General features: G+C 38.7%; 2 protein-coding genes across 4 annotated transcripts; one reads left to right on the forward strand and one right to left on the reverse strand.

The window, feature by feature from the left end:
• Positions 1-3156: 3156 nt before the first annotated feature.
• On the reverse strand, positions 3157-8577 carry RPL10A (ribosomal protein L10a). 2 transcript variants are annotated; one of them, XM_026677902.2, is made up of 6 exons: positions 8447-8577; positions 7761-7832; positions 6060-6140; positions 5498-5646; positions 3889-4061; positions 3157-3379 (listed from the first exon to the last, which is right to left on the reverse strand). In XM_026677902.2, exons 1-6 carry the CDS (start codon positions 8449-8451, stop codon positions 3209-3211), a joined length of 651 nt encoding a protein of 216 aa, XP_026533687.1. In that variant the 5' UTR covers positions 8452-8577; the 3' UTR covers positions 3157-3208. The 2 variants fall into 2 exon arrangements, with proteins under 2 accessions (XP_026533687.1, XP_026533909.1); XM_026678124.2 differs by having other exon boundaries at positions 7761-7835; positions 8447-8562.
• Positions 8578-21807: 13230 nt separating this feature from the next.
• Positions 21808-98104, forward strand: CACNA1S (calcium voltage-gated channel subunit alpha1 S). Of its 2 annotated transcripts, XM_026678123.2 has the most exons (45): positions 21808-22214; positions 32248-32353; positions 36811-36950; positions 38256-38389; positions 41059-41211; positions 41495-41700; positions 42171-42274; positions 42989-43137; positions 43657-43738; positions 44267-44427; positions 45496-45721; positions 47834-48041; positions 49361-49481; positions 49889-50003; positions 50168-50261; positions 53097-53166; positions 53436-53568; positions 55699-55828; positions 57109-57168; positions 58494-58600; positions 60506-60593; positions 60863-60970; positions 62195-62247; positions 63410-63556; positions 64271-64472; positions 66356-66514; positions 67320-67430; positions 67809-67892; positions 71081-71137; positions 74039-74089; positions 75924-76064; positions 76236-76301; positions 77504-77595; positions 78684-78843; positions 82415-82542; positions 84406-84502; positions 84910-85012; positions 86466-86567; positions 86760-86884; positions 88386-88514; positions 91270-91478; positions 92635-92699; positions 93502-93605; positions 94445-94564; positions 97499-98104. In XM_026678123.2, the coding sequence occupies exons 1-45, from the start codon at positions 22051-22053 to the stop codon at positions 97658-97660; spliced, it is 5526 nt and encodes a 1841-aa protein (XP_026533908.1). In that variant the 5' UTR covers positions 21808-22050; the 3' UTR covers positions 97661-98104. The 2 variants fall into 2 exon arrangements, with proteins under 2 accessions (XP_026533908.1, XP_087816064.1); XM_087959938.1 differs by lacking the exon at positions 71081-71137.
• Positions 98105-103349: the final 5245 nt, after the last annotated feature.

Genomic DNA, 103349 nt, shown 5'->3' on the forward strand with positions numbered 1-103349 from the left:
TGCCAGGATCAAGCTTTACTCTTAATGACTTTGTCAACCTGTGCATGTAATTTTCTTACTGTCTTTTGTCAGTATCCCTCCCCCTCATTTGGAGTTATTTCTTCAGCTCCCCAATCTAGCCTACATTGGTGAGCTTCCTGATGGTTTCTCATCCAACTTCTAACCTAATTTGAACTTGTTTCTTCACTATCAGCCGAAATCAGCTAGATGTTGCCACCTGCTGTCACTAAATTAGATCCTGCAAATAAAAGTGTGGCTCTTTACAATTAGTAGAATACTACATCAGGCCCAAAACAAGTAAAAGTAGTACTTATATTTTGTTAATTTCTCGGTACATTCTGTGCCCTAGCAGTATGATTTGCAATTTTACAAGGTCCTCGAGTTAAAAATGACACACCTGAACTCTGAAGACTTATGTTTCCCTCATAAAGTTTTCTTTGTATTTATGATTCAGTGCTTTTTGGAATGTTTCTTTTCTCATGATTCTATCTATAAATGCCAGTTCCATTTATAAAAAAGATTTTAAGAGATGTTTTCAATGTAACAACTATAAACACTGTAGAGACCCATTCTGTTGTAATTCAAATCTCAAGATATATGGAGAAAGTCAAGTTTTGACTGTTATAATTAGTAGGCCCTACATTGTAAAAACAAGCAATCCAGACAATCTGGGTTGGGTTCTCAAGTACCAATACATCCACAATCATAATATGGATATGAGACTTGTGAGGTGTTTTAAGAAATTTGGAATCAGAGTTTTACTAAAGTTGATCCCCCAAATTACTTATATCTAGGGGTTTCACTGAAAACATACCATTTCCTTCTTAGGACATTCAAGTCCTTGCAAAAGCCAGAATATTCCAAACAAATTTGAAATGGCTCAAGTACAACTAGCTCAGAAGACCCAGATATGTTTTGCTTTGAATGCAACAGAGCTGTTTCTTATCAGAATGCCTTGTACTCCCCAACTTCACCCACATAAAGGGCAGGATTCTTTTCCTCCTAACAAGGAGACAGTCAACTTCTTTCAATAAGATATGATAAATTAAAGCCTGGTGCATTTCAGTAGCCCTGCAATACAATCTCTGCATATAGGAAACTGTCACGTATAATATAGTAAACAATATACTCATTTTTTCATATATTCACCCATTGCATATTTTTTATGTGCAAAGCTTCGAAATCAAAGAATGGTCTAATATGGCAAACTGATGCCGATGTGTTGAAATTTTATTCCTTCTAATATAAATATCAAGATAAAGTTTATCTTCTTTTCCAGCAAACTGTCTCCTGGAGTAGGCAGAGCCAAAAAACTGCGACAGTAAAAGCAAACTGGTGCTGAAATATCATCTCAAGCTATAGTTGAAAAAATAGTAATGGTAATAATTTAGTAAATCAGCATATGCTTCATATGTAAAACTACCTCTGGAGATAAAAAAAAACTATTTCAGACCCGATTCAATTTGTGCTCACACCTCATAAAAGCTTTCCATCAGCTGTGAATTGTTTTGTGCATCATGCCAAACAAAAGGTAGTCAACTTGAAGACCAGGACTGTATGAACCTCCCAAATCCCTTTCTGTGGTTCTTACTGTCAGTTTCTATTACTTTGGAATGAGAAGTGGTGAAATATGAATAAGCATGAACTCTTCCTCCATTCAATGTATACTTCTACCTACTTTCCCACCTGTTCATTTGTCCCTTCCAAAATTGTTAAGTATTGATTATGACAGGCATGATATTCCGCTCTGGAAAAAAAATTGGGGCCGGACAAGAGACCCCCTGCCGCGCGCCCGGGGAGCGCCCGCTGCTTTCCCTCGCCGGGGCCGGGCGGCGGCGTGTTGCACGGAGGCTGGTCTGTGGCTGGCCCAGCTCCCTTTTCCTGCCGCTCAGCGGCCTCCGCTCGCACCGCCCGGGCTCCGCTCAGGTATCCGGCTGGGGCTATCAGGAGTTGCTACCGCCGGCGCAGCTCCAGTCCCGCGTTGCCTCGGGAAGGGAAAGGCAAAACCAGGAGCCGCTGCTGCCGTTGCAAAGCGCCGCCGCGGCTCTTCCTTTTTGCCTTTCCCTTCCTGAGGCAATGCGGGACTGGAGCCACGCCAGCAACTCCTGACTCGGGGCCTCCAACAGAGGGGAGGGGAAGGAGGAGAAGGGGTGGGGGGGAAAGGAGGGGGCGATTCCCCAAAAAATCGGAATTCTGATTTTAATCGGAAGAATATCATGCCTGTTATGGCCATCAAAAGATGGCCTATCTATCCCCTACAAACAAGACTGCTACAATAAAACTTCCTATTCTGGCACTTCAGGTTTGGGGAAATTGCTCACTGTCACATTGCGCCGGTTTTGGGTTTATGCAACTCATGTTGTCACTTATTTGTACCCCACATTTTTTACAAATAATCCAAAACGGTGAATATATCCAACACATCATTTTTCTCCCATTTTCTCCACAACCCTGTGAGGCATGTTGGACTGAGAGTGAATCTCTGATAACAAAATATTAAATAAGTCAGATATTTTTGACCATATTGTTCCAATAAAGGAGTTATACTTGTTCTAATCCAGTATGTTTTTTCTGCTCACAGCCAACACAATTTTTCACGATTTCTAGTTTGGACATGTGAAGGAACACATTCTTACACTTAGGGGAAAGCAAAATACCAGTAGTTCTTGATTTACGACCACAATCGAGTCCAAAATTCCCATTGCTAAACAAAATAGTTGAGTTTTACCCCATTTATGACCTTTTTTTTTTGCCAGTTAAGTTAATATCTGCAGTTAAGTTAGCAAGTTAAATGAATTAGGCTTCCCCATTGACTTTGTTCAAGTCGCCAGGCACCTGAATTTTGATCACGTGACCACAGGGGTGGTACAATGGCCTTATTTGTGAAAAACAGCACTTAAAACCATTTGTCTAGTGACCAAAGTTAAAAATGGCACTTTTTCAGTGTGTTTTAATTCTGAATAGTCACTAGACAAATGGTTTTAAGTCAAGGACTTGCATGCTTTCATAAATACTGAATACCAGTTCACGATATGCCAGGGTTTTTTGAAGTCTAATTTATCATTTGGAGCATGAACATTTCTCACGATTAAAAGGAGTTTTCAGTGATTCTGTGTAATATAATTTTATAAAAATCAAAACTCACACACTAGTAAATTAGCTCAAAAGAACTGTATTGTTAGTTGAAATATATGTATCTATATTGCCATCAGTAGAGGCGCTGGGGTTTCCCCATGGTGCTCTTGATGTACAAGGCTCGCACATTTTGCCAATTTTTCTTCAGCAGAGATACAAGGAAGTTGACTGCCAAATGAATGTTGTAGACCAACTCATCCTCAGTCATCTTCACATGACCAACTGCCACAGCAAGACACAGCACCTAGAAGAACACAAGATGCAAATTTGTTACAATTGAATAGGAATAAATGATTTTGTTCTAAAAAAATCAATCTCAAGTTGGTATGGCCAGGATGTTCAATTTTCCATAAAACTGGATAGATGCAAATAACTGAAGCCTTTAGAAAAACAACTGCAGTGTTTTGGGGATTCTTGTAACTATTTGTAACGAAGAATACAGTATTGTTCTTCTAATACAAAATATGGTGCCATTGTGCAAATTAGAAGGGATAAATCAATTTTAGGTGCTTTTCCATTCTTCCTACACTTCACTGATATTGAAGAGAAAACCTAACTCAATAGATGTATTTTTTTAATTCATTAAATTTATATGGTGTCATCTCACTCTGCAAAGTGACTCTCTAGATTTCAAAATATTATTTCCTTCTTCAGCGAGACAATTTTCTGTGGGCCTGCTTTAGAGAATAGTAGAAATTATTTTTTCCCCAATAAAAATACATACTGCAAAATGTAAGGAATTTTTAAAAATACCTTTTTCATTTGAAACTTGATTGTGGATTTCACTTCATCTACTTTGCCCACCATGTTCTCATTGTGAGTGAGAAGAGAAGGGAACTTGCCAGCCTTATTCAGTCCTGGCCCCAGGATTCGAGGAATTTGCTTAATCAAGGATTCAGAAGCCAGGAAAGCATCGTATTTCTTGGCTGTATAAAATAAAAATACACAATACTGAAAACATTCAAGACTCATCTCAAGTATCTGCAAACATGTTAACAATATGGAATGCAACAATCTAGACTCCTCCGAGTGCTTTTGTGTGTATGGTCTTAAATTATACACTTCTTTCAAAAATAAAAACAAAAAATGTATTCTGCATGCCCAGCAACATTTCAGATGTGCTTCTCTCAGGCACAAAGAGAAATTCAATATGCTCTCAGAATCACCAGATTTTGTTTAGTTGGGGGCCAAATAAACACTTCAGCGTTTGCTTACTTCAGGTATATTCTTACATGATCTAGAACAGTGGTTCTTACACTATTTGACCCATGTACTCCTCTTCCTGTGCTTGGTAATATCATTACCCCCCTCCCCCCACTCAGGGACCCTGTTGTTTTAATTCAGTAATAGTTCCAAGCTGGCTCCTTGACTGAGCACAACTAAACAATTACAAATTACCCTCAGGATATACCAAATACTCCCTTAGGAGTAGCTGTCCTCAGTTTGTACAGAACCTTGACTATCAGACATAACAGGAGCCTGTCATAGTAGATATTCCACAATAACTGCTGCAGAAACAGGCATGTAAACAGTTCCAAACCCATCAACATATAGGACAAAATAAATTTAAGATTAGCGGATACAAGCTGCACTATGCTAGAAGGCGTAAGTTTATACTAAGGGGTGCTTTTACATTTCAGAATAGTACATATGGATGTTGTTCATGTACCAATTCAAACCGTATTCCAATAAAATATTTTAAAAGCCAATTAATATTTATTGGGTTCATATCCCACAGCAATCAAGCATCTCTTAATGGCTTAAAATGAACAATTTAAACGTTTGTATGGCCTACCAATGTAAATGCAAACAAATAAAACAAATTAATAAAAATGTCTTAATAGATTAGGTTGTCCAAATCAGAAAAATATTCTCTAATATAATTTGGTTTTAAATAGCTTCCTTAAGGCAGTATCAAACTATTTACTGAGGCAACTAAAATAAGGACCAGGTGCTAGACTGCTGGAAATAGTTAACACATATTTGCTGAAGAACTCCTTACAGCATAACGTAATTGGAAAGCAATTAACAGCACAATTATTAGGGTACAAAGTTCTTTTGAGATCAGGGCTGCAACAAACCACAATGTTAATATGCTTCCTCTTTTGCTACATTACCATGAAATGGAGACCTCTGACTCCATCCCTTTTCAGTCCAAAGAACTCAAATTATGCCTCTGCTTTACATTCTTTATTTGGAGTTGTTGGAGGGGGATGGCTGGGAATGAATATACCATATTGCTTTTCACTATTAGCCACAAGAATGTTAAACCAAAGTGAATCTAACATGGTACAGAAAAGAAAGAGATAATTCAACTTTATCAGACGTTAAAATCTTGGATATTCTTTTTAATTTTGCTCACCTAATTTCTTCACTAGCTTTTTGTTCTTATTCAGTTTTTTAAGGGCCTCTATATCCATGTGTGGGATGTCAACGGCTTTTGCTTCATCACAATGCTGCTGATCCCCCAGGACACAGACAGAGAACTTAGGTCTCGGAGCCGACTTGAGCCTAACAGAGCAAAGAGATCATCACAATAGCCACCTCCTATCAACAAGTTATACAAAATGGCAAAAAAAAAAAAAAAAAAAATTTCAAAACTGGTGCTGACAAATCTTACCGGACAGCCAGTACTTCTCTGTGCACCAAGATCTACCTCTGGCTTCTTAAAAATGATCGGCAGGATCAGCATAAGAGCCTCACCATACCTCCCCTGATGTTTTAAGACCCAGGGTAGGGGTCCGTCCAGCCACACCCGCTGCATACAGTGAGGTGAACTGAACTACCCTGGCAATTCAGCATTGCACCCAGCTACCACAGATTTTACAAGCCAACAGGCTGTCTGAATGTAAACCAAATTCAAAGACTTCTAACAGGGAGAGGGTGCAAGCAGAAGGCTGGGTGGTACAAGAAGAATGCCAAACCTGACAGTGCCAGAAAAACGCTTGTCCTTTTGAGGGTCATAGTTTTTCAGACTGATCTGCAACTCCACAGTCTCCAAGAACCTAGGTAAAGAAAACAGAATACATATTTGAGTAAAAAAACTGAGGACAATTGAATACAGTAGGAGAAAGCAATCAGATGGCCTTCAGTAGTTTTGGAATTATAGCCTCTACTCAGATTACATGCTTATGGCTGTATTTAATTGGACTTTAAAACATCTAGAGGCCCCTGAATACATGAAATGACAATTTCATTTAAGATGAATTTTACTTTCTAAAGGAAAGCATTTGGCACAAATATATCAGTACTGAGTAAATTATCCCTTCTATGAATTTTCCTATATGCCCAACATCCGTGAGATGGGTAGAACTGACAGAGAATGACTGGGCCAGTCACCCAGCTGGTTTTTTCATGCCTAAAATGGGACTAGAACTCAGTCTCTTGATTTCTAGCTTGATGCCTTAACCACTAGACTAAATTTGCAAATAATTACTCGAAACAACCCGTTTTCATCATGCAAGCTTATAAAAACTTGGATAGTATTAGAATCAACTGCTAAAAACTAAAAAAAACCCCACAGCTTTCTGTTCAGTGTAGGCACTATTTTGTTCTCGTATAGAATATTTGTAATGTTTACAATAATTTACAGCTGCAATTGATATTAATACTATCCAAGAGATATAATTGAACTACTGCTTTATACTGTTACACAGAACTTTCCAATATGAGCTGACAATAAGCTTCTTGGAGAACTGCCCAAGGAGCTGCTGATACAGTTCTACAGAGGAATTATTGAGTCTATCATCTGCACCTCTATAACTGTCTGGTTTGGTTCTGCAACCCAACAGGACAGACACAGACTTCAGAGGATAATTAGGACTGCAGAAAAAACAATTACTACCCATTTGCCTTCAATCGAGGACCTGTATACTACACAAGTCAAAAAGAGGGCTGTGAAAATATTTACAGACCCCACATCCCAGACATAAACTGTTTCAACTCCTTCCCTCAAAATGACGCAATAGAGCACTGCACACCAGAACTAGGCACAACAGTTTTTTCCCAAAAGCCATCACTCTGCTAAACAAATAATTCCCTCAACACTGTTCAACTATTTACAAAGTGTACAATACTATTACTGTTAATCTTCTCATCACTCCTTATCACCCATCCCCTCCCACTTGTGATTGTAGGACTGTAATTTTGTTGCTTGTATCCTTACGATTTATATTGACTGTTTCCTAGTATGACTTGATTCTTGATTGTACCCTATCATTAAGTGTTGTACGTTATGATTCTTGATTCTTAACGAATGTACCTTTTCTTTATGTATACTGAGAGTATTTACACCAAGACAAATTCCTTGTGTATCCAATCACACTTGGCCAATAAAGTATTCTATTCTATCTATTCTAAGTAAGATCTATTGTTTTTCCAAAAGATTCAGGATTTCACAGTGGCCATGCTGATTCCAGCTCCTGCTAATGTGTCTTCCTTCAGACAGTCGCGCAAACACTCCAATCCATGATCAGATACAGCTCCTTTTTCCTTCCAACTGCAGAGAAATTCTGTCAAATGCTAATCTCAGTTATGCATGAAGGATGTGCTCACTGCAGCTATAGCAAACTGGTGCTTGGTTCACTCAAATTAACTTTATTCGATAGGTCTTCTAAAGTTCTTACTTGCGGGGCTTTGTCTGACTCCCCTGAAGGACTTCCTTCACAGCTTCATACAGCGTGTCACGGGAGACTTTGCTGCTATGGAAAAACGTATGTCAAGTTAAACCCATAGAGACTTTCAGATTCGTGTCAATGTGTTTCTGGAGACCAAAGAAAAGCAACCCCACCCACCCAACATGCTATTTGGACAGGAGCTTTCCCTTGATATGGCTTTTGACATTCACTCATATTGAGAGTAAGTGAATGGAAACAAATTATACTGTTATGTATCAAGGGCTAGTAGCAACTACTGTGCAATTGGCTATCGAGAAGAACAATGTCACCCAAGGGAAGCTTATGCAACTTTAATACAGAATCTACTCGGATCCGACTCCATTGCAAAGAAGGGACCCCTTAAAAACTGCTCTTTGACTAATGAATTAATCGCATACCGAAGCAGCCCGCTTCGTTGGATCGGCAGATACGGCCTTGGATCTGAGAATCAGGGCATGCGAATATGGCCCTCAAGACCGACGGTTAAGACCGGGCGTCTAGAAGAACGACGGCGCCCTTCCGTGTCAGGCTCCTTGCCCCAGGCCTGTTCCACTGGCTCACCATCCCCGACCCCTAGTCAACGCCACTCGACTGGATCCCGAGAGCAAGGATGGCGGCGGATTCTGTTTAAGGCCCCAGAACAGATGCACACGTACCTCATCTTGACGCCTCGCTTCAGCGGGAAAAGGACCAGGCTTTCACTTCCGCCGGTATTACAGCGCCTAGTCTCGCGAGATGAGAGATCAGGCAAGCCACGAGAATAAGCCGCTTCAGGTTTGGGGCGGGGTTTCTTTGAATAGAGGCCGTCAGGAGGCGGCGCTTATGGAGTGACGTGTCCCCCTCCCACATGGATACACGATTGAAAGGAGGTTCGTAGTTAAATAGGATCGCGAGCGAATTCGGAGCTTAAGGTGCTGTGTGGAGCTGGGATCTCCAACCTTGGCGACTAAAGCTGGCTGAGGAATTCTGGGAGTTGAAGTCCACAAGTCTTAAAGTTGCCAAGGTTGGAGACCCCTGGTGTGGGCTGTGGAGGATAGTTTTGGGTCGTTGCAATCGGAGCATGGCGAAGGGTCTCAGTGAATTAAGACATTGTTCTTTCCTAAATGACCTTAATTGGAGAGTTTGAGTTATCCCTTGAATGGATTCTGGAATAGGTCCCAGAGTTCAGCCCCCAGAACAGCAGCTCATCACATCCATCCATCCATCCATCCATGGATAAACGAGTTTCTGGAGACTGCAGCAATTCTGCAACAATTGCTTGTGACTCCCGAGTTTAAGATGACATAAACCACCTTCGACCTGCATCTTTTCAGATTGTATCATTGGTGAAATGGAAGACATTTAATCCACTTGTTTTTGGTTTACAGGTACTCCTTGACTTACAACAGTTCATTTAGGGACTGTTACAACAGCACTGAAAAAAGTGTCTTACGACCATTTTTCACAGTTATGACTTTTATAAAATCACCATGATCATGCTTGGCAACTGGTTCATACTTACGACTTGCGGTATCCCAGGATCAGGTGATCACCTTTTCTGATCTTTTGACAAGCAAAGTCAACTGGGAAGCCAGATTCACTTAAAATTGCGTTACTAATTTATTAATGGCAGTGATGTACTTAACAACTGTGGCAAGAAAGGTCAGAAAAGGGGCAAAATTCACTTAACAAATGTCTCACTTAACATAATTTTCCAGCTCAATTGTCATAAGTCAAGGTTTTAAGCTTCTAGTTCTATCTAGGTTTCTACTGCAATTACAATTGCTTGATTCTCTGTCAGGTGCCTTCTATTACCTCAATATCTACTTCTCAATGGTGTCTCAGTGTAGAATAATTGTGGTTCTGGGTGTGATGCTATTATTATTCTTGCCAGTTGCCAGCCCTCTTCTGTTTTCAGGAACATTACATCTTATGCCTAAAATACTGCCAGTGATTTTGCTGACTGATCATAATCCTTATTTTGCTTGACCCACAGCAACTGCAATCCCATAACACAATCCTGAGAGAAACTTGGGCTATAAAACTAGGTAGAGAACAATTTTATACCTGGAGTTTATTCCAGGCCAGTCACAGGTGTGGAATTCTGAAATTCCAATGAAACTAAAATGAAATTCTTAATCTGCTGCAGTGACTACTTAAAGCAGGGTGTCCAACCTTGGCAACTTTAAGACTTGTGGACTTCAACTCCCAGAATTCCTCAGTCAGCTTTGCTGGCTGAGGAACTCTGGGAGTTGAAGTCCACAAGTCTTAAAGTTGCCAAGGTTGGACACCGTGACTAGTTAAAGTATTGATTTAATAGTTTGAATTTTTGCTCTGCCATTCCATTTGATTGGCGATAATCTGGACTACAGTGTATTAATTTTAATTCCAAGCTCTTCCAAATTGTACATTTTCTTTACTGGCCAATGAGACATTTAACCATCTATTGCAGAATACTGTATCTAGGAAATAGAAATTTTCATTTTAAAATAAAAGATAAAGTTGATTAAATGAGGAAATTCTGGATACTTTGAACTATAATCTTCTAGAACTTGTCAGAAGAATAATTTGGTGTCCCAATTTGAGCTGGAGTTCAGAAGAACTAATTGGAATGAAATCCAGACATGCTGTGAGGAAAGGACATTTATTTATTCCTAAAAGCAAAAAGGTTTGCTTGTGTGGGTAGCAGCAGAGAAAATGAGGTACAAAAGATTGCTTTATGGTGGGGGGGGGACTAGTCCTTGCTGTGGGTTTGAGGGGTGTGGGCGTATATACATCTTGGTTCTAGTGTGTGACTGTCAAAAGGTCAACCTTAATTTTCTTTCCTTGTGTTTGTCAGCTTGCCTTCTTGTGTGGATGGGTGTCTGGGCAGCTGATTTGTGGGTTTGGGGAAGAGTGAAGGAACGGTTCTTTTGCTGGTTAATTAACCATTGCCCAGGTAATTGGTTTTACTATTTTTTCATTGACAGCAATCTTAGCAGGGGATCTTTGTTAAAATGTACCTATTTGATTTAAACATAGTTTCTAATCCTGATCAATTATTTGGGTCAATGGGGGAAAGAATCTTCTATCATTATTAGTACTTATTAAAATTCTTCCCACAAAGTAAATACCAAAGACTATCAAATCAAAAATATTAGCAGATATTTTATAATTTGGAATTTCACATGACATCGATGTCTCATTTTAATTGTTTAGCCTCTGTTCCTGACAATTCTTCCTTACTCTGTTAAATGTTTAAGATAACAGAATAACAGAGTCTGATTTCTTCAAATCCAAAGCAGGAAACCCTATACCATTTCAGACATAGTTGCCCAATCTCTTAAAAACCTCCTGGGACAGAGCTCCCTCAACTTCTGAAGACAAGCTGTTCCACTGGCTAATTGTTCTCACTGTCAGAAAGTTTCTCCTTATGCCAGATTGCTTCTTTCCTTGATTGGTTTCCATCCATTGTCCTGCTTTTAGGTGCTCTGGAGAATAAGTTGACCCCCTCGTCTTTGTGGCAGCCCCTTAGAAATTGGAATATTGTACTGCTATCCTGTCACTCCTACTCCTTATTTTCATTAAACCACACATCCCACATTCCTACAACCTAAGCATTCCTAAAACGCTTAGATGTCCTGGCAAAACCTGTGTGTAAGTAAATACATCATCTCTTATGTCCTTTTACTTTCTGAATACCTGGAAGCAACTTGCAAAGATAACTATGCATTTCTGTCCACATATTATTAGCGATAATGACTTTATCTTCTGTCATCAAGGAACCTTCCTGTATGTTTTTCACTGGCAGTATCAGCAAAGGGCAGGACTTACATTGAGGCCATCCTAAATGTACAATTCTAACAACAACCTGGCAACTCAGCATCTTGTTTTGTCTGATATCTCAACTGAAGCAGCATATCTACTTCAACGTTAAATACAGAATTAGCTAAATAAATCACATTTTAATCTAAGACAATACCATTTACCTCCTCAATATTTGGTAGTTCTACTTTAGATAATGTATCTGCAATAAACACTTGCTTTCTAGAAATATCCTGAAGGCTTCTGCAACATCCTTCTGCAACGAAGTAGGTGTGGCCATTGCATTTTTTGTTCACTCCAGGAATTCAGAAAACTTTTGCCTCAAGTGGTTTGAACCTGTTTGTACTCTTATACTTCATAATTGTACTGATGAAAATTTTTCCCAGCAAAAAGCATTGAGCTTTTTTTTTTCCCTACATGGGCATAATTCTATTCTACCTTTCTAGGAAGTTGCCCGATAAATGAAAAACTTATCCATTCAACCCTTCAGCTGGGGACCCTTTTGGCTTCTGTTCAATCTCCCCTTGTTTTCCTAGCTCTACAGTACTGCAAAGATTCCCTTCTCTTCCTTTACGTTGCAACTAGGAAAATAGCTAATTTGTTCCTATGGAGTTGAATGATGTTCTTTCTTGTTACAACTTTGTAACTACAGAGAACCAAAGAACAGCCTCAGTTCATTTGGTTGTTAAAGCAGCAGAGTAGGGGTTACCGAGGAAGGAACAGTCCCTCAAAGAAAAAGGCAGATCTGTGCAGGAGCCAGATGGTGAGACTTGTCTTCATGAATGGAAAGGACAAGAATTGAGAATGACCAGTCAAGACTATAACCTTACATTTGAAATAGGTTAAGCTGTACATCTTTAGCTACTATACTAAGAATATTGAATTGGCTAATGACAGCATCAGGAATGAATTCCTACGATTGCCTAGTAACCCAATCATATAGTTATGAGGGTGCTGGATGGAACTTCTAGTCTGACACTAGCTTGAATTTTGGGAGCTGACCAAATACATCCTGAGGGCACTATATGGTGTCTGTAATCTAGACCACCACCCAAGTTTTAGGCTGAATGATGAGGGAGAAATCATGGATAGTCCTGAGTGAAGTTTCTCCCTTCCTGCAACCAAGTCTCTGTGATTCATGCCTGATCATATTCATATTCAACCTGGTAAGTCATTCTAACCATTCTGACTTAGGTTAGGATCTGTACTGAAAAGAAACCTACTCCTAACATCATGTTCCTTAAAATCTGAAATCTGCCTTGAAAGGAAAAAAGAGTCTCTTTTTTAACCCTATTCTTAAGATAATTGAGAGTTTCTTTTAAATTTGTCTTGAAGATGTTTTTCAGCTTATTTTGTTGCTCAGAGCGGTGGAAAGTGATATTGCTCTTTTCTATTATACATCTTTCCACCGCTCTGAAACTTTTGTCACTCTTAATTGGGAAAAACCTCACAAGATGATTTCCTTATATTGTTTGTTATCTTCGTTACTAGAGATGTTATTGTACAGGATATCCTCACACAATAGCTTGCCCTCTAACTGAGCAAACTAAATAAATGTGACGTAGTTTTCATGAATGAAGACTGACTCCAAAGCGCATGTGTACACACATTCCCACACATACACAGCAACTACAGTATGGCATGCCATCTATGAGAGTTTCTGCAGAATTAAAACTTTCCCTCAGGGTGCCAAAGCAATCAAATGCCTGCTACTGAGACATCAGTTGGAAGGAGGGGAGGAATGGTAACTCAAAATGTAAATCAAAATCTGTGGAGACATCTACTGGAACACCCAAACATAGCAATGATGAGAATAAAAATGTAGAAGGGAGATGTGTAAAGAACATGTGTAAAGGTATTCCAATCAATGCTTTGTTTAAACAGGGAATGAATTTGAAAAATGTACAGGTAGACTTACAACCATTCTTTTATGATCAGTTGAAGTTACAACAGCACTGAAAAAAGTGACTTATAATCGGCTTTCTCACAACTATAGTAGCATCCCCATGCTCATGTAATTAAAATTTGGGTGCTTGGCAACTGGTATGTATGATGGTTGCAATGTCTCAGACTCATGGGATCACCATTTATAATCTTTCCAGGCTTTTGACAAACAAAGTCAATAAGGGAAGCCAGATTTATTTAACAAGTGCAGTGATTCACTTAACAACTGTGGCAAAAAAAAATCATAAAGGGGGGCAAAACTAACTTGAAGAACACAAAAGTTATGTTATCTTATTTCTTTTTGTATTATTTAACATTATTCAATAATATTATTGGTAGAAGGAGGTGGAAGAGCTCAGTTATAAAGGCAAAGCCGGGGCTGCAGGCTGGCTATGGAACAGATCAGAAATTATTCGTGGGTAAGTTTCCCTTTAAGCTAAAGTGGAAAAAGAAAGCCAAGCAATTTCCAAATGATGTTGAGCATATCCCTACACTTCAAGGACAACTCCAGGAAGTGCTGTGAGTCCTGAATTTCACTGATAGAAAGCCAGAGTAACTTTAGATTTTAAATTAAAGAAGTTGTCAGTGATAAATGTGAAATGAGTCTGCCAAAGATCAAGAAAAAGAAGAAAGCAAATTGGATGTCAGAACAAACCATGGAGATTGCCAAGAAAAGAAGTCAAAACCACAAAAGACAATGATCTCAAGGAAGGAACTTAACCAAGAATTTAAGAGAGCTGTTAAAAGAGACAAGAAGCAGGGTTACAACAACTATAATAAAGTCACTGAAGATAAAAACAGACATGTAAAAAATTCTCTAAACTCAGAAGATGGTTCCAACCTCAAATTGGTATACTGAAAGATGCCAATGGGATGATGGCAAGTGATTCAAAAAGATCAAAGATGGGAAATTCTGTACAGTAACAATGTCAACATCCAAACCACCTTGAATAGAACATACTCCTAATTTACAATAAATTCTAATACTGAAAGATGAAAGTAAATCAACATTCTGATGGTTGCCGTTGGAAAAACTACAAGAATTCACCACTGTACAAGAGAATTCAGAGAATACAGCAAACTAGAGAGAGAATCAGTAAAGGGTCTAATAAAGCTATCTAAAATAGTATAGAAAACCACAAATATGTCATTGAACAAATCAATCCAGAGTGCTAACTTGAGGCACAAATGACCAGGCTCTAATTGTCATACCTTAAATATATGCAAAGATGTAACTTTCTTGAGAGGTCCATAAAGTTAGAAATGGTGAAAAGAAAGAGAAGAGAATGCTAGGAAAATTGTTTGACTCTATTACAAGGTGCATCACTGGAAGCCCTAAAGAACCAGATCACTCTGAAAAAACTCTTTATATGGTTAATAAGAGTTTACACTGATCTGATGGCACATAATCAGAGACAGATTCTGAACAGAGATTCACTGCAATCTCATTTTGTTACTTGTAGTTCGTAAGATGACATCTTGGTCTGAACAGATGCTCCAGATTATAGTCCATATTCTTCTGATTGATTGTGAGATCTGTTCATTAATGAAAACCACAGACCAATCCATCTTGATAATCTCCCTTAGGGCTAAATGTAGTGGGTGTGCATGCATGGGAAAAATGGGGAAGGCCTCTTTATAAATAACAGAGACCTTGCAAGTAAATTTATCACTGTAGAAGTGTTTGGGTTGAGTTCGCACAGGCTATACCCATGGGGATTGAATGACTAAGAGCATTTACCAGGCAAGGGAATTGAGGAAATACTCTGCAAGGTTACCCCACTCTCACATTTGCTCCTGATTTTAGAGATTCTAGAGAAAATGAACACTGTTTTGCACAACATTCAGGTCAAGGACAGAATTTTTACCCTTTTAGAACAGCTTTGGATTCCCCTCTTGCTACTCGGTGATAGACTAGAACAGCTGTAAGTTCCTCCACTCAGCATCTCATGCATCTGGCTGCCAATCAAAATGCCCATGGTTGTTCCACTCTTAGGACTGTCGGTCTGAGGCTACTGGCACTTTTGCAGTGAAACTGCCACACGATCCATTCATTGGTGATGAAATGACCACACTGTGGTGTGCCCTAGACTAGAGCATAATGTGTTATGTAGTACAGTGTAATTCAATGTGGGAAAGAGTAGTTTTTCTTGGTTCTCTTCCTAGGTCTTCTTTTGACAGAGGAAGCAAACATGATATATCCTCATAGATTTGGCAAGAAAGAGGGGGCAAAAAGTCAGAGGAAGGGAACTCAAAATCATGTGAAATATCTGAAGCAGTACAGCTCAGAAGCAAATTCAATTGTAAGCATGTCTCGAGTCAAATAATTTGTAAGCATATAGTGCATGAACATTTCATTTATTTTAGCCTGTGACTGTGAAATGGAAAGCAACAGCAGATCTAGTGAATTTAGACTCTAGACTTAATGTTCTTATGTTTCATGCTCATTTCATGCAGTCTCAGCACCCAGTTAATAGGACCCCAAGTTCTGATTAGTCCCCCAAAATAAGTAAGTCTGAGAATTTATTTTCAGAGGAGGGGGGCAGTTTCAAGAGGTGAAACATGTACGTTAAGTCTTTCTGAGTCTTAAAGTGCTTGTGACGTTCAAAAAAACCTGGAACACCCAGAGGTGGTATTCAGCAGGTTCTGACCAGTTCTGGAGAACCGGTAGTGGAAATTTTGAATAGTTCAGAGAACTCTGACTGGCCCCGCCCCCATCTATTCTCCGCCTCCCGAGTCCCAGCTGATCAGCTGGGTCTTCTTTTGTTGCCCTGCACAGGGGAACAGAGCTGGAAAGCAGGTTAGTGGGGTGGGGAAGGAATGGGATTTTGCAGTAAGATTCTCCCAGGAGTGGGGAGGGAATGGGGATTTTACAGTATCGGTATCCTTCCCCTGGAGTGGGGTGGGAATGAAGATTTTGCAGTATCCTTCTCCTGCCACGCCCACCAAGCCACGCCCACCGAACCGGTAGTAAAAAAAAAATTGAATCCCACCTCTGGGAACACCCTACTCTCCAAATTGTGATGTCTTTCTTTAAAAAATGAAATAATTCTTGTGGGGCAAAATTATCCCTCAAGGCTCCAGATTTACCTTTTGATCCAATCATTTCCACCCCATTCATGACCCAAAACTAAAAGAACAGCCAGATCCATCAATGTTGAACCTACCTATTTCAATTGGACCTTTGAAACCCCTCAAAGACCCCTTTTAGATAATTCGGTTATTTCAGCTACCTTAACTAGCCTTATTATGCTTGTGGCTCTTCTCTTTATTAGAACCCTGAACACAAAAGTGTCCATGGAGTATGGTTAAAAAAAATCAAGATGGCAACCACAAGGCACACAAAAAATAGATAGCACTTTGGTCACACTGTTGTAGATGCCATCTTGATTTCATACCCCCTTCCAGATACTCTTGTTTTGACACTTGACACAAACAGTTGCTGAAAAACCCCTCTCCGTTTCCTCAGATTATATCTTTGTTACAAGCTCACTAACCAGCCTTTGACAAGCTATCAGTATCTCAGCCCTTTTCCTTGTAATATAGTCATAAAAATATTGACCTATTTTAAAGCATTATTCTCAGGATGAATTAATTCTTGCAAAGTGTATTGAACACTGCGAGAGCTATATATAATCATTTCTATCACTGATGTGATCATCAGCATCAACACATCAGCATGTGTTAAATTTCATTAGAGAGTAAGAAACTGGTTTATATTTGTATCAAATGTGAATCTTCCCAATAAAGTAGTAGAAGGGAGTTGATACAGGACCAATAATTTACAACAAACAAGCCATCTTATTAATCACATACAATCACATACATTGCCCATTTGTCATTTGACATTATGTGACTAAATGAATCAAAGAACAGCCTCTATTGAAAAGTATTTGAGATATTTGAAATGAGAGTGAATGTGTCTTTCTAGACTACACCATCCAGGAGTATTGTAATCCCATCACAGAAGACATTACTTTGGGCAAAGCTCAATTATAACAAACATTGGGTGATTAATCTATTTAGAACATGAGAGTCCAATTTAGATATCAGTAGCAAGTGAGGAACATATCATGTATCCATTCAGACAGACACACAATAAAGGTTTATAATTTATGTTGGGAAAAATTAGAAATTGGCATGGAGCCCCCAATAAATAATTTCCTCCAGACTTCGGAAGGCCACGCTTCTGGGCTGGAATATTATCTGCTTCCTTCTTTTTACTCTTCTTAGCACCAAAAAGCAAAGACACTCATCCTAACACTAGTCTCTTTGTTCCTTTTCATATTGATGTTTCAGTAAAGTTTATGGGAAATAAGAACCACATGATGTATGTCATATGCCATTAAACTACTTCAAAATTTTGCAGTAGAAGTTTCATCCCAGATTACATCAAGTAATTTATTAAATAGCAACCATATCTCATGTTCCTGGGAACCAGAAAAGGATGGGCTTTATCTTGAAAGTATGCATTGCCTAAGTTCGCATTAATGCATAAAATTTGCTTACTTGCTTGCTTGTATATAAAATATATTTCTAAGGCTGCCAGGTTCAGAATTATTCTGGACAGTTTACAAAAAAAGGGGGGGAGGGGCCAACATGCCTCACAATATCAGAAAAAAAATAAAATGATAGCAACCCAGAGAGAACAATAAAAACCCTCTTCCCATACAACATTCAGCCTAAAGGAATCTGACAACCACCCTACCCCAAAGCCTGGGGAAAGGGTCTGGTTTTCAGGACTTGTTTAAGGACATCTAGGATACAAGCAGTTCAGATTTTGGGGGGGATGCTGTTCCAAAGATGAGGTGATGCAACAGAGAAGGAACATTTCCTGGATCCCATTAAATGATACTGATTATTCAATAAGATCCAGATCATGCCTATTTTTTCGGATGGACAGAAATCACAGAGACAGATGATCCCTCTTATAACCAAGCCCTAGGCAATGTTGCACTCGATAGGTGATAACTAACACCATGAATTGTACCGGGAAGCTATTGGTAACCAGTGCAGCTTATGAAGCAGAAATGTTTCATGGGCATAGGAAATCTGCACATAACTGCTCACACTGTAGCATTCTGGACCAGCTGTATCATTGGGCAGGACTGGGATGGGAATAGTGGCTCACCTTGATCTCTCGGTGGTTTTGAGTGTCATCAATCACTGTATCCTTCTGGACCAGCTTAGAGAATTGAGAATGGGAGCCAAGGTGTTAGAATGATATTCTTCCTTTCTTCAGAATCTGTTTCAGTTGGTGTTAATAGCAGAGAAGTCTAACTTTAGACTCTTGCTCTGCAGTGTGGCTCAGGGCTCTACTTTCTTCCTGCTCTTGTTTGGAATCTACATGAAGCCCTGGATGTGATCATGGGATGAGGCACCATGACTATATTGAAGATATTCAACTGTACAACTCTGCCCCACGACACCAAAATGAAATGCTATAACATTTCTTTCTCAGCTGGGAAGATCTAGTTAGGGAAAAATGGGCTTCAGCTCAACCTTGGCAGGACCAAACAGATGTGGATTTTGAAGTCTCCCAGATCTGAAGACTTTCCATCTTTAACTCTGAAGACTCCCTAGACAGAATTGCTGTTAAGTTTGGGAGTCCTCTTAGGCACATAGCTCCTGTTTAAGAAACAAGTGGCGGTCATGACTAGGAAGTCCTTTGCATACATAAATTCATCTTTGGATTTAATTATGCTCATCTCTGGATTGGGAGACCTCCTCGCAGTCACTCACATGTTAGTCAACTCCCTTTTAGACTACTGCGATGCACTGTACATGGAACTCCCCTTGAAGAACATGTGGAAGCTTCAAGTGTCCAGAGTGGGACAATATAGACAATTTTGAGTATGTCATGATACATTTAGATAATACAAGAGCCCTGGTAGTGCAGTGGTTAGAATGCAGTGTTGCAGGCTAACTCTGCCTACAGCCTGGAGTTGATCTTGATGGGCTCAAGGTTGATCCATCCTTCTATGGTCAATAAAATGAGGACCTGGATTGTTGGGGGCAATATGCTGAAACCACCCAGAGAGTGGTATAAAGCACTGAGGAGCAATATATAAGTCTAAGTGGGATTGCTATTGCTATAGCACTACACCACGAACTGCATGACTCTTGGTCATGTGATCAAAATTCAGATGCTTAGGAACTGGTTCGTATTTATGATGGTTGTAGTGTTCCGGGGGTCATACGATCACCTTTTGCAACTTGAGCAAAGTCAATGGGGAAGCCACAGTGGTGTATTAACCATTAAGCAGACTAAGCACATGCTTAGAGCACCAGGCCCAAAGGGGGCACCACAAAGTTGAGAATATGGCTTCGTTTGTACAGTATGTACAAGGGAGGGGGGGGGCACCAAGATTTGTCAGTGCTTAGGGCACCAGTGAGCCTTAATCCGCCACTGGGAAGCCAGATGCATTTAACAACCTTGTTGTTAATTTAACAACTGCAGTGATTCATTTAACCACCGTGGCAAGAAAGATTGTAAGCTACTCATTCCGTGCGGCAAAACTCATTAACATCTGTCTCACTTAGCAACAGAAATTTTAGGGTCAATTGCGGTCATAAATCAAGGACTATCTGTAGAGAGGAATTCCCTCTTTATTATCAGTATCAACCTTAGAAAACCAAGAGTATATCCCTGTTCAACTAATTGAATTGTGGAATTAGTTCCTTAATAAAAAGAAGTCGTCTTGGCTTAATAAAAAGAAGTCGTCTTGGCTAAAAAGTCCTGTTTCACTCTAAACTCTCCATAACTGGCTGCCACCAAAGGAATTGCAATGCAAGACAATATCAGTAAAAGTGCATCTTGGCCAAAACAAAGAACTGAAACATAAACAAAGTAATCAATCTGGTAAAAGAAATTAAAAAGACAAAAACCTATGCCCTTCTTCTCATCACCACAAAGGGATAACTAGAAATCATGCATATGATAAAGAATAACAGATCAGAATAACGAAGTTGGAAGGGACCTTGGAGGTCTTCTAGTCCAGCCCCTGCTCAAGCAGGAAGCCCTATACCATTTCAGACAAATGATTGTCAAATCTCCTCTTAAAAACCACCAGTGTTGGAGCATTTACAACTTCTGGAGGCAAGTTGTTCCACTGATTAATTGTTCTAACTGTTAGGAAATTTCTCTTTAGTTCTAGGTTGCTTCTTCTCTCCTTGATTAGTTTCCATCTATTGCTTTTTGTCCTGCTTTTGGGAGAATGGGTTGACCCCCTCTTCTTTGCTGCCCCTGAGATATTGGAACACTACTATCATATCACCGCTGGTCCTTCTCTTCATTAAACTAGACATACCCAATTCCTGCCACTGTTCTTCATATGTTTTAGCCTCCAGTCCCCTAATCAACTTTATTGCTCTTTATTGCTCTTCTCTGCACTCTCAACATCTTCTGTTATATTATAGCAACCAAAACTGAATGCAATATTCCAAGTGTGGTCTTACTAAGGCATTATAGAACAAAACCCACAGTGAGGGAAAAGAACAATTAGGATTGCCCCCTGGTCAAATAGAATCACAATAGAATGCTCATATTCATACCTAACCTACACACAAACATGATCACATACACAAACAGAAAAAAAAACAATGTTCAGAGCATGTTCAAAGCACTCCATTTCTCATAGCTACCTCAAGAAGTGAACTTCTTTACTCCTGAAAATAAACAGATCACTTCCTTTTCACTAGCAGCATGCCTTGTGTCTTATTTGCAATACTATGGCTTGGAAAAGGGACCCAGGAAATTCTTTTAACAAAATGAATAGTACACAGAGAAAAATCATGATCTGTTCTCCATTGTCCGAGAGTAAAGGACACAGAACAATGATTTTAATTTACAAAAACCTAAATTGGAACGGAGTGTTAAGGAAACTGCCTAAAAGTAAGAGCAATTCAACAGTGGAATTAATTATCCAAAGTGGTAGGTGTCTATGATTCTCAGTCATCCAGGTCATGGTTGTCCCAAAGATGCTTTTTCAAGAGGCAAGTGGACTTTTTGGTTGTATTCATTATATATTGTATTCATTATGAATCTGCTTGGCTCACTATGGGCATGGCTTTTTAGGCAGAGGCCTAATTTCAGGGTATTTGTTTTGCATGTTTTTAAAAATAAAAGATGGTGGGAAGGGCCACATTTATGAATTAATATGAATTAAAGCCATTTGACTTTAAGACTGATGGGAGAAGCCCACCTCCTTTCCTCTGACCTGGATTGGTAGCTCAAAAAATGCCAATGCACCGAGTATGAGGAAAGAACAGCTGCTGAGGCCCTTTTGCTGTCTCAGGAAATATGACAGGCCTGGGAGCCAGGGTGTTGGCTAATTATAAACTCACGCTTGGTGTACTTGTGTCTGGGGGAGGGCAACTGCCAGCCCCACAGCCCTACACTACACTGAGAAGATTGGGTCAACTGAAGCAAGAGATTCAGAGGGGGCTGGGGAAGGGGGCCTAGTTGTGGGGCAAAGAAGAGGCAGAAGGAACAAGGGAAGTCTGGTTCAAGGAGACAAGAAGGAGAGTTATTATGGAGCCCATATCTGCCCAAGAGGATAGCCTGAAGAAGAAGCAGCAGAAGGAAAAGGCTAAGAAAACTGATCTGGAACTTCCCCCCAGGCCACTCCGCTCTCTGCTGTGCCTCACCCTCCAGAACCCAGTGCGGAAGGCTTGCATTGCCATTGTGGAATGGAAGTATCCTTTGGGGGGGAAATGTGGGGGTAGCTTCTGGAATGATTTGTGCTTGGCCTGGGGTGTAAACAACTGAAATGTGAAAGAAGCAAGGCAAAGAGGAAAGTCTGAGAGATATTGCTTAACGATGCAACTCTTTTGTGACCATGATTTATAGTGCAAATTCTGCTTATGTTCTCTAGAAATGCAGGGATGGAGTCAGATTAGGTATTGGTCTTTGTCTCTTTGTAAGACAGGCACCAACAAACAGGGAAGAAGTCAAGCATTTATGCTGACCCTGCCTTCAAATGATGCGTAACTCAGGAATTACTATAATAACATGTATTTACGGATATTGTAATTTCTCTAAAGCGGCCATAAATGCCGATTTTGAAATAGAAGACCTGAATGCAGTCGAGGTGGTTAATTTGTCTGGCTCCTCCGCTGAATTACGCTGAGTTCAGAAATAGCTCCCTGTCCCTCCTCAACTGATTTTATAACTGAGAGGATATAATAGCTGGGGTCAGATAATCTAAAGCAGGAAGGTTCTTTACAAAAACACCAACATTTCCCCCCCTCTAAGGCTGCAGGATAGTATTGTTCTGATTCAAAATCTAATTGATCATTATATAATGTCTTTTTAAAAATTTCTGCTCAATTTGATTCATTTGTTTCGTCACATGAGTTATTTTCTCCTAGTGTTTGTTGAATGGAGAAAGCATTCTGTGATACGGTTTCTTATTCTCTCTTACTCTTTGACTATAACCTGGATAAGATTGATTTGTACAGACATATGATATGAAATGTGTCTAGACTAAAGTTAGAAGAATATGGGCAGAGGTGTATATATGGGCAGTGGTTTGGATGAGGTGATCTTCCTAAAATCCTATTGAACATCATAGTTGTAATCTGAATGTAAAAACAGATTATCAATCAGAAAAATAGTCATACTCTCATGAGTCACAGAATATAGTGTATATCCAGTAATCTATTTCAAAGAAACAAATGAAATAGGGAAAATATTAATAAAGGTAATCCTCAACTTACAATAGTTTATTTAGTGATTGTTCAAAGTTACAACAGTTTTGAAAAAGTGACTTATGAACATTTTTCAAATTTATTACCATTGCAGCATCCCCATTGTCATCTGATCAAAATTCTGATACATGGCAGAAATTTATGACAATTGCAATGTTCCAGGATCATAGAATAGAATAGAATACTTTATTGGCCAAGTGTGATTGGACACACAAGGAATTTGTCTTGGTGTAAATACTCTCAGTATACATAAAGAAAAGATACATTCGTTAAGAATCAAGAATCATAATGTACAACACTTAATGATAGTCATAGGGTACAATCAACAATCAGATCAGATCTTCCGGTTTGAAGGGCTTCGGCGGCAGACAGGAATCCGCGATTGTGCGCGGTTTCTGCCTGGGCTCGCCGCTGGAGAGCCCCGAGCCGGATGGCTTCGGGGCTAAGCCACCCCGTAGAGGTGGTGAAGAAGGGGGAGACTGCCAGCAGGGTCGAGGAGAGCCGCATCTCTCCTCCTCAGCTGGTCAAACTCCCTTTCCCGAAGGCGGTAGGAGCGGCGGTCAGAAATGGCCGCCTCAAAGAAGAACTCAACCGGAAAAGAACGTGCAGGAGGAAGATAAGAAGTGAACGTTTTGGCTGACCGGGCGAAGTTGGAAAAGCAATAACTAAGATACCCTGGAATTTAAATTTTACAAGAAATAATATTGCTCCCAAAGAAGAGTTGGAAGCAGCGAAAGAAAGTGAAAAGGGAAAGGCTTGACTTTTTCCCCCTTCTCTCTCCTTCCTTATATTGACAATTAAAAATAAGAAATTGGGAAAATCCGCTTTGGCATCAATAGGCAATTAAGCTGAAAACATTACTAAATGCCAAAGGGACAATAAAGATTTCTGGATATTAAAAACTTTTTCTTCTATAAGCAGGAAGGGAGAGAAAAAGAATAAGGGCAGGATCTGGAAGAGGGAGGAGACTGCCTGGATTTTAAAAGAATCTAAAGTAAAATTTCAATAAGACTTCTAAAAGATACATTTTAACTGAAACTTGCAACTAAATAGTAACCCCAGGAAGAGAAAGTGGGGGGAAAAAGAAAGAGCAAAAAGGAACACCTTGTGTGTATTTGGATTACTTGGTGACTTTTGGAGTTTTGGCTATTATATTTGAATGACTAAAATCAATCGGGTGGTTGTTTAAAAATTTCTACAATGGCATTACTTTTGGATGAATTGAAAATGGAACTTAAAAAGTACAAAGAAGATGCACAAGAAGGGAAGGGTTCCTTTGGCTTTGTTTTTCAATTTATAGAAATGGAGATTTGGAACTATGAGAAACAACAAGAAAAGACTGCAAAACAAGAAGACTGGGACAAAGAAGAAGCCATCTTTAATGAACAAGTAACTCTATGTGGGGAAGAAAAAGGAAAGGGGGGAAAGAGGATGGAAAATTTAAGACCCAAAAAAACAACCAAAGAAAAGAAAAATAATTCGGAAAATAAGTATAATACTGGAAAGCAACAGAAAAGGGGAATACAGAAGAGGGAAATAGAGGTAGAGAGACAAAGGGGTAAAAAGGGGAGAGAGAAGAAGAGAGAGAAGAAGGAAAGGAAGAGAAGTTACAAAGGTCCGGAGCAAGATATAAAGAAACAGGACCTATTTAGAGATAATGGGTGAAAATTTAACTGAAAGGGGGATTCTGTAAAGGTACATGAGATTGTGTTGTTATATTTGAAATAGAAATAATTTTAGAAAATTGGAAACAACATAGGATTAGAATGAGGGATAGAATGGTTAGTGTAACTTAGTGAAATGTTGGTGAATAAAGTAAATGAAATAAAATAAATGAGAAAATTGAATTAGGAAGGAATGGGAACATTTTAACTAGTCAATGTTTTATAAAACATAAGTGAAGAGGGGGGGAATTGATTATGGAAAGTTTATAATTGTTCCCATAGAAGTATGATATTTAATTGAAAAGTAATGTGAAAAATGTTAAGAATGTAATGAATATTAATATTAATGATAGAATTGAACTGGAATGGAATGTTGTTTTAATTATATACATTTATAATTTTTTCTTTTCTTTTTTCTTTTTTTTAAGAATACTGTGTGTAGTTTAAGCATGTACCAAGCAGAATCCGAATGGAAGTTATGTATTATATTGAGTGTTATAACTTTAGGGGAAAGATATAAAGGCTCCAAACATCTGATTACTCCAATCAGTAATTACAGGAGAAATTTTGTTTAATGAGAAAAGATAATAGACAATTGAAACAGGACAGAAAAAATATATAAATATAATGATTTGAATTGAGATGAAATAAATACAATAAAATTGAGGAAATTAAAAGAGGGGAGAAGCCATGTAGAAAATGTAAAATTGTAATAAGATATGGAATAGAATATAAAAATGAGCATGAACCTGAATTTGTGTCTGTACGAAGAAATGTAACCCGGGATTATGCTGCTTTCAAAAAAGATGTTTTAATTGTATTTCTTTTCTTTTTGTGAAAACTCAAATAAAATTTACAAAAAACAACAACAATCAAATCATACTAGGAAACAGTCAATATAAATCGTAAGGATACAAACGACAAAATTACAGTCCTACAATCACAAGTGGGAGAGGATGAGTGATAAGGAGTGATGAGAAGATTAACAGTAATAGTAGTGTACACTTTGTAAATAGTTGAACAGGGTTGAGGGAATTATTTGTTTAGCAGAGTGATGGCTTTCGGGGAAAAACTGTTCTTGTGTCTAGTTGTTCTGGTGTGCAGTGCTCTATAGCGTTGTTTTGAGGGAAGAAGTTGAAACAGTTTATGTCCAGGATGTGAGGGGTCTGTAAATATTTTCACAGCCCTCTTTTTGACTCGTGCAGTATACAGGTCCTCGATTGAAGGCAGATGGGTAGTAATGATTTTTTCTGCAGTCCTAATTATCCTCTGAAGTCTGTGTCTGTCCTGTTGGGTTGCAGAACCAAACCAGACAGTTATAGAGGTGCATGTTATCCTCTTTTGCAACCTGACAAGTAAAGTCAATAGGAAAGTCAGATTGACTTAACAACCATGTTACTTTTTAATAAGTGCAGTGATTCACTTAACAACTGTGGAAAGAAAGGTCGTAAAATGGGGCAAAACTCACTTAACAAATGTCTCACTTAGCAACAGAAATGTTGGGCTCAATTGTGGTGATAAGTCAAGAACTACCTGTATTAGTTAATGGATAGACGAAAGAAAATGAATTGTTATCTTTTCTCTGTTTATATTTGGATAAAAACATGTGGCAAAACAAGCAGACTTTAAATTGTCTTGAACACTGAAGCAACTAATTCTAAGTGATGCCATGTTTCAGGCATGTGGTGTGGTGGGAAAGTGGAGAATTGTTCAGTTCTTCTCTCAAAAAATATATATAAAACTTGGCCCAGCTATGGATAATCAACAGCAAAAATTTCATCACCAGGAAAACTGCTGCAAATGAGTCTGTAGGAAAGAGATATTAGCAAATTATTGGCAAATTAGCTGCAGGTATTAGAATGCAACTGGGAATGTGAAGTAGAGAGCCAGTTTGGTGAAGTGGTTAAGGCACCAGTCTGAAAAGCAGGAGATTGTGAGTTATAGTACCACTTCAGGCATGAAACCAGCTGAGTGACTTTGGGTCAGACAGTCTCTTTCAACCCAATCACTTCATAGGGTTGCTGCCATGGGGAATATAGAAGGAGAAAGGAGTATTAGGTGTGATAATAACTCCTTTGAGTTATTTATCAAAATAATAACAGCAGGAAATAAATAAACTAGGTTATTCTTTGTTCTTATTACACATTCCTTCTTTCCTTCCTGATTTCCACCCTAGTTCCCAAATCCCTTGAATCAAGTGCAACACTCCCCCCAAAAAAAGATCTTACCCCTGTCTTTCTTGTAGCATCATAATGGCCTCTTTTGGCCCTGCCCCCTCAAATGTTGCCCACCCTTGACTTAGTGTAATGTGCGAACCCACCATATTTCAAATAGTGACTCTGCTAATGGCTAGAGAGTGACAACAAATTGATGCCGTGATAAACATTGATAACAACATTGAGGCCAGTTTGAATATGCCAGCACTCATTGATGCTAATGCTGGTCACAATGATATTCTTTCTTATTTGTAAAATAGCAGGGATAGGAATACATAAGGAAAAAATGAAATCAGAATCATGTATACATAAGTCATTTTTTGCAGTACTGTTGTTACTTTGAATGGTCACTAAAGTTGTAAGTTGAGGACAACCTGTAATATCGATCAACTGATCCTGCTGCATATCTTGATTTGAAGACTGGGCAGAAATTTCGGGACTGAACCAAAGAAAGCAGCAGTACTAATGCAAGATCTTTGACATAATTCAACAGCCCAATAAATACTCTTTTTGCCTGTAGCATTATATTTATGTGGAAATATAAAAGATTAAGCAAACATTATCTGGGGAATTCTAAATGGAAGGCAGTGATGTTTGTCTTTAGGATCAACCAGAAGAGCAGATGCAAATACTATAAAACTTGGAAAGGCAAGACAATTGCCTGATAAATGCCTTGTGTGGAGCACTGTCTCAAAGTAGTTGTGCATTTCACATACCCACCAGCTGTATGTCTCCATTTCTCTGTTTATCACAGCTACTTGGTGCTTTCACTGTACATGATTTTACTAATTGCTCTAACACATCTCTTCTCCTAATTTAGCCATATGGATATAAGTGCCTAGTCTTCATTCTTCATGCAAGCAAGCAATTTGCACTGAACATAGAATCTAATCTTAGAGCTCATGTGCTGGGTACAATGTTGCCTCTTTTAAAGGGAGGTACACCCCGATTCCTTTGGTTTTGGTCACTGGCGGTATGAATTTTTGGAGAGGAACTCCAATTTATAAACTGAGTATTTTTAATTGAAAATATACAGTATATTACATATAGCATGGATATAATGCTATAGTGTATAATTTTAGTGTTCCCATTTCATAAGGTTTCTTCTTAAAAACTGTTTATTTCTTATTTAATTGAACAATTGTTTCTTCCCCTGGCTAACGCAAATACTATTTCTCACCTTTGTATTTTCAATTTCTTTTTGACTTCCCTTGTTTCTCTAAGGTCCAGTTTATGGTATTGAACTTGGTAAGAATAAATCAGAAAATCTGAGACCAGAACAATAATTTATGTTCTACATGTTGATCTATCCATCCATTTCTGGCAACGTCCTTCGAAAGCTTATTCCCTTCTTTTTCCTTTCTTGTTTTTTTTTCGTCAAACAATTCCTTTCCTTGCGTTTGTGTTTTATTTAATCAGCATTTTCAGCATTCGCCAGGACATAAATTATTTTCTTATTCTTGAAAGGTCAGTTGCTTATTCTTTCTCAAGCTCTTTTGTTATTAAAGCATCATGTTTCTTATTGGGGAAAATACAATATTTCATATTACTTAAAGTAAAAGTTCCTTGAATTGAGCTCCCGGTGCCTACATGAACCCATCCGTGTAATTTCATGAAAACTCTACAACAATGATTTCCTATCGTAGTCTTGCAAGATTTCTAGCCAATGCCAATGGGCCTGAGATTTCCTGGTGGTCTCCCTTAATTCATATATATGTATGTCTATATGCCTATGTATGCACACCCACAAACAGAAATATACGTATCTGTAGTGTGTCCACAGGTAGTCCTCAACTTACAGCAGTCCATTTAGTGACCATTCAACGTTACAATGGCACTGAAAAAAAGTGACTTATGATCGTTTTTCACAGTTACGACCTTTGCATCATCCCCATAATCATGTAATCAAAATTCAGATGTTTGGCACCTGATTCATATTTATGGCCATTGCTGTCCCACTTAGCAACATAAATTTTGGGCTCCATTGTGATCATAAGTAGAGGACTACTGTATACATCAATGTCTACACACATCCAAGTTATTTTGTTTTGTTATTTTTCAATTATAGAAAAAAGGAGAGTTTAACTTTTAAATAATAGCCACCTAGAGTTTTGAAGACAAATTAGTTGGTCATAGTTTCTGTTTCCGAGTGATTTTTGACATATATCTTGGATATTAGTTGCCCACATGGCAACACTATAAGCTGCTATATCTTAATTTCTCAGAATATCTCTTTTCTTTCTTCATAGGTACAAAAAGCTAAATGACATTGAAAGCTGCCTAGAATTAAATAGTGAAATCTTTTCTTGTATATCAAAAAGCAACTATGTAGAGTCATTTTCAATGGAAAAGTTGTGAGGGGAAAAATGCTTATTTACTATGACATTCCATGTTTTTAACATCATTTTTATCTAGTCGCAATCTGATGCTTAACTATGAATCTATCAGTCATAACGTTGCTGGCTGAGATTCTTTAGGGTCATAGTCAGTACATTTGTGGAAAGCAACCACCACATATTATAAATGTGACAACAGCTACTGTATTAAGCAAATTTAGGCTCACATTTGAGAACGCACTGAAGTTCCATCAGTCACCATTTATTTATTTATTTATTTATTTATTTATTTATTTATTTATTTATTTATTTATTTATTTGATTTGATTTGCCAATTGTTTACAAGATAATAAGTATAAGTGTATACATAGTTGTGAATACATGAAATGGGTACATATAAGAAAAATAAAAGAAGAATAAGAGAAACAATAGGACAGGGACGGTAGGCACGTTGGTGTGCTTATGCACGCCCCCTACAGACCTCTTAGGAAAGGGGTGAGGTCAATAGTAGACAGTCTAAGGTTAAAGTTTTTGGGGTTTGGGGAAGAAACTACAGAGTCGGGTAGAGTATTCCAGACATTGACCACTCTATTGCTGAAGTCGTATTTCCTGCAATCAAGTTTGGTGCGGTTAACTTTGAGTTTGTATCTATTGTGTGCTCTTGTGTTGTTATGGTTGAAGCTGAAGTATTCATTGACAGGTAGGACATTGCAATGGATGATTTTATATACCATGCTTAAATCAGACCGAAGACGGCGTAATTCAAGGTTTTCTAGTTCTAGAATTTCAAGTCTGGTGGCATAAGGTATTCTACAACGAGTAGAGGAGTGGAGAACTCTTCTTGTGAAATATTTCTGGACTTTCTTAATTGTGCTAATATCAGATACGTAATGTGGGTTCCAGACTGATGAACTGTATTCGAGTATTGGTCTAGCAAATGTTTTGTATGCTCTGGTTAGTAGTGTGATATTACCAGAGAAAAAGCTACGTAGGATTAGGTTAACAACTCTTAATGCCTTTTTGGCTATGTAGTTGTAGTGGGCTCTAGCACTTAGATCATTAGAGGTGAGTATTCCAAGGTCCTTTACAGAGCTTGGGTCATCAACAAGATCTTGACTATTCAGCTTGTATTTTATTTTCTGATTTTTTTTGCCAATATGTAAGACAGAGCATTTATTTGTTGAGATTTGAAGTTGCCATTTGTTTGACCATTCTGATACATAGTCAAGATCTTTTTGTAGGGTAGCAGTATTGTCTGTGGTATTGAACAGCTTTACATCATCAGCGAAAAGAACGCAATTCATTTATGGTTGGATTCATCTCACTATTTACCTTGTGTACTTACGTTATTATATACCCAGTCTGTGCACCATGTTGAGTCTCTGGGGTAGGAATGAGTTTTTAACCTCTTTGATGTGGATAGAAAGCACATTTATCAGCCCTAAAGCCAAAAGTTATCTCATGACAAACAGAAAAGGGGACAGTGAAATGTGTGTGATAGTAAGAGAGAATTAGAAGAAGCCTTTTGCATCAAGTTACATGATATGCATCTCAAAGACCCTCACATGCCTGCAGCTAATAAACTATGTCACAGTTAGAAAATGTTTTTTCATAGATTAGAGATGCTTTTCCTCCAGCCAGGAAAGTAACCTTTCAGAGGGTTGCCAGATAGTGTGTTGGGTTCCAGTGTAGCCAAGGATCATCACACTTCTGAGTGTTAACTAGGGCACTTTTTCCAGAGTATCATTTTCACAATAAATTATGTATAATTTCATTTAAAGATAGTTTAAAACAAAAGCCAATTAAGTGCCTTAGCTCTTAATTGGATAATCCCTTGCAAAGCTAAGCAGGGTAAAACAGGATTATAATTTGGATGGGGGAACCACTAAAAATCTCCCAGCTGCAGATCAGACTGGGAAGTTCCCAAAACATCCTGAGAGAAATCAATGGCAACTGACTTATGTATGGTTGCCAAGGAAACTATATGGTTGTGTCCATGAAGTCACCAGCAGTTGAGTTCAGTTCAAGCTAATCTTAATTTTTTTTACCTAAATATGGAAAAAGAGAAGAGTTTTACACAATAGCATTCATTAGAGAATATTGCTATACAGCTAGTCCTCAACTTATGACAACAATTGAGCCCACTGTTGCTAAGTGAGACACATTAAGTGAGTTTTGCTCCATTTTACAACTTTTCTCACCTCATTTGTTAAGTGAAGCCCTGCAATTCTTAAATTATTCACATGGTTGTTATGTGAATCTGGCTTCCCCATTGACTTTGCTTGTCAGAAGGTCGCAAAAGGAGATCACATGACTGCAAGACATTGCAACCGTCATAAATGTGAGTCAGTTGCCAAGCCTCTGAATGTAAATCACAAGACCATGGGAATGCTGCAGTGGTCATAAGTGTGAAAAACGGTCAGAAGTCACTTTTTTCAGGGCCATTGTATCTTTGAACGGTCACCAAATGAAGTGTTGTAAGTCGAGGACTACCTGTACTTACTGTCTTCTGTATGTGTCTTTTTGCTCAGTCTAAAAATTCTCATTAATGTTTGTTATGAACCAATATATAATATAACATGCATTCCAGAGTAGACTTTTGTACCTATTTTTTCATACAAAAATTTGAAGTACAGTTCCCAGAATCCTCTTCAAGAATGGCTGACTTAAGTGGTAAGCACTAGGGTTTGAAAAGACAGACTAACATATCATTATTGTTTCTATTATTTATTGTTATTCCTATTATTGGTCTTTGCCACAAACTATACAATCTAACCCAATATTCCTTAACAAGCATTTTCAGGCCCTTTGAAACCATCATCCTATTAACAATCTTTGCCAACTGTATTGCACTGGCTATCTATCTGCCCATGCCTGAAGATGATACCAACAAAGTAAATTCCAGACTCGTAAGTCACTCTCAATTTCTTTTATTCACTTTCAAGGTATTCACCTATGCAGAGCATGCTAGCTGAGGAATTTTGGGAGTTGAAGTCCACACATCTCAAAGTTGCTAAGGCAGAAAAACTCTGCTTAAAGTGTGCTGGAGAACAGACCACTGTATTTCTTTGGAGCAGGGCAAAATAGAATGGTATTTTCTTTTCGCTGGCAGAGGGGGAAACAGGTTTAAACATTGATGTTTGAACCGTGTATCTGTAAAAATGAAAGAAGGCTTGGGGACTTTCTAAAGAAATTTTGTGTTTATTTTTTAATGTTTCATAATAACTAGGGATATTGGCTTCAGAGGTTGTATGAGTTTGTGTATTTGTGTGCAAATTTGTGACATAAAGGGCGTGAATGTTTTATTTTTCTCTCTCCTTTTTTTTTTTTAAACTTCAGATAGGAGTAAATCATCAAGGTACAGAAGACTTGTCCAAAGATCCAGGGGACTTTATTCTTTTATAGCTTTGGTGGTGGGGGAGCATTGGTGGTTTTACTATCTAAAGTAGTGTTCATTGTCCCTTGATTCCATCCTTCCTTTGTTCACTAGCAATTGGGAGCAGGTGTGCAGATGCTTTATATCAGGGGTCCCCAAAGGTTGGGGATCACTGCTTTATATAACTGCTTGCATACTTTTTTTTAAATTGGAAAAAAGGCTAATGTTTTTCATTTGGAAATGTGTTGTGTGTGTGGGTTTTTTCTGCTTATCTTCTCAGCTTTCCTATTTAATATAGAAACAACATTTTTCCTAGGTATAAACAGAGAGGGGGCATTTACCTGTAAATGTAGATTGAAAAAGAAAAACCTTGTTGAATTCTACCAGGTGGAGAGATTTAATTTGGAGGATTTAATGAAAGGAAGTCTTGCATTTGGCTTCTCATGCTGAATGTGCTTTTTGTTAAGTTGAGTCTTAAGATATGCCTTTTGTTAAAATTAAGTAGTTGGGTCTACTCTTCTATGCCATACAAAATACTGTTTTTGTATGGAAGGATGATGCCTTCATATATTTTAGGTGGACTCCTGCTCATATGGCAACTGTGATTTCGAGGCAGGAAAAAGTTGCACACAGCATGTCTCGAGATTACCTCCAAAAGCTTCTTCCTTGGAGCATCCCTCCATACACTAATCTGTGCAACAGGACTGTCAAACTCCATTTCATTGAGGACCACATCAGGGTTGTGTTGACCTTGGTGGGCATGGCCAGGGTGGGTGTGGCCAGCTCAATGTCACTTGTGTCAGGGGGCACCTGTGGTGGCCCGAGCACTCTGCCAGAGAAAAACAGGCACCCAAGCTCCATTTTCAGCTGTGACGACCTCCTGCAACCCTCTGCCAGCGAAAACGGAGCTCAGGAGGACGGCACACAACCCTCCTGAGCTCCATTTTCACTGGCAGAGGCAGCGGGGGCTGGTCCTTCACTGTTTTCAGGGCAGCCCCGTGGGCCAGATCTAAGCAGCCCGTGGGATAAATCTGGATCGCGGGCCTTGAATTTGACACCCCTGCTGTACAAGGTCTGTCCACAGGGCCGGCTATTTTAGGTTTTGCTTCAGATATCAGCATATATATTGCAAAAGAACTCTGGAAGACTTGTATTATAATATTATTATAATAAAGCAGCCAAAATATTTGGAATGGGTATAAGAAAGGATGCAATGAAAAAACAGTAGGGTAGAAAGTATGTAAGGATCCAAATTCAGGCTGTTATATTGACACATTGAAATGGAAAGGTAATGGAAGATTATTGCAATAAAACATTAGACATGAACAATTGATGATATTCCATCATCACCTTCACCTCAAAGAATAAAGGAAAGAAAGTAAACATAGTGACATAAATCATACTAAACCAGAACTGTAACTCGGTACCATAATTGCCTGGTTTGTGGTCTATTAATCCATTGCTTATAACTTAGCAGTATGAGGACCTAGCACTTTTTAGGAAGAAAAGATGGCACCCTCTTGATTTTTTTAGAAACATTGGAATAGGAAAGAGATGAGCAGAGTGTGCACCACTGACCAGCAATGCTATGCAAGCTATTTAAAGGCACAGGGGGCCTATTTAAGATCTGCCCACTGACTCAGCTGAGAAAGCCAAACTAGGCTCCATGGAGTTATTGGAAATGCTGACTCAGAGGGTCTAGCAGCTAACTAGAAAAAAACTAGCTAGCTGTTAAAACAAACTAGAAAAAAAGCCCTCATTGGAAGAGGAAATAACAAGGGGTGGTGGGGGAACCACAGTCCCCATCCTTAACTCTCCCTAATTATTGCCAGATTGTGTCTACCTTCTTCTTTGCTAATATTCCGGTAACAGTCACTCAGGAGATAATTAGATATGACAAGCATCTTCTCTGCCCTTCTGTTAATTCAAACTGTTGAGTAGTCAAAACTATTGTATGATCGACTGTTTTAGCAGATATTTTCCCCCAAGGAATTAATTTACTAACCTTTTTATTTGTTTGTAGTTATTGTCAAATTTATACAGCCACCCAAAACAAATTACTTCAGACAGAGTACAGCACAGCTAGGAAACTGTTAGTTAGTGAATGCCAAACAACAACTACTATTTTTATTATTATCATTAAAAAACATTGCCAGCTATAAAAATGAAACTAAACAGATGTATTATTGGGCAAAGGACTGTTAATAATAACAGAGCCATGTCAATAATTCACCAGTCCCCTGAAGTCCTCAGGGCTAATGGCACAACCAGGTCTTGAGGGACTTCACAATGTCAACAGTAATGAAACCAACCTCACTTCAAGAGGGGAACATATTCCATAACTGTTGCAACAGCAGAAAAGGCCAGCTGCCTCAGGCCCATGAAATGTAGTTCTCTAGCTGACAGAACCCATGTCCTTTCATCTGGATCTAGTGAGACAGGTAGATGTGATCGGGGAAGGGCAATCCTTCACATAACTCTGTCACCTACATTCTGCTCAACTGTGTCAGCTTCAATTTCAAGCTAAAACTTGCCTAATTCTGAAAATGTCCCTGAATATCCTAAGTGTGTGGGTGGGTGTAGATTGATTGAGAATTGCAGCTGTAAGAAGCTGAAAGAGTCATCTGCATCACTCTTCAGGGTTGAAAATGGACTTGGTTTCAGGTTAGCCAGCTACTCTTTCCCTGGGTAATATCTTTCATATCACAACTTCTTCCATTTCCATCAGAAATCCACACTGACTCAATACTTTAAAAAAAAGAGCGCAGAGAAGAGCAACAAACATGACAAGAAATCTGGATACTAAATTATATGAAGAACAGCTAAAGGAACTAGGTATGCTTAGGTTAAGGAAGAGAAGATTGAGAGCAGACATGATAGCAGTCTTCCAAAACTTGAAGGGCTGCCACAGGGAAGAGGGCAACAGTTTATTCTCTATATCACCTGAGGGCAGGACAAGAAGCAGTGGATGGAAGTTCGTCGTACAAGAAATTACAAGCTTTCACAGCAGAACTTTAATACATTTTATGTAGATACGAAATAAAGCACAGGTGCTCTGGGTAACATTTGGGGTTGGTTTAGATTCTTATGAGGGAGACAGAAAATAATGTGTAAACTGGCCCAGACAAAGAACTTGGACATTTGGAATATTGTGTCCAGTTCTAGAGACCCCATTTAGAAAAGCTAGACTGAGATTGAGCAAGTCCAGAAATGGGCAACAGAAATGGTGCAAGATTTGAGGGATAAAACCTATCTGGAGAAATTGGAAGAATTTAATATGAACAGCATGGAGAACAGAAAGGAAAGGGTGACATGATTGAATCCTTTAAATATACTAATGGTGTGAGTAAGATTTTAGAAGGCAGTATTCTCAATATTAAGCAAAAATCAAGAACGTGGGGGCATAACCTCAAACCAACAGGAGAGGAGTTCAAAAGTAATGTTAGAATGTATTACTTCACAGAAAGAGTAGTGGAAGCTTGGAATCAACTTTCAGCGAAGGTAATGGGTCATTCATCAGTAACTGAGTTTAAACATGGTTGGGATAAACACATATCCATCAACTGACAAAGACTAGGAAATAAAATAAACAAAATAAAAATTAAAAATGATAAATAATAATTACAACGATATCTGTCATACCATCTAACATCATCTTGATGGGCAAATAAAATGCCAAATCCAGTCTGAATATCTGGCTGACTTGTGATGAACCTAAATAAATAAATAAAGACAAACAAACAAACAAAAACCCTCAAAAGGCAGACTCCATGGACCACTAGGTCTTTTTCTACTGTCAGTTTTCTGTTTCTATTTGTAAGGCCTCACAAGCTTATGTCTTTTAAAGGTCAAAACAACAACTGACGGTTACTTGTAGAGAAATAAAGTTTTTTTTTTCAAGCAGCACAGTATGCAAGCAACCTAAATGAAACTATAATGTATATTACTAATATTGTACATCTTTCCCCTCTTTTTTTCTGTATCTTGCAGGAGAAACTAGAATATTTCTTCCTGATAGTATTTGCCATAGAGGCAATGCTAAAGATAATTGCCTATGGGTTTCTATTCCATGCAGATGCTTACCTCCGAAATGGCTGGAATGTGCTGGATTTTACGATAGTCTTTTTGGGGTAAACAAAGTCATTTTATTCCAGTCTCTCTGGGATGGAGGGAAAAACCAAGTAAAGTAAAATTATTTGAATGGAGTTCATTTTTGAAAACTTGCATAGTACACCGTAAGTTATTAACGAACAATTTAATTGTTATATACCTCTACTGAACTATATTCCAGTATTATTTCATTTTTTTGTTCTCTGTGGTTAGATTCTTTAGTATTTGCTTCTTTATAGCTTATTATTGTCAACCAGATCCAGTTTGGTGAGTGTTAGAAACTGGGAGACTGAGAATTCTGGTTCCACTTTAGACACAGAGATGACGTTGAGTCAGTCACTTCCTTTCAGCTCTAGAATAGCCTCCTTCTGATATCTTTGCCAAGGGACTTTTCTAGGCAGTTGCCAGGGGTCAACATTGACTTGAAGGCATGCCCACACCCATTCTTTTATGTACAATTTATGTTTTATATATATATAAAAGATCATCATAAAGATTGACCTGCCTATCTATAAATGCATACATAAAAACAGGAATAGCAAGTTGCTTATTCTCCCATTTTAGTGGATAGCATTGCTTATTCTCCCATTTTAGTGGATAGAATCTGAGTAAAGGAGCAATCTAGCCCCAAGTGAATTATGTAGTAGAAATGTATAGCCTTTTTGGGTCAGCTGTATCCTATGGGAACTTAATTTTTTCCTCACACAATGATTCCAAATCTGGGGATTCCGGCTGTCACTGGAGAACAGCCATCCTCCCCATCCATTAATGATGGGAGCTGCAGTACAAAATCATCCCCAAAACAACATTTTCTCTGACTCAAAGCAAAAAATAACTTTTATCTAGTATATACATCCTGTATTCAGTCTCTTTATTAGTACACTACAAAGATGGATATAGGTGGTCATTTTCTGCACGAGTCATTTAGCTTACCCCAGGACACAAACAATAAAAAGCTGACTCTGCTACTTTTTTTTCTTATAAAGCCAGTATCAAATGGAAAACATATTAAAGTACCCACAGAGGAACAGAGAGCAAACTATATATTTTTGCTATGCAGCTTTCTACTGTGTAAATGAAAACCATTTCTGCCATTTCATCAAAATGACCTTTGGTTGAACAAGATTTGCTAACCCATGTAACATGATGTAGTATAATCTTATTAAGCAGCTACAGTTTTTCAAAGGAAAAGATAAAAGCAAAATTCTACTGCTTCTACTGGAGGAAAATCATTCATAGAGCCCAGATTTTAATGTTTTAGCTTCCTCTAGTGACTTCTACACTATTCCCACCATGTACTTTTTCACTCTCCATTTCTTCTGAAGGGTCTTCACAGTGATCTTGGAGAAAATCAGTCTGATGGATAGTGCGCTTCTTAGCGGGCAAGGTGGTTTTGACGTCAAAGCTCTGAGGGCATTTCGAGTCCTGCGGCCGTTACGTCTGGTGTCAGGGATACCAAGTGAGTAAAATGTTTTTGGTATTTTTATTTATTTATTTATTTATTTATGTATTTATTTATCAAGAGATTATAAGATAACAGGTATAAGTATAAACATAGTTATGAATACATGAAATGGATATTTATAATAAAAATAAAAAGAAACAATAGAACAGGGATGGTAGGCACATTGGTGCGCTTATGCACACCCCCTACAGACCTCTTAGGAAAGGGGTGAGATCAATAGTAGACAGTCTAAGGTTAAAGTTTTTGGGGTTTGGGGAAGAAACCACAGAGTCAGGTAGAGTATTCCAGACATTGACCACTCTGTTGCTGAAGTCGTATTTCCTGCAATCAAGTTTGGTGCGGTTTACCTTGAGTTTGTATCTATTGTGTGCTCTTGTATTGTTATGGTTGAAGCTGAAGTATTCATTGACAGGTAGAATATTGCAGTGTATGATTTTAGATCGGACCGAAGGTGGCGTAGTTCTAGGTTTTCTAAGTCTAGAATTTCAAGTCTGGTGGCATAAGGTATTCTGCAACAAGTAGAGGAGTGGAGAACTCTTCTTGTGAAATATTTCTGGACTTTCTCAACTGTGTTAATATCAGATACATAATGTGGGTTCCAGACTGATGAGCTGTATTCAAGTTTTGGTCTAGCAAATGTTTTGTATGTTCTAGTTAGTAGTGTGATATTACCAGAGAAAACGCTACATAGGATTAGGTTTACAACTCTTAATGCCTTTTTGGCTATGTACAGTAGTTACAGTGGGCTCTAGCAATTAGATCATTACAGGTGAGTACTCCAAGGTCCTTGACAGAGTTTGGATCATCAACAAGGTCTTGACTATTCAGCTTGTATTTTATTTTCTGATATATTTTTTTTGCCAGTATGTAAGACAGAGCATTTATTTGTTGAGATTTGAAGTTGCCATTTGTTTGACCATTCTGATACATAGTTGAGGTCTTTTTGAAGGGTAGCAGTATTGTCTGTGGTGTTGAATAGCTTTACATCATCAGTGAAGAGAACGCAGTTGCTCTTAATATGATCACAGAGGTCATTTATGTAGAGTATGAGGAGAGTTTGTCCTAGAACACTGCCCTAGGGAACACCACTGTTGACAGGTACAGAATTTGATAGGACGCTCCCAATTTTGACCATTTGTTGTCTGTTTGAAAGGAATGCTTCTATCCAGTTATGCAGGTGTCCAGAGATACCATAAGATTTTAGTTTTAGGAGTAGTTTGTCGTGTACCACTGAATCAAAGGCTTTACAGAAGTCTATGTAGATTGTGTCTATTGCTTTGCCCTGATCAAGTTGTGTTATTTGATAAACAGGTGGCTGTAGGAAGCCAAAACTGTGGTGAAATGATACAATTCCTGTGAGTCATTTCACCCATAGGTCAAACTGAGAAATAATATATTAATATATATAAATATGTTGTCACTTGAACTTATTTCTGGAAATTAGGAGGCAAACAGATGTAGCCCAAAGGAGATAATGTTAAAACTGTGTCATTTTCTTATTGTATTCATGTACTTCTAAATTCTACAAAAGTCCAGTCTTGCAGCCTAAACTAAGAATTAGCCCTGTTGACAATTTCTTGTGAAACTGAAATATTGATTGATTGATTGAATTTATTTGCCATCCATCTCTGGGAAGCTGTGTTCAATAGTTTTAAGAGTTGGCAAGCAGAGGAAGAAACCAATAAGCAAGTGGCATCTTATTCATCACATAAGCTTGCATAATGGTGGCCTGGACGGGACAATATTACCTTACACTAAAATTTAAACATATTAAATTATGGACAACATACTGACTTTAAGATATTCTATTTCAATTTGTTTCAATGAGTGTGAAAGATGGGAGCTCTATTCAGGGGTGGGATTCAAATTTTTAACAACTGGTTCTGTGGGCGTGGCTTAGGTGGTGGGCGTGGCTTAGGTGGTGGGCATGGCTTGGTGGTCATTTGACTGGGTGGACGTGGCTTGGTGGTCATGTTATTGGCTGGGAGTTGCCAACTCAATATCACTCACATCAAGGCACATATCTCCTCGCCTGGCCTCTCGTGACTGTGGGGATGCTGCAACAGTCGTAAGTGTGAAAAATGGTCATAAGTCACTTTTTTCAGCCCCATTGTAACTTTGAATGGTGACTTCACACAAGCAAAGTACCAGCAAAGGAGGGGAAAAAAACTCCAGAGAAGTTCCAGAGACAGGAAATCTAGTCCTGCCAAGAATGTAATAAGGGTTAACGGAGAGGCAGTTTCTGTAAGCAACACCAGAATGTTTCCTTCCTGCCTTCCTTACAGGATTAGGCCAGTAATTTCTTCTAACAACCGGTTCTCCAAACTGCTTAGAATGTTAACAACTGGTTCTAGCGAATAGGTCCGAACTGGTAGAATCCCACCCCTGGCTCTACTCCAGAAACATATAGGGAATCAAAACTGAAATCTTATGGTATAGAAATGAAAATGGTTTAACATGCTTTCTGAAGAAAACAGGTTCAGGTCTCATAGCAATATATCTGTTCTATCTGTTGCTATGATATTTAGTATATCATCTTGTATTAGTTACTACAGAGCATATTACAGGGCATAAAAATCAGTGGGGTCATATAACAATATTTGATCATAACTGAAAATTCAGAAGATATACTGAACAACCTGTTCTCTTCCTTTCTGTTTTAGGTCTGCAAGTAGTACTGAACTCCATTATCAAGGCCATGTTGCCACTGTTCCATATTGCTGTACTTGTCGTCTTCATGCTTATTATCTATGCCATAGTGGGCCAGGAGCTCTTCAAGGGCAAAATGCACAAGACCTGCTATTACAATGGGACGGGTATGGAATGTGCTGCTTAATGTAATCTTAATAAATTAAATATAAGAAATATGTGGATTGACTCCTTTGATTCTGGTGTCTCTGCATGAAGATAAGTATGAAATCACTACCTCTGAAACTGAGTTTCAGAGACTAAACACATATTGAGATGTACGGATACACAGAGGAAGGAGCCATTCTGCATAGAGTCTCATATTTGGCTCTCAAATCAAACGTTTATTGTCAATGCACAACATGTGTACAATGAAATTGAAAATCACAAAATCTCTGTTTTCTTCCTCAGATATCTTGGCCACTGTGGAACATGAAAAGCCAGCTCCATGTTCTACCTCAGGCCATGGACGCTCCTGCACTATTCCTGGATCTGAATGCAGGGGCCCATGGGCAGGGCCCAACCATGGCATCACTCACTTCGATAACTTTGGGTTTTCTATGCTGACTGTCTACCAATGTATCTCCATGGAGGGGTGGACTGAAGTCCTTTACTGGGTAGGCTCAGCATGAATAATATTTGTCCAGGCCAGATCGATCATGTTACAGATCACAGAATATGAAGCTGTGGGATAAGGTTATCGGATAACCCTGTACTTTGCATTTAGATTTTGAGAAGTAAATGACCCCTCTCACCCAAAGTTGCATATGACTTGAGCTACTTTCAAACCCTAGCTACAATTATTCCTGGCAGTAAAAAAATCCAGTAATAAAAAATGATGCCACAATTCGGTTTACCAAGGTTCTGGGGTTGCCTTCCTCTAATGCATGCCCTATAATATTGTGGTAAAAGTAAGAGGAAGAAGGAATTATTTATAAAATAATAAAGGCAGAATTTTTTTTAAAAAACCTCACTTTTGTTTGATTTGTCTCCCCATACTTTTCTTGGAAAGATAGTGGAGATTTTTCAAAGGTGGGAATAATGATGATTTTAGTAAAACAGAATTTGCTATTCTGTTTTGTTTTAGGTGAATGATGCCATTGGGAATGCATGGCCATGGATCTACTTTGTCAGCCTCATCTTACTTGGGTCCTTTTTCATACTTAACCTGATCTTGGGTGTGCTCAGTGGGTAAGCAATTTTCAGAAGCAATCTTTTCTGACACATTTCTCACAAGCTGCTTTTTTTCTTAATGATTTTTGACCAGAAATAGATGAATGCCGCTGTTTCTACATATCTCAGCAAATTCATTCTCAGGAAAAAAAAATTAAATTCTACTTGTAAGATGGTAAAATTACCCCAATGTCCTTTCAATCTAAGCCAATAGATGGGGCAGGAGGCCTTGTGCTTGAATGAATGGCCCCAAAAGACACTTACAAGTAGAATTTAAATTTTTTCATATATTCAAAGTTAGCCTCATGACAGGGATGGATGTTTTATTAAGTTCCCATTTTTGTGTGATTTTTTTTAAAAAATTATTGTCTCAAAGAATATAAACGGTTAAGATCTCTCTAACTTTCTGAAGAGACTTGTCTCCGTTTACTTCTTTATTTGTAACCTACAATTACTGACATGAAAATCAGACTGAATAGTTCAAATGAAAGGAAAGCTCTTGGAATGAAAATGTAGGCCCAAAGGTTATCTGTCTCCACATTAATTATTATTAGGATGGGCAAACTAAAAATTCTGATTTGATTGTGGGATATTTTCCACACAAGTAAAAGGTAGAGCATTTTCATTATGTGTTTTGAATGTAAAATGCAATGACTTTCCTAAGGGTGTCCCTTGCTCATGGGCTTAACTGCTATGCTATGCAATGCTAGTGCTCAACTGACTTTATTCCAGGGAGTTCACCAAAGAGCGTGAGAAAGCTAAATCAAGAGGTACCTTTCAGAAACTGAGGGAGAAGCAGCAATTAGAAGAGGATATGAAAGGTTATATGGACTGGATCATTCATGCAGAAGTCATGGACAGTGACCGGACACGCGGTGAAGGTACAGGATTGCCCAGTCAAATGAAATAAATACCTTTCCAGTTAGTATATATTTTATGGACCAGAGCATTCTGCAATGAAGCTTCTAACTACTGGAGCTTCCAGAACAAGCTGCTTGGTTGAAGCGCCTAACTAGGCAACATAACCATTCTGTGACGCAGCAAGAATGGTGATGTTTGAAAAAGATATGAGAATGAATTACAAAACCATGGCTTAAGTTATAGTGTTTCAAAATATCCATGGTTGTCTTTTAGGTAAACTATTGCTGTTGTTATGAGACTGATGATTTTTATGATGATAGATTAGATAGATAGATGATAGATGATAGATAGATAGATAGATAGATAGATAGATAGATAGATATTATAAAAATAATTAATATATATATTAAACAGAGTTGTTGAACTGCGCAATATTCGTTAACATACATTTCTAGTTCTGTAAATAAACTTTGTGGTAACCTAAACAATAGCTCCATTAATTAATTTGCAGGTGTCTTACCTGTGTTTAAATTTCATAGGAATGAGGTCATCAGATGAAGGTGGGTCAGAGACAGACAGCCTATATGAGATTGAAGGCATGAATAAATGGATTCTCTTCTTGTAAGTAGAGGCATTAAAATCTAAGTAAACTTATGTTCCATACTTCCGTATTACACATAAATCAAATCTCTTTAAGTTAATCTCTGGAAAACCATTACGTGTGGAAAATTTGCATATTTTTGATGAAGAAGCAAACGATACAGTTCATAATCCAATATACCTGTGGGTGACAGCATTGTAGGGAAGTATGGTTTAAATATTTTCTACTAATAATGGGGGCAAGTACCATAGTACATATTTGAAACTTGATGCTATAGCACATCTGCTAAAAACACTGATTTTCTTGACAATGTTTCTCAACCTTGGCAAATTTAAGTCATGTGGACTTCAATTCCCAGAATTCCCTAGCCAGCATAGGCTGGCTGAGAAATTCTGGAAGTTGAAATCCACATGTCTTAAAGTTGCCAAGGTTGAGAAACACTGCAAAGATCTGGGATTCAGATGTTTTTGCTTTACGGGGCTCCATTGTAGAGACTGGTTTGGGGAAATAGATCTAACTCCCTTATCCTCATTTTAAATCTCTTCTAGTCGGCACTGGCGACGATGGAACCGTCTTTTTCGCAGAAAATGCCGTGAAATCGTTAAGTCAAAATTTTTCTATTGGGCAGTGATCTTGATTGTGGGTTTGAACACTATCTCCATAGCTACCGAGCATCATAATCAACCTGATTGGCTGACCCATGCCCAAGGTGAGCTGGGCATTTAGTTTCTCAGTACTTTTCAGATTTTATTTTATTTATTTATTTTATTTAATTGATTTGTCAATTGCTTACAAGATAATAGGTATAAGTGTAAACATGAGTAAGAAATAGGAAATAGGTACGAATAAATGGGGACATTAGGACAGGAACGGTAGGCACGATTGTGTACTTATGCACGCCCCTTACAGACCTCTTAGGAATAGGGTGAGGTCAATAGTGGATAGTTTAAGGTTAAAGGAGTGGGGGTTAGAGGATGTAACAACAGAGTCAGGTAGTGCATTCAAGGCATTGACCACTCTGTTGCTGAAGTTGTACTTTCTGCAATCAAGTTTGGAGCGGTTAATATTGAGTTTGTATCTGTTGTGTGCTCTTGTATTGTTACGATTGAAGCTGAAGTAGTCACTGACTGGTAGGACATTTAGCAGATAATTTTGTGTACTTTGCCTAAGTCCGATCATAGGTGACATAGTTCAAGGTTGTCCAAGCCCAAAATTTCAAGACTAGTGATATAGGGTATTCTGTTGCTAGCAGAGGAGTGTAGTACTCTTCTCGTGAAATACTTCTGGACTCGCTCAGTTATATTAATGTCTGATTAAAAGTGGGGAAGTGTGACATTGTCTGTTCAAGCTTTAACTTCTCATGAAATTCTATTGGTTTTTTTTTCAATGTACTGGCCTCATATGTATTAGCAACCATATTCTCATAGCACTTTTGATTTATTTGCTGTCCCATCACCAGCAATACATTTAGTTTTATCTTAAAATAAACCTTCTCATCTCTACTCCATCCTCTTGTGCTTTTGACCAAAAAAATGTTAACATGTGCCTTCCCATGATGGGATTACTCTTCAGTGGACTCTCATCCCCAAAGAAGAATTGGTGGGTGGATCTGCAGAGTGCGGTGAAAAACCAGTCAAAATGACAACATGGAGACCATCAGTCACATCATCATGAGTGCCATTGCGACTTTGTTTTGGCTCTGTGAACCTGAGCATTTGAGGAACACCTGATGGCCAGAACATACCCTGTCCATTTAGTGAAGCTTTTCTGCTTACAGATGTGGCTAACCGAGTACTTCTGGCCCTCTTTGCGGTGGAGATGATTCTGAAGATGTATGCCCTGGGCATCCGCCAGTACTTCATGTCTCTCTTCAACCGCTTTGATTGCCTTGTGGTGTGCACTGGAATCTTGGAGCTCATCCTGGTAGAGATCACTTCCATGACCCCCCTGGGCATCTCTGTCTTGCGATGCATTCGACTGCTGAGACTCTTGAAGATAACTAAGTGAGTTTCCTCTCTGGGAGAAACAGAGCACTATTGAAAAGCATCCCATTCATATGTTATAGTTGTTTCCAAAATTAGTTCCTTGGGATATTCCATACGTCTTTGTCTTTTAATAGGCGGTCAGAATGCACAAGGACACAGGATTTTCCATTTAGAAGGCACTTTCAGTGTGTGCATTATATTGTGATCATCCCTCAGTCAATGCTGAGAGCGACATTTCTGGAGTAAATAGATCAATATATTCTAGCAAGGATAGATAGATAGATAGATAGATAGATAGATAGATAGATAGATAGATAGATAGTGTGTGTGTGTTTGGAGGGAGAGAGAGAGAGAGGAGAGAGAGAGAAAGAGAAGGGATGAGAATGAGAATTAAAGGCTTATAGCTTGGATTTTTAATTAGGAACAGCAGCACATATATTTTGAAGAAATATCCTTAACATTGTGCTTCATTATCCTTATCATTGAAACTTATTCATGTTACCCCTCTTTTCTCAAGTCACCTTAAATATATGCTGAGCTCTGATTTGTCCAGCTGTATAAAATTCAACAGTATGCAAAGTGGCAGCGATAAAAAGATGTATGACATCTAGGGTGGCTTAGATCTGCGTCTTTGTAGTCAAAAGTGTCCAGATGCTACAGAGAGAGAGGGGGGGAGGGAGGGAGGGAGGGAGGGAGGGAGAGAAATTCCTTCTGATCCCTAAGTCCTTGCCCATGTATACCTATATTTTAGAACTTGTGTACTCCAAAAAATTGACTCATATTGATCCATCTAATAGAGCCAAAGAAAAAAAACATGGTAAAAAATAACTTGGGGGAATTCATTGCCACAAGATGCAGCTATGGTGGCTGTTAAATTGGATTTTTTTCAAGAAAGATTAGACTACTTTTTTTTTTTTTAAAAAAAGAACACATTAGTAATAGCATCTTCCTGACTTTCCTTACAGCTGAAATTACTGAGGGTCAGAACAGCGATATCTCAATTGCTGAATTCATTCTTCAGGGCATCCTGACCAGGGAAGATGATTACAGCATCTTCATACCTCATTTGAGATTAAATTAATAAAATAAATATTGAGAGAAGTGTCTTAATTTTGATTCATTTGCTGTTTTATTATTACCGTTGTTATTGAAACACATTACTAGAATTTAAGTTCTAGTAAGTTATTAATTTTATTTTTATGCTTTCTGTTTTATAATAAAGTATGTTTATTATCTGGGACATATGCACAATTTAAAAGATCCCTAGTGTGAAAACAGTGATTAATTCTGCCATCCAGTCCACTCCAACCTATTAAAGCGTGGGGCTTATTGTTATGGCTGAACTGATATTGGATGATGGTATTTGCCCCTTCCCCTCAGAACAGGTAGCCTCAGATACCCATCCATCTCTACTAGGTTCCAAGGAAGGGAGGTGATAGGAGGACTCAGACAAAAATAGTCTGTACATACTAAGGAGCTACACTGAATATATTCTGTTCTATCTGTTAAAATAGCTACAATCTTGGATGTGAAGATAAGGGATTGAGATAACTTGTGATTCTTTCTTCTGTGAATAGATAAGCTATTAGTGGCAGGTGTAATAATACAGGTAGTCCTCGACTTACAGCTATTCATTTAGTGACTATTTGAAGTTACGACACTGAAGCTCTTGACTGTTTTTCACACTTACAACCATTGCAGCATCCTCATGGTCATGTGATCAAAATTCAGATGCTTTGGCAACTGACATGTATTTATGATGGTTGCAGAGTCCTGGGGTCATGTGATAACCTTCTGCGACCTTCTGACAAGTAAAGTCAATGGAGAAGCCTGATTCGCTTAACAACTGTGTTACTAATTTAACAAGTGCAGTGGTTCACTTAACAACTGTGGCAAGAAAGGTAAAATGGAGCAAAACACACTTAACAATTGACTTTCTTAGTAATATAAATTTTGGGCTCAGTTATGATTGAAAGTTGAGGACTACCTGTAGTTGATCAGAACAGTGATTTAGATCTTACTCTTCTAGATTCCTATCTTACTCTGCTAGATAACTTGGCATATTTGCGTACATTCCAGAATTTTCTCTGATATGATAATGAATCTTATAATCTTTCTATTTTTCTCTAGGTATTGGACCTCGCTGAGCAACCTAGTGGCTTCTCTGTTGAACTCTGTACGCTCCATTGCCTCTCTCCTCACCCTCCTCTTCCTTTTCATGGTCATTTTTGGCCTCTTAGGGATGCAGCTGTTTGGAGGGCGGTTTGATTTTGATGATACAGAAATACGACGCAGCACCTTTGATAACTTCCCCCAGGCTCTCATCAGTGTCTTCCAGGTACAGCTAAAGTCAAGGTTGTTTAGACAAAGAATCAATTTCTGAAATAAATTTGATGTCTAAGTAGGTAAACCATCAGGAAAGTAGGTTGTGGAATAATTGCTGGAATGAGTAGGACATGTGACAGTGTGTTTGTGTATGTGCGTATATGTATGAGAGAGAGAGAGAGAGACATGGGAAGGAGAGAGAGAGGAGGGATGGAGGGAGAGCGTGTGTGTGTGTGTGTGTGTGTGTGTGTGAGAGAGAGAGAGAGAGAGAGAGAGAGCAAAATGTGACTGCAATACACATGGCATTCCTGGACAATCGTACATCGCAATTGATTTTTCTCCCCTCATTCCTCCCTGCCTTCCTTTGTGAAGAAAGAAAAAGTGGGAACTCAACTGGCTGCTATGCAGGAGGGAGCAAAGGACTAGTAACAAACAGTGCTTTGGCTATAGGAAAGAATGAAGAAATTCAGCAGCTGGGAGGTGGGACAAGGTGGGAGTTCCCAACAATGAGAAATCATCTCTCCTAAATCCCAGAGGAAATATGGCTAAAGTTGAACACATAATTAATCGCTTCAATTACCCAGGCTCCATAGCACTGAGGGAGATTGTTGTGGTCTGTCAGCAGGCTGTGGAGACAGCAGCAGAGTCAGACAGTGGGGAGGAACGTGGACCAGTCTGGGGAGGACCCGGACGAGAATCCTGCATCTAATACAGAGATGGGGCGAGGGCCACCTGGGAGTTATATCCTGACTCCGGAGTCTCCAGAATCTGACAGCAGTGAGGCAAAGGAACAAGGGAAGCCTGTTCTCAGTGCACATGCACGCAGAGCTGCCAGAAGGGAAGAACAGTTAAGACAAAAGGGGTGACTCGGGAGTAATGCCTGGTGGTGATTTGCCCTCCCATAAGACATAAAGAAGGAGCAAAAGAACAGGAATCTTTGCAGGAAGCAACTTTGTTCATACTGGTTGGTTTGAAACCTGAAGCTCAATGTTGAATTTGTGTTCCATTTTGGCCTCATATATCTAATTGGACATTTAGTTGTTGGCAGCATTTCAAGAAAGATAAAGGTGTGTGCTTATCAGATTTATCCTGAAGAACTTTGGCAGACTTCCATGGGACTATTTACAAACTGTTTCAGACTCATTACGGGCTGTGAATGACTAAAATTCACAGCCGTTGAAATAAAGAAAAAAGGGTTTTGGGACTAATGTGTGTTTGTTGGTGTCTCCATAAGCCTTGGTCAGAATAGAGATTTAGACATTCACTCTTATTTGAAAGCCAGATATTTCTAGATTATTTCTAGTACTTTCAAAATATTTTGTTCCTTCCTAGGTCCTGACAGGGGAAGACTGGACCTCTATTATGTACAATGGGATTATGGCTTATGGAGGGCCTGTCTATCCTGGTGTGCTGGTCTGCATTTATTTTATTGTTCTGTTTGTATGTGGGAATTGTATCCTTTCTTTAAAAACTGTTCATATAGTTAAATACTTGACTAGTGATGGACTATAAGGTTCAATGTTCTTACAAAACATTGCCATAAAATGCAATGCAGTAATGCCCTTCTCAAAATATAGTGGCCACTAAGATAAATAGGAGATCCTCAGCTACTTGGAAAGATAGATTTCCTGAACAAAAGAAACCATATCCCACATTTTGCAATAATGGCAATATGTCCATTTCCTAAGCGCTGATTTTCTTTCAATCTTTCAGATTTGATGATATCAGAAAATTGGCTAGGTGTAACCTGTTACCAAGTGAAACTTTCAGAGAATGGTGGAAGTCTTGATCCATTATTTCTGTACGATGTAAATCCAACACTGTAAAATTCCTTAGCTTTTTTTCCCTACTCTATGTTAGATATCTTGCTCAATGTCTTTCTGGCTATTGCTGTGGACAACCTGGCTGAGGCAGAAACATTAACATCTGCTCAGAAAGCCAAAGCTGAAGAGAAGATGTGGAAGAAAATGACCAGGTCAGTTCTTCCTTCTGCTGCTCTTCCTAACATTCATACCTTTGGGGTTCTAGACGGCTCCATGTCAATTGTTGTAACTCTAAGCTTCTTTAATATTCCTCCCCTGCTCCATTCTACCTGGCTTCTCTCCCCTTTGCCCTTGCTCCTTTGACTCTTTCCTGTAGAGGTTATCCTGAGAAATCCGAAGAAGAAAAGCTATTGTTGGCCAAGAAGTTGGAACAGAAAGCAAAGGGAGAAGGAATTCCCACCACAGCTAAGGTCAGACAAGGGTGACATCTACCAGTGCTGAATTTCATCTCTTTAGCCATTTCTTTGTTTGTTTAGGTATTTGCATCCAGCTTTTGAAAGGAAATGTTCTTTAACAAAAGAATATTTTTGTAAGAACAGACAATATTGTTATATGCAACTCACTTCTCCTAATGGTGAAAGTTTCTAAGGTCGCAAACTTTTACCTAGTTTTGATTATTTTTCAGTTAAATCCATTGTCATTTGATTATAGTTTTGTTTAATAATACTGAGGCTGCACATATGTGTGTGTATAGCCTTAGTATTATATATATGTGTGTGTGTGTGTGTGTGTATGCATATATGTATATGTGTATATATGTATATGTGTGTGCATCTATATCCATATAGTCTGTGTATGTACCGTATTTGCCGGCGTATAAGGCGACTTTTTTGCCCTAAAAACATGCCTCCAAGTGGGGGTCGTCTTATGCCTTTATATCGCCGATAATCATGTGTCACTCGGTGCAAGAGCGACGGGCGGAGCTCCGCAACCTGCGAAGCCCCTTCAAGCCCAGCCGAAAGTCTCTCTTCTCCTCCTCCCACCCACCCACCCACCCTCCGCCCGGCTCGGGCGCTGCGGAGGCCAATCTGGAGGTGGGGTGGGGTGGAGCGGGAGGTCTCTGGCGGGGGCCGCTTCGCCCAGCCAGCCCGAGCCGCGTAATGGCCCGGGGGAGTGGGGGGGAGAAGGTGGTGGGGGTGGACTGTGGCGCCCCTCCTTCTGGGCAGCGGGGCAGGGGCGGCAATTTGCTCCTCCCGCTTCTCCCTCCCTCTTTGAAAGACCGGGAGGGCTGTGCTTGGGGCGGGGGTGTCCTCAGGAAGTTCCTGATGGGACCCCGCTGGGCAGAGGCCACCCGGCTCCCGAGCTGCTTTCCAGGGTCCCCTTGGGAAGAAAAGGGTCCGGTGGACGGTGGAAGAAGCGGCGCCCTCCTCCCGCCCCCTGTCCCGTCCCGTCCCTCCTCTTGTCCCCTCCTCCCCTCCCCGCTTAAGAGAGAAAGATCTGCCTCCCCTGCACCGAGCTTCCACCCGGCGCCGCGTCTCCCGGCCAGCGCGCGCTTGCGACTTGGGAACCGGCCAAGCAACTTTAAAACCGAGCGGAGGCCAGAGATAGCGGAATTACCCTCCACACCACACACACACACACACACACACACACACAGAGAGAGAGAGAGAGAGACAGAGAGAGAGAGGTTGGCAGCTGTCCATCCCCCACCCTTGGAGTCCCGATGGCACGCACGTGGGGGCTGTCACAAAGAAAGGGAGAGGAATTGAGTGCCAGCCTGAGAAAGGCGAAGCTGCCTCTCTAAAGCATTTTGGTGGCTTTGTAAGTTTGGGGGAAAGGGGTTGGGGTGTCAATCAAGAATTATATCCAGAATACCCCAAGTGTTACAACTTACCGTATTTGCCGAGGCGTATGAGACGACTTTTTGCCTTGAAAAGCATGCCTCCAAGTGGGAGGGTCGTCTTATACTGCGAGTATATAACAAAAACTATATTATGAGTGGAAATGTTGGGGCTCGTCTTATACGCCCAGTCGCCTTATACGCCCGGCAAATACGGTAGCATTAAACATTCTCACACATATTCTAAAGTTTCTTTCATCCTCTATCAGGTTTCTACAGAAATAATCAGCACCACCCTAGTTTTTTTTTTTTCAGAGTCTACTCAGCCCTACATGGTTTTTTTTCCAGTCTGTCCCAGACTTTTTCCCAGTAGGAAGCATTATTCCCAGTGCAGGCAAGAAAAACAAGGCTCATCTGATGTTGGGAATGTTAAAGGCAGTTTGTGAAAGCCATTACTGTAGTTACTCATCTTAACAAAGTGCAACACCAAGAAAGCTTGCAAGACTTATTTACAAGTTGCCACTCCCATCAGATGAATTTTCCTGGGAAATAAATTCCTCAGGGATTGAATTACCCTCTTGTTTTTTTTGAATCATGCTATGACTGAGAACAGTAAGTGAGAGTATATTGGTCTTAAAGGACAAAAGGTAGTCATCATTCAGGATCCAATCTACCAGGACTAGCGGTTTTGTCTTCAGAGCTTTTGGACTCGTACTGGAGCCCATCTCCAGGGAACTTCTCCCTAGCAGTGTGTGTGCTTTGGCCTGTTCTGTGTGTGATATTTATATGGAGCCTGAAATTCTCATTCACTTTTTCCCCAAAGAAGGCGATCATTTTACATTGAGGGCTGACAAAATATCATTAATAAAAGATACATTGGTTCCAAAATAGATGCAATATGCAATTTCTACTCCATTCCAGTGACAATATTATGGAGGGCACATTCAAAGTCCCTTTGCTTTTTATTTAAAAGCATGCAGATTTTATTGCAGGATTGCCCAAAGTTTGAGGTCTACCTCCCTCCCATTGTTACCATAAACTCAGCTTTCCCAACCTTTCCTTGTATTGTTTTCATTGTTCATTTGTGTTTAGTTTAGTGTTTGGATTTTTCAGAGAGGTGTATCATTAAGATTTCAGTAAAGGGGCATGCGATTGCAAAAAAAAAAAAAAAAAGGAACCCCTGCTTTATGTAATAGAATGTTATTCAATAAAACAACCATTCAATGTTATATAATGGAGACATATGTAAACCAAACCATATGGTTGATTTCGCAAATAAGTCCATGTGTGTATAAAGTAGTCCTGAGCGCCATTTCAATTGCATCCATTTAGACATATGGTTGCTTGTCAATCAATCCTCTCTTTTTTTGGCTCTGCTCTTAGTCTCAGCCAAGTAGCACAGTTCAACAATATTATAACAGAGTTGCAGCACTTAAATTTTCTTTTTCATTTTTTTCCTGCTTAGCTAAAAGTGGATGAGTTTGAATCAAATGTCAATGAAATCAAGGACCCATACCCTTCTGCAGACTTCCCAGGTAAGAAGATTTCAATGCCATTTATTTCTGCCAATTCCATCACATGTTGAATAAAAAAAGAAGGAAAGTATTTGTATTAAGTATATTATCTAACATGGCAATTAGGGTTCTTGAGTCTTAGTAGGACCTAAGACTGGAAAGTACGTGGTTGTTGGAGTAGTACAAAAATAATGTTGAAAACCTTCAGGAGCTTTTTTAAAATCTAAAATTAATTACTAGCAGAAAAAAAAAAGTGAACATTGAGTTTTTCTGTAACTATTTTCTTGCAGGTGATGACGAGGAAGATGAACCTGAAATCCCCTTGAGCCCTAGGCCACGCCCCCTAGCTGAGCTTCAGTTAAAGGAAAAAGCGGTACCCATGCCTGACGCAAGTTCATTCTTCATCTTTAGCCCAACCAACAAGTATGTCCTTCCTTCCTTCCTTCCTTCCTTCCTTCCTTCCTTCCTTCCTTCCTTCCTTCCTTCCTTCCTTCCTTCCTTCCTCCCTTCCCTCCCTCCCTCCCTTCCTCCCTCCCTTCCTTCTTTTCTTCCTCTTTCCTTTCTTCCTTCCTCCCTCCTCCCTCCCTCCCTTCCTCCCTCCTTCCTTCTTTTCTTCCTTTTTCCTTTCTTCCTTCCTCCCTCCCTCCCTCCTTCCTTCTTTCCTTCCTTCTTCTCAACAAGCTTATTGGTCTTCCAACTCTGTATGAATAATAATCAAAGCTATTACTGCAACCATTAAAAGTACTGAAGGTGGAGAACTGAATGTCTTATAACATGTTTACTTCTCAAATGATATTTTCATTTTCATCTTTTTGATGTTTTTCTATCAAAAATGGATAGAGTGTAAGTTTTGGAGACAGAAATAACGAAGGTGCAATATCTCTCATCTCAGTATTACACAGATGAGAAGAGTTATGTTATAAATATGCTATATATTACTGAACAGCTTGGAGCTCTTAGCATGACAGTTTTTCTGCCTCTTATACAACATGGCAACTTAGGCAGTCAGATCTAACATGTGAAACAGCTCAGGAGTTTATGGATGATCACCCAATTAATTTTGGCCTATTTGTATGAAGGTGTTTCTTTGCTGGTATGGCCAATCTCCTTTCAGCCTTTCTAATCTCTAGCATCAAAGGCTGACCTCTGAGTGAATTCCTTTTTAATATACATCATATCATTAGCTCAGAACCAGAGGAATACAATTTAACCTACGTAACAGTGAACCCTGAACTTTTAGCAAATCAGGGTATTAAATTCTCAGTCACAACAATATAAAATGGATTGTATGATTTTTAATACAACAATCAAAGCATGGACTCTGCTTTATATTTACTATTTGATTTATTTATTTAATTAATTTTTTAAATCTTCCTGACTCTTAAAAAAATTCTGGGCACTTTACAGAAAAAACTCGCACACAGAATAATAAAACAATATAGTAATAAAAAACAATAAAAGATGGCACAAACCAGGCAACAAACAAGCAAATCCATATTACCCAGAAGGAGGCTTCAGTCACCCTCCCCAGAGGTCTGGGTGAAGAGCCTGGTCTTCTCCGAAATACCAGCAAGGTGGAGGTCAACTGGATTTCAGGGAGAACTTTAGTCACTCCTATAAAGGTCAAAATCTTATGTAGAGGTGGTATTCAGCTGGTTCTGACCAGTTCTGGAGAACTGGTAGCTGAAATTTTGAGTAGTTCAAAATTTTGAGTAGTATACTATGCCTCCTGAGTCCCAGCTGATCGGCTGGGTCTTCTTTTGTTGCCCTGCACAGTAGAACGGAGCTGGAAAGCAAGTTAGTGGGGTGGGGAGGGAATAGAGATTTTACAGTATCCTTCCCCTGCCATGCCAACCAAGCCACTCCCACAGAACCGGTCGTAAAAATTTTTGAATCCTACCACTGAGCTTATAGTAATCCTAGGAAGAGAGCAGCCACCTATTGGTAGTTAATCAGACACATAATTGTAATACTGTACAACTCTGGTTCCTCTTTAAGAAACTTGTAAGTCAGAACAACTCCTATTGTCATTCCATTTCTGAACTGGATTAAAATACAAATAAAAGATCAGCTGGCTGTCCCACGGCCATCACTTAATTTTTGGCCGAATAACAAATACAAATGAAATAAATTGCAATCTGGTAAACATTGTTCCCTGCTTAATACTCAGAAATTAATTACATCTTATCTAGTAATATAAGGGAGGCAAGGGAGATAACTTCCAGCCACTCAGATCCTCTTTTGAAGGCTCCAGAGTGGCCTCTGACTGAATTCCCAGGAAACACCCAAATGATAATGCAAGCTTTATGGGAATTTAAAGAAAAGTAAGCCAGAAAGAAGCATAAAATCCAAGGCCTGCCTAATATGCATGATGTGGCCCCACCCATTAGTAACATGGACCGCACCATTTCCCATTAAGTAAATGCTCTGCTCTTAGCATGTTCCTCTTCCTCTGTTCATATATGACCTTTCATTCAGATGTCTTCTGATCAGAATACCAGCTTAAGCAATATATACTTAATTCTTTTTCTCCTCATTCCTTACTCTTTCCAGGATTCGGGTGCTGTGCCATAGAATTGTCAATGCCACCTGGTTCACCAACTTTATCCTCCTCTTTATCCTGCTCAGTAGTATTTCATTGGCAGCAGAAGATCCAATTCGAGCGGACTCATTCAGGAATCAGGTAAAAAGATATGACATTTTGTACTACTAGCATGGTAAATGTGGCTGCTTATAGACTATCTTTCCCCAGCCTGGTACTCTCCAATGGTTTGTGATAGCAATCCCAAGAATGCTGTCTTGGAATTAGAGAAGCTATAATCTCAACACACAACTTGGAAAACATCAGGTTGGCAAGATTGATCCAGACAGAGCCATGAAATATTTGCACGCATTGTAGCTTCCTCTTGAGTCCCCTCCATGATGCTGAACTGAGCTGATATTTTACCATCCATCAGTTGAAGAACAATGCTGTTGTGAAATTTGTTGTCCCCTTTGCCAATCGCTATCCTGCCACTGCTTCAGGTCACTGCATTGCTTGACTTCCCTCCAAGTTACTGGGTAACAAAGCAGAGCAAATTGTATATACCTTAAGGCACCCTTGGATAATATTGGAATAAGGGAGAAAACATTATTTTAACAACTGTACAGCTAAAGATATGTATGGCCTGGGGATGAGACAAAAACAAAAATATGGAAACATGGCACTAAAAAGTTGTACATTTATGCTGTGATTCCATGCAAGAGTGAATGGTACTATGTAAATTGGTAAGAATGAAAGCCATACGTCAAAGAGAATAAGTAGGCAAAATAGATCAAAATAAGAGACAAATTTGCATGTATGAAGTGCCACTAGATATATAGGTAATGATAGCAATTTCTGCTATCAAACATCGACACTCAGTTCTGTGTATCTACTAGAAACATATTCTCATTAACACAAAGCATGTTTAAAATCATTTTGTTGCCAAGATAAACTGAGTTATAAAATATATGAATTATCTAATTGCCTAAAAATAAAAAAATCAGTGAGTTACTTAACATACCAATAAGCAACTATCTGTAAAAAAAGAAAATAATACATGTAAAATAAAAATATTCACCTTCATGAATAAACTTTATTTTAAAATGTCTGAACATTTAAAAAAAATGTTTAGGAGCAAAGCTTGACATTACTGATAGAAAAGTATCCAGTAATAGTTGTTATATAGTTAATGTGACAGCCCTCTCTGGTCCTTTTTTCCATATTGCAGGCTTTATAGAAACTAACATAATTAAACTTTGTTTTATACCTCTTTCAAGATCTAACAATTTTGTTTTAAGTAAATAGAAATGTGGATATTTTTATCTGTTGCCGATTCATTTCACGTATTTTTCTAGAGTTTGGTGTGAGCGTTGGGAGAATTGCAATTGCATTTGTTGACAAAAATAACTTTTTGTTTCTTTGTGGGGGGTCCTCTCCAGATTCTGTCATATTTTGACATTGGCTTCACCTCTGTATTTACGGTGGAAATTATTCTAAAGGTGAGTTGACTTGTTCTCTTTCAAAATGATGTTGGAAGGATTGGATATTTCTTTATTCTGTTTCTATGGCTGCCCATCTTAAACAATTCCTTCTGGGCAGTGAACAACTAAGCACAATACAAACACAATACAAAAAAAATAAATATGTGTAGCAGCCAAGAAAAATCATAACTGTAGATATTAATATAAACAAAAAACAGAGTCCTTAACAGTCTGGGCCTCTAACCAGGTTACAAGGCCTTATAAAAGACCAATAGGGTAAAGAATGTTTCAAAGATGGCTTATGGTTAGGTGGCAGAGAAAGCACACCTCCTAGTGACAGCTGACATTCCTTGGCTGAAAGAACCCAGAGCATGTCATCCTGCTAGACTGGACTGGGTGGGTAGAAACAACTGGGAGAAGATTGTACCTTAGGTAAACTAGTCCCAAGCCATGAAGGAGTTTAAGGTGACAACCAGCACCTTGAATAGCATCCGGAAACATGTTGGAAATCAATGAAGCTCACAATGTAATATGCTACATGTGTTGAATATCTGATACAATTTATTACCCATATAATTGCATTCTGCATAAGTGGAAGCTTCTGAATGCTCTTCCAAGCAGAACACATTGCAATAATTGAGATGGGAGGCCATAAGAACATGAATGAATGTGAGCAGAGTCTCTTGGTCCAGGAACGTGCATAACTGTCACACAATCTAAAGGTGTGCAAAGGCCTTCCTAGCCATGGCTTCCACCTGCTTTTCTAGCAGGAGCTAGAAAGTCAGTTCAAGAGGACCCGATTGTGCAGTGGGTCCACCTGAGGCAATACCACCCCATCTAGGACCAAAGGTGGAAAACCCTTGCACCAGAAGGCCCAAATATCCAAAGCCTTGCTTGGGTTGAGCATTGGGACACCGATTGTGCCCCATCCAGGCCCTTACAGCCTTCAAGCACTGAGACAGGACATCAACAAGAGCTCTGAGATGGCATATGGTGATGACATAAAGCTGGGTGTCATCAGCATATTGAGGATACCTCACCTCAAACCATTGGAACTCCTTGCCCAGTGGCCACATATAGATATTAAATGGGAGAGAGGACCAAGCCCTGTGGCACCCCACAAATGGGCTGGACCTCTTACTGCCATCAACACTTCGTTATTAATTACAAATACAGTTATCTTCTAGTCTTAATTACTCTCTTGAGTTTATTTCATCCTCTCATTTCTGCTTCATTGTGTGTAACAGTAGATAGTTTTCCAAAAGGTCATCTGAATTTCAGATAGAAAAAAGAAACACAATGCTAGATTTATCAAAGCTAATTGAATCTTCTGTTTCCTACAGATGACTACTTACGGTGCATTTCTTCACAAGGGATCCTTCTGTCGTAATTCTTTCAACATTTTAGATTTGCTTGTAGTTGTTGTGTCACTCATCTCCATGAGACTTGAGTAAGTGGATCATAGACAGGCAAGGCTTCCAATAGGTCCGTGATGGTGAACCTATGGCACGCATGCCAGAGGTGGCACGCAGAGGCCTCTCTGCGGGCACACGAGCCGTTGCCCCAGTTCAGCTCCGCCATGCATGTACACACGCCTCCTGCTAGCCAGATGGTCTTTGGGTCTCTGCCATGCATGTGTGAGGGGCGGGGTGCATGTGGGCATGCGTGCGCATGTGCGGGGATGGAGTGCATGCAGGGGGCAAGGCAGATTTGTGGGGGATGCATGCGCATTGTATTTGGGGGTGGATGCAGGGGCACTTTGGACACACACGCACTTCGAGCACTTGGTGCTCAAAAGATTAGCCATCACTGCAATAGGACATTCAGGGATTTCTTGTAGACCATACACCATTTATAGTAATCCAATAACTCAGGAGAGTTTGTAAAAAATATTTGTAAAGTGCATTTGTTTGGTTACTGGAGGGTTTGACAAGATGGTATCTTCCCGATACTTTGGAGCAAGTTCTACCACTACTAGATAGCATGGCAAATGGCAAGAGATTGTGAAAGATTTAGTTGAGGACACCCGAAGGGCACCAAGCTACTTACTGCTGCACTATAAGAACTACTTTGAATATAAAATATAGGAATATTAAAATATATTTCTGAAAATGCAAAATGTATTTATTATTTTATACAAACATGTTAACCACAGCTTATTAACTGAGAACTTCATGACTTGGAAGACTGATGTTCCTTAATAGCAATATTTACAGCCAATGTTGGTCAAAATATTGACAGTCAGAAAGCTATTTTTATCCTTCCTTCCAGCCAGAAAAAAAGAAATCAAATTGAAAACTAGAGGTATATTTAGCACTGACAGTTTAATCCAACTGACTGCTGGTTATGCAAAGACTTTGAAAATTTCACAGATGTAATTTTTGGTCTTTTTTCCCCTGCTTACTTACTCAAATTTCCTTCAGAGGTTTCTCTTAGTTATAGTGGTTGATTGCAGTAGCTGGTGGATAGAAGAGGTATTACAGTTTGAACAATGTTTTGGATTCTTCTGTTCCTCAATAGTCTAGACTAGACTGAGAACTCTGGAGATGGCATTTGAATGTTACAGGTTATCGTTCCTATGTTGTCCCTGTCTTGCTACTTAAAGTTGATAGCTATTCTTTCCTTATCTGAAATCAGGTATACAATTAGCAAGACAGGAACCAGACCTGCTCAGACCAGCAGTTCTGTTGTGTAAACATAGAGCAGGTGCACTCCAATCTCAAGGCTGAGAAATGAATGGCCAGAAGTTGATGCAAAAGTATGGGAGAAAAAGGCTTAAGAACAACTTGCTGTCCAACTTCTACATGAGATGAATGAAGGCAAATATACGGGTCCCAGAATAATGTTTCAGGATCCAATCTGGGTTGGTCACAGAGACCAGAGGGTTGGTCCCAGTGACCAACCCAGATTGGATCCTTCTATAAAGAAATTTATTTCTATGTCCTAAAGTAGGTAGATCTTGTGCATGTACTTCTTTCTTTTCTGCAGTAAAGCTACTTTTTATTTGCCACATCACTCCCTGAAGGTTTTTGCTGTTATCTAATTCCTGACAGCAGAGCTGAGTTTTGAGGTGGGGTGGGGGGAAATGTTACGAATGTATAGCTATGCCTGACCTGAAGCATGTCTTTCATGGAGTTCTCTTCTGACGAGTTTTCACAAGGCATGCTGGGAATTAGGCAGCCATGTAGAATTCTCTGGCCTCACTTCCTATTCCGGGAGTGCCCCAAGCCCTTCCTAAAAATAACATCAAGGTCATGTCTTCCTAAGCGCACAATATCTTTGAGAGCAGGACTCTGAATGTAACCACAAAGGTTGCAAAAGCATAATAAAGCATCTTTCCCATTTCCTGCAACAGGTCCAGTACCATCTCGGTGGTGAAAATCTTGAGGGTGCTCAGAGTACTGAGACCACTGAGAGCTATTAACAGAGCAAAGGGACTGAAGGTAAGCATCACCCTGACATAAACAAGGAAAAAGTATTATATGTCCATATTTCTAAGTCTTGAATGCCATTTATAAGCTATTAGAATACTTGAAGTAGAACTATGGCATACATTTACACCTTACCGAAACTGACAAACTCCAGATATCTGGAACTGTGAATACCGGATTTAAAAATATCTTAATGGGCACCGGGACATTGGATGATCGAACAGATAAACTAAAACAATCCCTCTCTCTTTCTCTCTCTCTCACTCCCCTTTTTTCTCTAGCATGTGGTCCAGTGTGTTTTTGTGGCTATTAAGACCATCGGCAACATTGTTCTTGTCACCTTCTTGCTACAGTTCATGTTTGCTTGCATTGCAGTGCAGCTCTTCAAGGTAAAAGTATTTCTAAGAATTAATTCTCATTTTGTTCTATTTCACAGGCATGTTATGCGGATCTGTTGGCACAAACTGGATAACTGGGGTTTTTTTGCGGGAGGGGGTGTCTTTTTTAAACTTTCTTGGACATTACTGATTTAGGTTGCTGACTCAGTAATCCAGTTTTTTCTGAATTTATTCCACTTGTCTCTGTGTGATGCCTTCCAGAAGTACTGGGGTTACAACTTTCCCAGCCATACTCAGCTAGGAACAGAATACAAGGATAACTTTGATCTAAAGCTTACAACCTAGACAGGACTATGCAACTGAAGACATGAAAGAGCAGCTGGTGTTTATTAATAAAATTTATATAGCCGCCCAACTCACAAAAACTGATTCTGGGCAGTGTACAATAATAAATAAAAATACATTTAAAAAAAATAAAATTAAAAATAAATTAAAATATATATATACAAATCCCAAGAAGAAAAAGAATGAATACATCCAACCTCAATACTGGGGCTATCTAAACAGATCTTCAGTTGCTGGGACCCTCAGACTAATGGCAAAAATAGGCCTTGAGGGACTTCTGGAACATCAAAACATGGAGCTGATCTAATACTGGTGTGGGGAAGAATGTTCTAGAAGGCAGGCACCATGGCAGAGATACCTGAGATCCACCAAATGTAGGTCTCTGGCAGATGGTATCCATAGTATGTTCTCTCTGCCAGGCTGGACAGATATAACTGGGGAGAGGCAGTCCCTCAGACAATCTGGTCCCATGTCATAAAGATTTTAAAGGTTAAAACCGGCACCTTGAATTGGATGTGAAACTATCTGGCAGCCAATGCAGCTCAAGAAGCAAAGGTATAATATGTGCTCTTCTAGGGGCACACATAACAGTCCACATGCTAATATTTAGCCTGCAAATGCTAATGCTTGGAGATCTACTACAATAATATTAGCATTCTCCCCCCCTCCCCATCCAGTTGTAATTAAGACTGGGAAGATATTGGTCTCTTTCAATGCTATTACTATTTAGTATGGCAGCAAGGTCAAAAGACAGTAAACTCTTTTAGGAGTTTCCATCTCCTCTTTGAGAACAGAAACTTATCTTTGATCCATTTGTAGTAGGAAATGTTCATTTTTAAGACAGGGCAAAACTAGTATAATCTGGGAAACACTATAACTCTATAATGTAAGACCAACACAATAATTATTTTGGTTTCTGTTTAAATATAGGGGAAGTTCTACAGCTGTACAGATATAACTAAGATGACCGAATCAGAATGCAGGTATGCCTCCCTTTGGTTGTATATTATTCTTTTCTCCACTGCAGAAACATATCATTACAACATGATTCTTTCTGAAGGTCAAATTCAAGGAGATTGTCAGTGCAAAGGATCAGGACCAGCCATTAAGTTTCAGCACAGAAGATTCATTCAAGTCCATACACAAGTATCTAGCCAACCAAAGTTCAACACTAAACTGGTACCAGATAAGGGTCAACAAAATTCAGGAAGGGTTAGATTCCTACCATTTGTGGGAACATAAGGACTCTAAGCTAATGATGCATTTAGCTCTGCCCACCCCCACTCCCCACTCTGCCTGCTGTTATCCTGTAGCTTCCCTTTCATTTCTAGGCACAAAGCAATTTAACATTTAAACACTTTTGAGATATACAGTTAGAAAGATTCACATCTTATTTTTCTGTGAGATTTGGATTTTAAAATTTTATAAACATTCTATTCCTTAAGCTCTTAGAATATATCTAAAGAGAAGCCCAAATTTAACAACAACAACAACATCGTACATCTTAAGAAAATACTTGGTTAATACCTAGGATGCTGGCAGCAACCCATATCAACCATTAGCGCCAGTCAATTATATTTGTGATACAATTTTAAATGTTCAGTTGACTGAGTATCATGTTTAATGAATAAAAGAGATGATGATAATAATAATAACAATTTGGAATTGTTCTTATACAACTAAACAAATACAATGTAGGCTAATAATTATCTGAATTTTCTCTAAATAAATAACATATATTTTCTTAATTTTCCATAATGGATTTTCAGTAGCTAGTTTTTACTGTCTAGTTAATTTGTTTCTGAAAGCTTTATTGACTGTAGGTGGCAGAAGCCATCTTTATGCTGTTTCTTGCATTGTGATATTAAGAAAATATAAAATATTAATTGAACCATGGATAAATTAATCATAAATGATCCACTGAAAGAAAAATTTTCCTTACTACAGTATAGTGAAGGCCAAAAATAAGTAGCTGGTTCAACAGAAATAAAATTAAGGCTGCAATATTATACCTATTTAATTGGAAGTGTATATCCCTTGAACAAAATTGCTTACAATATTTCTGAGTAGTCCTCACAGTTATATTCTATATGCTCACTTAATGATGCAGGCTCTTTGTAGCTAATATATGGATTCTCATCCCAGGGGACACTTCATTTTGTATGTTGATGCTGATCCAACACAGGTTGTGGAAAAAGAAAGGATATGGCTGCACAATGAATTCCACTTCGACAATGTCTTGTCAGCTATGATGTCTCTCTTTACTGTATCTACCTTTGAAGGATGGCCTCAGTGAGTACAGAAGCTACTATGGAGAAAAAGTGTGTATGTGTGTATATATTGGGGTGGGGGAGTATTTAGACTACTCATCTCCATCATGGTATCCTCAAAAGGTACCATGGTACCCACAGACTTCAGCTCTGTGAATTCCCAGCCAATGTGGCAAGTGCCCACGATATAGTCCCATCAGCTGTGGAAAACGGACAGTGGAATCATATGGAATGCCACTGTTTCCTTTTGTCCTAGCTATTGTTGTGTAAGCCAGGGGTCTCCAACCTTGGCAACTTTAAGACTTGTGGACTTCAACTCCCAGCTATGATGGCTGAGGAATTCTGGGAGTTGAAGTCCACAAGTCTTAAAGTTGCCGAGGTTGGAGATCCCTGGGATAAGCAAAATGGCACAGAAAGGTGAAGCTTTGGGCACATCACTAATGATGTTACCAGTGTGTATAAATTACTGTTCAGGCATTATTTAAGCATAGCAATTATATTATTTGTTATTATCGAAACCAAAGAGATAATTGGAATAAAGATTATCTTACTGTGGATTGATCATTGAACAGTATGTGTTATTTTCCTCCACAGTACTGTTTTGGAAAATTATGTGATACCGATGTACATATATTCATCATTAAATTAATTGTTTAGAAACCCATTAAGATTGAACTTTTTGAAAGCTCAATTATTTATGTCAATTAATTTGGAATCTCTATCCTTTCTTTTCCAGACTATTGTATAAAGCAATTGATACGCACGCTGAAGACATGGGCCCTATATACAACTATCGTATGGGCATTGCCATCTTCTTCATCATCTATCTCATTCTCATTGCCTTTTTTATGATGAACATCTTTGTAGGTTTCATCATTGTAACTTTCCAGGAGCAGGGTGAAACTGAGTACAAAAATTGTGAACTGAACAAAAACCAGGTATGGCAAGTTTGATTCCCTCTTTTGTACTTGTGTTGTGACATCACATATGGTACTTAGGGGGCAATGCTTGCCTTGTGGTATCATGTGTCATCAACAGTTGGAAAGATATTAGTTGGGCATAGTTCAAAATTAGGTGCTGGAGTTTGCATTCTTAATATAGTAGTGTTACATCGTTCAGTCAGAAATTTTAGATATTGCAAACTTTGAAATTACACGATGAAAGTTTCTGTTGTATTTGATGCGAATAGCGGGATTATAAGAGGATCTGAGTATAGCAGCTCTGTGCAGTCTGTAACTTTTCTTATTCAAGCAGGAAGGAAAATTTGGTTGGCTATGATCAAGTAAACTCAAAAATGTGTGACCGCTTCTTCTTCCTGCCGTGAATATTTGCTTTGGACTATAACAGTGCTGCATAAAATATTTCCATGGTTTCTGGCTCATTCATTTATTTATTCAATTTACTGAATGTATGTGAAAAGAAGCCAATCCTAATTTTAAAATAACCACTGTCCATGTGAGGGCAATGCACATGCATACACCACATATGTTAATCCTGTGCATTGCTTAGTTTCCTTATTTTGTCGATGTCCTTATAATGCTAATTCTAGCTGAAATGAGTCCTAAAAATTCCTACCACCACCCTTGTATGTATGACACATTTGAAGATGTGCATGCTCTAATGGGGTAGGGGGAAGAAAAATACATTAATATTAATTGAATGGATATTTGTTGATTAAATTAATTGCCTTTAAAATAAGGCATTCCATGAACTAGAGTCCTGATAGAAGAGAGTATTTGTAGCTCAGGATTGAACTATGGGGTTCTTGGTGCTCTCTTAGCTTGGTTGTTTTCTTGTGGACGTTTCATTACCAAATTAGGTAACATCATTAGTTCACTAATGAACTAATGTCCATTTGCATACTATACACAAGGCGTTCATGCCAATGCAAGCCGAATTCATAAAATTGTAGAAAAGCACACAAATGTTCTCTTCCCAGAAAAGAAGAATAAACATGGAGCATATATTGCTCATGTTTTGGAAGCTCAAGGCAGCTAGTGAGGGTCTCCATATGAGAGGTCGCCACAGTGATGTAGTGATCAAGAAATTGGACTAGGGACAGGGAGATCCAGGTTCAGACGCCCTCTTAGCCATGGAAACTCCTTGGGTAACTTTGGGCTCGTCATTCTTTCTCTCAAGCCAACCCACCACACAGGTCTGATATTGTGGGGATAAAATACATGTAGTCCTCAACTTACAACAGTTCGTTTAGTGACCGTTCAAAGTTACAATGGCACTGAAAAAAGGGACTTATGACCTTGTTTCACAGTTGCAACCTTTGCAGCATCCCCATAATCATATGATTAAAATTCAGATGGTTGGCAACTGACTCATATTTATGACGGTTGCAGTGTCCCAGAGTCATGTGATCACTTTTTGGGACTTTTTAACAAGCAAAGTCAATGGGAAAGCCAGATTCACTTAACAATTAGGTTACTAACTTATCAATTGCAATGATTCACTTAACAACCGAGGTAAGAAAAGTCGTAATATGGGGCAAAACTCACATAACAAATGTCTCACTTAACAACCACATAAATTTTGGGCTCAATTGTGGTCATAAGTCGAGGACTATCTGTAAAGGGTGACTCTCATGCTCTTGGGTAAAAGATGGGATATAACTCTTAACAAATACATATGTACACTGGAATATAAATAAATAAATAACATGCTTTCAGCTATTTAAGCATTGTGTTTATGAAGAGAACAAGCCACAATAAACACTTGGTGTTGCTGATCAGAAAATTGAGGCAAGTATAATCAGTAAATACAGCCTGTTCTTTTCTGTCCTCTTCACATCTTGTCTTGCCTCTCATTCCAGCGCCAGTGTGTCCAGTACGCCCTGAAAGCACGGCCTCTGCGATGCTACATTCCCAAGAACCCTTACCAATACCAGATCTGGTATTTGGTGACCTCCTCCTACTTTGAGTACCTCATGTTTTTCCTGATCACACTGAACACCATCTGCTTGGGCATGCAGGTATGGATGGAAAGAACTCCTCTTCAGCTGGGGAGTGGTGGTGGCAGTAGCAGGAACTATGAAATTTTGGGACAAACTTGCTTGCTGAAGGAAAGCTGAAACATAGGATTCATCCACATGCCCACTAATTGTACCTTGAAGATGCTTTGCTAGCCATGCTTTAAATTCATGTCCACATGATGCAACTTTTACCTCATCCCAGCCAATAACTGAGAGCACCTAACTTATTTATCTGCTTTGAAGTTAAAGTGGTGTGTTTTCCATTTTCCCCTTACATAAGCCTTGCTAATTGCAAGGTACTTCAGCTGAAACTGTGACACTGATGATATGGTCAAAGACTGTTATTTGCCCAGTATTTTCTTGGTCACTTTCCATATTTTTCATTCTTAATCCTGCAGTCTGTGAGGTTTAATTTTCCAAAGTGAAAGTCTGTGGACAAAATTTCACTGTTTATTAAATGTGTCCATCAAAAGCTTCATTATTTATAAGCTATGCACACATACACCCACACCCAAACTCTTCATCTATTTGTTGTTTTCTATTTGTTGACTAGAGCAGTAGTTTTTCATTGCCATTATGTCAATAGGAATAGCAGACAATAAGATGTAGGGGAAAGAGAAGTTAGGGTACAAGAACAGAATTCATCATCTAGTATCAATCTAACTATTTTCAAACAGAGAGAGTAAGCAAGTAAACAAAGAGAAAGCAAGCAAAGTGACTGTGGATAAAACTCTGTCTTTAACGAAAAGCTTTTTTAAAAAAGCCCACGTTTTCTAAATAGTCTGCTTTTCAACTATCTCTACAGCATTATAAGCAATCAGACATGATGAACCAGCTCTCAAATATCCTCAATGTGGTTTTCACCATCCTCTTTACTATTGAGATGATTCTTAAACTGATAGCTTTCAAGGCTAAGGTGAGTGAGAATCGATGCATCACAACTTTTGTCAGAACGTCAGCCTGATCTTGGTTTAGAACTTGCGGCCCGCAAGCCGGATGCATCATGTGCTGGCCCCGCCCCCGCCCGGTTTAGTGAAGGGGAAAAAAGTCCCGATAAATCACGTGAGTTTGACACCCCTGGTTTAGAGTAACACAGGCCATCTTCAGTGAGGATGGTCCTAAAAGACTACTTATGTGGTCTATATATCTGTTACTTCGTTTTAATAAGGTCAAACAAACCAAAAGGTTCAACATTAATTCTTGAACTGGAAAGCTTTCAGCAAAGGTTCCTACCTTGTCTTATATTCCTGCTTAATCTATTTATTTGTAGTTTACATTCTTCTTTCTTTTCCAGGGATACTTTGGAGACCCCTGGAATGTCTTTGATTTTCTCATAGTTGTTGGCAGCATCATTGATGTCATCCTGAGTCAGATTGATGTAAGTGCTATGAGGATAATTGTATTGGAAAGAAACAAGGAGTAGGAACGACTTCTTAGACTGAAAGGAAGGGGAACAATGACTGTCATTACTAAGCAGCCATAGTATCCTAGCTCCCCATAGATGTCATGAATGCTGCATGTTCAAATACAGCTTCTAAATCACAGCAATAGTCAATCATTTTCAATTTCTTCTAATGAGAGAGAGGAATTGTTGCCATTTGCATGTTGATGGGTTGCAGATCACTTAGTTAGATTTTGAGCAGGTTATGTTCTGTGAACCCCAGACATATTTCAAGAATCATCTTAAGGTAACTTGTTCTTGATTTTTTACTGATCAAGAACTGATGTATCATAGCCTGGGGACATTACTTCTCCTATAACATCTGTGTGTTCTCTAAACCAGGGGTCCCCAACCACCGGTCCGCGGAACAAGTCCTACCGGGCCGCTGACTTGCTGGGTGCCGCCATCTTTTTTTGATGAAAAAGTGCTTCCGGTGAGCTTTTCCGGGTAGAAAGCTCACCGGAAGCACGTTTTCATCAAAAAAAGATGGCGGCGCCCAGCTGATGCCGGTACTGGGCCGCGGCGCCCAGCTGATGCCGGTACCGGGCCGCGGCGTAAAAAAGGTTGGGGATCACTGCTCTAAACCTTGAACTTCAATAAATCTCTAAACCTTAAACCTCAATAAATCATACATACATGGCAATTGTAATATGAAATTCCTCTTGAGATGGCTTGCCTCATGGTACCGGTAGAGAATTTCTACCCAGTGGTCCATGGCAACCATATGTCATCTGCCTATTATATGTGCTTCTACTGCGTCTGTCTTTATGGCAAGATGTACGTGCATAATTTGGGCTTTTTGCATAAATGTGCATGGATGCTATGATATATACACAAGCATATTAAAATATATATTATAGGTGGAATTTTCCACACTGAATACGCATATAAAGGAGATAAAGTGCATAGCTTTGGATTAAAAATGTCTTTATGTGCCTTTGGCTCCATTGCTATTGTTTACAGCTATGATTAGCTATCACTTTAGAAACAAGATTAGAAGTTTGAAAATCTACAATTTTACTCATCGGTAGTATTTGCATTTTATTCAGAATTATTCAAATCATTACAAACTTACACTGTAAGTTTGTAAATTATAAATCACCAACACAAAGATCAACCTACCTCGGATTTTTCTTCTCAAATCTAAACATGAAGAGCTATGGGAAAGATTATACCACGGAAATTTCAGTGGTGACTGAAATTCACCTTTCTCTTTTTCCCCTTATCATGGGGATTAGGGGTACATTTCTTAATCTACCTGGAGACTCCCAAGTTTTTATCTGTACAGACTTTAACTCTTCCACTATGCTTTCACTACACATTACTTGACTCATTAAACATTTGAGAAATAGACATAGAAAGTTAACATAAAAAATAATCAAATTCAGTGAAATTTAGATGGGGAATGTGCAGCTGCCTGGTGAGTATTCTCTTGCTTTGGATACCTGTAGTTTTCTTCACCATCAGAGATGGAATTCTTCTGGTCCTAATTTCATTCTTCTTATATTATACTGGAATACTTTTTACTGAACTGTTGAGAGTTGTAAATTGTAAATTGTAAAAGGACCATCATTCTCATAAAACATCATCTTGATATATTTCCATGCTGATTGCTTTGTATATTCTTGGTTCATAAAAAACAAAAATATTTTTAGAGCTTCTATTTATCTTCCCAAAACATTGTATCTTTGGTTTTGAAACCAAATTAATATTCTTTTCTTTTATCCTTTTTCATACAGTAATCCCTTTGTCTCATTTAGTTGTATGTTGATGTTAAATACATTCTGTGTTTCATAAATTTTTAGATGGTCTAATAGAGGTCATGTCTAATAGTATTATGTTCAGAAACAAATGATGAACACATTAAGGTTCATATCTATGAACTAGGAATCATATATTCATTGTTCAAATAAGGTTTATTCCCAGTAAAAGAGAAAGAACAAGTTAGAATATTGCTCCATCAAATGTGATTTTCAGTTGTTACACCAAGCACAGCTATAAACCTCAGCTTAAATACTTTTCAACATTTGGCTTATCCAGTAGAAAATTTACAGGTGCCATTCAGCAAAATTAGGTTTTTTTTATTGCAGACAAGGACAAATCTTTATACACAGAGAAAATCTATCTAATCAATACATAATAGACAAGGTCTATATACATTTATATTCCAAGTTTTTCATTCTACAATTCCATTTTCCTTCCACAATTCCATGTTAATGGATCCTGATTTTTCCTTCCACAATTCCATATTCATGGATCCTGGCAGTTTTGTTGGTGGTCTTGGAAGGCACCTGATCTATGCTGACATAGCTTTTTTTAGCCTGAGAACTGTAGGGGTTTGACCTTGTAAAGTGCCAGCCATATAAGGAAATGCATAATTCTAGCAGGCAGGCAGCCTGACAAGGAAATGTTAAAATATCTGCATGTGGATAATGATCAGTGCATTTGGTATGAACATACAGTCATGAAAAGAAACTTGCATTAGAAGAACTTGCTAATTTTTGTACAAAGACAATTCTGTCCTTTATCTAACTATTCTTCAATTTTTGTATTATTTTTATGGATTAGAACTATTATTTTCAGAACTCAATAAGAAGGGAGACATTCTGAGAATCAAGTCTTTCTGAAAATCTGACCATAATAAGCCATAATAGGACAGAACATAGAGCCTGATTTCTTCTGTACCCAACACATGACTATATTTGAAATTTAGGTCACTTGTGGTCTCTTGGCAGTTTGGCTGTAGCTGATAATGTGTCATAGACAGTTATAGGCATCTAATCTTGGAACAAATGTATAAATATTCAAAGACATTTCTTGATTTCTCTTAGTTTCACCCAATTCTCTTAGGCGATTTCTACATTCTGCTAAAAACACTACTGGATTAATGTACTTCATGTCATGGCTTTTTATTCATTATTCTCCAATCCTTTCCTCCTCCTTCCTTTCTACCTGTATATCTCATTGTAATTCTAATGTGATTTTTTCACGATTTCTCTGTGAAACACCAGTCCACCCCGCCCACACCGCACATTTCCTATTCCTTTCTTTCTCCAAATCATTGTTTCCAACTTCTCTATTTTTTTTTATACTGCACTTGGCTGACTCTGTTATTTTCTTGACAGACAATTCTTGTTTCCAGTGGTGGATTGTACTGCCTAAGCGGTGGCTGTGATGGCATTGTAAATATCAGCTGCATGACATTGTTGTGGACGCCATTTTCTTCCACATTTCCCTTTCCTCCTTTTCTAGATTATTTCTTCTTGCTGTGTGCTGCTGTGTAAAAGTGTGAGTTGCATGCAACTAATGCTCAAAGTGGGTCTCTAAGAAAACAATCTGTGATATTTTCAAAATAATGCCGATAACGCAAGGGAACGTGTTTGTGGAGCAGTTACTGAAGAAGCACTTAAGCAGAGTACAGTTTCCTTGGGTGAGGCTCTTTTTTCCTAGTTTACTTTCTGTGGTGTAAGTATTTATTTATTTATTTAGAAATTTTATATAGCTGTCTACTCACTCACAGCTACTCTAGGTGGCTTACAAACAATAAAAATATAGTATAGAAAAAAAATAAAAATAAAAAACAATACTCCCCCTATTTACTCACCCCCCAGCGACAACACACAACCCAGTAAGCCATTTTATGGATTCCACCCCACTCTGGGTTTCCCAGGCTGGCTGGCAAAACTAAGTCTTCAGGGTCTTATGAAAGAATGTTGAATTGGGGGCCAGTCTAATTTCAGAAGGGGTGATATTCCAAAGGGATATCCTACTTCTTAGTGGTCAACACCTTTCCATATGAATATTTTGGCACAATGGTGCAATCCCTTTAATTCTATCCATATAAAGGGCGGGGGGAATAACCTTGAGAGACAAAGATCTGCTAAGAGAAATCTTGAGTCCAAAGGAGGAATGGGGAGATGGGGGGTGGGGTGGAAAAAACATCTTGGTCATTGACTCCCTAGTTCTCCCTTGTTCTCTGCAAGGGGAGAACTGCAAAATCCAGGGACTAAGGAAAAGCTTTCAGACTTGCAAGATTCTGTCACCATAAACCTTATAATAAAGGTAGTATTGGCATTCACGGTTATGGTTTCCTGACCTGGATCATCTTGAAGAGTTGATACTCCTATGAAATATATTGTATCAAATTTATCCCTGCCTACTTTTTTTCAGCTCCTATGTGATTTTCACTCTCCAGTTAAGGGCAGGGGTGGGATTCTACCAGTTCGCACCTATTCGCTAGAACCGGTTGTTAACATTCTAAGCAGTTCGGAGAACCGGTTGTTAGAAGAAATTACTGGCCTAATCCTGTAAGGAAGGCAGGAAGGAAACATTCTGGTGTTGCTTACAGAAACTGCCTCTCCGTTAACCCTTATTATATTCTTGGCAGGACTAGACTTCCTGTCTCAGGAACTTCTCTGGAGTTTTTTTCCCCTCCTTTGCTGGTACTTTGCTTGTGTGGACTGACCATTCTCAAAGTTACAATGGCATTGAAAAAAGTGACTTATGACCATTTTTCACTCTTACAACTGTTGCAGCATCCCCACAGTCATGAGAGGCCAGGCGAGGAGATGCGTGCCTCGATGTGAGTGGTATTGAGTTGGCCATGCCCAGCCAATAACATGACCACCAAGCCATATCCACCCAGTCACATGACCACCAAGCCACACCTACCAACTAAGCCAGCCACAGAACCGGTTGTTAAAAATTTTGAATCCCACCTCGACAAAAGTATAAACCTGAGAACTGGCTGTTCATCACATCCTTCCCTGATCGTAGTTCCTTCTTGTGTCACTTTTGGTTTTGTGTCTGCAGTGTTCAAACTTTGGAGGATAATGCAGAAGAATTTCATTTAATAGGAAAGTCCTTTTTAGAGGCAATTTAGCCCATGGCAACGCCAGGTCAGCATTGGACTTGGATAGCTTTGTAGAACAATAGATCATATTCAGCTGCATCTGCATGCAGCCTGTTACATCCTTCCTATCATAATGTGACTTTGATTACATTATTTAATCAAGCTCACATGATGACAGTCCACAATTAATTCAATCCATAGGGGCTTTCCTTTTTTTGTTCACTTTCCAGTATTGTGCAAATAGTGAAGGTACAGAGGTACAGTGGGTGTACATGAAGATGACAACATGCAAAAAAAAAACCACAACTTGGTCAGCATTGGCAGGTCTGTTGCCAAGGAGCAGTGACAATATATTTCATTATCTAACTCATACAAACCTATTTCCTTATAGTATGAACCAAAGCAATGATATTAAATAATACAATATCTGTGCTTATTGGCCAGGATCAATGTAATTTTACTGGAAAAAAGATAGAATGTACTTAAAACTGCTGACATGGACATTTAAACAGTGCTGCAAAAATTCCTAAAAACAGCTACTGTATTTTTAATGTAAAAAGGGCCAGGTGCAATGGAATTTTTACATGAAATATGATCAAGTTTTTTAGAAGTCTACTTAAGAGGACTGAAACTGATTTATAAACTATGTTTTTGCTTCTCTGCAGAAGCATAAATCTATGAATCAGTTTTTTAACAAATGTATGCTTCTTATAAGTAACCCATGTAAACTATTTAGCCGTTCTGAGTTTTACTCTACGTTGAATATGTGATGTCCTTGTTGCTGCAATCATTATACCAACTATGATGAATATTCAGGGAGAAAAACAGTTCCTTGGAAAAAATAATTACATCTACAACTATGTGTGCACTGGTTAACTTTATGATAGTATTAGATTTTCCAGTAATCAAGTCATTTGATGTTTCCTGTCACGTGTATGTTTCCTTCCTGACAAGTTGAATCTATACCTTCTAGATTTCAATGACTTTCTTTCTTTCAGTAAAAGCTGGCAGTCCATCAGTATTAATCCATGGTGGAATTGCTAAGCTTAACACTGAATATAATAATAGTGGCATGAATCTCTATCCTGTATTCCAGCCCTTCTGTGTTAGCATGAAATCAACCATCTAGTTTTATCCAGTCCCTTAGTTTAGCATGTTGTTGGCCCTGAACCCCTACTTCTACTTGTGTTGCAACCATTGCGGTGTTCATTACCATGGAATATATTCACAGACCAAGCCACTGGCAGTCCAAGGAGAATACAACAATGGAGACACATCACAGGTAAATGCTATTTTATTAGTTGTTTTAAATATTTACATACTGTCCGTATATTTTCCAATGTGTACATTTTCTAATGTGCTTTACAAAAATGAGGTACAGATGAAGAACAAGTAAAAGAATTGTTGTGAATCAATAAAAGTTACTAGCATAAATAAGAGTAATATGGAGAATTAGTGTGATTTTATGAAAAGGTACATAAAGTAAATAAAAATAATGATGGAAGAATAAAATGGTGATTGCTTGACACTGAATAACGATAGTTTCATAATAGTATTTGTCAGACTACAAGCTGCACTAGAAACAGATAAATTAGTGTATAGAATACTAGAGCTCTGATAAGTGGCTTATGCTACAAAAGCAAACAAAGCCATTATGAAAGAACTCCAGTGACTCCTGTGCATCAAATACACATCCCATTTATCATGAAACTAAAGTTCAAATTGTTGTGCCTCTTGTGACATTGTGAGGAATTGGTCTAGAACGGGGTCACCAAACTTTTGGACCTCAGGGACCACCAAACTCATAATTTTAAATTTTGCAGACCAGAGACCCTGGGAAAATCCCCCAAAAAGTCTGCAGGAAAATTCCCCACCCCGTTTTCCTACCAATCAATCATTCTTTATTTGGGATCACAGGATATCATCTCTAGCTCCATTCTCAGGGGGAGACAGAGAGAAGAGACTTTTGGCTTCATGCAAGGAAAGCAGCAGAAGTTTTTCTTTCTCTCCCCCAAACTCTGCCAGAAATGAGTCTTTGTGAGACTTGTTATGCCGGTGCAGCTTCTTGGAGCAGGATGCCTTGCAGGGTCCCAAAGACTCATTTCCGGTGGAGTTGGAAGAGAGAAAGAAAGACTTTTCCTTCTTTCCTTGTATACAAAGGAGAAGAAGAAAGAAGAAGAAGAAAGAAGCAGAAAGAAGTAGCCCAGTGACCAGGCAAGGTGTGGGGCGAGTGGGGCAAGTTCCCCCCCTCCACCCTTTCCTCCCTCCCCCACTACCTCGTGTTGTTCGCAATGCAAGCGACGCAAGCCTTGTGTTCCCGTGGGCCATGTGGGCAGCACAGCCTTGTGTTCTCGTGCAGCCTGGATTAATTGCTTTGGGGGGTGCTTTATTTTTATTTTTTAAATTTTATTTATTTGTCAATCACTTACAAGATAATAGGTATAAGTATAAACATGAGTAAGAATACAGGAAATAGGTATGAATAAATGGGGACAATAGGACAGGGATGGTAGGCACGATGGTGCACTTATGAACGCCCCTTACAGACTTCTTAGGAATGGGGTGAGGTCAATAGTGGATAGTTTGAGTTAAAGGAGTGAGGGTTAGAGGATGTAACAACAGAGTCAGTTAGTGACTTTTTCTTTTTTTTCTTTGGTGGTGACATTTCTCTGCGGACCATCAAAATTTTTGCACTGGTCTAGAAGCCTCTTTCTTTGTATAGAAAGGATGATGTCCAACTGATTTTTGATACTCAAATGATCCAAAAGCAAACTCTTAATTTGTGATCATATGAGATCCTGCTCTCATATCTTTTCTGCAAAGAGACTTTTTAGAGTGCAGTTGTTCCAAACAAGTGGTATACCATAGCTGAGACACAAAATTGTATAGGTGGAACATACATAAGTTCAGACTTTGAAAACCTTCCTTAAATGATAAATACAATAATAGGGTTTCTGCAAACATTAGAAGGTCCGTTTTAAAAAAATGGTTTTTTATATCTATCTTGGTGGGATCTAGATTCTTTCAAGTAAAAACTTGTGGAAGTAAAAAAAGGTAAACTTTTTTACTTCCTTCTTTCTGCTTCTTCCACTGCAAGGGATATGTTCTTTCCACAGCTTCCTGCCATAGATCCTGAGGACAGTGATCGTATCTCCATCACCTTTTTCCGGCTTTTCAGGGTCCTAAGGCTGGTAAAACTGCTGAGCCGAGGAGAAGGCATTAGAAATTTACTCTGGACATTTATCAAATCCTTCCAGGTAAGTACATCTTACTGGATGTGCAAGCTCATATCTAAGTGAAGGAAGAATCCTGAAAAATGGGGTTGGGCTGGGTGCAGTGGAAACAAAAATAACAGTTCAACACCTTCCAATCCATAGCTGATCTGCAGTTGTGGATGACCCTCAAATTCTTCTCTACTTTATCCCCAGGCACTACCTCATGTGGCCTTGCTGATCGTAATGTTGTTCTTCATCTATGCTGTGATTGGGATGCAGGTAAGAAAATGCTTACATTACCTTATTGAACAATCCCTCCCTAAATCCCACTTATTAACCATCTAAATTGACAGAGACATACCTTAATTGTAATTACATTACTTGGATGCCTTTCTTACTCTCAAGCTCTATTCCCCCAAATAAGTTGAAAAGTGTTGTGAAGGCTGCATGTCATTCCTGCCCAGACATCCAATTCCTTCATCTTCAATAATGAAGCCTCCCCGCCCTACTGATTCCTTGATCACCTCTTTCATTATTGATTATGGGTAGTCTTTCACTTACAACCATTCATTTAACGACAGTTTCAAGTTACAATGGTGCTGGAAAAAAAGTGACTTAATACCAATCATCGCGCTTATGACCATCACAGCATCTCCATGGTCACATGATCAAAACTTAAAGTCTTCCCAGGGAGCTTTCAACAAGCAAAGTGGATGGAGCAAGCTGGTTTTATTTTTATTTACTTGTTTATTAGATTTCTATTTAATAATCACACAATTTATTTAATGACTGAAGTGATTAATGTGGGTCACGGCAAAAAAAAGTCATACCATTGGGCATGACTCACTTAATAGTTGCATCACTTAGCAATGGAAGTTCCAGTCCCACTCATGGTTGTAAGTTGAAAGTTACCTGTATAGAGATTAATCTGCAATGTGGACAGGAAAGTCAGAGACTCAAGGGGGATTCGGCTTCCACTAGTGAGATTAATATTACTTAGGATATTCTTCAACAGGACTTCGGATATTTTCAAAGGGAGACTCCTAGCATAATCCATGGGTATTTACTTCTATCCTGTTTTAAAAGAAACAGAAAAATATAAGTTAGAAAGGGAAGGCAATCCCTTTCTTGTGAGAAGGTAATTGTATGATAGAAACATCCAGGCGTGGGATTGTACCAGTTCGCACCTATTTGCTAGAACCGGTTGTTAACATTATAAGCAGTTTGGAGAACCGGTTGTTAGAAGAAATTACTGGCCTAATCCTGTAAGGAAGGCAGGAAGGAAACATTCTGGTGTTACTTACAGAAACTGCCTCTCCGTTAACCCTTATTACATTCTTGGCAGGACTAGACTTCCTGTCTCAGGAACGTCTCTGGAGTTTTTTCCCCCTCCTTTGCTGATACTTTGCTTGTGTGGAGTGACCATTCAAAGTTACAAGGCTTTGCAGATAAATCTCTGACAACAGCATGTTCATTTATAGATGTTTGGGAAAATTGCACTGGTAGATGGAACTCAAATAAACCGGAACAACAACTTTCAGACTTTCCCACAAGCAGTGTTGATGCTATTCAGGTCTGTATCATTTAAGCTTATTTGGTTTATAGACATGGGCCCACATTATCTTTAATAGCCTTTCCTCCTTTCTTATTGGTGGCATCTCCTCTCTTGACAGAGATCCTTTACGATCCAAAAAGTACACCTATCATCCTCAAAAACGTAGTCCTGTGTACATTTTCTATAGATATCAAGGTTGATGTTAAAGTTAGCATAAATGTATGATTGCTGTTCAAACAGAGCAGACGTAGGTTAGCTACACTTTTAAAATATGTTTTCACTTTTTCAGGTGCTGTAGGGAGCATAGCTGGTCATATAATGACATCACTGGAATAGATGGGCCACTTTTTCAAATGTCATTTGGGAGGCTTTAGGTTAGTTGGCTAAGAACTACCAAGTTAATTTAAATACAATGGAGACGATGTTTGAATAAAACAATTCCTGTTTAAGGGATTAATTTTCAACAGTACTTTTTCCTACACTTTTCAATACCACTGATCCAGCCAAATGCATTCTTTGGTTTTCCAGTGTTCTGTGGTAATGAATCTGCCAATTGGTGAAAAAACATTGTTATGATTTAAATAACAACTGTTCCCAATATATTGGAAGGAATGGGGAGTAAATTCAACTGTAGTTAAGGCACTAGGCTAGAACCAGGAGACTGTGAATACTGGTTCTGCCTTAGGTATGAAAGCCAGCTGTCTGACTTTGTGCCAATCACCATCTCTTAGCCCAACTTCAGAGTTGTAATTATGGCAAAATAAAAGGAGGAAGGCATATTGTGTGTGTTTGCCACCTTGAGTTATCTATAAAAATAATAAAGGCAGGAGAGAGAGAGAGAGAGAGTTCTCCCAACTATCTTTGAGATTTTTTCCCCAATTTCTTCTAAAACATTTGATCAATGAATACGTAAATGAGAACTACTATTGAAAAGGATAGTATGTATGAATGTGATTATAATTCCTGCAATTCAGTCTAGAAAAATTCTGATTGATACTATGCACTCTTAAAGAAAGTTAATTACATCTGTAAATTATTTTTATAATCCTTCTGGATTAGGTTCACATATCATACTATGCCTTGCCATAATTTCCTTTTTTGTCTAGGTGTGCCACAGGTGAGGCCTGGCAGGAGGTCTTATTAGGTGCCAGCTATGGCAAGTTATGTGACCCTGAATCTGATTATGCTCCTGGAGAAGAATACACCTGTGGCTCAGGCTTTGCTTATTTCTACTTTGTAAGCTTTTACATGCTGTGTGCATTCCTGGTATGTTTTTTTTCCTTCCTTTTTTTCTCATATCAGGCTCTTATATTGTGTGTATCCAATATATATTTGCAATATATAGATAAATGGGACGTCATCAGAACTGGCACTAAATGTAACAGGTGGAGTTCATTCAGTTATTGAGTTATTCACAATTGAGGAAGAAAAATATTTGGACATGAACAATAGGTTGAAAGGAAGACAGTGCATTTATACTCTTTATAGTAATCTTATATAGGAAGATGAGTAATTTAAGTGTGATATGCGATGAAATGGTACAGCATTTAATGGCCCTGATCAATCCAACCAATGTTCAGTTCAGTATCCATCCCATTCTCCCTTTTGCTCTGCAGGTTTCCATGCCACATCCTCTCCCAAACAGACATTCCACACCTTGTTTTTGAGCATTCTCACTCTTATTGGGCTGTTTAGGTTTGTTGATTAGATTTCTTTTTCTACAGTTTTCCCCCTACTATTGCAAAGCTGGGGGTTCCTTCCAGAACACAAATACCTCCCTGTAACCATGTTGATTACTTAGCCACCAGAATTTAATTCCTAAGTTCACATTGAGTATGTAGGTTTCTACCCCCTAACCTGCACCACCCCCTATGATGCAGATGAGGAGATCAGGCTGACTAGATTCCAGTACATTAGGGCTAATGCAGGGGTGGGATTCTACCAGTCCGCACCTATTTTCTAGAATCGGTTGTTAACATTCTAAGCAGTTCGGAGAACCAGTTGTTAGAAGAAATTACTGGCCTCATCCTGTAAGGAAGGCAGGAAGGAAACATTCTGGTGTTGCTTACAGAAACTGCCTCTTCGTTAACTCTTATTACATTCTTGGCAGGACTAGACTTCCTGTCTCAGGAACTTCTCTGGAGTTTTTTCCCCCTCCTTTGCTGGTACTTTGCTTGTGTGGAGTGACCATTCAAAGTTAACAATGGCACTGAAAAAATTGACTTACGACCATTTTTCACACTTATGACTGTTGCAGCATCCCCACAGTCATGAGAGGCCAGGCAAGGAGATGTGTGCCTCGATGTGAGTGATACTGAGTTGGCCACACCCAGCCAATAACATGACCACCAAGCCATGCCCTCCAATTAAACCACGCCCACAGAACCGGTTATTAAAAAATTTGAATCCCACCCTGGGGATAATGTGATTTGAAATGGAGACCTTTTGGCCTACAATTCACATTTCCGGGGATTACATTGTAACATGTTAATGAAATGTACATCAGGGGTCCTGGATGCTCTCTGAGCTTGTTTCGTTACCCAAACTAGGTAACATAATCAGTGCTGGGTCTAGTTTGCTTTGCAGTTTGTTTTTTCCTTTTCCCAGTTTGGCTGTGGGATGTATTCTAGACTAGCACCGATGATGTTATCCAGTTTGGGTAATGAAATGTCTGCAAGAAAACAAGCAAGCTCAGAGAGCACCAAGGATCCCTCATGTCAATCCTGAGCTACAAATATTCTCCTTTATTAGAAATGTACATTACTTTAATTTCAAGGGTCCTTTTGTGTCTTCCATGTGGGGGAAATGGTTACACCAGAATGCAGTGGTTGTAAGGTTTGTGCCAAATCAAGTCTTAAGGGTGAAAACAAGACCAGAAACAAACTCTGGCATTTTTTTTGCTCAGTACAGTGAAAGTTATATGGAAGCAGTGTATGTGATATAAGCATTGTCCATCATTTCTGGACATTTTTTTTTCTTGATTTCATTCTGTTTCAACATCTGCAAAAACTATTTGACCAGAGGTAGAATAATATATCTGTAGATCATGGCAGCTATTGCTAGTGTCTTTCTCAAACTATTTCTGAGACATGAAAAACAAAGACTATTTCTCCCCCAGATTGCCCCAATCGCTACACATAGCTCATTTCATTAAAAATTATGGCAGGCTGTTAAGATGCTTTCATAAATTAGTGTTAGGAACTGCTGACCACTAGTCTCAAGAGCTGTTCATGGTTTATGATCCTCAACTTCACTGAAATGTAAACTTGACTAAACTGACCATGGAACCAGGGAATATTAGGTCACAGATATCAAGATTAATTGACTTCCTTTGGTTGTGAAGGGCGATTAGAGGCCAACTCTGGAATAAAAATATGAGGGAAGTTTTGCTTGCCTTCATTCCTTTTATAAAGCTTAAGGAGATTAGCAAAGCCTTGCTTCTGTTTATTTTATAAGTTGAAATAATATTAAATAGCAATAGCAGTTAGACTTATATATCGCTTCATAGTGCTTTAAAGCCCTCTCTTATTGGTTTAGAATCAGCATATTGTCCCCAACAATCAGGGTTCTCATTTTACTGCCCATAGAAGGATAGAAGGCTGAGTCAACCCTGAGCCGGTCAGGATCAAACTCCTGGCAGTGAGGAGAGTTAGCCTGCAGTTCTGCATTCTAACCACTGTGCCACCCAGTGGTGGGATTCAAATTTTTTTTACTACTGGTTCTGTGGGCGTGGCTTGGTGGGCATCGCAGGGGAAGGATACTGTAAAATCTCCATTCCCACCTCACTCGTGGTGGAAGGTTACTGCAAAATTCCCATTCCCTCCCCACCCCACTAACCTGCTTTCCAGCTCTGTTCTCCTGTGCAGGGCAACAAAAGAAGACCCAGCACTAACAGTTCTTCAGAACTGGTCAAAACCTGCTGAATTCTGGTGCCACCATGGTTCTTATTGTTGCCCCCATATCAAATTTCACATTGGTTTGAATTTTGTCAAATGCCCAGACAGATAATTCCTGAAGTAACATTATACTGCAATAGAACAGCACTTTGCAATATGCCTTTTCTTCCCCCATTTAAATGGTACTTCTTCAGAACTTTCCCCCATACCAAAGCACATTGTTATGTGAATCTATCAAAGATATCATGATAGTATCCTCTCTTGTGGTATATTATGAGAGCATCTGAGCTGGTGGTACATGTTTCACTTTTAGAAAAGGCAGGTACCAAGTGGATGAAGTGAAGCAGGTTGGTCCATTGATTCTGGTTGCATAACCAGACCCATGCAATGGGGGCAGCACTTCCCCAATACTATGCATTTGTGGTTGAGAAAGATGCTTTTCTCACAACCTCCTTTTGCAACAATTAGAGGAAAACTACTATTAGAAAGAGAAAAAAACTTGCAATTTATGTTCTTAAAACTCATTTCAACTGATAAATCCAACAACAGGATGCAGGTCTGTCTTAGAAAAAGTGGGCTTTTTGATTCTGTCTTGGTGCAATTTACATTCTTTGATGGAAATGAAAAGTTGAGGATCATTGTATGAAATTATGATTTGTGCTCATCTGAACACCCTTTTATAATGTTCACTTTTCTGCTTATGTCCTAATTACTACCTTAGTTGGTGTCTATCTTGTGAAACCATCCACATACACGAAAGCCAGAATTTATGGAAATAGTGTTTTATTGCCTGAGAAAATCAGCCAGTTAGTTTTTATAGCGCAATCAAGAGTTTAATACTGTTAATTCCTCTGATGCCAAAGAAAATCTCTTGATGATGCTTAGGCTCCATTGTCTCCTGTCATCTTTCACTTAAAATGTGCCCATGCATTTTTCCTTAGATTATCAACCTTTTCGTTGCTGTCATCATGGATAACTTTGACTACCTCACACGGGATTGGTCTATCTTAGGTCCCCACCATCTGGATGAATTCAAAAAAATCTGGGCAGAATATGATCCTGAAGCCACGTGAGAATCTCTCTATTAGTTTATTGCTGTGAACAGCTCCACTGAAAATTAAAAGCAAGCTCAGTGACTTGGTTTTTTTTTAATGTTATCCAAAATGAGTGCATTCACTTATGCATCTACTGAATGAGAAAGGCGATATTTTTGCTTTGCTTTCAGTCTATTTCAGCCTAAATAGAGAACACTAATCAAAAGACACTTCCTTGGAATACATGTGCATTTATTTGCAAGTGTGTTTATAATAGGGATATAATAAAATGTAGTAACATAATCTAAGAGGGAGATTATGATTGAATCTTATACTCTAATATAGATATTAGTGGGCTAAATTTCCTATTTTTGTTTTGAGCATTCACTGCTGCCTATATCTCTAAAGTTTCCTGTTAAATCGTGGAGTCCTTGGTTCTCTCTTGCAGACTTTTTATTACCCAACTAGGTAACATCATCAGTGTTAGTGTGAGGTTTGATTCCTGTTTATATACAGTAGGTTGCCTTGCCACTGATGATGGGAATAGGCTTTTCTCCTTGATTGTTCCTTGATTAGGATATTGTTTTCCACTTGATTGTTTCTCTGAAGTTAACCTCTGCTTCTCTGGATATAGGCTGCCAGAAAACAATGCGCTCTTTTTTTTCTTGATGTTTTTAATAAAAAAAGCTTAGAGCACACCAAGGACTCCACAGTTCAATCATGAGCTACATATATTCTCTTCTGCTGGTTTCCTGTTAAAAATTGAGGATCCATTTGTCCACCAACAACTCTGCTAATCAATGTTTTAAAGATATTGAACAATAAATTTAGCTGTTCTGAAGACAGAGGAAGTCCTGATAATTTGTTTGCTGCATTAGGTGTAAAAAGAATAAGTATCATCAAAGACCATTCATGGAATTATAGGTTTTCAATATCCTGTGATATATAATTCTTCTTAAGAATTATCTTTCACAAGTTATATTTTTATATCACCAAAAAAGCATGTTTATGGTACACCAATGTGCTCAAAGTGCTGAAAATATTTTACTGTTTAAGGCACACAAGAGGTTGTCTTCCCCAAAATCTGTATCTTAAATATTTTAACTACAGTATTTCAATATGGGATAGTATCTTCCATTATATCTAATACAACAAGCTTGTGTATAAACCTGACTGTATAAATCTGTCCTCTATAGAGGATCAAACAGAAGGCTGTCACTACTACTCCCAACACTTAATGGGATTGTCTGATTTTTCTTGCAAGGAAACTGGGGTTAGTCATGATCTTCCATTGAAAGTTAAGATTTCAAACTCATGTTTTGTCAGTGATATGAAGACACTGACTGGGGCAACATGTTATGCTAAAGTGTGCCTTGTTTAGCCATGATTTACTGACCAGATCACTATTCCCTTGATTCATACCGTATGCAAGCCATAAACTCTGGTCTGCAAACTGTAATAACTGGGTCTGCATTAAATGCTGATCCAAACAAACCATATTATGGCTTTGTGGGATGTGTGAACCAAATAATGATCTTTCTCAATCTGCTTAGGTTGTTTTATTTGCATGTCACAATCAGATTTGTAAAGAATGTCGATCTCCAAGGCTTGAAAGGAATTGAGAGATTCCTGGAGTTTGTATAGCTAAGTTTCCAGTTTTGATTTGCTCCACAGGAAAAATTATCAGCTTCTTCCAGGAATGCTTTATGACACATGCTGCAGGTCATGGACGAAGCTAGCTGATCAAGCACATAAAACCAAAATGTGTGCTGATTCACTTTGATTAAAAAAAATGCCAAAGGGACATTAAATTGTGGCCTCCTGCCTTCTGAATTAGGGATCAAAGTTCTATTTTTGCATCAGATGTATAAAATATGACTTCGTTTGTTTTACCTCAGGGGCCGAATTAAGCATCTAGATGTGGTAACTCTGTTGAGACGAATCCAGCCTCCCCTGGGATTTGGGAAATTTTGTCCACACCGTGTGGCTTGCAAGGTAATTGGCTAACACACAATGTTTCCTTATCAACGTTATGAAGACTCTATCTCATTTCTGTTCTGTTACCCAAAATGGCACCGTAGTCCCCATAGGAAAGACTGGTACTCCATCCTGTTTCCTCATGTCAAATAAGATTGTAATGAATATTCAAATGAAGATGGGCTCCAGCACGAGTCCAAAAGCTTGAAAGACAGAACCTTTGGTCCCAATGACTGACCCAGATTATTAAAATGTGTTTGTATCTGTAAAAGCTACAATCATTTATCATACAAAACTAGGGTTTTGTTTAACATGGTTTGTTGAGTGAATTAAAAACAAATCAGATTGGGAAATAGTACTACAATACATGTAAATCCAGCCATAATGTTTTGTCTTTCTGGTGTATATCTTTGTGTGTTTTGCAGCGCCTAGTGGGTATGAATATGCCCCTGAACAGTGATGGCACAGTTACTTTCAATGCTACACTCTTTGCTCTGGTGAGAACTGCTCTCAAGATCAAGACAGAAGGTAAGAGTAGAAACTGCCAATGTTATGTCATGAATAATTTCACTGCATTCTATCGTAGCCATTATTATTTCATGAATGGGAAAGAACATTAATCACCTTATATGGCACCAGTAGAAAAATAGCTGACACTAAAATCCATTACTGCACAATTACATAAGGCCAACAGTAGATGCTATAAATCAATAATAATTAATACCTTTCTAGAGCATTTAATCACAGGACTTCAACAACTTCATCTGTCATAAATCACAATAAGTAGTTTCAATGGGGATCTGTGCCAACACATTGCTCCTAGAGCTCTAGGGCTTTAAAGAACCTGAGTTTTCAAAAAGCAGAAAACAACTGCTAGTAAGTTCATCCATGACTAGGATTGTAGAAGATTTGAACCACCCTAATATTCAAATTGATCTTTAGTTGCAGCCTTATTTAAGTAAAACAAGCTACCCAATGCCATCGGAAGTTGGGTGGCCTCTAAATTTAAATGAAGAAATTTGATACAAAATCAATCATGAAAGATTGATTGATTCTCTGCCACACGCTAGTGGCAGAGAAGATGGAGGGGCACTTTGTTTCCAATGCTTCCATAAACTGAGGTTTGGATATTCAATATTGTAAATACAAACCATGTAGTTAGCCATGATAAAGGACTTTGAGACTTTATCTGCATGTGGAATCATGTAATTCTGTTTGAAAGAGGACTTTTGGAGCGTTCCTAGCACATATACAGAATGATAGTTTTTTTGTCCAAGGTTTTTCAAGCTCTATTTATAATGGTGTAGGGTCTCCTGCTTGGGCAGGGGTTGGACTAGCTGACCTACAAGGTCCCTTTTGTTGAAGTAATTCCCCATTAGGAGAATGAGCGCATACAGGGAGACGTATTTGAGAGAAGTGTTTGAATAATACACACACAGTACACAGATACACTGTACAGTAAATGTAGGTTTTTACTTCCAGAAAGGTTTAAGCAAAGTCCAAAATAAGCAGTCCAAAGTCATTCACAGGTAAATCAGTCAGTTTTCAATCCAGGGATAATCCAAATATCAAAGTCCAGTGTCAAAAACAGTTCAGTATCAGACTTACATTAAATCCAGTAATATCAGTCAATTAGGAAAAATGGAGGAACGGCAATACTTTCCAACAGAAGGAAACAGAGATACTCACTCAGACACACTCTCTTCTGAGACTAAGACTAAAACAATCCAGGTTTCTGGCCCCATCTTATGGCCGTTTCAAAAACCACACCCAATTGCAGTTTTTGCAATCTCTTAAAGACATAGTACTAAAATGTTTATCCTGGTTTATATATTTCTAACCCAAATACCTGTTAGGTGACTTATATTCCTAACACCTTTCAACCCTGTTATTCTGGTTTGATTTGGTTAAGCTACAGTTGAACTCTGATTGCTAAGTTATGTATTGGTATAAATCATTTTGTATGATGGGTGCTTTGCAGGCAACTTTGAGAAAGCCAATGAAGAGCTGAGGATGATTATTAAAAAAATCTGGAAGAGAACTAGCATGAAGCTTTTAGATCAAGTCATTCCACCAATTGGAGGTGAGTCCTCAGACTATCAAGAGACTTTTGATCTTCATTTCCATTTCTAGTGCTTATGAAGAAGCTTTTGATTGATCTACGTATAAGTTCTCATAAAATTTAATGTTTAGAAGATAGCTTAGTACACGAATTCATACATACTGTGCATCTCTTGCATAATTACAATGCCTTAATTTGTATATAATCTTCTAGATGATGAAGTTACTGTGGGAAAGTTTTATGCTACTTTCCTCATCCAGGAGCACTTCAGAAAATTCATTAAGCGCCAGGAAGAATATTATGGATATCGACCTAAGAAAAATGCTATTGAAATCCAGGTAAATGGGAAACTGATATGAGAAATGCTGCATATTTTCACAGCTTCTTAAGAAGCAGAAATATTTCAGCCTATAGTGAGTGAGGGCCAGTGAAAGTTTTTCTGTTTTGGCACTGGGCTTAAATTTTTATCCTAGGATACGTGCATGAATTATGTGCATTCTTAGCATATATGTTTTGGGGATCTTTTAAGATCTATGTACGAATATCTTTGAGAAATGTATTATGATTTCTTATGGAACAATCTATCTTATTTCCTCTAACTGCTTATAATCAAGTCTTTCCTCAGCACAGTATGTTTGCTCTGGTCTGAAATTGACCCTCCTTTATGCAACATGTACTATACAGCAGTGGTCCCCAACCACCAGGCCCCGGACTGGTACCGGTCCGTGGATCATTCTGTACCCGGCCGCCTATTTTGCTTGGGCGCCGCCATCTTGTTTCAACGGCGCTTGAGAAAGTGCTTCCGGGTGAGCTTGTCGGTCGTCGGTTGGAAAGCGGCGTTTGGGTGCTGAAGGAATCCTCGTGCCTTAGTTTTGTCGAAGGGAGGGGGGCGGCTTCGAACGAAGAGCCATCCCGATGGCGGTGGAGTCTCGCGTTACTCAGGAGGAGATTAAGAAAGAGCCCGAAAAGCCCATCGACCGCGAGAAGGTACAAAGGAGGAGTTGAAGGTGGCGGGGAGAAGCGGGGGATGGCTGGCTGGCCAGTCGCTTGGCTCGCCTTGCCTTGGTCGTGCGTGCTGATGCCGGTACCGGTCCGTGGATCGGTCCATGGATTGTACTGGTCCGTGGTACAAAAAAGGTTGGGGACCACTGCTATACAGTATGTGTGAGTCTGTGAAAACCTGAGCAAAGTGTTAGGTATCATGTTATTCTTCATTCCCTATCACCTATGTGAAAAAGGAATAAGTTATAAAACAATTTCACTTTACTCCAAAGTTTTGATATATGGTTATTTATAAAGCCAATCTGTCTTTAAAGAAGTTTTAGAATGTGTGTTTGGCATGCTTAGCAATTGATTTAGAGCAGGATTAAGCAACCTAGTCACTTAGATATCAACTCATATTATCCCTTAATAAATAGTGCAATGGGGCTGTTTACAGCTATTGGGAATCCAGAAATCCAGAAAAAAACAGAGAGCAGCAAAGAAATAGTATTTCAGACTGATTATGCTACATTGTAAAGAGCCTTAAAAATAATAACCAACGCAATTGGGTTTGGAGCCAAGAATTGGTGTTATTCTGCAATGGTCTGATTGTCCTGTCAGCAGTTGAATTACTGTTTTCTACCCCAATTGCTTTCTATCTTGCTGAGTCATGTTCAAAACCAGCAGCAACACACTGGTTGCATTACATTTGTCCAACCGAGCGGTGATCAGGAAAATGAGGTTGAGAGGAGAAAGTTAATAATTCTTGGAGGATATATAGTATCTTCTCCATCCCTTTCCATTTTGGTATGAATGGCCCCTTCCAATGCTAAAGGATCCCACCTCACTTCTCATAAGGCTGGCTTAAGGACCATTGAAGAGGAAGCTGCTCCTGAGATCAAAAGAGCAATCTCTGGGGATCTGACTGCAGAGGAAGAACTTGAAAGAGCCATGGTGGAGGCAGCAATGGAAGAAGGCATCTATAGGGTGAGTATAATAAGTACAGAAGGTGTTAAGTGTATGGCAGATACAAGAACAGATCTATTCTTTAATTAAAAAGATCCCTTATCTTCTATCTACAAATCGTTACACACTGTATTTTTGCTGCTGTGACCTATGCTTTCTCACAGATCATTCCCTCTTTCACTTTTGCCTTCCTCCCCACATTAAAATCATTCATTGCCCAGAATATATAAAGTTTCCTTGGTTATAAGTATCAAGATTATAAAGGACAGAAGGGCCTTTGCTCTCCTCTTTATTTCTAAACTACTACTGATGGTTTTTAAAATTCCTATTTAAAATGCATTCATCATTCTGAAGAAGAAAGAAGAGAGGGCTTCATGTTGTAAGCATTCCTCCTGAGCCAAATGAATATTTTTTGCAAAATGGTCAGAAGCATACATATCAGTACAAAACAGAAGTGTAGTAAACCTACCTAACTTTCACACCTCTTATGTATGGATACATACACGCACATCCTTCTTTGAAACTAAAAGAAAAAGCACCATTTTTCTACATCAACTTCATGTTTGGTTACACTAAAATATGATTAAGAAAGAAAATCCTGACGTAAATTTAAATGAATATTAAACTACTGCATTATATTTTTATTAGCAGCACAATTTGCAATTCAGGAGGACCATCAAAGATACCTGAATAAATTCTTCATAAGTCCCTACTGGACTGGTCATATTGAAGTTCTGATTATATAATTCTATTTTTATTGATTCACAAGCTTTGCAGATCACTTAGAACAGGGGTCCCCAACCACCGGGCCGCGGACCGGTACCGGGCCGTGGAGCACTCTTTACCGGGCCGCAAAGAAAAAAATTAAAAAAAATGGCGGCTTTCTTCGCCTTCGGTGAATGCTGCTGGGATCGGGGATCAAGGACACAAATGAAAGAAGGGGGAGGAAGCAACCGAAGCCTGTCCTGCTCTCTGGCTCAGCTCTCTCAGTCGCTTTCTCGCTCCTCCACCAGCCCAGGAAGAAACTGCTTCAAAGAAGCCGGGGGTGGCTTTTCCTGTCGCCGCAGCTTCCCGAGCGCCCGTTCACCACCACCCGCCCGCCCGCCCGCTCGTGGTTCAATCCACAGTGCTCCGTTCTGCCTGCCTGCCTGTCTGGTTGTTTGGGAGCAGCTTCGGCTGAGAATAATAACTATTCGCCTCTTTTTATCAGCCGAAGCTGCTCCGAAGCGAAGAAGGCAGGCAGGCAGGCAGGTAGAACGGAGCACTGTGGATTGAACCGCGGGCGGGCGGGCGGGCGGGGTGGGGGTGAAACGGGCGCTCGGGAAGCTGTGGCGACAGGAAAAGCCACCCCCACCCCGGCTTCTTTGAAGCAGTTTCTTCCTGGGCTGCTAGGAGCGAGAGAGCGACTGAGAGAGGAACGAGGCAGACACCTGAGGGAGGGAGACACCTGAGGGATGGGGCTGAGGGAGGCAGGGACGAGGCGCTCCCTGAACTTGGTGGTTTGCTGGCAGACGTTTTATTACCCGACTAGGTAACAACATCAGATGTTACCTAGTCAGGTAATGAAACGTCTGCAAGCAAACTACCAAACTCGGATTCTCCCCCCGTCCTTGAAAAAATGTTTCTGCTTGAAACCAGTCCCTGGTACAAAAAGGTTGGGGACCACTGACTTAGAAGACTTAGCTGATGAGACTGTAAAAAAGCCACACAAAATCATAAAGAAAGTTAACGAATTGTTTAGTTCAATTTTATCTCCTAACATAACATATCTTTCTCTATTGTGGATGCAATTACATAATTTAAAGTCATCATCATCCAATCCTATATTTTGAAAGAACTGATATAGACCTAAAAGGCTAGGGACATTCTGCAGATTCTGAAAGTCATTTTGCTTAATCACTCATGTCAAAGTTGGAGAATTTTTCCATTTTCTTTGCAAAGTTGACAGGGATCTTAGTAGGAAGTTAACTATTGCTGTCAAATTATTTACATGCACTTTTCACACTTATTTGGTCTCCTTGCTCAAAATATAGTTTTTCTATATTGGCTAAGTGAAAATGCCAAGAAACTTCAGAGTGTAAAATTTAAACCCGTGTCTCCCCATAAGGCTACTCTCCTATCACAGCACTGCATCATTTCTCAGAAATAGGCAAAAAACAAAAATCAACTTCAAGTAGTAAATATAATATTTAATCCATCCCAAGCTGTGCTCTGTGAAACTCATTCTTGATCAAACAATTGTGAAACTTGGGTATGAACAAGCAACTTTTTCTTTTAATAATTTTCAATATACCATGGAAGTTGTTTGTTGTTGAGCCCAACAACAGATGCATACAATGTGATAGGAAAAAAATATATACACAATTTGTGAATCTCGATGAATTTTGTATTATGCTAAAAAAATTCCAAGTAGCATATTTAAAAGTGACCATGATTCTTCAAAAGTTCAGCAAGGTAGACCTGGAATCCCTTGGCCTTATCCTACACTTTTGCTCAAAATTGTTCTCCGTTACTACTCATGAAAATTATTCACCGCAAATAATAATTTTAAATTGATAATTTGAACTTTTAGGCAGTAAAATGGTGTGAGGGGAAAGAGTTAAACAAGTTAGAAAAATACCTTCAATATAACATGTAGCTTGATCCTTAGCTTACCAGAAGCGTGTGTTCTTGAGCTTCTTCAGTTTCAGGTTCTTCAATTCTCTGCTTATTGAAACACACAATGGCTTTAGGAAAAACGATGTGACCTTCTTTTCTCTTTCTCCCTTACATTCAGAGAACAGGGGGTTTGTTTGGCCAGGTTGAGAACTTCATCGAGCCCAGCAGCCCCCTTCCACCCCATATGGCAAACCAAAGACCTCTGCAGTTCACTGAGATGTGTAGTGAAGAATTAGATTCCCCAGTATTCATTGAGGATTTTCCTCCCACAAGAGGCACCAATGTGAACAACAGCAACAATAATACTAACAATAATACAACAATACGGTAAGAACTAAAGTTGGAATAAAAGATAAAAACAGTTAGGATCAGTAACACTCTGGAATGTTTTAAAGGAGTCCTTTTCCAAACCATACAGGATGAAACAGAACAGCAGCCTAGCAAATTGTGTAAAAGAAAAATGTTTGATGAAAAGGACTCTGCATTTACTACAAAAGATATAAATCAGCTTGCCTTAACCAATATTTCCAGGAATCATTTCCAGACATTATAGGTCAATTAGTTTAATGCTCTCTCTGTCTGACTTTGGAGTGCATATGTTCCAGGGGCTGGTTACAGGGATTAAAGTTCTTCACCAAAGATGTATGGCCAAACTCAATTAGGACAGATCTTATTACGGACCAGTAATTAATTAAAGAACACAAAGTAGGGAAAATAGATAGTTTTGGAAACAAAAGGATATAAACAATGGAACAGAAGGATCTCTTCTGAGACTATTGCTTCATTTATTATTTGAAATTGGGATTAGCAATGAAGGGGCCAAAACTGCTGCTGATGTCAAATTATTACTGTATTATTAAAACCAAAAGAAACAACAAAAGCATCAAAAATATTTTTTCAGACTGTAGAAATTATTGTGGAATTATAACAACTATTTTAGTTCGGTATGCATAGATGTCAACTGATGTTTGGGACAAACAATCCAAATTTTGTATATTGTTTAATGCATTCAGAATGATTGAGCAGGAAAAACTATTTGAACCCAAGTAGAATGCCCAGTCAAGAACAAAGGCAAAAGCAAAACAAAACATTCAGCTTGTATTTTCAAATTCTGAATTACATTACATCAAGAACTGAGGTTCTTCGTGATCTCCCACAAGTCATAGGATTGTGCAGTTCTTACTATGGTTTCACCTGAATTCAACCATTCATAGTCAGCCTTTGGTAATTAGATTTTAAGGTACCACCATATTTTGTAAACTGGTAAATCACAAATGGGCAACTTACAGTATTGCATCAATTATGTTAAATATATATAGGAAAACAAATGATAAAATGGAAAAGACCATCAGTATCTGATCAGTATCCCAGAATAGTTTTCCAGTATACCAAGACAACTTGTTAAAAGCATTATCAAATGAACACTAATTAGCTGATTTGGATAGTGTACTAGGATTTAATCATCAGTGTTTTTGCTTCACAGGATGACGTATGAGAATGAATTGAACGACCAGACGATCGTTCCATCTCCTCATTCATCTCACCTCAGTGAGTTCTGCCAACCTTCTTTCTGTCTGATACACTTTTTCTTGTCCAAATGATGCAAGACTGCCCCAAACCTGGAGATTTCCACTACAGCAGAAGTGTCAAACTCAATTTCATTGAGGGCCGCATCAAAGTTGCCCTTGACCGGTTTCTCTCTCTCTCTCTCTCTGTGTGTGTGTGTGTGTGTGGCCAGAGGTGTGGCCTGGCTGGACATGGCCAACTCAACATCAAGGCTTTTTGGCCGTGATAGCCTCCCATAGCCCTCTGCCAGGAAAAACGTAGCTTGGGGAGGCCATGTGTGGCCCACCTGGGCTCTGTTTTCGCTGGCAGAGTGCTGCAGGAGGCTGTCACGGCTGAAAATGGAACCTAGGTGGGCTGTGTGTGGCCACCCCAAGCTCCATTTTTGTTGGCAGAGAGCTGCATGAAGCTGTTACTGCCAAAAATGGAGCCCAGGCGGGCCACGTGTGGCCTTCCAAAGCTCCGTTTTTGCTGGCAGAGGCACCATGGTTGGTCCTTCGCTGTTTCCAGGGCAGGCCCATGGGCCAGATTTAAGCATTCCATGGGCTGGATCCGGCCTCCGGGCCTTGAGTTTAACACCCCTGCACTACAGGATTAGTCTCAAATTCTCTTGTCTGTAGGGCTGGGAGATAATTGTTGCTCTAGCAAAAGATCTGTGTAATGTATATATTTATATATTTCTAGATCACGAGCTATTAGTCCAATAAAACATTGTCATTTACTTGTAGTTCAGATATATAACCCTATTATCATTACATCTTTTTTTTTGTTTCCCACTTTCCCTCAGTCAAGCAGTGTTCTATTCAAAATGAAAAGCAGCAAGACAAAATGAGCAAATTATCAGCAAACAATGTCAGGTGCTCTTCAGAACAACAATTTTCCACTCAGCGGGTAAATGTAAACTCAGATTGTTTAAGTTTATTCACACTTGATTAACTTATCTACATTTGACTAGAAAAGAGACTTACAATTCTATCAGCAATTGACCATAATGGGTATGTGAGTAGTTGCTTTGCTAGAATATTTTAAATTTGCTCAGGTGTAGCTTTTTCACAATTAGGAGAAAGTAATAGAATTTATATAGTATCGTATTACCTACCATTACTTTCTCTATAACTAAGGTGCTATAAAGCTTCTTTTAGCAAAATGTTCCTTATAGTATCTATCTATAGTATAATATCTCTTATAATATCTATTAAAGATTCCTATTTGCAGATTTAGTCCATTTTATTGTTTACTGTTAAGTGAAGAGTAACGTAATATTACCACTTACACAAACATTATGAATTGCCCATAATTTTCAGTTCTTCATCCAACTTAAGAGAAATTTCTTTTCTAAGTAGCAAAAAAGTAATGTTTCACTATATAAAAATAAAACTATGAAAGATAATGGGAGAAAACTAATAAAAATATTGGAGGAGCAGCTAAGAATAAGAATTTAGACTGTTATAACAAGATATTTTTATGTTGCATTGAACAGGTTGCAGTAAAAACATAAGCTCAGAGCATTTATGCATATATCTCAGAAGTATAAACAAAGTATTTTTTTCCGTATATATTTTTCATATATTGTTTCTAATGCAGCACGTTGAACTGCAATGTCATACTTAAAAGGGTGGGGAGGATAGTTACACCTTGCATTTTTCAGGGTTTTTCTTAAACTTTGGCAGTGAAGTCAAAGGATTTCCATTCAGACAGTTTCATTTTTTGTTAATCTGCAATTTCTCAAGAACATTGTCACTCAAGATGCAGATCATGGTGAAGTTTCATCATCTACAAGCAACAGTGAAGAAAGCACTTCAAAGAATCCAGAAGCCCATATCCCAACCACTCTTCAATTTCGTCAAGAGGTAGATCAGTGGGCAAATAGTTGGGATCTGTATAAGTTCCAGGATATACAGGGAATAGGGATATAATGATTGGGTTCATGCATTACAGTAAGTCACATATCTGTTGCTTATTAAATAAACCATAACTGGTTAACTTCACCCAGATTTTAAACACTGACCAACTGCAGTGTCTGACTCTGAATAACGACTAAGATATAAACTATTGTATATGAATCACAGTAGCTGGGATCTAGTTTAGGATGAATGAAATGATAAATGAGGTAGGATTAGCTTAAAATGTCAATAATTTTGAAGCAGCTCTACCTTAATTAATTTTTTAAGTAGCGATGTTATGCCTTACAAAACATTAAATACATTTTATTCAAGAGCAGACAGAGTTGGATTAAAAAGTCCCAGGCTCATACTTACATTTAGAGGCATTGAGGGAGGAAATTGCATAGGATTTGTTAAATAATCTGTTAAAATTATGGAATTTTAATATGCAAAACTTCTTTCACTAAGCATAAACTGTTGGTATGGGAAGCTAGTGGGGTTTTTTTCTGGGGTTTTTCCCCCCAAGAACATAACTTGAGAGCCAGATTTTTCTTCCCCCTTTGCTTGACCAGGCTTTAGACTAGTGTTTCTCAACTTGTGTGGACTTCAACTCCCAGAATTCCTCAGACATTGCACACATCTTTAAGTTGCTGAGGTTGAGAAACACTAGTCTAGACAAAGCCTATGAGCCAGCATGTCCATATCAAAGTGACCATATTCCAGATGGGTTTTTCTATGACTCAGTCTTACGCTAAACTGTAGGATTGTGCAGTGTTTCAGAGCTGGTTTGGATTGGAAGCAGTGTTTCAGAATGTGAGCATGAATGCAACACCACTCTAGAACTCATTAAAAGCATGACAACTTTCCCCTGGATTGTGTGGCTACTGTAAGAGATACTCTAATGCACTTATGTGATATGGTGCTATTCTGAACCATCCGCCTTGAAACTGAATCTGAAATATTGCACAGCCTCCTTCATAGGTATTATAAGAATTACCTGGAGGACACCAGATCATTCTAGCCAAGATATTGATTGAAATTTCCTGGAAGCTTTCCAAATACCTAAGGAAACTCTGTGTCGTATGAATTCGGTTTCCTTTCAAAAGACTGACTAAAAGTCAAGGTTGGACTCCACTATGAATCCCAGGGAACCACCCTGAAACTATCCTTAAAGGATAGGATTCCTGATATATTTTAGTAACTGAAATCTGTTTTATTTTGAACTGAAACTGACCGTTTTTGATTTAGTGCTGCTGAATTCTTTAATAAATGTACAGAACCGGGGTGGGAGTTGATTTATCCTTCTGCCTGGCCTGGGGTGTGGTCTTATCCATATGCTGGCTGCTGGGATATATGCTACCTTGGTTATAAACCTCATGAGTACTGTGGTGGCATTTAATTGATTTCTGAAATATATGACAAAAAGTCCTCCTTTAGGGAATGGAGGTACAGATGCCTCAGATTGTAAAAAAGGAAAAAAAGGTTGGATGTTGAAATATTTCTGTCTCATAAGGCTTTTCTATATTTTTAAAACCGATATAAAAGGACAGTTGTAATCTGCCCTTGCCCTTGATTTTTTTTCTAATCCATAACAAAGGAGATTTCTTCCTGATCAGAGGACAGCATTCAGCCTTCCATTGTCATTGTGAAGTAACTATTGGAGGAGTGGGGGGAATTCTGGGAGTTGAAGGGACATACTACCTGGGGAATTTTGGGAGTGAAAGTCCACACAGTTGCCAGGTTTGAAAAATACTGGTTTAATGTATAAATTGGCTTTTTTTCTAAGCCAACATTGGTTGTCTTTTTTTCTTTCACTTCCCAAACCCTCAATTTTGCTAGTAAAGAGATATAAATTGGATTTACACATCATACTAATACATTATAGTATGCCAGTTTGTGTTTGTTTTGGCTTAACATGTATTAACACGGACATTGTAGTGAACTCCAGAAATCAAATTAAGATTTAGAATAACATTACAGTATTAATAACATACAGTACCAACCTTGTGAACTCTCAACTTCCTCTTTCCACCATGAGTTCAAAAAGGACAATGATTAATTTAAATGTATTTATATGTTAGGGTGTAAGTACTGTATATGCATATGTGTGTATATAGCATATCTATATGTGTGTTACGTATGTGTACACTTTTGAGAGTAGGCAACAGAATTTCATTTTTAGTATGTGCCAGAGTGCCCACAGGAAAAAAATGACAATAAAGGTTAAATTATTTTATTGTAAGCCAGACATTAGTAAATGCTGTAGTTATAGATCCCTGCATGGGGGAAGATATTATTTGTAGATAGTCCTCATTGTTCAGTGATGGTTACATCACATTGCAAGTTACAATGGTGTTGAATGTATTTACAACCATTCTTTGTAGTTGTGGCTGTCATAGTATCCCTGCAGTCATGATCGATTCTTGTTAATTGGCTTGCAATTTTGACAGCCACAGTGTCCCACAGTCAAGTGATTATCATTGGCAGATCTTCAGTGCAAGCTTCCAAAAAGCAAAATCAATGGTCAGGAAGTCATGAACGGGCCTAATGATTGCATGGGGTTTGCTTAACAATGGCACCTGGAACTGCCACAACTGTTGTTGTAAGTAGGCATGTTATGTGCTTTACAAGTGCATTGCTTAGCAACTGAGTTACTGATCCTAATTGCATTTGTTAAGTGAGGACTAGCTTTAGATGATCTCAAAGATACCTTGCAGTGGTAGGATATTTTGAAATACCTGAGAAGATACAGGCCATTCTCATTCATTAATCCAGAACTTTAAGTATCCCAGAGGTACAAAATTGAGTTAGGTATTTGATTTCATCCTTAACGTAAATTATATTTTCCCCAAAGGCTTGGACAATACCCAGCTAATCTTTTTTTCCCTCTCTTCAATGCAGGCGCTGGCCTCTGAGGGACTTTGTTTCCTAGCTAAAGATGATTCTTTTCTGAAGCTGACAAGAGATGAGATGGTTGCAGCCTTCCAAGCAGAAATGACAGATGTGGAAGACACAGCTGCCATGCTGTTGGAGAGACGGAAAAGCTCAACTTCATCTCTGTAAAGGGCCTATAACATGGCCGTTCCACTGTTTTCTTGGCAGTATTGCTCTATAGTGGTAGCCACTTTTGTGTTTTTGGATGATTACCATGAAAGCGCTACACAATCTGTTCATGGTGGCCTGATTGATTTCCAGCCTGATAGGCAAGCAGAAGAGATGGCAGATGGAAAAAGGGGAGGGGTTTTTTTGGCTGCCTAAGAAGAGATTTTAGGAATTGATTCCTACAGAGAATTGCACAGGTGAAAAGAGAATTTCTTGCTGGTCCAGGTCTTTATACATTCATAACATCGATAGCATGTAACTTAGATGGATTATGACATAGTTCCAAAGTATTGTAACATTACTTCCCTTTGACAGTTTGGCGAGGATTCTGAACAATACCTTTAAATTATATTGGAGAATCTGGAGAAAAAGCAAAAATGATTAAAAACTAACACTTTTAATAAATAGAAAGTCCCCAAATGGTTTTCTTTATACATTTGAATTTTCATTTAGTTCATTTCATTTAAACTTCAAAAGATTTGAACTCAGCTTACACTTAAAAATTATAAATGGCTGTTACAAACAGTGAAATTGAGATAACTGATCAGTTTGGGGAGGTGTTTTTTTTAAAGAAAAATATAGACATTCATTCATACAATCCAATAGTGGGGAAGAAGATTTTTACTGCTTATTTATATTAAATCTCCAAGCTGTTATAAAGCCATTAACAAAATATACAGTATTTTTCCCAGTACGAGGTACTTCAATATTGAAACACTTGTCTCAACATTTAAATTATGCTTTATACATTTTAGATTATGTATGAATTTGGATTTTTATCTCATTTTATTCCTTAGGGTTCATAATAGTTTGGAATTTTGGGACTCCATTGAAATTTAAGGAATTAAAGACCTTTAAATTAAAACATTCACACTTTAAAAAGCTAGCTGTAATTTCCAAGTCTATATTTCGAAAGTTGTTCAAGTTCCAACTATAGTGAGTTAGGAAATCTCTAAATTTAAATTCCAACTCTTTTAATTATAGAATTCAGATCTTTAAAGAACTGCATATTCTTAGTTTATATTTTTTGTTGTTTCAGATTGTGTTATATTAGGTTTATCCAGTTTTTATAAACGTTTAAAAATCACATTCTACATTAATAGTAGAAGCTTTTAAACTTTTTAAATCTTCTGATTGTTGTACATAAATGAAATGGCTATGAAAGACAATATTCTTTTTTTCTCTGCTATAAAAGCAGCCAAAAATAGCTAAATCCTTTTACAAGGTGGCAGAAGCTATTGCTTAGCTGTAGCTTTCTGTTCAGTGAACCTGCCATGTCATCTTCACCTCCTTTTTATATTAAGAATCGGATCCCTGAAGCCAGCTTCTTCCAGAACAGGTTTCCTCTCAAGGGTAATAGATATTCAAATGAGAAATTATGCATCCCAGGAGAGGTATTGAATCAACAGAGCCTAGCTGCTCTCTGGGTTTTTATTTGTTAACTCGTAAAAGGAGAATGGATGAAGGGATGCTTATGAAAAAGGGGGTTGGATTGTTAAAGCAAATCCTTTTCTCTCTGGAGGCCAAACTCTGATTACAGTCTGCTTGAGCTACTGGAAACCCTGAAGCAACCATCTCTCCAGCTGTCCAAGGAATCATTTCCATGTCAAAGCATTTAATTATAAATTAGAGTTACACAAGGAAGAACTTGGCTAGAAGGGACCCCAGTAACAGGAGTTGCTTTGCTGTTTTATTGCCACAGGCCAGTTTCTAAAATGCAGGGAAGAGACCTCACTGATGGGCTTGTACCATTATTGCACTTTGTCTTATTTGTAGTTCTGTTCTCCTTTTATACCGTCATTGTTTTTCACCAAAAGGTTAAAGAAGAACACAGGGATAATTTAAGAATAAATAATGTAAAGTAGACCAAATATTTAAGTCCATTTATATGGTCGCCCAGCTCACTCTCAGTGACTCCAGGCACCTTACGAATAATTGGAGGACTTGTTCATAAGTCTGCTTGTTTTCAGGCAAGTGTATTTCTGCTTGCTTTTTCTAGCAGTGGTTTCCAGGGTTTTTTTAAGGTTCATTAGGGACTGGGGGTAAGATGGGGATAACAAGAAGGCCTGAAAATACATTAATAAATGCTCATCACCATATTCACTGTTACCCATCTGATTTATGCCACTTTTTGTCAGCAAAGAATTAATTTTTGTCCATAACAATATCTGGATTAACATACTAGCAGACGTAAATATTCATCAAGACAGATGGGAAAGGTTATTTTAGTCTGATAGGGAGGCGAAGTTCTGTATCTTAGCACAGATGTTCAATGTTGGGGCAAATTACGAATATGCAAATGACACGGTTTATGGATTTCTGTGAGTTGTTGCATCAGTACATAATCATCCATTTGCATTATGGTATCGTGATGTACATGTTGTCATGTTGAGTTCATCATGGCTTGTTACAGCTCAATCCTGGGCTGCAGCAGTGGGATCCTACCTGTTCCACTTCCAGTTCAGCGATCGTGTGCGCGCGCACCTAACACACGCACACCTAACGCACATGCAGCTTTCCCCCACACCAGCTGAGTCCTGCAGGCCAATCAGCTGAGAGGATAAAGAAGAGAAAAGCACAGGGGCGGATGGGAGGGCCAATCCTGCGCTTTTCTCTTCTTTCTCCTCCCAGCTGATTGGAGGCTTTTTTCCCTCCTCTCAGCTGATCGTAGGAGGTCCCAACCAGTAGCATACCACCACTGCTGGGCTACAAAGATTCTCTTATATCAATTGTGACTTAACAGCGATATATTCACAGATAGGTTTTTATGACTTAAGTACAGTATGTAAGCATTCATAATGTTTTTGTTTCTAGAGGAAGTGGTCTTTGGTGAGGTTCAACCCAAGTGGCTCTGTATCATCATGACTCCTTACATTTGATACATTTCTAAAAGTCGGTCTTATTTTCCTTTGGACCGACTTTTGATTTTCTACACTACTGTATAAGGTAAAACTATGTGGTATGAAGAATGGTTGTCTAACCACTTCATTCCATGGAAAGTAATATCCTTTTATGACAAATCACTCAAAACCCCACTGTGACTGCGGGGCCATTACAATTAGCATAATCCCACTTTAGCATTTTTTTCGGTATGGTTTTCTTTCAAATGCTCCTGTTCCATCATAGAATCCACTGAATCTGTTGATGCCTGGTTGTTCTATTTTGGATGCATTAAGAAAAACACTTAGAAAATCAATACAATACAGAGGCGGATGTGCATGTCAGAGTAAGAATCAATTTCTCAACTCTAATTTCTACAAGAAGCTTTTAATAATTACTATCAAATAAAGAGCTATGTCTTTTGAGTTGAGGAAAAGATTGGAAATGGATTCCTTTGTAAATTCATGGAATAAACTATCACTCACACTTTTATGTCAAGGTAAATGACAATGAAATTTCCACGTATGACTACTTAAAATAATTCCCTCTCCCGAGATCACCAGGCATTTTCCTTTGAGATGATTCTTATGGACAGCAACTTAGATAAGCAGGTTTTTGATGTATTGGAACAGACACATCATTGTAACACACTGGAAGACAAGCCAATATGTAATTGACTTAGAAGAGTCTTTCAGGTCTGGTGTCCTGCAGATATGCCTAGCCTGAGTTGGGAATTCATGTTATAATCCCAATATCAATCTGTAGCCATAGTTAGATTTGATTTACTTTAAGATTAAGTAAATCAAGATTAAGATTAAGTCTAGCATGTTTTCAGACCCCAGAACAGGAGTTCTCCTTTTGCTTTCCTATATACAGCTGACTTCTCATCTGGCTTTATTTCTCACAGGCACACAGTATGCATGAGCTTTAGACATAAAGCCTGCAAGGCAAGATTCAGTCTTTATCCCCAATTATTATATGCCTCCCCCCTTCTAAAAAGAAGTACCAGATGGCTATCACAAAGACAATTCAGGTATCAGTCAAAAAGGGGAATACACAGAAACAATGGCTAATCATTAATTGCTATGTCCTCCAATGTGCCTGGGATAATTTACCCTTGATTAATGTTGATTGCTTAGTCATTTGGTTGCTTCCAGTTTTTTTATGACACAATGGAGAACACTTCAGTAGAATTAATATCAACTAGCCACGGTCTATGTTGTAATTAATATATTTATTGAGAAGATACTTGCTGATATGCAATTAGTAATCTCAGGTGTGTCTATAGAGATTCTCGGTCATCCAAGTCATGGTTGTTCCAAAGGTGCTTTTTCAAGACTTAACTGGACTTTCTTGTTTTTCTTTGAAGATATTTCGCTTCGCATTCAAGAAGTTTCTTCAACTAAAGAAAGCTTCTTGGATGAGAAGCGAAACGTCTTGAAAGAAAAACAAGAAAGTCCAGTTGCTTCTTGAAGAAGCACCTTTGGGATAATCTCAGGGGTGTGTGCCTGAAGCAGAAACCTCAGTAGGCATGAATTGGCATCACTTTTAGCTTCCTATGTACAATTATTAAACTGAGTTTTCATACTTAATATGTTGTTTGAATTTCAGCCTCTGCTTTGGGTTTTTTTTAACTAAAGGTTATACTTTTGGTTTGATGGGGCAGCACTTTTAGAGTGCAAACAACATGTTAAGCCTGAACTCTCATTCAAATATTTGTCTCATGAGGACAACTTTGGATTATTTGTATGAAGTCACTGAGGTTTCTTATTGTGTATGTAATATGAACACACACACACACACAAAATAAAGTGTTCTATTGCTTCATAATGGTAAGTAATTCTGCAATCTACCAAGTTCCACACATTTTACTATCTGTGCTTGCAGTACACTGACAAACACATTGTATAAGTATGGTCTTATACTAATAAAATGTTTCTGAAGAATCTTATAATTAATTGAATTAAATATGATAGGCCATTATTGGCAATTAACTTGAGTATGGAAATTTTCTTTTTCCACATGATATCCCTCTATTAAATCGAACACTGGTCCGAGAAGATAAAATAAGTAATCTGTAGCACTACAAACCACATACAAAATTTAAAAAATGTAAGAAAAAATTAATCTGCATAACGATCAGCACAAAATCCATAAGCAACAGATCCAGTATTGATGTTACGGTCTTATGTCATTCACTAGTAAAAGCAAACAATGCCCGTGTGTGTGTGTGTGTGTGTGTGTGAATGCCTTTGAGTCAGTGTTGATTCCTGGCAACTGCCTGAACAGGTCCCTTCAGTTTTCTTGGCAAGATTTGGGAAGTAGTTTACCATTGCCGCCTTTCTAGAACTGAGAGTGAGTGATTGGCCCAAGGTCATCCAACTGGTTTTATGCCTAAGGCAGAACTAGAACTCACAGTCTCCTAGTTTCTAGCTTGATACCTTAATCACTACCTCAAGCTGGGTCATCTAACAGCCCATTACAAATGGTACTATTTTACATAATAATTCACCCTCACCCTAAACACTCTAATTACATATTAAACCAAATACAGGCAAGATCATTAATTCAAACAAGAGACATATCTCCAGAGATAAATTCCCAGAAAAATGTTTTCCAGAAGGATAGATATTAGTTGCATGATACCTGGAGTATATGCATGGTGTGGTGAAATAAAATCAAGATGGAAGCTACAATAAAATGATTAAAGCTCTGCCAAATTTTATGTGCATTCCTTAAAAAATGAGCTGAGCTCTTTACTTATTTTTCA

Source organism: Notechis scutatus, chromosome 3 (assembly GCF_049901735.1).
Source record: "Notechis scutatus isolate UNSWTSFEM ecotype Mainland chromosome 3, rNotScu1.2, whole genome shotgun sequence".
In the NCBI taxonomy this organism is placed as follows: Eukaryota; Metazoa; Chordata; class Lepidosauria; order Squamata; family Elapidae; genus Notechis; species Notechis scutatus.

Excerpts from the sequence above, each read along its gene's own strand:
- RPL10A (XM_026678124.2), bottom strand. Across the intron at positions 6,141-7,760 it reads AGTCAGACAAAGCCCCGCAA|GTTCTTGGAGACTGTGGAGT; the intron begins GTAAGAACTTTA and ends TTCTTTACCTAG. Across the intron at positions 4,062-5,497 it reads AAAGCTAGTGAAGAAATTAG|CCAAGAAATACGATGCTTTC; the intron begins GTGAGCAAAATT and ends TATTTTATACAG.
- CACNA1S (XM_026678123.2), top strand. The coding sequence starts at position 22,051 with ATGGAGCCCATATCTGCCCAAGAGGATAGCCTGAAGAAGAAGCAGCAG. Across the intron at positions 49,482-49,888 it reads TCTGTTTGTATGTGGGAATT|ATATCTTGCTCAATGTCTTT; the intron begins GTATCCTTTCTT and ends ACTCTATGTTAG. Across the intron at positions 85,013-86,465 it reads TCTCAAGATCAAGACAGAAG|GCAACTTTGAGAAAGCCAAT; the intron begins GTAAGAGTAGAA and ends GGTGCTTTGCAG.